Genomic DNA, 144,179 nt, shown 5'->3' on the forward strand with positions numbered 1-144,179 from the left:
GTAAAATCTCTATTGCAATGTTTAAAAACTCTATAGTCAAAAAAAAAATAGAACTGATCAGCAAAACATTAACCTAGGTCTGTATGAGCTCAAAAAAATAAAATAGAACTTCATGATATGGGAAAGGGCAATAATAAAATAGATATTGAAAAAAGCATCCTGGTTCTGTCGCAGATGTAAGGATAGCCAAATTGGAGTTTTGGATATCAGCTATTATGGATTTGAGCTAAATCATCTTCTTTTTGGTCTGTAGAAATCGCTTTAGTTAATCTCTCTGGAATCCAAATCGGCTGCTGTTCTCCCTGTGGAAACACAAAAACAGACCCCCGACTCCAGACAATCACTGGGTCAGGATTTTAGTTAATCTCTCCGGAATCCAAATCAGCTGCTGTTCTCCCTGTGGAAACACACAAACAGGCCCCCGACTCCAGACAATCACTGGGTCAGAACCTTGGTTAATCTCTCTGGAATCCAAATCGGCTGCTGTTCTTCCTGTGGAAACACACAAACAGACTCCCGATTCCAGACAATTACTGGGTCAGGACCTTTCCATTGTCCTGTTAGAATATCTTTCCAAAGTACCTTGGGCTTATGTACATTTTTTGGACACATATGCCTTTCTGCAGCACTAAGTCCTGATGAATCCAAATTTAAAAAGTTTAGAGTAAAAAGGGTTATTTTAAGTTTATCTTTGGGGAATATATACCCCTTCCCAATTCCATCTTTTTGCTTTAATAAGTACATTTTAATAGTTTGATGAGCTCTTTCAACTATGCTTTGTCCCTGTGGAATGTATGGGATTCCTGTTATATGAGTAATGCCAAATGATGAGCAAAATTGTTTAAAAGAAGTAGACGTATAACCAGGGGCATTATCTGTTTTTAACTGTTTTGGAATGCCCACAGTGGCAAAATTTTGTAAGCAATGAGCTATAACATCTTTAGTTTTTTCGCCGGCATGAAGGGAGCCCATAAAAAATCCAGAAGAAGTATCAACTGTAACATGCAAATATTTTAATTTTCCAAATTCTGGCAAGTGTGTGACGTCCATCTGCCAAATATGGTTAGGCATCAATCCTCTAGGATTGACTCCAAGATTAACTTGTGGTAAAAAGGTCACACAATTTTGACATTGTTTTATTATTTGTCTAGCTTGTTCCTTAGTTATTTTAAAACGCTTTTGTAAAGTATTAGCATTGACATGGAATCTTTTATGAAAATTTATAGCTTCTTCTAGTGTAGAGAAAATATGTATGTCATGTGTAGTTTTATCTGCTAAATCATTGCCCAAACTAAGGGCTCCAGGCAATCCTGTATGTGCTCTGATATGTCCTATAAAGAATGGATCTTTTCTGTCCCAGATTAAACTTTATATAGTGGAAAACAAAGAGAAAACAGTAGAAGAAGGGGAAATCCTACCAGCATCTTCAAGGGATACTATAGCATTAACTATATACTGGCTATCAGAAAATAAATTAAACACAGAATCTTTAAACATCACAAAAGTTTGTAATACTGCATTAAGCTCTACCTTTTGAGCTGATTGTTTGGGTACTAAAAATGTAAAAGTTTGATCAGGTGTAACTATTGCTGCTGTACCATTATTTGACCCATCAGTGAATATATTTGGAGCATTCATGATAGGTGTTTTTCTTGTCATTTTTGGAAAAATTACAGGATGCAATGACCAAAAAGACAATAAAGGATTAGATGGTAAGTGGTTATCAAATGAAACATTAGATTTGCACATTATTATTGCCCAAGTATTTAACTCATTAGCTAATTCATCAATTTGATTCATAGTATATGGAGTAATAATTTTATGGGGAGAAATTCCAAACACTGCCTTTGCTGTTTTTATTCCTTTGAGTATTAATTGTCCTACAGCCTCAGGATACCTAGTAAGAATAGTGTTAGGAGAATAAGATAAATGTATCCATAATAATGGACCTTCTTGCCAAAATACTCCTGTAGGAATATTTTTTGTTGGTAGTACAATAAATAATAAAGGCAAACTTATATCAATTCTATCCAAATGCATATTTTCCATATATGTTTCAATGATTTTTAATGCCTTTCTTGCTTCAGGCGTTAACATTCGGGGTGAATTTGGATCTGATAGACCTTTTAGGATATCAAATAAAGGTCCCAATTCTCCTGTTGGAATACCTAGATAAGGCCTTATCCAATTTATATCTCCTAATAACTTTTGAAAGTCATTAAGTGATTTGAGTTGATCTACTCGTATTTGAATTTTTGGTGGACGGACCATGGTTGAGGATAATAGAACTCCTAAATAATTAATTGGAAAATTTAATTGTACTTTATCTATTGCTATCTCTAGATTATAATTTTTTAATAAGTTTGTAAGTGTGGCATAACATTCTAGCAATGTGTTTTTAGCTTTGTGTGCTAATAATACATCATCCATATAATGAAATATTTGTAGTTCAGGATTTTGATTTCTAAGTGGCTGGACTACTTTGTTAACATAAATTTGACACATAGTTGGGCTGTTAGCCATCCCTTGAGGGAGTACTTTCCATTCATATCTCTGATCAGGACCTTCATGATTTAGTGCAGGGATAGTAAATGCAAAACGTGGACTATCCTCAGGATGAATTGGAATTGAAAAAAAACAATCTTTAATATCTATAACTAAAACATACCAAGTTTTTGGCAAAGCAGACAATTGAGGAATCCCCGATTGAGCAGGTCCCATAATGACCATTTCATTGTTAATGGCTCTTAAATCTTGCAGTAATCTCCATTTACCAGATTTCTTTTTGATGACAAAAATGGGAGTATTATGGGGAGATACAGAAGGTTGTATATGTCCTTCCGCTAATTGTTGTTTGACCAGATCATGGGCTACTTGTGTCTTTTCTTTAGTCAAGGGCCACTGAGGAACCCATACTGGTCTTTCTGATTTCCATGTAATTTTTATTGTCTCAGTGGCCCTTTGTGAAAATCCAACCCATGTCTGTCTGTTTCTTGATCTATTTGTATTGGTGCTGCTATACATTGTTCTTGTTTTTCTAATCTTTTTCCTTTTTTCTTTGCATGATGTTTTTGATGTTTTTGTATTCAATCTGCCAGAATTTTATTGAGAATCTTTGCATCTATGTTTATTAGAGATATTGGTCTGAAGTTTTCTTTCTTTCTTTTTTTCTTTTTTCTTTTTTTTTTTTTTTTTTTTTTTGATGTGTCTTTGCCTGGTTTTGGAATCAGGTTGATATTGGTCTCATAGAATGAGTTTGGAAGTGCTGCCTCTTTTTCTGTTTCCTGAAAAAAATTGAAGAGTATTGGTACTAGTTCTTCTTTAAAGGTCTTGTAGAACTCAGCTGTATATCCATTCAGTCCTGGGCTTTTCTTGGTTGGTAGACTTTTGATAGTGTCTGCTATTTCATCACTTGAAATTAATCTGTTTAAATTGTCTATATCATCCTGATTCAATTTCAGCAAATTATATGACTCAAGAAATTTGTCAATGCCTTCAATATTTTCTATTTTATTGGAGTACAGTTTTCAAAATAATTTGTAATTATCTTTTGTATTTCATTAGTGTCTGTTGTGATACTTCCTTTTTCATCACGTATGTTAGTGATTCGAGTTTTCTCTTTCCTTCTCTTTGTTATCATGGCTAAGTGTCAGTCAATTTTATTTATTTTTTCAAAGAACCAACTTTTTGTTCTGTACATTTTTTTAATTGTTTCTTTTGTTTCAATTTCATTTATTTCAATTATTTCCTGTCTCCTGCTGCTTTTGGTGTTGATTTTTTCTTCTTTTTCTAGGTCTTTGAGATGTAATGTTAAGTGATTTATTTGATGACTTTTTCTTCGTTTAAGGAATGAACTCCATGCAATGAACTTTCCTCTTAGAACTGCCTTCATAGTGTCCCAGAGATTTTGATGTTTTATCTGTGTTCTCACTCATCTCTAAAAATTTTTTAATCTCCTCCTTGATATCTTCTATAATCCCTTGTTTATTTAGTAGCATATTATTTAGTCTCCAGGTGTTGGAGTGGATTTTATTTCTTATGTTATCATTGATTTCTAATTTAATTCTATTATGATCTGATAGAATGCAGGGTAATATCTCTACTTCTTTATATTTGTGGCATATTATATGGTATATTTTAGAGAAGGATCCATGTGCTGCTGAGAAGAAAGTATATTCTCTCATTAAAGGATGAAATATTCTATATATGTAAATTAAGTCTAAGTTATTGATTGTATTATTGAGTTCTATAGTTTCTTTGTTCAGCTTTTGTTTGGAAGATCTATCCAGTGATGAAAGAGGTGTGTTAAAGTCACCCAGAATTATTGTATTGTTTTCAATTTGACTTTTGAACATAAGAAGTGTTTATTTGATGAACACAGATGTTCCATTGTTTGAGGCATATATACTTATAATTGTGATGTTTTGTTGGTGTATGGTTCCCCTGAGCAGTATAAAATATCCTTCTTTATTCCTTTTGATTAACTTTGGCTTGAAGTCTACTTTATTTGATATGAGGATGGAAACCCCTGCTTGCTTCTGCAGTCCATGTGAGTAGTATGATTTTTCCAAACATTTTGCCTTCAGTCTGGGGATGTCTTTTCCTATGAGTCTCTGAGGCAGCATATTATTGAATCTTTTTTTTAATCGAATCTGCTAGTCTATGTCTTTCATTTGGCGAGTTTAGACCATTAACATTCAGCTTTATTATTGAGACATGATTTATATTCCCAGCCATTTTTGTTTATTTTTTGTATTTAACATGACTTGGTTTCTCCTCTGATTAGGTTTTCCTTTAGTGTAATCCCTTCCTCTGCTGATTTTCATCATTCTTTTTCATTTCCTCTTCATGGAATATTTTGCTGAGGATGTTCTGTAGTGCAGGCTTTCTAGTTGTAACTTCTTTTAACTTTTGTTTATCATGTAAGGTTTTTATTTTATCATCAAATCTAAAGCCTTGTTTTGCTAGATATAAGATTCTTGGTTGTCATGCATTTTCTTTCAGAGCTTGGTATATGTCATTCCACGATCTCCTTTCTTTGAGGGACTGGGTTGAAAACTCTGCTGAGATACGAATTGGTCTCCCCCTATATGTGATCTGATTCCTCTCTCTTGCAACTTTTAAAAATTCTATCCTTATTCTGTATGCTAGGCATCTTCATTATAATGTGCATTGGTGTAGATCTGTTGTAATTTTGTACATTTGGTGTCCTATAAGCCTCTTGTATTTGGTTTTCCAATTTGTTCTTCAAGCTTAGAAAATTTTCTGATATTATCTCATTGAAGAGATTGTGCATTCCTTTGGTTTGAAACTCTATGCCTTCCTCTATCCCAATAACTCTTAGATTTGATCTTTTGATGCTGTTCTATAATTCTTGGATGTTCTGTTCATGGTTTCTAACTATCTTCACTGTGTGGTCAACTTTATCTTCCAGATTGTATACTTTGTCTTCAGTATCTGATGTTCTTTCTTCCAAGTGATCTTGTCTGTTGGTTATGCTTTCTCTTGAGTTCTTTATTTGATTTATTGTACCCTTCTAAAATTTCTGACTTTTTTTCAGTCTCTATCTCTCTCTTGAAGTAATATTTTGCTACCTGTATTTGCTATCTTATCTCATTGTTGGAGTGATCAATTTTTGCCTGTATTTGCTCATTTGTGTCATTCTTTAATTCACATATTATTTTAACTTTGAACCTTCTGAACTCCTTCTCTGACAATTCATCAACTTCGCTGCCCATGGGTTCTGTTATTATAGTGTCCTGGTTTGTGTGGGGCCCTTTCATCCCTTGTTTTTTTATGTCATCTATGTGTCTCTCTTTCTTGCAGTGTGGATCTGAGATATTACAGATTCTTCCCTATATTCTTGTAGTACCCATGCAGATTGTACCTCACCTTGATCTTGGGCTTCCAGACCTTGCTGATGTCCCTCAATGTATGCTACTCCATCCTGCACCTGGGTCCTGCATAAGTCACCGTGGGTGGATCGGGGCCTCTGGGCTTGACCCCCTATGGTAGTCTGCTGGTCAAAAGGGGCAGTCCTGTGCCAGAGGCTAGGCTCTGGTGGGTGTCTGCCCCACTGGGGAAGGGGTGGACCGGGCCTACTGTGAGCCTGGGCCCTGCACAGGCTAGTGTTTGTAGATCTCAGGAAAGGTTTCTTAAAGCTAGAAGGAAAACTAAATCAATGACTCACTACCAGATTTTATTTTTAGTGTCCATAAATTTGGATGAATTCTTCTTGAACACTCCCAAATATTCTCAGTTCCCTGGGCCTGCCTGGGGGTGACCTTCCTTACATATTTGAAAGGCTTAGGACCCTGTAATCCAGGAGGCACACTAGTTTTCCCCCAAAATCATTGTAAGCCATAGTTCCATAAAGGCAAACTTAGATCCCTAAAAGTGTCTTGTCATATGTAATTATGTGAGAATCTCTCTAAAATATGATATTCCAGTCTAAAACTTAATTACATAACCTTTTTAATTCCAGTATTGTCCAGTTAACAAGGAGGACAGACTTTTATTATGCAAATAGTTGTATTACCTTGAAAATATACATATTCATTAAGAATTTCCAAATTCTGGAGGACTCAGAAAAGGAGAAACAATATAATTTAATAATGTTTAATGTTGAGACTGAAGATACCTAAATAAAGGTACCCAGTACTAAACTCCTCCTCCATAAAGAGGAATCAAAATAGCAGGTGTATAAGCTGCATTTTGAGGTGAGTAATCATGGGAGAACACTGGAAATAGTAAGATAGTGACTGTGTTATAAAAATCATGATCAGAAAAAGGGAGGGTTAGGGATCTCAGATTTATTTATGCTGGTGGATACTGATGGGCTAGTGCTCCGAAATTTTGGGCCCCAAGCTGAGGTTACATGGGGCTTTTATAGGAAATTTGACATCATTTCTTAACTTAGGTTTGAATTCTTGACCTACATGACCAAAGACAATGCACAGAGAATAAGTAGTTTATAGGTGTAGAACAAAGACAGTAAAACACCTGCAAGTGTTATTATGAAGTGGCCTTCACTATAGGCAGCAATAACTCAAGATGACTTGAGTTATCTCCCTAAAAACTATATTTCTAAGAACTAAGCCAACAAGGTTATATTTTAGATAGCAGTTAATTGGCATAGTAACCTACAATTTATACTAGCAATTAAGTGATGTAGCTACATTCCTACAGAGTTCAGAAAGTTATAAAGTATAGGAAAATCAACCCTTTCCCCAGTCATTAGTTCTTATTATTTCATTTTATAATCAGGTCTGGTATCTCTGTCACAACTGTAATTTGTAAGATTCAGAGACTGGGACAAAAGCATAGAAAGAGAAGCAACTACCACCATAACTCCACAGCAGGAGTAAGGGTGAAAGAGTCCCAGCAAACTTGATCATTGTAGATGCTGTAAATCCTAATTACTAGGAAATTTCAGTCTTGAAAGGCAGGCCACTTAGAGAAGTAACCTCAAATTTACAGTAACCTTACTTTGGAAAAAGATCTCACATTATTTTCCAGCAAACTTCCAGGGTACTGTAGCCAGAAGCCATCTTCAGAAGGGAGCTGTTATCTGAATTTGAACTTCTCTCCAGGTCATAAAGCCTTACATATTCCAATATATGGACCCCATAGACATTCCACTGCAATGACTGAGGGAGTAATTGTCTTTTGAAAACAATACAGCAGAGTGACTGTGAACCAATCCCACTGGATGCTCTGCACTGTGGGGGCTGAGTGTTATGATATTGGGGGTGAGGGGATGAAAAGTGCCACTCTCCCAGACCAGCAGATCAGAGAGCTTGCCCTATTACACCAAAGGTCATGGCCAGCCACATGCAGATTTATGCCTGTGTCAGAACCAAAGGTAGGTGCCCATGCAGTTTCCATCACTCCTTCCGCCTATGCCATACTCAGGTGTCTTTATTGACAGCCTGGGGATGGGACACCATAATTCCTATTGCTGCCCCTATCCATAGAGCATAGTGAGGGGCCTTATCAATCCAGGGCTCCAGCCATCATCCTGCTACCAGGGGCACATGGCTAAAGAAGGATGAGAGGAAATTTTCTTGGTTCCAGTGCCAGTCTTGCTGCCAAGTGTGCACTGCAGCTGAAATATTTGCCCCACTTCTAGGTAAGAATTGGCCAAAGGAGACAGAGGAACTTCCACCCTCACTAGGTGCTGTCCCATACCTGCTCATGCACTGTTGCAGAAGCGCAGAGAGGAACACTATTGTTCCTAATGCCACTCTACCTTTGCATTTCCCTGCTGCTGCCCCACACACATACTTTGTATGACCATACACTGCTTAAGAACAGGGTGAGATGCAATTAGGTTAGATATCTGGACTATTACTTTGATCACTCAGCATAGTGTCCCTTAGTCACCATTCATCTTGATTTTCAATAATGTCTGAAATCCTTGAAATAGGGATTTGTCCACACACTTGATTGCTACTGTCTGATATTATGACCCAGTTATTTAAGCCAGAGCAGTTGATATCTTTATGGTTACATTCCAATAAAGTTTTTATGAATATTTAATACTGTTCAATACCAATCCAGTGCTGTGTAGAACCCTAATGAAGCCTGAGGCAAATGGAAAAATCAAAAGCACTAGTTCTATCTTTATTGAAAATTTTTATCTTTTGCTAATTGTGGATTTTTGTATTAAATTTGATTTTTAAATCATTAAAATGTTATTTACTTTTATTTTTTTATTTTTCAAGGTTTTATTGCCAACCAAAATTGGTTCATTGCACACAAAATAAGTTGTGTGGTAGGAAGAAGGGATTGTACATATTATAACCATGTTAATTACAGTACATTAAAATGGTGGTTTACATTACAAATAAGCCTGTAAGTTTAAATATACTAGTGTTATAACCCAATGTACAGACCTTCTTTATACAATACATACAATTATCAGGAATGCAAAAAAAAAACACATAAATAATGCCCATTTTACAGGTGACATTTTAAACAATGAAAACACCAAACGCTTCAACAACTGGGGCATTGGTCCATAAAAACCCTTTCTAAAAATAGAAATATTTGTAGCAGCAATGCTTTCTTTTAAGCATTTGGATGCAAGTCATTGCAAGACCATGTTAATAAAGTTTAGTTATTAACAATATCTTACAAAAAAACAGTCTACACATAAAATTTGTCTTCCAAATATGGAAGAAACAAACAATGTCCCACATTGTAGTGTCCTGCAAGTGTCACATTGATGCTTATAACAAAATCCATCTATGATCAGGCATACCACACTCATATCATTGTTCACATGGTATATCCACAAGGAAAAATAAAGAACTGAAACACTCTGCAATAGGAAAAGCTTTGGAGCTAACACGATCTCAGCAGAAAAGGCACATTTCAGAATATTCCTTATCACAGCCCAGACAGACCCACAGAAGATCCTTCTTAGATCAGCATCTTCCTCCTAACGAGATCGTTGCATCTGTCTAGGTTGGCATGCTAATGCTCATTTCAGAGATAGCACCAGGTTGGAAGGAAGGATAAAAATGAAAACCTCACAAGCTCACTGAGAGGAGGGTGTGCTCTTTGAAAAGCTTCCAGCAAACAGTGTGCAACAGGATTGCCAAGCTTCCAGAGATGTGCAAATTCTCTCTTTTAAGATGTCCTGTCAGCTGGCAGCTCTGCCCAAAGGCTAACTAAAACATTTAAAACACACATGAAATCCTTCAAAACCACCCCTAAGACTGTTCAGAGGAAAGAGTCCATGGGAGGTGCCTATGAAAAGCCCAGGAATGCCTCAGCAGCTTCCTTCACGCTGGCTGTTTTGAGGATGTTGTCAGAGGACCTGCCGATGGAGTTGGGGACAGGCTCTTCGGTAAACTCAGGATCGAAATGCCGCAGGTCACTGGGCCCACTCACATTTGGGTTAAAAGGGGGCGTTATCTTCTTATTTATGAGATCATCCCAGTTAATCAGAGAGACGAAGACGTGATTCTTAATCTCCATAAAGTCGTCCTTGGCACTGAGCCTCTTTGTCCTGTCCTTCTGCAGGAGGCCCTCCAGGAGATGTCTTGCAGAATTTGTGATATTTGGTTTCAACTGGAGGGGCCTGTTCAGAATGTTATGGTACATCTCAGCTGTGTTTCGGCTGTAAAAAGGAGGCAGGCCAGACAGCATCTCGTATAAAACAGCCCCCAGGCACCACCAATCCACCGTCCTGTCCTAAGGCTGCTTATGAAGTACTTCGGGTACTTACAAAGTACTCAGGTGTGCCACAGAAGGTGGATGTCGTGCCATTGTGTTCAATATTTTCCTTGCAGAGTCCAAAGTCAGTAAGGACAATGAGTCCCTGTGAATCTAGCAAAATATTCTCTGGTTTTAAGTCTCTATAAACAATGTTCAGAGAGTGCAGGTAACCCAAGGCACTGGCTATTTCAGCAGCATAGAAGCAAGCCCGTGGTTCTAGGAAGCAGCGCTCCCTCTGAAGATGGTAGAATAGCTCTCCTCCATTAATGTAGTCTAGGACAAAGTACAGTTTGTCGGCAGTCTGGAAAGAGAAGTGAAGGCCCACCAGGAAAGGGTGTTTCACATTCTTCAGTAGAACATTCCGCTCTGACATAATATGCTTCTCCTCCTTCTTTTTCAGGATTGCTTTCTTCTGCAAAACTGACTGCATAAAATGCTTCTTCTGCCTTGTGTCTTGCTAGAAGAACCTTTCCAAAACTGCCCTTCCCAATTACTTTCAAGAAGTGAAAGTCAGATGATTTAGCATGAGGATTGGATGATGGACCAAGGTTGATTTGCTGAGAAAGGACTTGGTGGAGGAGAAGGGTTGGCATTTATAAGCCCGGGCTCCTGAGGTTGGGAGATTTTCAAAATGGACTGAACTTCAGGGTGTTTGCATGCATAGGAGTTATTGGCAATCTTCTGAATAAAGTCGTTCAGGCCCATCCTCCTCTGTTTCATGAAAGCTTTTCAAAGTAGTGGTTGGAGGAGAATTGGTAGTGTTTCCAGGCATTATTTACTTTTAAAAAAGGGACAGGGTGTGAATACTACAAGTGGGGTGTTAGACTTTCCATTACTCTTCTTCCTGTATAGTGTCTTGGCCTAGACTACTGACTGGTTGGAGGGAAAATGCTTCAGGTTTATCACCACAACTGAGTTTTCTAGTGCTAGAGGTCCTTGCTAATAACAGAACTAGCATCCACAGTCCTGAGGAAACTTACATCACCCAATAAAGGCTACCATTTCCATTTTAGGAGTAGCCATACAGGGATCACCTCACATCAACTGCTGTAAACCTCATACCTGTAAGAACCACCACAATGCCCCCACTCTTGCAAGACTGAGCCATATTGGGTTTCTCTAACTCTGCCATGGTATAAACTATGCTCAGTCATTCACAGGCAAAGCTCTAAGGAGACAACACAATGGTGCCCAGCTAGAAATTAAGCCAACATTGCAAAACAAACTCACACCTGGAGACACATCTGCAGGGGAAAGCCACTTACTAAGTAGGGCATCCATAAAGGTGGTAGAAATAATTGATCAACCTGATGGAAATACTTAATGGGAAAAGCACAAGAAATATAAAAAATAAGGTAACATAAGGCCTCCAAAAGAACATAATGATGCTCTAGCAACAGATACTAAAGAAATCAAAATGGATGAAATGCCTGAACAAAAATTGAAAAGAATGATTATATAAAAGGTCAATGAGGAGGGAGATCCAAGATGTTGAACTAGAGGGAGGCTGCATTCCTGGTTGCTCCATGACTCAGAATTCAAGCAGAAGAAATACTGTCTGTGAGGCAGCTGTTGCTGCCCACAGTCCCCTGCTGTTTACCCCCCATTTGTCCACTATAATAGCCTGCTGCTTGCCAGCATATTGTCTGCCTTTTGAGCACAGATCACTGGCTGACTTCTGCCTATCACCCACCATTTGCCCATTTGCCTATTGTCAACCCATGAATTGCCCACCATTAGCCTTCAGACCACATGCAGACCTTCAGCAGATCACCTGGTGCCCACTGAGGCCTGGAAATCCATTGTCACAGTACCCACAGGTTTGGTTTCATGTGGCCCCTCCATCTTGGCACATCAGTCAAAGCCTGCAGGTTTGCTACTGCCACTGTGCCATCTTGGGGTGTGGCTACCTCAGTCTGGGGACATCAGCCAGGGCCTAGAGATATATTTCAGCATACCTACAGGTCTGGTTGCACCTGAGGTCTTTCTGCTGGGTGTGCTAGTGGTACTATCTGTCTGCCTCTTTGCAGGGTCGTTCCTTTGTGTGAGCACATCCCTTGTGGTCCCTCTGCAAATTGAAACAGCATTTAGATCTTGGGCTACAGCAAGGCAGAACCTAGGAAAGCTGAAGCCCAGGTCCATCAGATTGCAGCTGGGTTTGCATGGGCTAGTCTGGGTCTAGCAGACCTGTAGACAGCTGGAGACTAGGGGTAGTTACAGTGGAAACACAGGTTGGAGAAGCTGGAGAAAACCAGGCTGTCTCCAACTCAGTGAGCTCTGAAGTGCACAGGGCCGACTACAATGGGTGGGAAGACTAGAGGAGCATGTGAGAACATCTTGTTATTGGGTCACCCCCCACTCAACCAGTTAGGCATCCACAGGACTGGAGCTACCATCAAACTTCAGAAAACCCCACCCCACCTATCAGCAGAGAAGGGAAGCTGAAAAAATTTTTGAAAGCCAATGGAAGCAATCGTTCAATTTCCATTCAGCCTTTTGTTTTTGTTTTTGTTTTTGTTTTTTTTTTTGGTCTTCTTTCTCTCGCAACTCTACCATGTTTGAATTTAAATATTTTTCATGCATCAATTTATTAAGGAATGGGATGTCTGTATAGCATATTATGTTTTTTTTTATATTCTTATATTTTTCCTTTTTAAAAAAATATATATTTTTTTCTCTCACCTATCTGTCTCTCTGGATTGTCTTTCTTACTTCTCTCAAACTAACCACCAATCTCTATTAATTCCTCCCTTGCTCTTATTACAAAATTTTACCTCTATCTTCTCCCTTATAAACATCACATCTTACACTACTCCTGTTCCCTCAGTGTACAAACCCTTTTTAGCAAACTTACTGTTTATACTATAGACAATATTTGGACACATCATTTCTCTTTACTGTGACAAAACTTTAGACACCTTAATAGGAGCTATTTGGTTTATGGTTGTATATTGTTTGCACTGGATGCTGTTAATATTGGTTTCCCCTTTAAAGGTGAGGTACTGGAAGCATTCAGGGACACTATAAGACTACAGGGTAGAAACTGTACTGCCTCAGATCCATACCACTAGATGGGAAGACAGACAAATAACATGAAAAAACAAGGGAATGAAGCACTTCAAACAAACCAAGATATTCCAAGAATAGAATCCATAGACAAGACAGTAGAAGAAATATCAGAGAAGGAGTTTAGAAGGTACACAGTTAAACTAATCTTCAAAATAAAGGATGGTATCAGAGAGAAGATACAGGAAGTGAAAGATCACTTCAATAAAGAAGCAGAGATTTTTGAAGAGGCAGATCTTCAATAAATATTCCAAAAAGGAATCAAGGAGAAATCCTCAAAATGAAGGAAACAAACTAAATTAAAAATTCAATGGAAATTATCACCAACAGACTAAACCACTTAGAAGACAGAACCTCAGGCAATTAAGACAAAATATATACTCTTGAAAACAAAGTCAACCACACAGACAAGTTGGTAAGAAACCATGAATAGAACTTCCAAGAAATATGGGATAACATGAAAATACCAAATTTAAGATTTACTGGAATAGACAAAGCTGTGGAGATACAAACAAAAGGAATGAACAATCTTTTAAATAACATAATATCAGAAAATTTCCCAAACTTAAAGAATGAAATGGAAAATCAATTACAATAGTCTTATTGAACCCCAAATGTACAAAATTACAACAGACCAACACCAAGACACATTATAATGAGAACGACTGACATACACAATAAGGATAGAATTTTAAAGGCTGTGAAAGAAAAAAATCATATTACATATTGGGGAAACCAACTCAGAATTCAGCTGATTTCTCAACCCAGACTCTCAAAGGCAGGAGGTCCTGGAATAATAGGTACAAAGATCTGAAAGAAAATGGATGCCAACCAAGAATTTTTTATCCAACAAAATTAAGCTTTGGACTTTAAGATGAAATAAAAACCTTCCATGATAAACAAAAGTTAAAAGACTTCACTGTCAGAAAGCCTGCACTACAGAACATACTCAGAAAAATATATCATAAGGAGGAAATAATAAAAAAAACAGCAAAAGGAGGAACTACACTAAAGAAAAGGACAATCAAAGGAGAAACTAAGTTAAGTTAAAAAACAAAAATAAACCAAAATGAACAGGAATACAAATCATATCTCAATAATAATCCTTAATGTTAATGGCCTAAACTCATCAATCAAAAGACATAGACGGGCAGACTGAATTTTTAAAAAGACCCAACAATATGCTGTCTTCAAGAGACTCATCTCCTAGGAAAATATATCCACAGACTGAAGGTGAAAGGTTGGGAAAAAACATCACTCACGTGTGCATAAACAAGCAAGGATTTTTATCCTCATATCAGATAAAGTGGACTTCAAGCCAAAGTTATTCAGAAGAAATAAAGAAGGACATTTCATACTGCTTAAGGGAATCAATTGTACATCAACAAGACATAACAATCATAAATATATATGCCCCACACAATGGAATATCTACATACATCAAACAACCCTTCTCAATTTCAAGAATCAAGCAGACCACAACACAATAATATTGGGTGATTTTAACACACCTCTCTCACCATTGTATAGATTTTCCAAACAAAGAAACTACAGAACTAAATAGTATAATCAATGACTTAGATTTAACAGACATATATAAAATATTTCATTCATCATCAAGCAAATACACTTTCTTCTCAGCAGCACATGGATCCTTCTCTAAAATAAACTATGTTTGCCACAAAACAACACTCAACAAATACAAAAAAAAATAGAAATTCCACCCTGCATTCTATCAGATAACAACAGAATGAAACTAGAAATCAATGATAAAATAAAAAATAGAAGCTACTCCAAAACTTGGAGACTAAAAAGCATGGTATTGAATGACAAATGGTAGCAAATGAAATCAAGGAGGAAATAAAAAAATACTTAGAGGTAAATGACAACATCGATACAACATATCAAAACCTCTGGGACACTATCAAGGCAGTGCTAAGAGGAAATTTTATTGCATTGAGCTCAGACTTTAAAAGAATAGAAAAGTCAACAAATCAATGACCTAATATTACATCTGAAAGCCCTAGAAAAAGAACAAATCTACACTAAATGCAGTTAGAAAACAGGAAATAATTAAAATCAGAGGTGAAATCGATGAAATTGAAACAGAAGAAACAATTCAAAATATTGACAAAACAAAAAGTTGGTTCTTCAAAAAAATAAATAAAATTTATAAACTGTTTGCTACAATAACAAAGAGAGACAGAGAAAAACCTCAAATTATTAAAAATTGTAATGAAAAAAGAAATATCATGATGGACACTACTGAAATACAGAAGATAATTAGAAAATATTTTGAAAATTTATACTCAAATAAAATGTAAAATCTCAAAGAAATTGATAAATTTCTGAACATATGATCTACCCAAACTGAATCAGGAGGAAAAACACAATTTAAACAAAACCATTTTCAAGCAATGAAATAGAAGACTCCATCAAACTCCTACCAACTAAGCAATGCTCATGACCAAATGGCTTCTCAACCAAGTTCTACAAGACCTTCTAAAAAGAATTAACACCAATACTCTTCAAATTATTCCATGAAATAGAAAGGGAAGGAACCCTTCCAAACTCAAGCTATGAGGCCAATATTACCCTGATACCAAAATCAGACAAAGACACATCAAGGAAAAAAAAACTTCAGACCAATATCCCTGATGAACATAGTTGCAAAAATTCTCAATAAAATTCTGGCAAATTGCATACAAAATATACTTAAAAGCTAGTGCAGGGTGGGGTTGTAGCTCAGTGGTAGAGTGCTTGTCTAGCATGTGTGAGGCACTGAGTTCAATCCTCAACACCATATAAAAATAAATTTAAAAAAAAGTACTGTGTCCATCTATAATTAAAAAATATTTTTAAAAAATATAGTGCACTATAATCAAGTTGTGTTCATCCCAGGGATACAAGGTTGGTTCAACATATGGAAATCAATAAACATAATACATCACATCAATAAAATTAAAGACAAGAATCATATGATTATCTCAATAGATACAGAGAAAGAATTTGACAAAATACTTCATGTTCAAAACATTAGAGGCCTGGGGATATAGTTCAGTTGGTAGAATGCTTGCCTCACATGCACAAGGCCATGGGTTCAATCCCCAGCACCACAAAATAAAAAACCAACCAACAAACAAAAAACACTAGAAAAAATCGAGATATTAGGAACATACCTCAACATGGTAAAAGCTATCTATGCTAAGCCCAAGGAGAACATCATTCTAAACGGAGAAAATATGAAAGCATTCCCTCCAAAAACTGGAATGAGACAAGGATGCCCTCTTTCACCACTTCTATTCAACATAGTCCTTGAAACTCTAGCCAGAGCAATTAGACAGATGAAAAAAATTAAAGGGATACGAATATGAAAAGAAGAACTCAAACTATCACTATTTGCTGATAACATGATTCTATATTTAGAAGATTCAAAAAATTCCATCAGAAAACTTCTAAAACTAATAATGAATTCAGTAAAGTAGCAGGATATAAAATCAATACTCACAAATCAAATGCATTTCTATACATAAGCAATGAATCCATTGCAAGAGAAATTAGAAAAACCACCCCTTTCAAAATAGTCTCCAAAAAAATGAAATAAAATACTTGGGAATCAATCTATCAAAAGAGGTGAAAGACCTCTACAATGAAAACTACAGTACAATAAGGAAAGAAATTGAAGGACATCTTAGATGATGGAAGAATCTCCCATACTCTTGGATAGGCAGAATTAATATTGTCAAAATGGCCATACTATCAAAATAATTATACAGATTTAACGCAACTCCTATTGAAATCCCAATGACATTCCTCATAGAACTAGAAAAAGCAATCATGCAATTCATTTGGAAAAATAAGAGACCAAGAATACCCAAAGCAATCCTTAGCAAGAAGAGTGAAGCAGGAGGCATCACAATACCAGAACTTAAATTATACTACAGAGCAATAGTAACAAAAATGGCATATTATTGGTACCAAAATTATTAAGAATACAAGCAATAATAGATGTTGGCAAGGATGTGTGGAAAATGGTATGCTCATACATTGCTGGTAGGACTAAAAGTTGGTGCAACCACTATGGAAAACAGTATGGAGATTCCTTAGAAAACTTAAAATGGAACCACCATTTAACCCAGCTATCCCACTCCTCGGTTTATATCCAAAGGACTTTAAATGAGCATACTATAGTGACACAACTCCATCAATGTTTATAGCAGCTGAATTGACAATAATCAAACTGTGGAACCAATCTATATTCCCTTCAACAGATGAATGGATAAAGAAAATGTGGTACATATACACAATGAAATATTATTTGGCCTTAAAGAAGAATGAAATTATGCTATTTGCAGGTAAATGGATGGAACTAGAGAATATTTCGCTAAGTGAAATAAGCCAATCCCCAAAAACCAAAGGCCAAATGTTTTCTCTGATAAGTGGATGTTATTCCATAGTGTGTGTGGGGAGGGGGAGTGAGTAGGGAAGAATAAAGTAATTCTGGATTGTGCAGAGGGAGTGAGGAGGGGGTGGGACTGTGGGGATGGGAAGGATGATAGAATGAGACACACATTATTATCCTATATAAATGTATGATTACACTATTAGTGTGACTCTGCACCATGTACAGCCAGATGAATGAGAAGTTGTGCTCCATTTGTGTACTATGTTTTAAAATACATTCTACTGTCACATATAACTAATTAGAACAAATTTCAAAATTTTAAAAAATAAAAAAGAAACTATAGCCAGGGCAACCAGGCAAGAGAAGGAAATTAAAATGAAAAAGGAGTCAAATTATCTGTTAGCAAATGACAGTATTTTATACTTGGAAGATCCAGAATTCTATAAGCAAAAGACTTCTAGATCTGATAAATTCAGAAATATAACAGAATACAAGATCAGCATAAAAAGTTATGCTCTATTTGTGTACAATGTGTCAAAATGCATTCTACCATCATGTATCATTAATTAGAACAAATAAAGAAAAGGTCAATGAGATCTAAAAACTACTTATAAACTGTTAAATGAAATTAAAAGATAATACAGGTTATGAATGAGAAACTCAGCAGAGACAGAGATTTTGAAAAAAGAACAAAAGAGAAATTGGGGGAATGAAGACCTCAATAACTCAAATAAAAATACAGTTGATAGCCTCAACAACACAGTAGATCAAGCAGAAGAAAAATACCTGAACTTGAAGACAGGTTGTTTGAAATATCCCAGTCCGAGAAAAAAAATAAGAAAGAATGAAGAGAGAATTCAAGCCCTTTGGACACCATTGACTGAACAAGTATTTGCATTTTTAGAATAGGTGAAGGTGAGGATGAAAAGAACATAGAAAAATTATTTTATGAAATAACAGCAGAAAAAACTTACTTATTCTTGGAAAAGTTATGGATGTCCAAGTACAGGAGACTTATAGGAACTCAAAACATGACAAAGAATGATATTCACAATGACATATTAAAGTCAAACTGTCAAAATTGCAAGATGAAGAAAGAATTATAAATTTTGAAAGAGAAAGTTGCCAAGTCACATTTAAGACCATCCCCATTAGACTAATAGAATATTTCTCATCAGAAATTCCTATAGCTAGGATGGAATGTAATGGTATACTCTAGGCCCTGAAACAAAATAATTTTCATCCAAGAATACTATATCAACCATAGCTATCCTTTAGAAATTAAAGAGAAATAAAATTCTTCCAAGACAGCAAAAACTGAGGAATCTCACAACAGAACAGCATTACAAAAGATGCTTAAGGGGATCCTACATTCAGAAATGAAAAAATTTTGTTCCCATCATAGAAGAATGTTAAAGTATAAATTCCACTAGAAAAGAAGATATACAAAAGATAAATAGAATAATATCAAATATTGTAAATATAGTAAACCATCACACCACAAAAATGATCAGGAAGAAAAGAACAAAGATTATTCAAAACAAGTAGAAGAAAACTAACAAAATGACAGGAAATAAGTCCATATTTTTCAATACTAACACTGAATATATATGGAACAGATTCTCCAATTAAAGAACAGAGACTAGCTAAATGGATTTAATAAAAAAAAGAAAACATGATCAAATAATATACTGCCTACAAGAAACACCACCTGGGCTGGGGTTTTGGCTCAGCAGTAGAGTGCTTGCCTAGCATGCATGAGGCACTGGGTGCAAATCTCAGCACCACATAAAAGGTTATTGTGTCCACTTACAACTAAAACAAATATTTTTTTTAAAAAAAGAAATACCACCAATAAAGATATATAGACTGAAAGTGAAAGTATGGAAAATAATAATGTAAGTAAATGGAAAACTAAGGAGAACACAAGAAGCTTATATTTATATTCGAGAAATTGACTTTAAGAGGAGACAAAGAAGGTCACTGTGTAATGATCAAGAAATCAATTCATCAACAGATATAACAATTGAAATCTATATGCACCTAATGCCAGCACCTAACTTTATATTTAAAAAAAAAACACACACTATTAGACCTAAGGGGAAAGACAGGTTCTAATACAACAGTAGTGGTGGACTTCAACACTACCACTTTTGTCAATGTGTACATTATGCAGACAAACAATCAAAAAAAGCAACATGAATGTTAAGCTCTACTATAGATCAAATTAATCTAACAGATATTTACAGAAAATACAATTACACCATAACACTCTATTCATTAGGACATAGAATTTTCTTTAGAATAGATTATATATTAATGGCTTAATATATGAGGCCACAAAAACATAATAAAAATGCTTACATAATTGAAATCATATCCTGCGTTTTATTATCACAATGTAATCAAACTAGAAATTGACAACAAAAGAAATCTTAGAAATTATACAAATACATGGAGATAAAAAAAAAATATGTTTGCATGAAAAATAACTCACAATGGATAAAAGCATACTAAAATTTATGAGATACAGCAAAAGCAGTACTAAGTGGGAAGTTTATAGTAACACATGTTTACATTAAAAAATAGAAAGATTTCAAATAAAATTTTGATGTATCTCAAAGACTTAACAAAAATAAGAACAAACCAAAGCCAAAACTAGAATAATTAAGATTAAAGCATAAATGACCAAAATAGACAACAAAAAAATACAAAAGGACAATGAAATAAGGAATTGGATTTTTTAAAAAACATTAAAAAATTAACAAAACTTTATCCAGACTACCTAAGAAAGAGAGAGAAAGAAGAACCAAATAAATAAAATCAAAGGGGAATATGGAAACCTTACAACCAAAACCACAGAGATACAAATGATCATTTGGGATTAATATGAAAAAATATATGCTAACATATTGGGAAACCTGGAAGAAATGGAAAATTTTCTAAACACATATGACCTGCCAAAATTGAATCCTGAAAAGAAAACAAAACAAATCTGAATAGACCAAAACAAATAATGATATGGATTAGTATTTAAAAGGTTCTCAAGGGAGATCAAAGATGGTAGATAAGAAGAGCCCCCAATATCATAGCTATTCTATGATTGTGAATTGAAATAGCAGTCCTGCAGCAGCAAACTGATGTAGCAAAACTTCAGGAAAATGTGGTAGGTGAAAATAAAACAATGGTTTCTAGAGTAGAAAGAGAATAAATAAAAACAACAGATGGCAGCAGTGTCCAGCAAGTGGTAGCTCGGTGGTGAAGAGAAACTCCCCTCCAAGGAGACAAAAGAAATTCTCCCATCAAGTTTAAAAAAAAAAAAAAAAAAAAAGAATCTCTCGGTCCTTCACAGTCACAATCTGAGCAGAAAATAAGCTCAGAAAAAGCAAGCTGAATTGGTGTGGAAGAAAGCCCCAGCAATCCCCAGAGGAGACAGTTAAAGGGGTGGGGAGGAGCCAAGACAGCTTTAAAAGACTGCTTGTACTTCCTAAATGGTAGACTAGAAATCCCAGTTAACCTTTGTTTCTCATATTACCCTCCCTATTTCTCCTCCTCTATCCCATGTTATAATTTAGCTATGAGGTGTCCCCAAAAAAACTCATGTGTGAAACAATGCAGGAAAGTTTAGAGTGGTGAATTGTTGGGTTAAAAGCCTTAACCTAATCAATAAATTAATCCACTTGAATGGATTAACTGAGTGGGGTTTATATTTTGTCCCTGGTGAGTGGAGTTCTCTCTCTGGGAGTCCTTGAGCTTCTTTCCTGCTCTACACTCTTCTGCCATAATGTTCTGCCTCACCCTGGGCCCAGAGCAAAATCCTCAATAAACTATCAGCAAACAGCATTCAAAAACATATTAAGAAGATAATACACCACGACACAGTGGGCTTCATCCCAGGGATGTGAGATTGTTTGAACATCCACAAGTCAGTAAACAAAATTCACCACTCAGTGGAATTAAGAATCATGCAATCATTTCAATAGACACAGAAAAAGCCTTCAAGAAAATCCAGCACCAATTAATGTTAAAAACACTAAAAAAAAATGAGGGATAGAAGAATCTTATCTAAACATTACAAAGCTGTATTATTCATCCATGAAAAGGAATACAATTAAGTCATTTGAAGGAAAATGGATAGAACTGGAAATCATTATGTTAAACAAAGTAGGCCAGACTCAGAAAGATGAGTAATGTATGCTTTCTTTCCTGCATACTGGCAAGGAGGTGAGAAAAATGGATGATATGAATGCATGAAGTAGACCTGTAATGTAGAACAAGGGGATCAGGTTTTAGAGGAGGTAAGAGTAAGTATCAGGGAGTGAGACTGATCAAATTAGTTATATGCATAGATTGATCAAATTATGTTATATCCATATAAATTATGTTATATGGATATGCCATAATGCAAACCACTGTGTTCTGAAACAGGTGGGCTCTTGGGGAGAGAAAAAGAGAAACTTACTAGGTGGAGACCAAAATCTATGTGCATGACCAGCCATACTTGTCTTTTCAGTTAGAATGAACAAAACCTCTAGTGTATGCTTGTACCAGATCAACTAGAACAAAACATAATCAATTTATGTCACCAGATTCAAAGATCTACATAATGTACCCTCAACTGATTTATGGCTACACTGCTTAACCAAGGAGAAACATTCTGAATACCAAATAGCAAATTATTAACACAGGATTTGATTTTCAAAAAAACTTGCCTGGGAACCTTGGCTTTTCTTCCCAGGAAAATCCTAATATATAGTTAGAGAGCTCAACCCAGTTTGCATCTCTCCCTTCCCTCCCCTCCCCTCCCCTTCCTTTCTCTTCCCACCTCTCTCTTCTCTTTTCTGTGATTTTGGGGTGTATACCTTTACTTTGCTGTCTTTTAATAAATCTTTGCTTGTGTCTTGCTTTCAACTTTTAAATTCTTTTCTGCAAAATAATTCAAGAACTCACTTGGACCAAGTTGAGGTTCCACTGCCGCCTTGGAGGGACCTTTCAGATCCCTGTCTGGTGACAGTTAATATGCGTGAAAAGAATAAATAAATAAAGTACTGCAGTGGTAATGTAAAATTAGTCTTATATATGGTAATTTGGGGCTGAGGTTATAACTCAGTGGTAGAATGTTTGCCTACTATGTGTGAGGCCCCAAGTTCAATCCCCCAGCATAAAAAAAAAAAAAAAAAAAGAAAGAAAGAAAAAGAAAATGTTAGGCGGGGTTGTGACTCAGTGGTAGAGAACTTGCCCAGCAGGTATGATGCACTGAGTTCCATCCTCAGCACCAGATAAAAAAATAAACAAGGGGCTGGGGTTATGGTTCAGTGGTAGAGTGCTCACCTAGCATGCACGAGGCACTGAGTTCCATCCTTAGCACCATATAAATGTAAAATAAGATATTGTGTCCACCTATAACTTAAGAATAAATATTTAGGGGCTGGGGATGTGGCTCAAGCGGTAGCGCGCTCGCCTGGCATGCGTGCTGCCCGGGTTCGATCCTCAGCACCACATACAAACAAAGATGTTGTGTCCACCAATAACCAAAAATAAATAAATAAATAAATAAAAGAATAAATATTTAAAAATAAATAAACAAAGTTTTAAAAAAGAAAGAAAATGTGTATGTATTTATATAGAGAAAGTTAGGACTACATGATATACTAGCATCTGATTAATTTGGTTAGCATTATTTGAAAATAGACCAGCAGCTATTACTGACTTTGTCAGTAATGTGAACATATTTGTTTAAAAACCACATTTATTGTTATAGCTAAAAGGTAAATGAGGAAATAAACTTATTAACTTGGAATTTTAAATTTGGTAAAAATTTTACATAAATTTGTTTACTACACTAAAAATAATTTGGAAAAATTTAAAAATTGGCATTTTTGCAAAATTAATTTAAACATTATCTATAAATATATGTTTTCATATGTAAATGTACATATACACACTTTACATACATACAAATGTATTTTGTACATAAAGGAGTTACTATTTATTCTATTTTATGGATAATGACACTGATAATTAGAAAGGCAGCTTAGCCATTTGAAAGCAAGCCACATGTGTCCTATATGAGTGATTATTCCATTATATCCCGAATGGCACTCTTTCATTCTTGAGGTAGAAATGAGCATCTACTGTGTTCTAGACTTTGCATTCGGCACTCTAAGATTCAAAAATGAATGATTTCACTCATCTTTCAAGGAGCATATAATTAATCCAGTAAGGGACACAAACAGGTAAATAGATGATTAAAATACAAAGAAGTACCATGTAATTTCAAGGATGTAAGAGCACCAGGAAGGGTGTGCACCTGACTGGAAAGAGTGCTTATCATCGAAATGAAAACAAAATTTAAAACTTTTCATAAGAACTCTTTGGGACCCAAGTATATGTCTGTAGAGCACTAGGTGTCCTCAAATTCTTTTAAGTAAAGAACCTAGACGATAGGAAGTATAGTATGAAACCCTGAGAGATTAACACCAGTAAGTTTTCATACTAGGAAAGAAAAAGGGAGGCCAGAAACAAGGCTTGACTGATTTGTATCTCAGGATCAGACTACAGCAGGCCTCAAGGTATATGTAGAGGTAAATGTAGAAGTATTTAGTAGAAAGGCCATTAGCCCAAGTTTCATATTCATAAAGGGCTTCAAGTTTAGACATTTCACATGATCTACAAAGGTTATTGTTACAGATACAGAAATAAATAGATATCAAACATTTAAAATATACCACAATTTTTATAAACTTGTTTTGACGCTCCTTTTCCCTTTTTTCTTCCATTAAATATACTAAACAGAAGACTTGAGTTTCTCTTCAACTCTAAAAAGCCTCGCATGCTTGCATGAATTAATTTCTTCATTTAACAAACTCTTAATCACACTGTTCATATGATTTAGTATATTTGATTTTGTAAATTAGACAAAGCATTTACATTTATTTTTATTTGTTTATTTTTTTCCAAAATATTTATTTTTTAGTTGTAGTTGGACACAATAGCTTTATTTTATTTATTTCTTTTTATGTGGTGCTGAGGATTGAACCTAGGACCCAACATGTGCTAGGTAAGAGCTCTACCACTGAGCCACAACCCCAGCTATATTTTTTTTTAGATATAAAATATGGCACCAGAGACTTCTTTTCAGTAACATGGAGTAGATATGCTCTATCACTATTCTAGGGTTATTGTAATAAATTCCCACAAAAATGCTGGCTTAAAACAATAGAAATTTATTCTCTCAAGAATCTGGAGACTAAGAGTCTGAAATAAAGTTGTTGGTAGGACAAATCTCTTTCTGAAGTTTGTAGGAAAAAAAATCCTTCCTTGTTTCTTCCTAGCTTTTGGTTGGCCCCAAATATTTCTTTGGCTTGTGGCAGTAGAACTAAATCTCTACCTTCATCATCACATAGCCTTCTTCAATGTGTCTATGTTTGTCTGTGTTTCCTTCTCTTTCTATAGCATCACCAATTATATTGGATTTACGGCTCATCTTAATTCAGTACAATCTCATCTAAAATAATTACATTTACAAAGACCCTCTTTCTAGACAAGGTCACATTCTGAGGTTGCAGATGGACATGAAATTTAGTTGTATATTACTCAACTCAGTAGACATACTTTCCCCCATCAATCCCATTAAATGTAACTATAAACCCTGTACTCTAAAAAACAAATATGACCAGACTCTGAAAGGAAGAGAGAAGGCAGGCTGGCTAAGATTAGGCAAAGAGTCCTTAGATTTGATACCAAAAACAAAAGCCAAAGAAGGAAATACTGCAATTGAACCTCATTGAAATTTAAAACAAAGAAACAAACAAAAAAAGCAAAAAAACTTTTGCTATCTGAAATTCCCCATCTGAAGAGGATGAAAAGACAAATTACAGACTTGGAGAAAATATTTGCAAATTGCATATCTGATAAAGAGCTTATTGTGTATCTGATAAAGAGCTTGTGGTGGTGGTGTTATTAGTTAGTGGAATTACCACTGATACATTCCAAGCCCATTTTTAGTTTTTATTTTGGGATAGGGCCTCACTAAGTTGCTGAGGCTAGCCTAGAATTTGTAATCCTTCTGTTTCAGCCTTCTGAGTAGCTGGGATTACAGGTGTGTGCCACCATGCCTTGCTATAAAAGTTATTTTTTAAAAAGAGAGGGGGGGGAGAGTTTTTTAATATTTATTTTTCAGTTTTTGGCGGACACAACATCTTTATTTTATTTTTATGTGGCGCTGAGGATTGAACCCAGCGCCCCACACATGCCAGGCAAGCTTGTTACCGCTTTAGCCACATCCCCAGCCCAAAGTTATTTTTTTTAAATGGCATTGTAGCTCATGAGTAACTTAATTTAGTATTCTCCCTGGATCTGAACAGAATGTGTGACCCAGGAAATAAAAGGTATAGCTTCATTTAAAGTTCTTTATTAGGGGTTTGTTTGAATTTGGCAGTGTGGTCTTCCATATACTAGGTCTTAATATTATATTAATAAACCTTATTTTATTGAAGCTTTAGATTCATAGCAAAATTGAGCAGAAAGTACAAAAAAGTTCTAGAATGCCCTCAATTTCCACACATGGAAAACTTCCTCCACTATTCATATCTCCCATCACTGTAGTACATTTGCTAAAATCAATGAACATATCACATAAGCCCATAGTTTACCTTACAGTTTGCTCTTGGAGTTATACACTTTATAGCTTTTGACAAATATATAATGATAAGTACCCACCATCATCATAACATACAAAATAGTTTTAGAGCCCTAAAAATCGTTAGTGTTCTGCTATTCATCCCTCCCTACTTGGTAACCACTGAACTTTTTACTGACTCCATAATTTTGACTTCTCCAGAATGTCATATAATTGGAGTCATACAGTATGAAGCCTTTTCATGTTGAGTATTTTCACTTTGTAATGTGCATTTAAGATTCTTCTTTTCATAGTCTGATAGCTTGTTTCTTTTTATCACTGAAAAAATTCCAGTGTCTGCATGCATGACAGTTTATTTATCCATTTACTTACTGAAGGACATCTTGGTTGCTTCCAAGTTTGGTAATTATGAACAAAGCTGCTATAAACATCTATGCAAAGGGGTTTCTGCAGAAATAAGTTTTTGACTCATTTGGATAAATACCAAGGAGTGTGATTGCTGGATCATATGGTAAGAGTATATTCAGTTTTGCAAGAAACTGTCAGAGGCTGGGAATGAAGATGGCATTGAATGGGGAGATTATAATCAAGAGTACAAATCTTGAAGAGATAGGAGGAGTGCTTTTGAAAAAAAGAATATGAGATATATATTGCAAAATAAAATGATCATATTAAATAGTAAAGTCTTGTACATTTCCCAATATGTAAAAGAGTAAATTTTAAATAGAACTGGCAAAGTGTCCAAAAAAGTAGCTATGCTATGGTGGCATGCTCATCAGAAGTGAATGAGAGCTCCCATTGCTCAACATTCTCATGATCATTTAGGATTGTCTGGGCATTAGATTTTGTCAATTCTGGCAGATGGGAAGTGATGCCTCATTGTTTTTTTCATTTTCAATTCCCTAATTACATGTGCTGTTGAACGTATTTTCAAATACTTACTTGTCATCTGCATATCTTCTTTGGTGAGGTATCTATTTAGGTCTTTTGCTCATCTTTTAATTAGGTGTTCATTTTCTTATTGTTAAGCTGTAAGATATATTCTTTGTTTTAGATATCAGTGTTTACCAGATGTGTCTTTTGCAAATATTTCATCACAGTGTATATCTTGTATTCATTCTCTTGACAATGTCTTTCTTAGAACAGAAGTTTTTATTATTTAATTTTTCCTGGCAAAAATGATTTTATTTTTCCCATATTTTTTATTGGTGTATCACTGTTGAACATAATAGTGGGATTTGTTGTCAAATATTCATACATGCACAAAATATAATAATATAATTTGGTGAACCTCATTCCCCAGTATTTTCCTTTTCTTTCTTTCCTCACACTGGTCCCTTTCCTCTACTCTACTGATCTCCCTTCGATTTTCATGAGGTCTCCCCAATCCACATTTCTTTCCATATTTTCTAATGTCCACATACAGGAGAAAACCTTCAGAGTTTGGCTTAATTCACTTAATATAATGTTCTCAAGTTCCATCCATTTTCTTGCAAATGACATAATTTCATTTTTATTTATGCCTGAATAAAACTCCAGTGTGTGTGTGTGTGTGTGTGTGTGTGTGTGTATTTTTTCTTTATTCATGCATCCATTGATGGATACCTATACTGTTTCCATAGTTTTAGCTTGGCTACTGTGATTGTACTGCTATAAACATGGGTATGCATGTATCACTGTAGTATGACTTAATTCTTTATTTAAGATTTTGTTTTTATTTTTTTAGTTGTCGATGGACTTTTTTATTCATTTATATGTGGTACTGAGAATAGAACCCATGGTAGGCCTCACACATGGTAGGCAAGCACTCTGCCACTGAGCCACAACCCCAGCCTGATGCCTTAATTCTTTAGGATGAATATCAAGGAGTAGTACAGCTGGATCATCCGGTGGTTCCATTCCTAGTCTTTGAGGAAACTACATACTGACTTCCATAGTGGTTATACTAATTTACAATTCATTGTAAATGTAAAAGTTTTCCCTTTTCTCCAGATCTGCTCAGAAGTTTATTTTTAATGAAGTCCAGCTTATCAATTATGTCTTTGGTGGATTGTGCATTTTTGTTGTATCAGAAAGTTAATATGTAAGGAAGATCCTCTAGGTTTTCTCCTCTGTTCTTTTCTAGGAGTTTTATAGTTTTGCATTTTATATTTAGGTTTATAATCCATTTTGAGTTGCTTTTAGTGATGGGTGTAAAGTTCCTGTCTAGATTCTATTGATTGATTGCATGTGGATATCCAGTTTTTCCAGCACCATTTACTGAAAAAAACATCTTTGTGCCATTGTGTCTACTTTTTTCTTTTGTGAGGTATCAGTTCATGAGAGTCTTTCTAGGCCCTCTGTCCTATCCCATTAACTGTCTCCTTTTCCACCAGTACCACATTGTCTTAATTACTGTTGCTTTATAGTTAGTCTTGAAGTTGAGCAGTGTCAGTTCTCTAACATTGTTATTATCCTTCAATACCAAGTTAGATATTCAGGGAATTTTGTATTTCCATATAAACTTTAGAATAATTTGGTCCGTATTCACAAAACATTTTGCTGGGATTTGGATTGGGATTGCAGTGAATTTGTAGATCAATTTGGGAAAAACTGACATCCTGGAAATATTGTTTTCTTATCTATGAACATGGAATAGATCTCCACTTATTTAATTTTTCTTTGATATCTTTTATCAGAGTTTTATAGTTTACTCATATAGATCTTGCACATAATTTTGTAAATTAATGCCTAAGTATTTCATTTTGGGGGGGTAGAAATGTACTTGACAGTGCGTGTGTGTGTGTGTGTGTGTGTGTGTGTTTTAATTTCAATTTCCACTTATTGATTCCTGGAATATAACAAAGTAATTGACTTTTGTAATATTTTATTTTTTAGTTGTAGTTGGACACATACCTTTATTTTATTTATTTATTTTTATATGGTGCTGAATATTGAACCCAGGGCCTCACAAGTGCAAGGCAAGCACTCTACTGCTGAGCCACAAAGCCAGCCCCAAAGTAATTGACTTTTATAGATTAACCTTGTATCCTGCAATATTTTTTATAATCACTTATTAGTTTTAGGAAGTTTTGTTGTTGTTGAACTTCTCTCAATTTTTTTTACATTGGGAATATTCTATCTGTGAAAAAAAAGTTTTATTTCTTCTTTCATAATCAATGTACAATTTATTTCTTTCCTTGTCTTGCTGTCTTAGAAATTCCAGTATGTTGTTGAAAAGCGGTGGTAGGAGGGAACATCCTTGCCTTGTTCTTGATCCCAGTGGGAAAACTTTTATTTTCTCCCTGCTCCATATTATATTAACTCTAGCAGTTTTTGTTTGTTTTTGTTTTCATTTGTACGTGTTCTTTGTCAAAATGAGGAAGTTTCCTGCTATTCCCAATTTGCTCAGAACTTTTATCATGAATGCATGTTGGATTTCATCAAATGATTTTCTACATCTATTGATATGATTATATGCTTTTTCATTGTTAGCCTTTTAATGAGATGAATTATATTATTTAATTTTCAAATATTGAGCCTACTTTGCATACCTGGGATAATCCCACTTATTTGTGGTATGTAATCCCTTTTATACATTGATGGATTTGATTTGCTAATATCAAATTGAGGATTTTTAAATTTTATCTTTGTTATTGAGAGATAAAGATCTGTAGTTTTCTTATAATGTCTTTGTCTACTTTTGCCATGAGAGTTAGGAAGTATTCCTTGTACTTCAATCTTCCATAAAAGAATGTAGAAACATGGTATGATTTCTTTTTTAAATGGCTGATAGAATTGAATCCATTTGAGATTGATGCTTTCTTTTTGGGAAGGTTAGTAATTGAATTTCTTCACTTATCAAATTGGGTATACAACCTGTGTGCCCTTTGAAAGATGAATGGATTTAAAAAATGTGGTGTATATACATACACAATGGAATGTTACTCAGCTATCAAAAGGAATGACTTTATGACTTTTTCCAGTAAATGGATGGATCTGGAGATTATTATGCTAATCAAAATAAGTCAATCCCCCAAACCATTTTTGTGGATATGTGGATGCTAACACACAACAAGGAGTGGGGGAGAAGATTAGAAATTAGATAGATTATATTAAAGAAAAGGGAATAAAGGGAAAGGAGGGCCTCAGAAACAGGAAAGACAGTGGAATGAATTTGACTTAATTTTTCTATGTATATATATGAATACACCACAGTGAATCACCACATCATGTACAATCACAAGACTGGGATTCCAATTAGAATAAAATGTACTCCATGTTTGTATAAATATGTCAAAATATACTATGCTGTCATGTATAACTAAAAAGACCAAATAAATAGCCAGGCATGGTGACACAGGCCTGTAATCCCAGTGGTTTTAGAGGCTAAGGTAGGAGGATCGCAAGTTCAAAGCCAGCCTCAGTAAAAAGCAAGGTGCTAATCAATTCAGTGAGACCCAGCCTCTAAATAAAATACAAAATATGGTTGAGGATGTGGTTCAGTGGTTGAGTTACCCTGAGTTCAATCCCTAGTACCCCTTCCCCTAAAAAAGACCAAAAAAAAATCGTGGGTATAGAGCTGTTTATATTATTCATATTGTTCATACTATTATTCATTTCACACTAGAATTTCATACTAGAATTTTTATGTACTCTTTTTTACTTAGAATGAGTAGAGTTTATTTGATTTCATTGATATTTTGAAAGGACCCACTTTTATTTCATTGATATCTTCTATTAATTTCCTTTTGACAATTTTATTTATTTATGTGCTAATTTTTATTATGTTTTTGCTTCTGCTAAATTTTATGTTGCTCTTGTTTTATTCTTTTTTTACTAGGATATGCATTCAATGCTATAAATTTTGTCCCACGAAATAATTTTGCTACATGTCACAAATTTTAAAAAGTTTTATTTCATTTTTATTCAGTTCAAAATATTTTAAAATTTACCCTGAGTTCCTTCTTAAATTCATGTGCTATTTAATCTTCATACATTTTGGAATTTGCCAGCTATCTTTATATAATTTATTTCCACTTTATTTCATTGTAGTCTTGAGAACATATATTGCATGATTTCTATTTTTTTACATTTGTTAAATGGCTTTATGGGCCAAATATGTTCTATCTTGGTGAATGGTCTATGTGAGTTTGAAAAGCTTTTGTAATCGATTGTTAGATAACAGTTTATGGATATAAATTGTGTTCAGTTAATTGATGGCTCCCCTGAATTCAACTAAATCCTTATTGATTTGCTACTTATTGGCTCCTTTCATTACTTTAAAAATATTAGTGATGTATGATTAACAAATAAAAATCTGTGCATATTTAATGCATAAATTTAATGAGTTTGGAGACAAAGATGCACCAATAGAATCATGACCACAATCTATTTCATAAACATGACTATTACTTCAAAAAGTTTCCTCTCAACCATTTATTTTTTAATTAAATTATTTATTTATTTTAATTTGTTATACATGATGGCAGAGTGGAATTCATTTCATATTACACATATAGAGCACAATATTTCAAGTCACTAATTGTACACAAAGTATTTTCACACCATTCGTGGCTTCATACATGTACTTAGGGTAATGATGTCTAACTTATTCCACCATCATCCCTACCCACTTGCTCCCTCCCTTCCCCTCCCTCCCTTTTGAACCTTTTATTTTTTGCATCAGTAATTTTGCATTCTTATTAGAGTAGGTTACTTATGCATAATTTGGGGGTCATTTTTACATAATCAAATAAGCATGGAATATAATTTGTTCCAACTCAGCCACCAGTATTTCCCCTTTCAATTCCTACCTCCTTCTCCCTGTTCCTCCACTCTGCTGATCTTCCTTCTATTTATTTACAGTTTTTTAAATTAATGTTTTCTAGATATACAATAAGTTGAAATTCACTGTGGTATATTTATATATGTATCTAGCATAGTTTGGTCAATTTCATTTCACCATTTCTCTCTTTTCCCATCCCTCCCTCCCCATGCCTATTCAATCCCCTTTCTCTGCTCCATTGATTTCCCTTCTATTTTCATGGGATTCCTGCCTCCTCCTGCTTTTTTCCCTTATTTTAGTCAGCTTCCAGAGATAAGAGGAAATCTTTGACTCTTGACATTTTTATTTATTATCATTACTTTGTGATAAGACTACTTAACCTAAGGTCTACCATCTTGGAAAAATTATGACTTCAAAACAGGTTGTTACTACTAGCATTATGTTCGAATTTGTTTTCATGAGTTTGATTATTTTAGATTCATCATGTTATTGATATTATGGAGTATTTGTCTTTTTTCTGGTTTATTTAATACATAATATCTACCAGGTTCATCCATACTGTCACAAATGACAGTATTTTCTTTTAAATCTGAATAATATTCCATTGTATGTTTATATCTTTTTTTACCTTTGAAATTCATTATGTTCTTTTTTCTTAAAAAAATGTATTCTCATTTGTTATATATGATGGCAGAATGCATTACAATTCATATTACACATATAGAGCACAATTTTTCATATCTCTGGTTGCATACAAAGTATATTCACATCATTCGTGTGTGTTCATACATGTACTTAGAGTAATGATGTCCATCTCATTCCACTATCTTTCTTACCTCCATGCCCCCTCCTTTTCCCTTCCAACCCTTTGCCCTATCTAGAGTTCATCTAATCCTCCCTTGCTCCCCCTCCCAACCCCATTTTGAATCAGCCTCCTTATATCAAAGAAAATATTTGGCATTTGGTTTACTAGGATTGGCTAACTTCATTTAGCATTATATTCTCTAACTCCATCCATTTACCTGCAAATGCCATGATTTCATTCTCTTTTATTGCTGGGTAATATTCCATTGTGTATATATGCCACATTTTCTTTATCCATCTACTGAAGGGCATCTAGGTTGGTTCCACAATTTGGCTATTGTGAATTGTGCTGCTATAAACATTGATGTGGCTGTGTCCCTGTAGTATGCTGTTTTTAAGTCCTTTGGATATAGACCGAGGAGAGGGATAACTGGGTCAAAAGGTGGTTCATTCCCAGCTTTCCAAGGAATCTGCATTCTGCTTTCCATATTGGCTGCACCAATTTGCAGTCCTACCAGCAATGTATGAGTATATCTTTTCCCCCACATCTTTGTCACACTTATTGTTGTTTGTATTCTTAATAGCTGCCATTCTGATTGGAGTGAGATGAAGTCTTAGAGTAGCTTTGATTTGCATTTTTCAAATTGCTAGAGATGTTGAACATTTTTTCATATATTTGTTGAATTGTATATCATCTTATGGGAGGTGTCTGTTAAGGTCCTTGGCCCATTTATTGATAGGGCTATTTGGTTTTTTTTTTTTTTTTTTTTTTTTTTTTTGTGTGTGTGTGTGTGTGTGTGTGTTTAGCTTTTTGAGTTCTTCATATACCCTAGAGATTAGTGCTCTATCTGATGTTCGAGTGGTAAAAATTTGCTCCCAAGACATAGGCTCTCTATTCACCTCACTGATTGTTTCTTTTGCTGAGAAGAAGCTTTTTAGTTTGCATCCATCCCATTTATTGATTCTTGATTTTTAATTTGTGTGCTATAGGAGTCTTATTAAGGAAGTTGGGGTCTAATCCCACATGATGGAGATTAGGGCCTACTTTTACTTCTAATAGGTTCTGTGTCTCTGGTTTAATTCCTAGATCCACTTTGAATTGATTTTTATGCATGGTGAGAAACAGGGGTTTAATTTCATTTTGTTGCACATGGGTTTCCAGTTTTCTTGGCACCATTTGTTGATGAGGCTATCTTTTTATCAATGTATGTTTTTGGTGCCTTTGTCTAATATGAGATAGTTGTAATTTTGTGGGTTAGTCTCTGTGTCCTCTGTTCTGTACCATTGGTATACCAGTCTGTTTTGGTGCCAATACCATGCTGTTTTTGTTACTATTGCTCTGTAGTTTAGTTTAAGGTCTGATATAGTGATGCCACCTACTTCACTCTTCCTGCTAAGAATTACTTTAGCTATTCTGGGTCTCTTATTTTTCCAGATGAATTCCATGGCTGTTTTTTTTTCTATGTCTATGAGGAATATCATTGAGATTTTGATTGGAATTGCATTAAATTTTGGTAATATGGTAATTTTGACAATATTAATTCTGCTTATTCAAGAACAAGGGAGATCTTTCCATCTTCTAAGTTTTTCTTCAATTTCTTTCTTTAGCATTCTGTAGTTTTTGTTGTAGAGGTCTTTTACCTCTTTTGATAGGTTGATTACCAAGTATTTTTTTGTTTGAGACTATTGTAAATGAGGTAATTTCCCTTGTTTCCCTTTCAGAGAATTAGTCACAGATATACAGAATTGCCTTTGATTTATGGGTATTTATTTTGTATCCTGCTACTTTGCTGAATTCATTTACTAGTTCTAGAAGTTTTATGGTGGATTTTTTTGGGTCTTTTGGGTATTGAATCATATCTTCAGCAATAGTACTAATTTAAGTTCTTCTTTTCCTATCTGTATCCCTTTAATTTCTTTCATCTGTCTAATTGCTCTGGCCAGTGTTTCAAGAACTATGTTAAATAGAAGTGGTGAAAGAGGGCATCCCTGTCTTGTTCCAGTTTTTAGAGGGAATGTCTTCAATTTTTCTTGATTTAGAATGATGTTGGCCTGGGCTTAGTGTAGATAGCCTTTATGATGTTGAGATATATTCCTGTTAACTCTGTTTTTTCTAGTGTTTTGAATATGAATGGGTGCTGTATTTTGCCAAATGCTTTTTCTGCATCTATTAAGATGATCATATAATTCTTATCTTTAAGTCTATTGATGTGACAAATTACATTTATTGATTTCCATATGTTGAACCAACCTTGCATCCCTGGGATGAACCCCACTTGATCATAGTGCACGATATTTTTGATATGTTTTTGTATTCGATCTGCCAGAATTTTAGTGAGAATTTTTACATCCTCGTTCATTAGAGATATTGGTCTGAAGTTTTCTTTCTTTGATGTGCCTTTGCCTGGTTTTTGAATCAGGGTGATATAGACCTCATAGAATGAGTTTGAAAGTGCTTCCTCTTTTTTTCTTTCTCATGAAATAAGTTGAAGAGTATTGGTATTAGTTCTTCTTTAAAGGTCTTGTTGAACTTGGCTGTGTATCCATTCGGTCCTGGGCTTTTCTTGGTTGGTAGACTTCTGATGGCATTTTTTATTTCAATGCTTGAAATTGATCTGTTTAAATTGTGTATATCATTCTGATTCAATTTGTGCAAACTAAGTGACTCTAGAAATTTGTCAATGACTTCGATATTTTCTATTTTTTTTAAAGGAGAGAGAGAGAGAGAGAGAGAGAGAATTTTATTTGTAGATGGACACAACACAATGCCTTTATTTTCATGTGGTGCTGAGAATCAAACCCGAGTCCCGCCCGTGCTAAGCGAGTGCTCTACCACTGAGCCACAATCCCAGCCCTCGATATTTTCTATTTTATTGGAGTACAAACTTTCAAAATAATTTCTAATTATCTTCAGTATTTCTGTAGTGTCTGTTGTGATGTTTCCTTTTTCTTCAGGCATGTTACTAATTTGAGTTCTCTCTCTCCTTCTCTTTGTTAGCATGGCTAAGGGTTTGTCAATTTTATTTTATTTTTTCAAAGAACCAACTTTTTGTTTGTCAATTTTTTCAATTGTTTCTTTTGTTTCAATTTCATTGATTTCAGCTCAATATTTTTTAATTATTTCTTGTGTTCTACTGCTTTTGGTGTTGATTGTTTCTTCTTTTTCTAGAGCTTTGAGATGTAATGTTAGGTGATTTATTTGTTGATTTTTTCTTCTTTTAAGGAATGAACTCCATGCAATGAACATTGCTCTTAGTATTTGCCTTCATAGTGTCCCAGAGATTTTGATATGTTGTATCAGTGTTCTCATTTACCTTGCTCTAAGAATTTTTTTAATCTTCTCCTTGATGTCTCTTTTTTTTAACATGTTGTTCATTCAGTAGCATATTATTTAGTTTCCAGGTGTTGGAGTAGTTTTTATTTTTGATTTTACCATTGATTTCTAATTTCACTCCATTGTGATCTGATAGAATGCATAGTAGTATCTCTCCTTTTTTTGTATTCATGGATTCAGCAGCACATGGATCTTTCTCTAAAATAGACCATAAAATATGCCACAGAGAAGAAAGTGTATTCTCTTGTTGAAGGATGAGATTTCCATATATGTCAGTTAAGTCTAAATTATTGATTGTATTATTGAGTTCTATATTTTCTTTGCTCAGCTTTTGTTTGGAAAAAGTGGTGAAAGAGGTATGTTAAAGTCACCCAGAATTATTGTATTATTGTCAATTTGACTTTTGAATATGAGAAGTGTTTGTTTGATGAACATAGATGCTCCAATGTTTGGGGCATATATATTTATAATTGTGATGGCTTATTGTTGTATGGTTTCCTTAAGCAGTATGAAATATCCTTCTTTATCTCTTTTGATTAACTTTGGCTTGAAGTGTACTTTATTTGATATGAGGATGGAAACCCTTGCTTGTTTCCACAGTTCATGTGAGTGGTATGATTTTCTAAACCTTTCACTTTCAGTCTGTGGATGACTTTTCCTATGAGATGAGTCTCTTGGAGGCAGCATATTTTTGGGTATTTTTAATCCAATCATCTAGCCTGTCTTTTGATTGGTGAGTTTAGGCCATTAACATTCAGGGTTATTATTGAGACACAATTTTTATTCCCAGCCATTTTTGTTATTTAACTTGACTTGGTTTCTCCTTTGCTTAGTGTTTTCCTTTAGTGTAATACCTCCCTCTGCTGATTTTCACTGTTGTTTTTCATTTCCTCTTCATATAATATTTTTCCAAGGATGTTCCCTAGTGCAGGTTTTCTTTTTCTTTTTTTAATATTTATTTTTTTATTTTTAGGTGGACACAATATCTTTATTTTATTTTTATGTGGTATTGAGGATTGAACCCAGTGCCTCGCGCATGCCAGGCGAGCGCACTACCACTTGAGCCACATCTCCAGTCTAGTGCAGGTTTTATAACTGTAAATTCTTTTAACTTTTGTTTATCATGGGAGGACTTTATTTTATCATCAAATCTAAAGCTTAATTTTGCTGGATACGAGATTCTTGGTTGACATCCATTTTCTTTCAAAGCTTGATATATATTGTTCCAGGATCTTCTAGCTTTCAGGGTCTGGGTTGAAAAATAGGCACATAAACTAATTGGTTCCCCCCATATGTCCTTTCTCTCATGGTTTTTAATATTCTCTCCTTACTCTGTATGTTAGCCATTTTCATTATAATGTGCCTTGGTGTGGATCTATTGTGATTTTGTACATTTGGCATCCTGTAACCTTTTTGAATTTGGTTTTCCAATTTGATCTTTGGTTTTGGAAATTTTTCTGATATTATTTCATTAAATAGTTTGTTCATTTCTTTGGTTTGGAACTCTGCCTTTCGCTATCCCAATAACTTTTACATTTGTTCTTTTTATGTTATCTCATACTTCTTGAATGTTCTGCTCATGGTCTCTTACCATTTTCACTGTTTGGACTAGATTCTTTTCAAGATTATATATTTTGTGTTCATTGTCTGAGGTCCTGTCTTCAAAGTGGTCTAATATGTTGGTGGTGCTTTCAATTAAACTTTTAATTTGGTTTATTGTTTCTTTCATTTCAAGGATTTCTCTTTGGTTTTTCTTTAGAACTTCTATTTTCCTAATGAAGGGATCTTTTGCTTCCTGTATTTGTTTATGTATTTCTTTGTCAAAATGATGTTTTGATGCCTATATTTGCTCTCTTATATCATGCTGAGGGCCATTGTCAAGTAGGAATGATGCATCGAAATTTCCTTGCCAAGTGTACCTCATGCTGCTTAGAGGACATTCGATGGGACATTGCATGCATGCTTTAATAAGGTGACCTTGTTCAAGGACCAAGGCGGATCCAGGTTTAGAGCTGATCAGGTTTGAGGAAGTAACCGGCTCCTTGAGTTTAAGGCGTTGCCAGTTTAAGACAATGGGTTTTAGGGAAGTTGGAGGTTGAAGATTATTGCTGGGATTAGGGTGTTCCTGCTGCTTGTTCCCGTTGAGTTCTCGTGAGATAAAAATGGGATTTGGAGATAGCCTAGTGGAGTAGGTGAAGTGTGCGGGCAGATGGCAGAACGAGATTGCCCCTGAACCTGTGTGGAGGCGGTGTGCGATCAGGAATAAAGAATTGCTGTTTGAACCTACAAAGCTGTGTGGTGGCTCGTGATTCTGTGCCAAGCCGAGACATTGGCATCTGGCAATATCATCCTTTAATTCACAGAACATTTTAATTATGAACATCCTGACCACCTTTTCTGTAATGTTTTTTTGCTGTGCTGGCCATGGATTCTAATAATGTAGTATCTTGATTTGTTTGGGGTACTTTCTTTACTCGTCTTTTCATGTTGTTCACGTGTCTTCCCTTTTTAGCACTGTGGATCTGAGGCATTACCATTTTTGCCCTATAGGCTTATCATGCCTCTGTAGGTTTCCAATACCTCTCTTTTGAGGGTTAGCAGATCCCAATATAAACAATATATCACTTAAAAACAAATAGTTGCTAATAGATATTTACAGTTTGGTCACAATGTACAGAAATGGTGAATTCAATTATTATCTATAATATAATCAGTAGATTTGTAAAAGTGTTTACAGTTTCTGATGGTGGACAAATAACAGGGGGTGAGGAGTAGGATGATATGCTGAGGAGGTAGGAAATGAGGATATAGAGTTATTATATCTTAAGAAGTATGAAAGAGAAATCTAAAGAAGAAGGAGAATAGAGAGGAAGTAATTTTGGGTGGACAAGTAAGATGGAAGACAGTAGAGTACAGAAAACAAACATATATATTAAGAAAAATAAAAAAAGGTTGAAATAGTAGAAATTAGTGGGGAAAAAACAAAGGAAAAAAGAATATACAACATACTTGTAATATACTATTCAGTTGTCTCAGACCTTAATATCCTAATTCGTGCAAAGTACTGGTTTCATATATCTTGGGGATGTGAGGGCGGGGAATAGAGAGGGAGAAGAAAGAAAAAAAAATCTCAAAGGAAGAAACAAGGATTGTTTTGATTGGAGATCAATATTTCCCCCCCTTCCCTTCTCATTAAATAGGTGAAGTCATCTATTGTTAGCTGGTATCCACATCCTCAGGGTGGTGAAGGTAACCAGGGAGGGAGGGTTGTTCCTGGGTGGAGTACACCTGGAAGTTGGGTGTGGCACCCACCAGTGCCCAAGGGAGATCCTCAGGGGTTTCCTTTTTTGGCCTGCTCCTGTGATGTGAGCACCTGGCCTTGGCTCCTTATCTCACTTAAAGACCTCCCAGTTCCTGATGTTTGTTAGTCTCTAAACTGTATTACTCACACCCTCTCCCTTACTGCTTCCTAATAAGGGACCTTTCTCTCCAGGGCTCTTGCCTGTGGTGCTTTGGGCACACTCAACACTGACCCACTGAGAGCTGTTTTTTTGTTGGGCAGCTACTGTGGCGGGTTAGTGGCTGCTGGGGATTGGGGGGAGTTAGAAACTGGGTACCTGTCCTGCCGGAGTTCCAAAGTGGGAATTGCCCCCAATAAAGATGGTGACGAAGGTGACCCAAGATGGAGGCGTTCGCTTTCAGCAATTGGGTGCTGGGTCAGGTGGGGGGAGCTGTGTCATGGTGTTGGACAATGAGGTCAGAGACTGAGTCTGTGGCATGCCATGTGTGGCTGGCTATGTCTGTCTTCAGAGCCTGTGTGTTCCCCAGTGCAGGCAGGCTGCGGCAAGTAAGGGAGTATCTCCGTTGCTGCAGAGTCCCAAGATAGAGGTGACTTGGGGAGCCCCACGTTTGTTGATGGGAGTCTGCACAGGAGTGGCGGCTGGAGATCCTATGCATGGGTAGCTGCCAGGTATCTGTGTGGGATCTGCAACCAGGATTTCTGCTCAGGTGGGTGGCCGAAAGTTTTGCATGGGTACAGGTGCGGATGGCCCCACGGCAGTCCTGCTTGGGCGAGTAGTTGGGAGACCTAATCCAACACTGAGGCCTGGAGCCCTGCATGGGCACGGAAGTATTCTCACTTCTTGAATCCCAGGTCATGGAGCAACACAGAATGCTGCCTCCCTCTGCCCACCATCTTGGATCTCCTAGATCACATTTTAAAAATTTATTCATTAATGAATGAACATTTATGGGGCTTTCATGTCTTGGCTTTTGTGAATAATGCTGCAATAAACATGAAAGTGCAGACAACTCTTTGAGATCCTGATTTCAACACATTTGGATGATTCTAGAAGTGGGGTTGCTGGAGCATATGGCCATTCTATTTTTAATTTTGGGTGGGAACATACATAGCATTTTCTATAAAAGGTATCATCAATTTCCATTCCCACCAATGATGTACAGATTTCCATTTTCCTCACATCCTTGCTAACAGTTATCTGATGATAGCCATTTTAAGAGGTGTGTGGTAATATCTCATTGTGGTTTTGATTTGCATGTCCCTAGTGACTAATTGATGGCAGGCATCTTTTCACATACTTATTGTGCATTTGCATATTGTTTTTGGACAAATGCCTATTCAAGTACTTTGCCATTTTAAAATTGGTTTTTGTTTATTTGCATTGTTATTGAGTTATAACATTGAGTTAACATACATATTTTGGATGTTAACCCTTTATTAGACATGATGTGTAAATATTCTCTACCATTATGTTAGCTGCTTTTTCATATTGTTGATTGTCTCTGTGCTATGCAGAAACTGTTTAATTTTATGTAAACCCACTTTGTTAAATTTTGTTGTCTGTGGTTTTTGGTGTCATATCCCAACAGTCATAGCCAAGGTCAATGTTGAGAAGTTTTTTTCCATGTATTTTTATTATAATTGGATCTGAAATGTCCACCAAAAAACTTATGTATTGAACGCTTGTTCCATAGCTTATGGTGCTATTGGGAGATGGAAGAAACTTTAGGAAGTGGGGCTTAATTGGGAACAGTATGTCTCTGGGGAATGCCTTTGAAGGGTTATTTTGTCCTGAGTCCCTGGCTTTCTCTCTCTTCTTCTGCTTCCTGTCCATCATGAGGTAAAGCCACATTGTTCCACTGCATGCTCCCTGCCATGAAGCCAGGTGACCATTGACAGAAACATCTGAAACCATGAGCCAAACTAGACAGAAACATCTGAAACCATGAGCCAAAACTAATGTTTCCTCCTTTAAGTTGTTATTTTTTAGGTATTTAGTCACAATGATGAAAAGCTGACTAAAAGTTTTCTTCTAGGAGTTTTATGATTTCAAATTTTACAATTAAGTCTTTAACCCATTTTCAGATGATTTTTTGTATATGTTGTGAGATAAAGATCCAATTTCCTTCTTTTGTATGTGGATATTCAGTTTACCCAATACCATTTACCAAAGAGACTATTTTTCTCTGATGTGTATTCTTGGCACCCTTATTGAAGATAAATTGATCACATATGCATGAGTTTATTTCTGGGCTGTCTATTTTATTCCGTTGGTCAATGTGTTTCTTTTTATGCAACTACCACATTGTTTTGAGTACTATAACTTTTCATTATATTTTAAAGTCAGGAAGTATGATGTCTCTAGGTTTATTCTCATTGCTTAAAATTATTTTGTGTGAGTCTTTTGTGGTTCCATATAAATTTTGGCAGTTTTTCTATTTCCACAAAATGCCACATGGATTTTGTTAGAAATACCAAGGTGCTGCAAGAAATTAAGTGTGCTCAGAAATGGGTTGGCAAGGCGAAAAAAATGTATAATGTATTCTTCTGAAGAATGGTGTGCCCTCAGAGGGAATCTGGTGAGCAAGCACACTAGGCAGGCAGTCTGTCTGCTTTTATCCATAATGAAGCATTGTCCCTTGCTCTGATAGGAAGAGTTCAGGGGTACAATCTACACAATTAGCTAATTTAAAATTGGGGAAAGTATGGAGAAGAGCTACAGTTGTGATTGAATACCTGTTAGGGAATTTTGAAATGGCTCCATTCTAACCACATGGTTTCCCCATTTAAAATGGTTCCATTACATACATGAAATTTAAATTACAGTAAACATGTTTATATTGCATTAGAGGTTTAACTTTGATAGAAAAGAAAACATAAATCTTTCTGATTTGACAGGGATTTCATTAAATTTGCAGATTAATTTGGGTAGTTCATAGACTATAACAGTATTAATTCTTTCAATCTTTGAAACTCTGATATCTTTCCATTTGTTGGTATCTGCTAATTTCTTTCACCAACATTTTACAATATTCAGTGTACTGGTCTTTCATTTCCTTGGTTAAATTTTGTCCTTAGTATTTTATTCTGTTTTAATAATACTGTGACTGGGATTATTTTCATAATTTCATTTTTGGAAAAATGATTTTTAGTATATAAAATGGAACTGATTTTTATACACTGATTTTGTATCTTTCAATATTTGCAATTTATTAATTCTAACAATCTTTTTTTCATGAACTCTTTAGTTTTTTTAAAAAATATTTTTGTAGTTGTAGATAGACACAATACCTTTATTTTATTTGTTTATTGTATGTGGTACCAGGGATTAAACCCAGTGCCTCACCCATGCTAGGCAAGTGCTCTACCACTGAGTCACAACCCTGGCCCTAGTTTTTTTTTTTTAACATATAAAATCATATCATATGAAAACCAAATTTTCCTTCTTCCTTTATAATTTGGAGGGCTTTTATGTTGTGTTTTTTTCTTTTTTCCTAATTACTCTTGCTAGAAATTTCAGTACATGTTGAATCTCTCCATTTATGATGGAGATGTGTTAATGTCTCAATTATAATAGTAGGTTCGTCTATTTCTTTTTGCAGTTTTATCAGTTTTTACACCAGATATTTTGATTTGACACTCTATTCTTACATTCACAGAAATAGGGGATTGTTATGTCACCTTGGGAGTATTGATCCTTTTATAATTAAGTAATTCCTCTCTTTATCCCTGATAAATTTGCTTACTCTGAAATCTACACTGTTGAAATTAATATAGCAATTACATGTCATTTTGATTAGTGCTTGCATGGTAAATCTTCCCCTATTCCCTGTGTCTTTGTGTTTAAAGTGAGTTTATTGTAGATAATAAGTAGTTGGATCTGTTTATTTAATCTGCTCTGACAATTCCTTTTAGTTTATTTATACCATTGACACTTAAATTGATTACTGAGAGGGTTTGGGGGGCTAGGTCAGTGGTAGAGTGCTTTCCCAACATGTGTGAAGCCCTGGGTTGGATTACCAGCACTGCAATAAATAAATAAATAAAGTTGGACTAATACATACCACATTTGTTACTGTTATTTATTTCTTGTCCTGTTTTCTTTTGTCCAATTTTTGTCTTCATACTTTGTTTTTATTATTTGTGGTTTCAATTGAACATTTTACGATTCCATCTTCTTTTTTTTTAGCATATGATGATATATATATTTTTTCCTTCTTCTTTTCCTTTTTCAATTGTTCTAGAGTTTGTGGTATACATTTTAATGATTTGGATATGGTTTGAGTTTGATACCTAATACTTCACATGTAGGAATTTGGTCCTCAGTGTGGCAATGCTGAGAGGTGGTGTGGAGTCTTTAATACCTGGTCCTGCACGATGGTATGACCCAAGCGTGTAATCACATAAAATAAAAAGAGCTTGTATTTTTTATTTTGAGATAGGGTCTTGCTAAGTTGCTTAGGGCCTCACTAAGTTGCTGAGGCTGGCTTTGAAGCAGCAATCCTCCTGCTTCAGCCTCCTGAGCCACTGGGATTATAGACCCGTATCACTGCATGCATCTATCTTACTGTTTTTGATCTATAGCATTTTAAATTCTTTTTTAGAACTTCATATCCCTGTTTATATCATCCATCTTTTCCATTAAATGCTGTCTATTTTTTTCCATTAAAGGTTTGTGCTTGTGGGTTTCTACTCTGAAAAGTTCTCATTCTGTATATTTGCTTATGTGCCTCTCCCATTTGGGGCTGGATAGTGTTTTTTGTCCTGTGACTTTCCTTCTCTGAAGAATCTAAGAATAATTGTTGATTTTTTGTTTGTTGAGCTTTTTAACTTACTGTTAGCATGAAGAGTGAGTTTTAAGTTATTTACCTGCAGAACTGGAAACCAAAAATTCCTCCACCAGATTTTCATTCATCAAAGCTTTAAGTCTAATTAACTTGAGAAACATTTTATTATATTTCAAGCCAAGGGATGGGGATATGGAGGAAAAAGCTACCAGCAGGGTGTAGGGATAAAATTGTGAGGCTCTGGAAAATAGTAGTGAACAATGGAAAAAGAAGAAGAGTAGGGTGGAGAAGGAAAATGGTAGGCAGGTTATGAATAGCAATTTGAGTACTGGAGACCTAAGAGTGGGTTTAAGGGTAAACATAACTAGATTTAATTTAGAGATTATAAGGAAACTGAGATCTTAGTGGAATCTTTGTTAAAGGTCTTAGTATGTTTCTACCTGAGATGGATGACTGAAAAAAAATTCCATATTGGGATTTGGACAAACAGAAGACTGATTGTATGTGTGTGTATCTGTGTGTGTATAGAGTAGAGCTAAGGTGTTAAGGACAGGAACACTTGACAAATATTGGGTACAATATAGAGTGATGTTTGTAACCTTGTCATCCATCAAAGTTCCTGGCAATGAATGGTTGTTCTCCATAAGTGCTTGTTGGAAGAATAAAAGACCTTAATCAACATTTTCTGAAAATAATCTATAATAAAAATTTTAAAAAGTTATTTTGACAATAATAAAAAGTGAACTTCATCCCCTATTTATGAAACGTTTCTTAATGAAAGTGTAAAAATAAAGCAGCCAAAGGCACCTAGTAGAAACCAGTATCTTAACAGCTAGACAATACAGGAATGCATTATACCAATAGTCTTATTCACCATTCTTTGGAATCAACCCTTAATTTAATTTCATTCCTAAATCTTTTGCATTCTCTTTCTTCAACTCCCTTTCTCTAATCCCAATTTCTCCTTCTTCCTCTTCTCCTTTCCCCTCTCTTCCTTACCTCTTTCCATCTCCCCACTTCTCTCTCTTTTCTACTTCATACATTCTCTCCCCTTCTTTGTCAGATGTTGTCTCCTCTTTCTTCTTGCCTCTTGGCACATTGAGAAAACACTAGCAATTCCTTAAGAAGCTTGATGGAGGTGGTGAGAGTGGGTGGAGAAATGCAGTTGGTAAAGTTGCTATAAGCTGGGTCTTGAAATTCCTTGTGTTGATACACTTTCCTCCTAAGTTATACAAGAGTTTTAAAGCAGAAAAATAGCCTTCACTGATTTGAACTTAAAAGGTCACTCAAGCAGTCAGTAGAAAGAATGGATGGTTGGAGAGAGGAGGAAATGGAAAACTGAAGTAGCTGGGAGACATTAAATTTCTATAAACAGTAGTTTAAGGGAGCAATTTAGCAGGTAAAACATCGGGGGAATGTGTTGGGGGTTGAAAGATGTTTGAAAGCTGATTTTACAAAACAAGCACGTATTTCATGTTGGGGTATATGAGATGACTTGATAAAAAAAGTATTCCTCCCACCTCCAACACATTTAGAGTTGCCACTGCAGGAAAACCACTTTGGAGGCTATTTCAATGATTCAGACCAGGGAGGTGTACACACATTGTAGAAATCTAACTAAAAATGACTTGGTCTCAATGACTTGCATGGTGGGCAGCAAATATAAAGTGAAATCCTGGTTTTGTATTTAAGGTCTTTCATCAGACAGGAAAAGCTAGAATAGGAATGTGTGTGGGATAGCTGATGGAAGGAGACAGATTAGCAAGTGATAAGGCTAAGAAATGCGATTTCAGAAAAAAATATTGTTGTTGTTGTTGTTGTTAAGCCAGAATTAGACAGGCAGTCAGTATAGATGGTAAATTGAGTCAGGTCGGACCAGGGAGGTCAATTTTGAGTGAGTCTGGGAAGTTGGAGACTTGTCCCCTGAGGGATTGAAATGTTAATTCCTACAGAGCCCTTCCTCCACCCTTAACAAGAACCTGCGCCTGCTGCAACCTGTTGCCAAGGTAACCTGTAGGGGGGGGCGAGAATTGTCCCTCTCTACAGGGAGCTAAAAGGTTGTTAAAGTGCCCTTTGTTAATCAGTGTTGCCCTTCCCCCTCCACTCTCCCTTTTCCCACCTTGGGGCCATCCCACCAAGCATTCCTGGGTCTAGTCAGGTAGGCAGGAAGGAGAAAGATAAGGGAGAAAAGTCAGAAGAACAAAGGAAGCCTAGGACATAAAAAGGGCCGAACACCTCGCTTCTTGGGATACCAGGATACCAGCTATGGCCCCCTTCTCCCTCCCAGAAGTCTGTTACCCCTTTTTGAATAAACTCTGCTTTATATGCTTGCCTCAGCCTGCTTCTCTAATGTTCAAACATGTGGGGAAGCAGGACTCATCACCGATAACCGGCAGTATCAGTGGCATGCCAATTATGGGGACAAAAAATCATATAGGAACTCAAATGGGAAAATATGGGAGCAGAGAGTACCCTTTTTGTGTGCTGTTTCTCTTCCTTCATTTTCTTATCAAAGTAATATATGCACACGGTAATATATAATATATAAATGTATATTATATTTATTACTTCTTACTATAGTAATATGAGAACTTATTTCCTACACTGTACCCCATAAATATGTACAAATATTACATATTAATCAAAAAATTTTAAGTTGCCAAAATATTTTTTAAAAAGTGGGGAGATGAATGTGAATACTAAAACCCCACATGAATCCCTGCTCCCAGCAATAATAATTTATTGGGAAAGTCTCAGTTTTAAGAAAGAGCTTTAGATATTTAATGCACCTAATTGCAAGGTCGGTTACTGGGACTAACAACAAAAGACAGGAAGTTAAAAAACGCTTGGCCTTCCCTGCCAAGATCCCTTAAGGGTAACTAGCAGTAAAAATGGCTAGCCTGGAGACATGGAAATGCAGTCATCTCCTTTAATTCTCCTCAGCGGTTGGGGGCAGGGGAGCAGGTCGGCACACTCTTAAAGAGCCTGCAGGCTCATAGAGCCCTGTGGGGCTGGTGGCGCGGAAGTTAAGAGCTAATGCCACGTGATGGCGACAAGCGACACTCTGGCTTTCCCGGAGTAGTCTCTATGGTATTCTTCCCAGCCCACCCGCCCCTTGGGCAGCGGCAGTCACGTGTCAGACTCCGGGTTTACGACAGGTGCTCACGTGATCCTGGCCTGCAGTCGGGTGGCTGCGGTGAGGTACCTGGGATCCTGAAGGGCGGGCGGTTAGGTCGTTACCGCCGCCGCCGCTGGCGGACTAAACCGGGCGGCCAGGAGCGAGCAACCTGGCGGCTGAGGCGTTCACTGCATAGTGCCTACGGCACCGGGTCATCTCTTTCTGCGACCTCCGCCTTCGCGGTCCCCACCTTTTTGAGGGCGAAATCACTTTTGGGTTTCGAGACCTTGCGGCGTGAGGCCCCAAATCGGGGAGACTCCCCAATTTACCTGTCTTTTCCTCTATTCCTCCATCTCTTCCTTTGCACCACTGAATCACTTGGTTTTTGGCTGGCCTGCTTGGCCGTGCCTTGAGGCCAAGTTCGGGGCGGTAAAGGTAACGGTGGGGAAAGCGGCCCCCCAGTGGACAAAGGCAGAGGCAAGAATAGAGCAGGCCTGAGGGCCGCAGTCAATGAGAATAGGCAGTTGAGGGGGTGAACGAGAAAAAGAGTACTGCGGATTTAGAAGGGACTGGAAAGGACTTGTTGCACGATGGAAGAATCTGACTCTGAGAAAAAGATGGAGAAAGAGAATCTGGGGCCGCGAATGGATCCTCCACTAGGGGAACCGGAAGGCTCGCTTGGGTGGGTGAAGGGTATTGTGTCAAACCTGGAAGGGAGGGTGTTTGAACTGAGGAGTATTGTGAATTAGAACACCCCACCCCCATGATAAATTGCATGATAAATTGCTTCGGTTTATCAGTAGGGTTGATTGATATACTTTTGACAACATAATAAACTGAAAAAGGGACTGGTGCTAATTGGGCAGTCAGCCCTTGAGATGGGGCATGTGGGTGTTCTAATTGAGACGGTTACATGTTGCTTTGAATTATCAATAAAAGGCGATTAGATCTCAACATGTAAGAGATAAAAGGACTAGCATTTCTTAGAGACCAGTGGCTTAGAGTGTTTTCTGTGCCAATTTGTACCTGAATTTGAGACTTGTATTATATGTATTTTGTGCCATTAATGAGTGACATACATCTTGGAAGACTGCCAAGGTCCAAGGATGCTTCCAGATTTTAAAAATAGAAAGTCGAATTTTAAAAAATATAAGATTTGATATATAATATTTAAATATGAAAATGTTCTTTGACTTATTACACCACCTGTATATGTTGTTGATCAATTTTTTAAGATGAGGAAAAGTCAAATTTTAATAACTCATTTATATTCCTAAATATATTCTCCTAGGAGCTGTCGCCAGAGCTTGTAGTTAGGGGACAAGAGCATGAACCCAGTTTTGTAGTTTATGAGGGCTGTTACTCTACTGAGGTTCCCTACACAGCTGCATTCACCTGTTGTATTAAACATGTTCTTTTGCTCCTGCACATTTATTTATATTTCTTTAATTTCAGTTTATAAGGCAATTGGATCATGGGAACTCTTGTCTTTTGGTTTATGTCTACAGGTGGGTGCTACCAAATACAGCCATGAAGAAAAAGGTAAGATGTGTTAGGTACATCAGAAACATGATGGTAAAGGTAAGAAATAGTCATTCAGGAACCATAGAGTGGATATATACCATCTTTCCTGGACTATTGCAGGAATCTTCCGGATTCTTATTCACTGTGCCATTAGATTTTTTATTTTTCTAAAATATATAAATCTGAATGGGTGAATCCACATATACACCCACTATATAGGAGTATGCCTGCACATTTATTTTCAACCCAAATCAAAATGTTAGACTATAAGATCTTACATCAGTTCTCCAACTGGAATTGTCCACTCTTCCTTTTATGTTGTTATGGCTCTATGCCTCACATTGGGGTTTAGGCAGAATTCTTAAGAGTGCAACTCTAGAACATATTTTTTAAACTTCAAGGCTTCAGTATCGTTTGTGAAATGGTGATTTTACAAATCACCCATTTCATAGGTAGTTGTGAAATTTAAGTGAATAAAATGCCTGTAGAGCACTTAGGGTCTACCATGGTTTAGCCTTATCAACAAGGATGCCTAAAAATACCAGAATTTTTTACATAATTAAAAACAAAATTTAGCTTAATTTAATCACTCCATGGTATATAAATGTAGCAAAATATCATGTTGTACCCCAGAAATATATACAGTTAACTGTTTCTCAGTTAAAATATTTTTTAAATAACAGAAAAGCCCTTTTTTGTACAGATTTTTGGCTGGCTCAGTAGTGAAATTTTCTTAATTAGATAAAGTTACACAGAGAATGTGTTAGATTGAGTGTAGTACAAACCTGAGTGCAGTACATTTTCATTAATACTCCTTACATTTGTAATCAGAAATTTTTATAAAATATCTGTGATTGAAAGTAAAATGTGTATCCATTACATTTGAAAAGCAAGGTAATTGGAACAGTGTTTTATAAATTTTAGATTTGAAAGGACTCTAAAAAGTCGTTTTATCCAATTCCCCTCAAATACAAGAATATATGACATTCTTGACAGGTAGTTTTCTCTCTCTGTTAATGCTAACATTGATAACAAAGTTATTTACCTTCATAAGGCCACAATTTCCACTGGAAACTTCTTCATTGTTAGAAGCTCTTCTTTTTATCTTTGTTTTTGAAGCTTGTTTATTCTTTGAAGAACATCATTTTGAGCAAAATTATCATATGTTAGGCACTGGAGATATAAATGGGACTCTCCCTGCCCTTTGGGAACTTAGAGTCTTGTGAGAATCAGGCTGAAAAGTGAGTAACTGCAATACATTATGTCCTTTGCAATGATAAAACAGTTTAATTGGGAGACTGAGATAAGACATCTAAGTCAGCCTAGGGCTTTAGGGTCAGAGAATCTTCTTGAGCAGATGATTACTAAACCAAGTGACATTTAGTAGAAAGAAGAACAAAGAATGGAATATTGCTGGGAGAGAGTACAGTATAAAACAGAGACATAGAAGCAAGACTCCATGGAGGGCTGGTAACAGAGACTATAAGCTGTTCTCAGTTCAGTGTGGCTGGTTGCTAAAAGTTCTAGCTCAGATGGACAGGAGATGAAGATAGTGTAGTAGATAGGCTAGAGCTTATATATAGTTTAAAGCCTTAATCCTGTAGGTCATGGGAAACTTATAAAAAGAAGAGACAGAGGGCTGGGGTGGAGCACTTGCCTGGCATGTGTGAGGCACTGGATTTAATCCTCAGCATCACATAAAAATAAAATAAAGATATTGTGTCCACCTATAACTATAAAAAATAAATATTAAAAAAAGAGAGAGTAATTAGTGAAACAAAATCATAGAGGGAAGTAGAAGGGAAAAGTTCAAGTGCTCCAGAGAGGTAGAAGAATTGACCTTGAGCCAGAGGAGGAAGAAATTTTAATTATGCTAAATCCCCTGCTAAGTAGTTCAGTGCATAAAACATTAGATTATAGGAGAATCGGGTTTAATTTCCTCTCGAGATGGTATTTTTCTAATCTAGTTCTAAGAATATTACATATTAATAACATAAATTCAGCTGGGTGCTTTGGCCCACACCTGTAATTAGTGACTTGGGAAGCTGAGGCAAAAGGATCACATGTTTGAAGTCAGCCTGGGCAACTTAATGAGACCCTGTCTCAAAAAATAAATTTTAAAAAGGGACAGAATGGGGGCTGGGGCTGTGACTCAGTGGTAGAGCACTCGCCTAGCATGTGCGAGGCACTGAGTTTGATCCTCAGCACCACATAAAAATAAATAAATAAAGGTATAAAAAAGGGACAGAATGTAAAGTGGTAAAGAACCCTTTGGGTTTGATCCCCATTACCACAGAACAAACAAAAAACATAAAATCACTGTAGTTCTGTAGCCAAAAGGATGTGTGACCTGTGAAAGGTAAGCACTTGGCTTCTGGAATGCTAGATATATCTGCATTCACCATTGGTTGGGAAACAGTTTAGTTAGTTACAAGTATCTACACCAGATTGTTGATACTGTTATTTCACTAAAATGCCAAATACAGGAGAGAAATAGGTCCTGTTACACTAGATTTACTCCAGATTGTTAATATTTTTCTTTCTTTTTTAGGTGCTGTTGATGGGTAAAAGTGGGTCTGGTAAGACCAGCATGAGGTCTATTATCTTTGCAAATTATATTGCCAGAGACACACGTCGGCTTGGTGCAACAAGTAAGATGTTTTATCTTATTGTAAAGTGAGGTGATCTTAACTATTAATCTGCATAACACACTTGGTTGCATAGCTTGGGAATGCAGAGGTTGAAGGATTTTTGGAGCATGTTCCCCTTTTTGCATTTCTCCTCAGAGAAATGTGGCCTAATTCTGATTCTTACTGCTCACTCTCTTGGAAGGCTTTTTTGCTTTCTAGTTTGCTTACAAAGTGGGATGCCTTCTTCCAACTTCTTGCTTATCCTGCTATTTCTTAACCAGCATAGGGTCCTTTGTGTTTGTTTGTTTTGGGGGAAGAGTGTTTGTTTTTAATTGTTATTGTACAAAGGGAAATTCTTAGGTATTAAGAAGCATAAATAAAATCCAAAATTTTTTGAAGCTGTAGTTAGTCCTTGTCCTCATTCAAAGGTAAACTACAGGGGTGAGAAGAATGGAAATTAACCTGATATTCTCTTCCTAGATACACATAGATGGTCTCACTGGAGTTTTCTATTCTGACATGGGAAATATCTTATTGCTCTTTATGGTTGAAATGTTAGTATAGACTTGCTGGGTTGCCATGGCTACCAGGCCAGTGTATCTAGGATCTTAGGAGAGCCCTTCTGTCTGTGAGCTGCAATGTCATTTCATTCTGTGGCATCCAAGCATTTCTGGATTCTTCCTTCCTTGGTCTTTGACTTCCAAGTGAAGGAAGCATTACATATCTGACCTTTAAATATTCCTGATCTGTGTTTCTAGCATCTTGAATGTTTTTAGGGATAAGTCACCCATAAGAATAGTGTCTCACTCTGGTTTCAAGAATAGTAAACATCTTTTAAACACATTATTGTCCAGATTCTGAGATACAAAGGAGAAGAAAACCTTGTTTCTGTTCTTATAGGGCTTGGAGTATAGTATTCACTTTCATAATTAGGGCAGGTTTGATGACTACAAAGCTGTCTCTTAAGCAGAGATCCAAATCTATTTTCCCTCATTTCCATTAGCTGGTTTTCTTTCTGTTCTTGTAAGCTTTACAAATGTTTGAAGATGTTCAGTGTCTCAGTTTATCCTAGTCATCCCCTGCCTCTCAAATCTTGTCTTTCTTAAGTTAAACATCTCTAGTTCCTTCATCTATTCTTCATTTGACATAATTTGGAAGTATTTTTAAGGATTTGTTCAAACTTATTTACATTTTTCTTATGCAGTTGTGGTCTGATCAGGGCAGAGTAGGCCTATTACATCTCTTATTCTGGATATTACATTGCTATTAGTAACAGAGTAACCCCCATCTTCTTTTATAAAATGACCTTCATTACACTGAGTCATACTAAAAAGCCCCAGTTCCTCTTCAGATATATTGTTATTAAAACATATTGTTCTGAGTCTTGTGCAGTTAATATTTTGAACCTAAGTATGAATGCTTATTACTAAATTTTGCTTTATCCCATGATATATTTCTGCACCCTGTGTATTTTAACTGTAAAATTCAAAACAAGTCACTGTCTCTCTGATCTGTGTTTCTTCATTTCCTTATCTATAGTAAAGGGTTTGGATCCTATGTTCATTGTTACTCTCTCATATATTATCTATCCTTCCAGCCTTGTGCAGTTTGTACATTTGATGAGTATGTCATTTGGTTTCGGTATTGGTCAAAAATTTTGGACAAGATATTGTTCAATGGCCTGTTGTACCTATATCTGGCTTCTGGAAAATCTGTCTATCCATCCACATTTCTTTCTATCTTGATTTGATAGATTCTGAAATTTTTCTTTTCTTCCAAGTTATATCTAGGCCTAGAACCTATATGATTTCAGTAGATTAAAGGAAGCAAATGTTTATTGAACAACTGTCATTTGCCAGGCTTTTGTATTCTGTTTTATTTGTGTTAGTCCTCATATTAACTTTATTTTAATAGATAACAAAAGTACAACTTAAAAATTAATTTCACTTAGCTAGTAAACATTAGAGCTGGAATACCAATCTGTGAACACTACTCTGAACAATTCCTGGCAGATTCCTTTTTCTTTGTGTTTAAAATTCTGCACAATTTGTTGAAGAACCCCTTTCTAGTCCTAGTGATGTTTCTGATTTTAACTGATCAGCAGAGTTGATTTATTATTGAATCCATGAACAGACTCACAACCAAAATTTTGGAACTACTCAAACTGCTTAAAGTAATTTTAACATAATCTAACAGCATCATTATGAACAGAATGTTGCAAATTATGTGGATCCTATTCACTAAATAGGCCATTTATTAAATGGGTAATTTTCTGAAACTTCCCTGTGTATTAGGCACTGTGGATGGGCTCTTGTCCTTAAGGATATCTCAAGTGGGAGCTTTATTAATATACTTTGTTAGCAATTACTATATCTCCTTAAAGGTAGTAAAAGTATACTTAAAAATATGTTGGCTTTAATGCTTTAGCATATCATCATTAGCTAGTTTGTTATTATTGAACAAAAGTCTGTTTTATTGCTAAATACATAGACTAGTTCAAAATTCCTATAGTGCATTGCTTTTTACTTGATATTCCTTTTATGCAGTTGCTAATTTCTTTAAAAGTAGCAAAAGAGTACTTCTTTTAAAATTTACATTGACTTTAATGTTTTAGTGTTTTCCTAGTTTGTCATTTCTTGAAAAAGTCTGGTTTTATTTTGTTAAATTTAGAGCCTACTGTGTTTGGAAATTTGAAGTAAGGATACAGAATGATGATGTTATTAATTTATTAGGGGGAATGTTAAAATGTGTTTGTTGGAATAGTAAATTTGTCAATAAAAATATGTTTATGAAGTATTTTAGTCTCAAACACTGTTGACAGCTCCAAGATTTCCTACCTTCTCAAAATTCTCTTTTCTCTGGGCTTTTATTTAATGCTTTATTACCCTGGTTTTCTTCTTTTATCTTTAACCATTCCTCCCTGCTTTTAAAAAAGATAATCTTTATCATAATATTTTCTTCTTTCTGCCCCATAAGTGTATGCAATTCCCCAAAGCTCTGTTTTTGCTTCTTTTCGGTTTCTCATAACATCAGGATAGGAAGATTAGCAGAGCCAAAGGGCCAAGAACGTAAGAGGGAAGCAGAAAATGGGGGTTAGATCATCCTGAGGTTATCCTCTGGCCCCTTTTTTCCGGGTGTATGCAATCATGCATACTCCGAATGACATGTTCTTTTTCTTTTAAAAGAATGAAATAAAATATACATTTTGGAGAGATTGCTCTATCTATAATATGGAATGTAGATCAGAGGGAGGCAAGGATAGAAACAAATTGACTAGTTAGGAAACTATTTTAGTAAACTAGGAAAGAGATGACTGCTTGATTTGGGTGTTGGTAGTGGATATGTTGAGAAGCTAATGGATTTGGGGTATATTAAAGAGGTGGAGTCAAGAGGACTTGCTGGTAGATCTGGGGAGAATGGTGAGGGAATGAGTGAACTGAAAGATGAAACTAAGGTTTTGTGATAGGCAACTGGTTGAATTTACTGAGAGATAAAAGACTGAAAAAAGAATTGATTGGGGGGAAGACAGGGGACATGACAATCTGGATATGTTGAGTTTGGGATACTTGTGGTTTATTCAAATGGAAATGCACTGTGTGAGTTAGAAAGGTAGGAGAGAAATCTGTACTGAAGCTTCTTTTTTATGAATTATCAATATCCAAATTGTATACAAAATAATATGAATATATTATCTTACTTTGGGGAAGAATACATAGATGAGAAAGGTGACCAAGAATGGAGACCTGAAGAAATCCAACATTTAAGGGACAGAAAGAAGAATAGGAGCCTGTGAGGGAGGATCTTTCAGAGAGTTTGTAGGTATATCAGAGACCAAGAAAAGAGATTTCTTTTGAGAAGAAGAGTAGTCAACAGTGTCATGCTGCAGAAAGTAAGACAAGGACTAAAAAGTCCACTGGATTTGGTAATGGGGCCATTGGTCACTTGATGAGAACAAATTCTATCATATGGGAGTAGAATCTAGATTTCTTTCCCATTTGCCCCATATCTTAAAAGTCACTGAATCCTGTCACTTCTTTTGTTATTGTCTTTCCCTTTCTCAGTAGCACTTCTTTCCATTTTTTTTTAGTACTAGACCGTATACATAGTCTTCAAATTAATAGCAGTTTGAGCACCTACTCTCTCGTAGACTCTGTTGGAAATACAAAGACATGTAAGATATGATTCCTTTTCCAAGGAGGGGGAAGTAAAGGGGAGAAGGGAAGTAGTTTGAGCACTTACTATGTGCCAGGCACTTCATATATGATAACCCGTTGAATCCTCACAGCTATTCTGTGAGGTCAGTACTATGCCCCTTCTTTCTTTTTAAATAGAAATGGAAGCAAATACTCAGAACTTAAGTGGCTTGCCCAAAGTCACAGAGTTGTAGAGCTGGTACTTGAACTCAGATCTGTTTGGCTCCAAAGCTTATATGCTTTACTTTTTAATGCTTTGCTATCTATGATCTAGTTTATGAGAAGGTAAAATTGCCCAAAAGTTATATAATACTCAATTTAAGCAACAGCTTTGAGATAGTCAAAGAAGAAATGCCATAATAACATTTGACTATCATATAAATTATATAGATAATAATTTCTAGTATTAGAGTACTTTTCAGTATAAATATTTTCATTATTCCTCCTTGGGATTTTTAGTGCCTGGCAGAGAGTAGATGCTTAATAAATGTTTGAATGAATTTAGCGGGAGAAATGATGGTAAGTGGGGTGAGCTAGGCAGGGCTTTTAGAGGAGTGGGATTTAGTTTGGGTCTTGAAAGATGAATATAACTTTGAAAGAAAGATGGGGTGGGCTTTCCAGGCAGAAGGACAGAGTAGGCGAAGGATAGCGGGGAGGGAAGTGTAAGGCAGAGGTCGCAAACAGGCAGCTTGTGTGCTAGATAAGGCCTATAGACAAATTTTGTTTGGCTTGTCCATTGTTTTAGAAAAATTGGAATTAGTTATCACATGTCAAAGTTTTCATAAAAATCTGAATTTCCCACTGCTATTGAAAAATTGAAAGATCTGGCAAACCTGAGCCAACATTCTTGAAGAGCTCAGTAACTGCTGCCCATTCTACTGGATGGATGTTTATCCTCTATATGTGGCCAACTTTGATTGTATGTTTATTGGCCTGAACCCTATTAGCAAGTTTGCGACCCCTGATGTAAAGTATGTTGGGGTTGGGGAGGTAGGGGGTTTGGGAGGACTGTGAATAAGCCAAATTGGGCTGGAATGAAAGGTTTTATTAATGTGAATTATTGGGGAATATATAGGTAGATTGGAAGCCAAATTGTGAAGGACCTTGACTGTCCCCCTTTAGGGACGGAGGAGCCATTGAAAGTATTTGAATGGGGAGTGACATGTTCAAAGTAGTGTTAAGAAGATGAGCCTGACAGTAGCCTATAGGACGATGTAAAATGGGTAAGGTTTTTCTGGTAGGGAGTTCAGTTATGGATCTCTTGTAGCAGTGTTTGCATGAGATGATAATGGAATTGAGAGATTACAAAGAACTAGCAATGAATTGAATGAGAACCTAGGAGACATAATAGGGGGAAACGTAGAGTCATTAACTGAAAAGGAATCAAGACAGGAGTTAGTTTGGTTATGTTTTATGTTTGTTTTGTGTTCAGTTTTTGTTATTGTTGTTTTACTTTTTCATGGGGGAAGTTGGTGAGGGCAGGTGGGACAGGAAGATCTATTAAATGGTATATGTTGCTGTCTTATATGTGGAAATTTAACATTGGTAGTATAATTGGAGATTGTTTCTACTCTGAGTACTAAACTACTAAAAAGTAAAATGACTTACATAAGAGCCAATTCTATAGCTCAGGGTAGTTTAGGTGCCCACCTTGCCACTAAACCACATTACTAAGCTGAAAATCACCTTCTTGTTGTGGCTTTGAGCATTTCACTCCACTTTGGTCCTTCTAAATTCCATGGGTTAGTGCTTTGCTTACTTTGAATTTCACCTTGCATGCTGCAATTACTAGATTTGTCATACTTGTCTTCCAGTTGATGTAGAACATTCTCATGTTCGATTTCTGGGAAACCTGGTATTGAACCTGTGGGATTGTGGTGGGTAAGTACCATCATCTACTTATTTGTTTATAAAGCCAATGGCAGTAACCATGGCTTCTAATATAATCAGTATGACAAATATACCTCAGTAACTGTTATTTATAATAGATACATTGGGTAGAATTATTTCATACTTGGTACTTGATTAAATAAAGATCTCTGATTTTTGTTAACTGTGGACGTGCCTTCTGTATGTGACATGTTTAAGTATCTCTAACACAAACTTCACCTAGATATGTGTAGTATAGGTTAAGCATTCTCTATTTTGCAGGGGCATAAATTGGGTTTCTTTTGCAGTGTTAGATGATTTGACACAAGTGCCAAGCTTTTAGCTACCACACCATAATAATTTGTTTTAAATAATTAAAAAAATTATCTCCAGGCAATCTAAGCACTATAGATCAAACTCTGAGCATGTACAATCTGGCTGAGTTACACACTGTTAGAAAGTAGGAGACAGCTCTTCTCATGACCAACGCACTCACCAAAAAAAAAAAAAAAAAATATTTTTTCATCACAAATTTACACACTCACTGTGCTTCTATGCCAATGTTCAGTGCTACTCTTTGGCCATTTATATCTCTGATATGAAGCAGCAGTATGTAGTGCACAGTGGTTAGGAATATAGGTATTGGAGTTAGGTTGGGGTTTATATCTCAGCTTTGTTAGCTGTTTTATCTTGGGTAAATCATTTAAACTCTGAGCCACAGTTTCTGGTACAAAATTAATAGTAATGGTACCAATTCAGGGTTATTTTGATAATTGAGATTTTATATAAAAATACATACCACAGTGTCTCACAAAATAAGTAGATATTATTGTCAGCTCTGTTTCCCAGGCCTTAGTATAAAACCAAATAAAGAATAGGAGCTCAGTGAATATTTGTTGAAAGGGTAATGTGATAGCCAAATACTATCTAAGAAAATGATTTCATTCCTGTTAGCAGATGGATCACTTAACATCCTAGCAGCTCTCTCCATATAATCCTTACTCATTGTCATTATTTCCAGTTCTCTAGTCTGTGTAAAGATATTAGTCCAAGTCCCTTGCTTTAAGATATAATCTTCCAAGGTCAAGTAGCTTATTAATAGCAAGATACAGAACTAGAACCTAGATTCATATCCCACTCCCCCATCCCCTGCTACACAATGGTACTATTTTCTGCTGTCTACCTATTGACTGAGGACTTCTTGGGAAGTAGCATTCAGCGTAAGAAGCAAAGACCAACATTCTTCTAAAAAATTATCATTACAGTTATTTTCATATAGTTTAGAATATTTGACTATTGAGTTCTTCATTCAGAAATATTTCATTGAGCATCTGACACTCCTTTAAATCTGAGAAACTGAGGAATAGTACCAAACATGGTTCTTGTCTTGCTGTCTAGGGAAATGAATGTCATTAATTAAAGACCCATATAAGTATGTGTAATGTCATACTTGTAGTAGGTGTTGGCAATGAGAGTAATGTATTGGTAAATGAGCCTATGGTAAGTACATTAGCTCAAATCAGGGATGTCAGGGAAAGTCATAGTTTGTATGAGGAAATGTGGATTGAATTGAAACCTAAAGGAACAAGCAAGAATTAATTAGATGAAAAAGCATGGGAGTAGTATCAGAGTCAAAGTGAGCAGCATGTATAAAGGCCCCATGGTGGATAAACCATGACCCACTTGAACTGGGAAAGGGTCTATGTGTATAGAGCACCAAAAGAGGAGCAGAGGGTGATGCAAGTTATGTCTCAAGAGGTAAGGTAAAGGGACTGGGGATATAGCTCAGTTGGTAGAGTGCTTGCCTTGCATGTACAAGGCCCTGGATTCAATCCCTAGCACCACACACACAAAAAAAGAGGTAAGGTAAGACCAGAATTATTTGCTATTATTTGCCCTATAAATTGTAGCCTTAAGATTATCTTTTGCATTGATGAAGCTTGAACTGAGGACTTGCTTACTATCTATTTTTCCTACCAGACAAGACACCTTCATGGAAAATTATTTCACTAGCCAACGGGACAACATCTTCCGAAATGTGGAGGTTCTGATTTATGTCTTTGACGTGGAGAGCCGCGAACTTGAAAAGGACATGCACTATTATCAGTCATGCCTGGAAGCCATTCTCCAGAACTCTCCAGATGCCAAAATTTTTTGCTTGGTTCACAAAATGGATCTGGTACAGGAGGATCAACGGGACCTGGTAAGAAATGGAACGGGTGCTACACAAATTTGTACCATACTCTTTTCAGCAAAAATGTTCTCAGAATTAAGCTTTCAAACTAAAATCTTATCATTTGTTTTAAGAAAACATTCTTAAAAACATTTTTTTCATGGTAAGAGAAATGTGATATTCAATTAGCAAATAAATTTTAGAATTAGGTAAGGAATCTGACCATGTGACAACACTAAGCAGCCTTTATTTTTAAAATGTTTATTGCTCCATTGTTTTACTGTCAAGCCTAGAGACCCACCAAGAATGAGAGGAAGAAAGGTTGCTGCTGTCACTGGTAGTTACCAGTTCAGGTGCCAACCATACTGTTAGGCTCTAGGCCAGGTTCTTCATAATTGCACTGACATAGTATGTTTCTCTTCTTTTCTAGTACAAATGACAGTACTAGAGAAGACACAGTAGGAGGTGAAGTCACCAAGATGGTATAGTAGGAAATATCAGCCTTCATCCCCTCATATTAAAAAAATGTAGGTAACTACCTATAAACTAGTATAGCCTAGAGAGGGATCAAAGACCCATCAGAGGAAAAAAATTAAAGTAGAAGGCATAAAATCCTACCTAGTTTTGAGACTCCAGGACTGGCAGATCAAAAACATAGTCTAGTTCTAGTTCACTTAATATAGGAGAATTAGATTTGTAAGGTCTGAAGTGAAAGAGAAGATCCCCCTCTATTTCTTAGGGTATAACTAAGGAAAGCAGTTTTAGAACATACTAGTCATATAGAAGAATATAATTCTTCCTTGGGTTGTAATGTTAGAGTTTAAGTCTAAAGGAGTTTGGGTAATAGCTATGGTAAGGAATACTTTTTTCTATGACTATTTACAGGATTGCCTCTACTATTCAAATGTTTCTAGATTATTTTGCAGGCTTTCAAAAACCATTTGACAAGGTTCTGCATTTGACTCAGAACTGTACTTTTGAATATCCAGTAGTTTTTTAAACTCTTTCCCCTTCTCCATCTCCCAGAAAACTATGTATAAGTATCTGTCCTGCCAGGCACAGTGGCACGCACTTGTAATCCCAACAACTCGGAAAGCTAGCGCAGAAAGATTACAAGTTTGCAAATTTGATGCTAGCCTCAACAACTTAGCAAGACCCTACAAAACTTAGCAATACCCTGTCTCAAAATTTAAAAATGAAAAGGGCTGGGAATGCGACTCAGTGGTTGTTTTAGTCAGGTTTTTCACTGCTGTGACTAAAAGATCTGACCAGAACAATTGTAGAGGAGGAAAAGTTTATTTGAGGGCTCACAGTTTCAGAAAGTTTATAGAAGGCCGGCTCCATTCTTTGGGGCTTGAGGTGAGGTTGAACATTCATGGCAGAGTGTGTGGCATAGGGAAGCAGCTCATATGAGAACAGGAAGACTCCACTTTTCAGATACAGATATATACACCAAAGCTATGCCCTAATTCCCACCTCCTCCAGCCATACCCTACCATTTCAGTTACCACTCAGTGAATTCCTATCAGGGGATTAAATCACTGATTGGGTTAAGACTATTACAACCCAATCATTTCTCCTCTGAACCTTCTTGCATTGTCTCATACATGAGCTTTTGGGGGACACCTCACATGCAAACCAGAACAGTGGTAAAGCACCCCTGGCTTAAATCCGCAGTACAAAAAAAAGTATGGGTCCTGAGTTGGTGAAGCTTTAAAAATAATTTCAATCCTTAGCCAAAATTACAATTAAATCTAGAACATTTCAATAAATGAGCTCCTTATGAATATTTCAATCACTTATAATTTTGAATTAAATTTTCTTTCATATGACTATCCCCCAAAGATATATTAATATTCTTTAGTGGATTTTAAACTTAATATCTTTAATTTCATTAAAGATTTAAAGATGGAAGTTTTAAAGTATAAATAATTAAGTGCTTCTCAAAATACAAAGTTCCGTTAAGATTTATTTCCCTGCATGTGCATGAATGTTGTGGTTTTCCAGAGAAACAGAGACAATGAGATATGTTTGTATATAAAGAGACAGAAGGAGATGAGGGAAGTATTTATTTAAGTAATAGCCTCCACTGAATGTGGAGGCTGGCAGTTCTGAAATCTTGAGAGCAGGTCCTTAGACTAGAGACCCAGGAAAAACAGGCAGTGTAGCAGTTTAAGGCAGAAGGCAATGTGAGGGTAGGTTCCCCTCGTCTTTATAATATCAGTCTTTTTCTCTAAATGTCTTATAGATAAGGCCCATCCACATTATGGAGGGTAATCTGTTTTACCCAAAGTCTACTGAATTAAATGATAATCTCATCTAAAAAGTACTTTCACAGTGACATCTAGGCTGCTGTTTTACCCAGTGTTGAGTACTATGGCCTAGTCATGTTAACAAAAAATACTAACCATTATGGTCCACCCTTTTCAACTAGGCACTCATACACATTTTCTAAAAGCATAATTAATTTCCAAATAAATATAATAACACAATTATAATTCCACATAACTTGATACAACTTTTCTGCATACAACTAGAAATACACTAACTCTTTCCAGATAAGTCCTTGGGTAATGTTTATTCTTCTACTTTCTATCCTGTAACTTAAATATTACAATGTAAATAGTACTTAAAATAATATTGATATAATAAAGTTTATACATCATATGTTCATGATAAATGGATAAAAGTGAAAGACATGCTTAGTATATATCCACTTATACATATTCATAACAAAATCAAGGAAGAAATACTCATGACAGTTATAATTCTCATTTACATGTACTCACATGATCTTGGCTGGTATTTATAACTGCCTTCTTCAATTCTGGATTGCCTTTGCACCTCAGCTGGTTGTATTTCTTTACTGGTAGGATGACCCTAAAACCATTAGTAGACCTAATGGTCTAGGCCATTAGTAGACCTGCCTGAATTGGGTAGTTGTGGTTTTCCACAGGGTATGATATTGTTAATAGATACCCTGAGGGATCTCTTTTATTTTTGACACACTTTTCCCAAACTCCATCGTGAAATATAGTCCAGTTTCCCCATGATAGTTAGTATCAGTCACCCCAGAGAGCACAGGAACTCCCTTTTTTGCCAATTCATTTAGAGGCATGAGGACCCCAAAGTAGCTGGTGGCAGTTTTAATCTCTAGTTCAGTTTAATTATTGTTATATTTCCTGGCATACTCATTCCTGCCTTTGGAACTGAGACCTTCAGGCCAGCAGAGTATAAAGTCATAGAGACAAGAAACAAAAACTTTGTCCTTTACCCTTAGTAATGGCTAGTGCATTACTAAGGGTGATAATAAGTGGTGCCACTCCCATTACCACTCTTTGAATCCTGGAGCCATGAATCCTCACTGTGGTAGAAAAAACAGCAAACATTGGATGCTGAATGAGAGCATATAGCCTCCCAGACAGCCTTGTCCCAGCCCTATAAATTTTTGCCACCTAACTGAGCTTTCAAAAGCCCACTCTATCATTCTGTCAAGCCAGCTGCATTAGGATGGTTGGGAACATGATAAGAACAATAAAGTCTGGGCCCATTGCTTTATTTTATTTGCTGTGGAGGAAGTTCCTTGATTAGAAGCAATATCATGCGCCATACCATGATAGTGGATGAAGCATTCTAAATTTACAGATGGTAGTTTTGGTAGAAGTACTGTATAAATGGAAGGTGAATCAATACCCAGAATTAAGTGTCTATTCCAATAAGTGTAGAATGCTGCCCCTTGCATGATGGAAGCAGACCATTATAATCAAGTCATCATCATATAATTGCCTGTTCACCTGGAGGACTGGTATGTATTTTGGATTCAGTGTTGGTCTCTGCTGATGGCAGATTGGGCACCCATCAGTGGCCACAGCCAGGACAGCCTGGGTGAGTGAAAGTCTATGTTGCCTAGCCCACATATTACTTTTAACCCTTTCACCATGTCCATTTATTTTCCTGAACCCATTGAGGTGGATAAAGATACAGACTGGTATCCACAGAACAGGTCATCCTATCCACTTGAATATTAAAATCCTCTTTTATTGAGGTTACCCTTTGGTGGGCATTCACCTGAGACACAGATATCTTCACAATTTTTTTTTGTCTATTGGAAGAGATTTATCTATATACCTCTTCCATTTTTCCAGATATGTTCCTTCTAAGTCCCTGACCATCCAGCAAACCAATGGCTACAGCTCATGAGTCATAGCTGTATATCTGGCCATTTCTCCTTCCAAGCAGAGTGAACAACCAGTTGCTCAAGGTTCTTTCCAATGGGAGGATTTCACCTTCAACACTTTCTTTTAGGGATGTCCCAGAAATGGGCTACAGAGCTACAGCTGTTCACTTCTAGGTGATGCCCATGTATCATTCAGAACCATCTATAGACCAGGCCCTAGTCTTCTCTTCCTCAGTCAACTGATTATAGGGAATGCTCCATGAAGTCTTAGGTGCGGGCTGTAAGAAAAGGCAATGTAGCAGCAAAGGAGGACTGCAGGTATTTGGAACACTTCTTAAAATGTAACTTACTTATGCCCTCAAGACTTTCATGGGCCCAGTCTCACAAATATATGACTTTAACTTGGTGATGGAGAACTGCTATACATGTCTGACTTTATGGTTTGGTAGATTAAATAACAACCAGTTTGTGATGAACAGCACAGTCCCATGGTAACTTGGTAGCCTGTGGGACATGTTCAGTTTGTATGTACTATGGCTTAGTAATTGGCCAAGAGCTGTTTCTTGAAAGGAAAGTAATTATCTGTGGAGAATAGTAGGGCTTTGTTTCAGTACCCTAAATACGCGCATTGCAGTTCACCAGTAGTGGCCTATAAAAGTCTCCAAACAGCTTCCCTATGTGCTCCTTACACTTAAAGCATTGTTGAATTTGTTGGACAATATGGTCTAAGAGCAGCTTGCACAGCTGGACCTGTCGCAGAGCCCTCATTGGTGCTGGGCCCCATTCAAAAGTAGCAGCTTATTTGGGTCACTCAGTAAATAAGCTGGAGTAATGCATCTAGAGTAATATTTTGCCTTCACAATCTACATAGGCCTATTAGATGATGTACATTTCTCTTTTGTCCTTAAAAAGTAAAGGTAACAGACTTGGGTTGTGGCTCAGTGGTAGAGCACTTGCCTAGCATGTGTGAGGCACTGGGTTCAATCCTATGTACCACATAAAAATACATAAATAAAATAAAGGTATAGTGTTGTCCATCTACAACTAAACATTTTTTTTAAAAAAGGTAGTATACTCCTGAATTTTTGTCACACTGCTTTTCAGCCTTCTGACATTCAGATGTCTTTCCAATAAGTCTGATGTAACTACTTCTTGCTCACTGGGTTTGATCAGCATAATGTTATTAATGTGATGGACCAGTGTAGTATCCTGTAAAAGGAAAAGGTGACCAAGAGCCCTATAAATTAAATTATAACATAGGACTAGAGAGTTGATATCTTCCTCAGTAAGTCAGTGAAGGTGTTTTGCTGGCCTTGCTACCTAAAAGCAAATTGCTTCTGGTGGATTTTATGGGCAAGTCTGGAGAAAAAGGCATTTGTCAGAAAAATAGTTGCATATAGGTACCAGGGGATGTGTGAGTTTGCTCAAGGAATTGGGCCACATCTTTTACAACAGTTGAAATTATAATCACCTCCTAAGTAAGCTTATGGAAATCCATGTCCAAGAGCTAGCTGCCTTCTGTAGAGCCTGAAGAGGCAAAATGAGTTGGGATGTGGTGGGAATTGGTAACCTTGTATCTTTTAAATCTTTTATGGTGGCAATAATTTCCACAGTCCCTTCAGGAATTCAATATTGCTTTTTTTTTTTTTTATTGTTGGTCGTTCAAAACATTACACAGTTCTTAATACATCATCTTTCACAGTTTGATTCAAGTGGGTTATGAACTCCCAACTTTACCCCGTACACAGATTGCTGTATCACATCAGTTACCCTTCCATTGATTGACATATTGCTTTTCTAGTGTCTGATGTATTCTGCTGTCAGTCCTATTCTCTACTATCCCCCCTCCCCTCCCCTCCCCTCCCCTTTTCTCTCTCTACCCCTTCTACTGTAAATCAATATTGCTTTTAGTTTATTATTTTCCTAGGAAAAAGCAGTTCTAGTGGTTTTCACTTGACTTTTCCTGCCATATTAGTCATCACCCCACAGATAATGGAACCAATGTGGAGATTCAGTCAGTTGCTGAGTATGTCTGTTCCAAATATGTACTCTGGAATTGGGATATAACCACAGTGTGGTTTGAGGAACCATGGGCCCACTGTGAGACAAACCTGAACTAAAACTTTATTGACCACTGTATTAGCATTCTCTATAGGAACAGAATCAACAGGAAGTATAATTATAAAAAAGGATTTATTAGGTTATCTTATGCCACCAGAAGCTGGATAGTCCACAATGGCCATCTGCAGGCTGGAGAGCTGGAAGAACCAGTAGCTACACAGTCCACAGGCTGAGCCCCAGAACAATTACTGACAGAGTCCACTTTGGAAGAGTGAAGAAAATAGAGTCCTATATCCTCAGATGTTCATAGCAGCAGTCAAAAACCCGTTTCAGAAGAATTGAGCTTGCATCTGCTGCTGCTTCCTTGTTCTTCCAACTTTTATTCCATCCAAGCCATCATCCTATTGGTTGGTGCTGCCCACATTTAGGGACGGTCTCCATTTCAGTTGGTTATACCACATGTCAATCCTTCCTAGACCCATCCTCACTGACACACCCATAAATCCCTTAATCTTCAGCATCTCTTAATCCAAATATCCGCCCCCTTGTCAACTTGATATCCAAATATGACTCTTTACATCACACTTAATCTCCAAATAAATACAACAAGGTTATAATTCCACCTAACATAACTATCCTTCCTACAACCGAATATACTAGTTCTTTCCCCAGAATAGAAGAATAAACAAAAACACTACTAATGTTAAGTCAATCAGTATTACTTTACAGAATGAATAACAGGAGAGTAACAATTATTTCCTCTTAATGCATTTGTTAAGTATGCCCAAACATATTCTTAGTGGAATAGGGAAGAATTATCAATGGCAATTACAATCCTCATTTCTGTAACTGGTCATGTGGCCATAGTTGGTATTTATGACTACATTCTTCTACTACCCATTCTGTATTTCCTCTACCTTCAACAACTACCTCAGTGGTCATGGTTCTTTACCTAGAGGAGTGACCCACACCTTCATTCCTAAAGGGTCTAAGACATTTGTCATCTTGTCTGGATTGGGTTGTTGTAGTTTCCCATTGATTTTAATAAGGGGACAGAGCAATACCAAGAGACACCCTAAGGGATCTCCTGTACTCCAGGAGTATGCTTCCTTATCTCCATTGTGGAGTAACAGTCCAATGTCCCCTTGATAATCTGGATCAATCATCCCCACCAGTACCATAACTCCTTTCATAGTCTGTTGACTCAGAGGCATGAGGAGCCCAAGTGTCCATGGTGAAGTCTTAACTTCCAGTTTAATGAAATCATTGTTGTATCTCCAGGCAGAATCATTTCTCCTGAAAGTAAGACTTCTAAGCCTATACAACATAAGGTTGCAGGGAAGAAGCAAAAGCTTTCCTTGTGGGTTATTAGGAGTAATGATGAATGAGTAGTACCATTCCTGTCTCACCCCTTGATTCCTGGACCTGTGAATTCTAGCAATAGGAGAGATAGTAACATATAATGGATGCTGATTCAGAGTGTTCTGAAGGTTCTGAAGAACCTTGCCCTAGCCTGCAATGTATTACCACCTAACTGGTGCTGTAACTACAACTTCAAGAGTCCGTTCCTTCATTCTTTGAAACCAGCTGCTTCAGGATGGTGAGGATTATGGTAAGACCAGTGAATCCCATGAGCATGAGCCCATTGCCTTACTTCTTTGGCTGTGAAGTGAGTTCCTTGGTCCAAAGCAATGCTGTACAGAATTGCTATACCAGCCACATGTACTTAGGCATGAATGGCTTGATCTTTGAGTCAAGCATATGCTACTGGCATGAAGAACCAGGTAGTATGATTATAAAAAGGGATTTATTAGGTTGGCTTATGTGACCAGAAGCTGGATAGTCCACAGTGGCCATCTGCAGGCTGGAGAGCTGGAAGAACCAGTAGCTGCACAGTCCAAGAGGCCAAAGCCTAGAATAGGAGGGATCAATAGTGTAATCCTAGTCTAAGACTGAAGGCTTCTGGAGAATCACTGGCAGAGTCCACTTTGGAAGAGTGAAGAAGCTAGAGTCCCATATCCTCAGATGATCACAGCAGCAGTCAAAAACCCGTTCCAGAAGAATTGAGCTTGCATCTGCTGCTGCTTCCTTGTTCTTCCAACTTTTATTTCATCCAAGCCATCATCCTATTGGTTGGTGCTGCCCATGCTTAGGGAGGGTCTCCGTTTTGGTTGGCTCTCTCACATGTCAGTCATTCTCTGACATACCCATAAACTCCTTAATCCTCATCATCTCTTAATCCTATCAAGTTGACCACTACAACTACTGACTTTCCTACTCTTGACTAGTGGACTATAGTAATATTTTGTGTCTCCTGGAATTTCAGAGCCAGTGCTCAGTCGTCCCCCAAAGGTTGGATCATTTCCTTTTCCCCAAAGCACAGTTACCCTTGTAAAAGGTCTTAGGTTCATTTGGAGGAGGCAGGGAGGAAAAATAATAGTATAAACTTTGGGCAGTATAGTGGGGTCCTTCCTTACCTGGACCCACCCTTCTTTTTATTCAAGATGCTCTAGGTCTGTAAACTAATACAAGTCTATTGAGGGGTCCTGATTCTGTTCTTATGGTTCAAGTTAGATTTTGGACCACTTGACTTAGACTCTTCTACTTATATAGAAGAAGTGGGAATTTAGTCGATATCCCATCTATTTCACTTCTAAGTACCACCATGATCAACTAGCAAACACTATAGGTCTCAGTCAGAGACCTACTCTGTCAGATTAGGCCTACCTTGCATTTGGTGAGTGTCTCCACCTTGCTCCTACCACTTTAGGATCCAACTGCCACCATTGCATTTAGGTTCCCGAATTCAGTAGCAGCAGTTCCCACTGTCAGGTCTGGCCTACAGAGAAGAGTGATCAGAGCAGGGAAGGAAGCTGGGCTCCTCTCACAAATTTATTTCTCACAGTCATAGTGAAAGGTCTCTTCTGGCACTTACCAAGACTGGTAAGTAGGTCTTAAATGACAAATCCATTTGAACATTCCAGTCTCCCTAAGCCTTTGGATACCTTCCCTTATATACTAATGCAGGTCAGGTATTTCAGCTTCACATAGCATAGGCCATTTGGGGTTCATATTTCAGCCAAGCAACCAAACCATTAGAAACCTAAGAGAGATGGTGATGGTAAATCAGGTCTGTTGTAAGACAGCTACCTCAGGGGATATCATTACCTTCCCCTGAGGCAAAGTAGGGTTAATTTTAAATCTCAATGTAGTGGCTGCTTCTATTTGCAGAGACTCATGAGAAGTTAGGAGTTCAGTGTCCTAGTCTTCATTAAGATCTTCCCATATGACTCTTATTCCAATTTCTAGAATCCCATTCTTTCAGTCAGCACTCTAACAGAAGATACCCTGATTAATTGGGAATTAAATATGCATTGTGATTTATCCACTCACAGGATGAGATTCCAAGTTTAGTTTTCAGCAATCTCAGTTCTGCATCTATAGAGGGTATGGGTTTCTTCTAGGGTGAATATAGATAATTTGGGGTTATTTATATGGTACTTAAACTGGGGATTGAAATTTCTGAGCTCGTTTTTTTTTTTCTTTCTCTATTTGGTCCAGCACAATTAGTATAAGTCAGCCAATCTCATTACACACTCATTGTTTTGACAAAAAATATTCAAAATTATATACATGGTCACCCTTGTACATATTTGATTAGAAGTATTCAGTGGTAGTATTTTATATATCACTGTGAACTATTCACTGGTATCTTTACTACTGGAAATAGAGTTATTAACACCTTTAACTCTAATCATATTAAAGAAATGATTCCAGAAACCTCAAAAACCAATTGAGAAGACTCATCCTTAAAATTCTCTTCTAGAACCTATCAGTGCTAAAATCTGAATTTTGGTTCTCTGGAATTACAGGACCAATAGAATGTGTGTTGGTGGGAAGGGTTATGGAAGTAGAGATATTTGAGTAAAGGGAAGAAAGAAGAGTGATTTATTTTAAGGAGTTAGCTCACTCGATTTTAGAGACTGTCCTTGGAAAAGTTGATGTTGTACTTAAGATTGTTGAAGGCATTCTGTAGGTAGAGCTCTATTTTTCTCAGTAGTGAAACTTTTTCTTTTACATTATGGAGGGCAATTTGCTTTACTCAAAGTCAACTTATTTAAAACTTAACCTCTTAAAAAATATCATCACAACAACATCTGGACTGACATTTGACCAAATACCTGGGTACTGCAGCCTAGTCACATTGACACAAAAATTAACCATCATACACTTGCTCCCAATTCATCCACTCATGGGAAAATGGTATAACAATTTTTTCCAATGTACATATGGGCATATATACATAGAAATATATCCAAGATTGGTAGATGTTTGTGTGGGGGGGTTATATCTATATGTTGAAATACATACAGTGCATACATATGTAAATAATATATATGAATAGACATTTGAGAGAAATGTATATCAAAAGGTTAAATATTTTGATTTACAAAATCTTGATATGGGTATAACTCTTGAAATGCCCAGATTTAATGATTTGGAGTGTTAGATATTTTTTAAGATTCCTCTATATAAAAATTTTATTTTCTAATACAGTGCTCTCAATGTGTATAGAGCACACACAGTATAAGTCTAAATAATTCTAGTAACCAGTAGCACTTTTACACTTGTCCTGAGATAATTTCTGCCATTCTAGTTTGTGAAATAAGGTACATATTCCAAATTCCTCTTAAGGAACAAAAGCTTTTGATTAAAACATGTTGAAATAATTACATCTTAGATTTTGCAATCAAAGAGGAGAACTGTTATATGCTGATCAGTATGTTGGACTGTTTAATTCAGATTTTTAAAGAGCGAGAAGAAGATCTGAGGCGTTTGTCTCGCCCGTTGGAATGTTCTTGTTTCCGAACATCTATCTGGGATGAAACTCTCTATAAGGTGTGTATGTTTCCTGGGTTCTCTCATTTTAAGAGCATGAAAAAGAGCTAGAAGAATATTAACAAAATTGAAATATTTTAAACAATTTCATAGCCATCTTGATTTGTTGTACTAAAAAATGAAATAATCTGCAACAAATTGAAGAATACCAAACTTAACAGATTTTGGTTTTAATCCTACATTGGGTCGACATTGTTACCAAATCATATTGAATTAGCCAGTTTGGGTATGATTAATTTGATACTGACTTTGTGAAAGCAGAAACTTTACTCACTGGCCATCATATATTTTGAACTGTCATGGTCTCAATTCTAACTGGAGTTGTATCTTGTATACAGGTACCTCTATATGATATAAACTAGTTTACCTAAGTTTGGGTAGTAGTAGAAGAAAAATACTTAGTGGAGAGACTGGAGAAGGGAATCTTAGGATGAGACATATTATTCCTAGAGTATAGTAGCTTCAACTTTCATGCCAGATTGGAGACCAACATTCTTTCAACCAGGATTGTTCCCCTTGATGGAATGGATACCACACTGCTTGAAGTAATTATAGAGATTATAACAATAATTCTGTACGGATGAAGCTGAAATTACCTATTGGCACATAGGCTCCTGCTTCCTCCCTTTTTTCTACTGAGTGATTTAAGGACTATCTCCTTTTGGATCCTCCTGTGGTCAGACCTTTCCTTCAGACTGCTTCTGGTATCCATTGACAAGTCTGACTCTGAGTGGCAAAGGATCCTTCTCTGTCATTGATAGCTAGAGCCTCAGTATCAACTGCATCTGACAAGTGTCTACAACCAGAAGCACAGAAACCTGACTTGCCAAGGAGAAAAGCCATTGGACTTTAAAAATAGCCATTTTTTTAAACTAATTCACTTTTTTCCCCAATATTATGTTGACCCAGCCTCACTCTAATAACATCATTTTGAGATACCTGTCTAGGAAGTACTGTTCTAGATTAATATGGGCCGAATTTCTCTCAAAGCCTTATTCCCATAGAACAGGTAACCGTGAATAAGGATGGACATGACGCACTGATAAGAACCAACTGCGGTGTGAAGGATGGCAATACATAACACGACCAAAGACAATTGGCTAATCACAACACTGCTGTGAGTGACAATGTCTCTGCTGTGGTTAGCTTTGGTGCCTTCTCCAAGGTAAATTCAGCAGTGACATTAACACCGACCTGGGAATTTGGAACCTGAATCCCTATGCCTAAGTAATAAAACTAAATGGATCAGAGACATGGCACTACTATCTCTTACATCAATGTTGCATAGAACTGACTTAAATTTTTATATTAAGTTTTATTCAACAAGCGCTCATTGCCTATCTACTTGATGCTGTTGCATACCCAGATGACTAAGATCAGATTCCTGCCGTCTAGTAGGGGAGAGAAGAAGAAAATACACCTAACCAGACAAATTGGAGTGAAAGTAAAGGAAGTATTATAATGGAAATACAAATAAAAGGGCCTTAAGAGACTAGAGGGAGGGTGTGGATAATTTCAACTGCTTATATTAGTCATACTCCTGGATGAAGTCAGTTTTAGGCAAACACAACGGACCTTTTGAAATTCTGTTGGATCAATAATTTTACACATGACAACAACCTTTGGGAATGATAATACCTCTGGTTCTCTTGTAATGGTATATTACACCACTGAGGGGAGGAGCCATTTGTCCATGTGGCTCTGATATTTTCACAAAATTGATTCTTGGATATATGTTTTATATAGCATTATTAGGTTCTTTAAAGAAATTTGCACTGTTGGATTTAAATATTTGTCTAAGGTCTAGATTAGAAGCTTTTTAACACAGTAGGTCATATTTTGCTACTTTTTTTTCCTAAGGCAACATAATGGCATTAAATCACCTGTTTAATTTTAATTATCAATGGAAAGAAGTTTCTCCAGCATTTCAAAAAAGTGTTTGAACTTAAAACTATTCAATTCAAGGATAAAAATCAAATATAGCTTCATTTTCTCATTTCATTTGTGTTATATTTAATGTCAGTATTTGTTTGGGATTCAATTGTCATCATGTTTTGCTGTTTATATGTGATGGTTTATAGTTTATTTACTCTTTTCAAAGGTCTGGGACTGGCTAACTGTTAGTAATATTACATTATGCTTCTGTTCTGTTAGGCTTGGTCCAGCATTGTTTATCAACTGATTCCCAATGTTCAGCAGCTGGAAATGAACTTAAGGAATTTTGCTGAAATTATTGAGGCTGATGAAGTACTTCTGTTTGAGAGAGCTACTTTTCTGGTAAGAACTTTTTGTTCTGAGGATATATTTCACACAGTACCTTCTATTCAGGAACAGAGAATAGCATGTTTCCCTTTTAGGAAGAACCTTTTTCTCTTGTCTCATTACTTCAGCATACTCAGCCCTATTTATAAAGTAATATTGTTGACAAGTGATTCTGAAAGAAGTCCTTTGGTGTTTAGCTCCTTTGTAACTAGTAAACCATAGGTTTTTGTAGGTATACCCTATTAGAGGGTTTAGATTATTTCTGCTAATAACTATTTATTTGTGATGAAGTATTCCTATTTTCTCTTGAATTTTATTATGAAATTTATTGTATTGTCCTTTTGAGATAACTCTCTTCCCTCCCTTTTCTCCAAAAGGCTAAGGTGAAAACTGGAAGAGAAGTAAGGGTCAACTCAGTGATATAGCTAAGAGCAGATGGAGAATTAAAGGGGAAAAGATGCATGTTGGTACTGTTACTTTTTGTATATATTGAACTTAGCAACTATATTAGACCCTACTGTTTTTTTTAATAGCTCTGAATAGAGGATGCAAAAGCTAGTATTATCTTTATAAATAAAATGTTTAAATACCAATGATAGAAAATGATGTCCCAACACACTGCATAAAAAAGTAATTGTTAACTAGCTTAGGAAATGTAACTCTTAAGAGCAGCTCCCAGTAAATAATTTGTTTCTGAGTTCTACCACTGCTTGGTAATTTTAGACATTTCTTAATCTCTCTGAGCTTGTTTCCCCTTTTTTAAAATGGAGATAATACTATCTGTATCATAGGTTTATCATGTTCATTAAAATGGGGCATAGTAACATTAAGCATCTATCACAAGCTTTGACATAGGTGAACTATTAAATGTTGGTTCCCTTTGCTGCTGTGTCAACTGAGGGCAGAAAATATAAAGTACAATTCCTCTTTTCCTTTGTAGAAATATTACTTATAGCCATAGCAGCACTGTGGAGCCATTCTTCCTGTTAGCTGATATAGCTGAGGCAAAGAGTTGTAACTAGAGTGACTTTCTGCCTCAGTCCAGTGGCATGTGTTATGTGCCTGAAATTACTTCTCCGAACCAGTTTTTTTTCCTGCTAGTGTGAATGGCAACAAGCAAGTAAACTATTCCATCTGTCTCAGTGTGCATGGCACAACAGGACTCTGCTTCAGCAGTATTAGCATGCTATATCTACTACACAAGGTCTTAGAAGATAATGTTAGTAAGCTCTCTATTATTCACTGACAGTAATAGGTAGCTTTTGTTTCTCTTGATGACCAAGTTTAAATGTGTTTGGGCTGGGGATGTGGCTCAGTGCTAGAGCACTTGCTTAGCATGTATGAGGCACTGGGTTCGGTTCTCGTCACCACATATAAACAAATAAAGGTCCATTAACAGTTAAAAAAAAAGTTTAAATGTAATTGACCATTTTTACTGAGGGGAGTAAGTCAAGCAATGTGCATCTGTCCTGCTCTTTATATACAAATTAAATGTTGAAAGTTTCATGTTACCTCAGGGTATTTCCCTGAGAATTTTATTTTGGCAATTGACTCAGTTTTGCTTCCTATTATAAACTTTGCATTTGGCCTGTAGGATACTTGTATGATTTACTAAAATCTCAAAGTGTTAGGAAAAGTATTTTCAGCTGGTGTTGGTGTTTATCCTGAATAGATTCATTTAAAAATAGTTCTCAATGGTTAGAATTATCTAGTTAAGCTTTTAAAATATAATTCCCAAAGCTACTTGATTATAGACTTCATTAAATTTAAATATAGTAATTAAACCTCAAGAGTTGTTATGTATTTATTTTCCTTGTTTTGTATGTTTTTAAAATAAAAAATCATCCTGTGAAACATTGAAATAAGGTGAATATTTAATGATTAAATGCTGATAATTAAAAATTAAATTAAAAATTGAGAATGAATATCAGTAAACCAAAATACAGATACTCCTTGACTTGGGATGGGTTTGTGTCCTGATAAACCCACCATAAGTTGAAAATGCATTTAATGTACCTAACGTACCAAACATCATAGCCTAGCAACACAAGTAACACTGAAAAGTATCTGTTGTTTACCCTTATAATGTATCTCATGGTTAACTGCGAGTTATGGCTCTCTGCTGCTGCCCAGCCTCACAAGAGTTTGTCAGTATCACATATCCTTAGTATGAGAAAATTTGAGATATTGTTTCTACTGAATTCTTATCGCTTTAACACCATTATAAAGTCAAAAATTGAACCATGATAAGTCAAAGACTATATGTAGAATACTTAAATGATCTAATAAAGTTATAACCAAACAATACTGAATAGACTATCTGGATGGATATTGAAATCACATGCAATCTTAACAAAGATATGATACAGACAGGAGAAGATGGTAAACCAGGTGGTCAAGAAACTAACAGATGTCTACTTCAAGTAGCAGCAGAGGGTTATATGAATATTTTGCATGGATTCAAAGAACAATGTTCATTTTCACAGGTGATTTCTCATTATCAATGTAAAGAGCAGCGTGATGCTCATAGATTTGAGAAAATCAGCAACATTATTAAGCAATTCAAGCTGAGCTGCAGGTAAGAGATCTTATAGGAATGATACATTAATTTCTGGGAAAATTATCATTTTTGAGAAATACAAATAACTATAGTTGTTGACTAAACTTCTATGTTCACAATGGTTGCTTTAATCAAAAAGAAAATTGAACTCTAAGGGAGCCTACAGTTGACTAAAATACAGATCCTTGTCCTTTCATGCAAACTCAACTAATCCAGAAGCATCTGAGAAATATTCAAGCAAAATACCCTTTCAACGTGTTTAGTATTATTTGGGAAGAAATAAACTGAGAATATCCAAGAGAGTTTTGAAAAGAAAGAAAGAATTTGCCGTACTAAATAACAGAATTGACTATAAAACAATAGTAAGTAAAATAGATACTGATTCAGAAATGATAACAGAAGAGAGTTTAGAAATGTCAAATTATGATGTATCTGGTTTGATTGAATAAGATTTGAGTCTTGGGTATTACAAATAGAGGGAAAATGAATGGCTAAATATCATAAATAAGTAAAGATTTAAAAATCAAATTCTTACCTGATAAAAACTTGGTGCTTGGAGAGTGGGGATCAATTTGCCCACTTTACATCTTATTATACTTTGAGACTTTCTAGAGTGTTTACGCTAACATTTTGAAGAAGAAATAGCAAATAACAAGCAAATATAGTTGCCTTGTTTGTTTTCAAAGAAATGGGGTAATTTCTTGAATATAAATGTAACATCAAACAGATATAAGTATTAATTGCCAAGATAGGGAAATTCCAAATAAGGATGCTTCTTAAATATTAAAGAAGTCATTTGTAACATGATTTTTCAACATAGATCTAGGTCTAAACCTATTTTCATTTCTCAGTCAATATGAAGTCCTAGCCTAATTTTCATTCCAGTCACTCTGAAACATGTTAAATTCAATTTTAGACTTTCCTTATAAACTCTCAAGGGATAAATTAAGGTATATTAATACTATAAAAATTTTTAACCTAAAAGATAAAAACTTCTTATATTGTTATTATTTTATTCCTTTCTTCTGTAGCAAGCTGGCTGCCTCTTTCCAGAGTATGGAAGTCAGAAACTCTAACTTTGCTGCTTTCATTGACATCTTTACATCTAACACTTATGTGATGGTTGTGATGTCTGATCCATCCATTCGTAAGTTTAAACTTAAGATTACATCATTTCAAATCTACATATTCTCTAAACAATTGCCCTAGAGGTATTATTGTACAAGATATTTTAAAATTATTTTACAGTGGGGTTGGTCATACAACAATATGAAAGTACTTAATTGCATTCAACCATACACTTAAAATGGTTAATGTGGCTGATATGTTGGCACATACCTGAAATCCCAGTGGCTCGGGAGGTTGAGGCAGGATCCTGAGTTCAAAACCAGCCTCAGCAAAAGCAAGGTGCTAAGCAATTCAGTGAGACCCTGTATCTAAATAAAGTACAAAAGAGGGCTGGATGTGGCTCAGGGGTTGAGTGCCTAAATTCAGTCCCTGGTACCCCTGCCAAAAAAAAATGGTTAACATTGTAAATTTCATGTCATGTATATTTTAACACACTGAAAAAAAAAAAAACAAGTAACAGTGGTAGACACATTTTGAAGCTGAAAAACTATTTTGCCTCTAGGGTATTGTGTTTTTCTTCATGGGAACTTCAGAAAACAGGTTACTAAATCAAGGAATTTTAAAGAGAACTGAAATCCATGATTTATGCTTCATATGTATAGATTTTATTTGTTTATTGGTTCTTTTTAGTTATACATGATAGCAGAATCCATTTTGACATAATTATATAAGCATGGAATATATCTTATTCTAGTTAGGATCCCATTCTTACTGATGTACATGATAGTGATATTCACTGTGTTATTTTCATATATGTACATGGGAAAATTATGTCAGATTCATTCCTTTCCTTTTTCTATCCCTCCTCCCTTCCCTCCATTCTTCATTGTCTAATCTACTGAAATTCTTTTCTTCCCTTCACTTCCCCCCATTATTGTGGGTTAGCTTCCACATACCAGAGAAAACATTCAACCTTTAGCTTTGTGGGACTGGCTAATTGAATTTAGCATGAGAGTCTCCAGATCCATCCAGTTTTTGGCAAATGTCATAAAGCAATTCTTCTTTATGGCCGAGTAATATTCCATTATGTATATATACTACATCTTCTTTATTCATTCATCTGTTATAGGGCAACAAGGCTGGCTCTGTAGCTTAGCTATTGTGAATTGAGCTGCTATAAATAGTGATGTGGCTGTATCAATGTAGTATGCTGATTTTAAATTCTTTGAATATGTAATGAGGAATGGGTCAAATGGTGGTTTCATTCCAAGTTTTCTGAGGAATCTCCATATTGCCTTCCAGAGTGGTTGCACAAATTTTCAGTCTTACCAGCAATGTTCATCCATATCCTCAGCAACATTTATTTTTACTTGTATTCTTGATAGTTGCCATTCTGACTGGAATGAGATGAAATCTCAGTGTAGTTTTAATTTGCATTTCTCTAATTACTAGTGATGTTGCACATTTTTCATATATTTGTTGACCATCCGTATTTCTTCTGTAAAGTGTCTGTTTGGTTCCTTTGCCCATTTACTGATTGGGTTTTTTTTATGTTAAGTTTTTTTGAGTTGTTTATATATCCAGGAAATTAATGTTCTAACTGAGGTACAGGGTCAAAGAGTTTCTCCCATTCTGTAGGCTCTCATTTGTTTTCTTTGTTATAAAGAAGCTTTTTGTTTGATGCCATCCCGTTTAGATTATTGATTTTACTTCTGTGCTTTACGAGTCTTGTTAAAGAAGTCAGTTCCTGAGTTGATAAGTTGGAGTGTTGGGCCTTTATTTTTTCTATTATGTGCAGGGTCTCTGGTCTAGGTTCTTGATCCATTTTGAGGTGAGTTTTGTACAGGGTGAGAGATAGGGGTTAAATTTTATTCTACTATGTATGAATTTCCAGTTTTCCCAGCACCATTTGTTGAATAGGCTATTGTTTCTCCAATGTATGTTTTTGGTGCCTTTGTCTGGTATGAGGTAATTGAATTTGGGGGGATTTGTTTCTGCATCTTCTATTCTGTTCCATTATGGTCTTCATGTCTGTTTTGGTACGAATACCATATTGTTTTTGTTACTATATCTCTATAGAATAATTTTAGGTCGGGTATTATGATGCCTCCTAATTTGCTTTTCTCGCTAAGAGTTGCTTTGGCTATTCTGGGCTTCTTATTTTTCCAAAAGAATTTCATGACTGCTTTTTCTATTTCCATAAAGAATATCATTGAAATTTTGATGGGAATTGAATCTGTATAGTTCTTTCAGTAGTATGGCCATTTTGACAATATTCTGCCTATCCAAGAACATGGGAAGTCCTTCCACATTCTAAGGTCTTCTTAAATTTCTTTCTTTAGAGACTTTAGAGTTATGTTATAAATTTTTCAAAGGATGGTCCACATAACCTCTAAACTTTCAAATGCTGGACAATTTTATGTCATTGTATATTACTATGTGTTACATTCCCATCTTTCTGTTATGGGCATGAAGGGAAGTGTAATAGCCTTATCTATTTCAAACATTGAGATAAAGCTTTCTGTAATATTTCTAGAAATTTAAATTATCTATTACCTACTGGCTTTTCCTACATTAAGCTAATATTAAAACATAAAATAATGGGTTTTATTCTTTAGTCCCAAACCAAAATTTTAGAAATTTTGTGTTTAGAATATGAGCCAATCTTCAGAAAAATTAAACCTTGATAACTTGGAAGTTCCTTTTACTATATGTTCTCTGTGACATACATTGAAGGATTTGGCTCTCTTTTGTCTGTTTTGTTTTTACTAGTGTTTACTAGTTAAACACTCCTTTGGCTCCCCATATTTATTCTGTTGTGTATCTCCCCACTCCTACCCTCAGCTTCTGCAGCTACTCTGATCAACATCCGCAATGCCAGGAAACATTTTGAAAAGCTGGAAAGAGTGGACGGACCAAAGCAGTGTCTTCTCATGCGCTAAACATTGCTGAATACTATTTCACACAAAAATTAAAACACTGTTTATTAATTAATCTTAATGTTGTATTAATATGTGTAGGCCCCGAAATGTTGTAATGTGTACCACTTCTGTATTCCTTCTCTATTCCCCAGTCTTAATGTTTAATCTTGAATGCTATTTACTCAAATAGCCAGTGAGGAGTTAGGTGAACTGTCTATGAAGTTGGTGTGACATAAAAGTAGTATATATGTAAGTGTTCTGATAACCTGGTTCTAATAGTGTTTAAGTGTCCTATAACCTGGTTCCAATAGTTGTGTATGCCAAAGCCTTTCCCAGCATCCTCTTGTATTCCGTATTAGATGGTAACCTATAAGTTTGAAATATTACTGTTTTCCTCAGCATGCATTAAAATATTCCTTAACTTCAACTGTAAATAAACTTTTGCTGTTAGGGATTTCAGTGTCTGGTTTTTTTTCCCTTGTTTCTTTACCTCTATCCTAAGAGCAAAGGAATTTCATACTTATCCTAGTGAAGGTGACAATGATGGATGGAAGAATGGAGCCAAATTTTAGCCTTAAAGCTAGACAGAAGAGTTTAGATATACAATATCTAAATGCATTCGGAACTAGGAAACCATTGTGGACAATTGAGCAGGAGAATTATGTGAAAGCAATTTTGAAAGAAAATTTGTCAAGATTATGTGGACTAACAACAGTTGGGGAAGATGTTAGTAATCTGAGTCCATAGTATCTGGATTGAAAGTCTGTTGCGGAATACAACTCAAGAAGGAATAAATAATAAGTGGAGGGGAAATAGATGAGGATTTAGGACATGAAATCTTTCTTCAAGGTCCAGCAGTGGTTAATTTTATATATTCCATAGCCCCTCTTGGGATTTAACTTCATTATTCTATAGTCAAACTTTATAAAACCTTTTATAAGATGGGAGTTTGTTATGGTTTGGATGTGAGGTGTCCCCCAAAAGCTCATATGTGAGACAATGCAAGATTCAGAGAAGAAATGATTGGGTTATGAGAGCCTTAACCCAATCAGTGAATTAATCACCTGATGGGATTGAGTGGTAACTGAAGGCTGGGGTATGGCTGGAGGAGGTTGGGCATGAAGGGCATGGCTTTGGTGTATGTATTTTGTATCTGTAGAGTGGAGTCTCTCTTTCTCTCTGCTTTTTGATCATCATGTGAGCTGCTTCTCTCCACTATACTCTTCCACCATGATGTCCTACCTCACCTTGAGCCCCAAGGAATGGAGCCTGCTCTCTATGGACTGAAACCTATGAAACTGTTAGCTCCCAAATGAACTTATCCTGCTCTATAATTGTGCTGGTTGGGTCTTTTAGTCAGAGTGGCAAAAAAGCTGACTAATACAGAAATTGATACCAAGAAGTGGTGTTGTTGCTGTGACTAACCTGACTGTGGTTCAAAGATTTTTGAGCTTTTGGAATTGTTGAGAGAAATTTTGAGATTTTTAGCAGTGCTAGCTGAAAATGCTTTAGGTTGTTGTAAGCAGAGCTAAATGGCAAATTCTGGTGGGAGCTCAGAAAATCAAAATGCCAGTAGGACTGTGGACAGTGAAAACAGTGCTCAAGAGGATCTATAGGAAAAGTTAATTGGACTAGAGGCCATTCATGTTATGTTCTGGCTGAGAAGTTGTCTGTATTTTGCCTGTGTCCTGAGACTTTTTTTTTTTTTTGAGGCTGACTTAAAAGTGATGGATTTCTTAATCTGGCAGAGAAATTTCTAGATAGCTTAGCATTCGGGCCATGGCATGGATATTGCTGACACCTTTTAGTCAAATTAATTGTGATATTCAGGAGAAGAAAGAGGAGCAGAAATATTTTAAAACTTGGACTGGAAAGGCAGGAGTAAAACTGTGGCTAAGGAATTTGCAGTTGTTAAAGACATTACTACCTCTAAAGAAATGCTAAAGACTTTTTCCAGAGACTAGAAGAAAGATGGCTTGAGGGCACCTCAGGAACTGGCAAGATCACACCCACCTCAGGCTCAAGGGAGTAAAAGTGAAAATTCTCTTGAGCCCAAAGGAGTAACCTTCTTGAGCAAGGGAACCTAGGAAGTTTCTTCAACATTCTCAACTACTCAGGCCCTCAGAGGCTTCTGGCCAAGGGTCCCAGAAGGCTTGGCTGTGGCTTGAGATGGCAGCAGACTTTGGCATCAAAAACACATGGTGCTGGTTCTGCAGGAATGCAGGAAGCTGGAGTTAGGGGTTCATGGAGGCTTCCACCAAGATTTCAAAGAAGGCCTGGGAGGCCAAGCAAAGTATAGGAGGGTCAGAGTTCGTGCAGGCAACCTCTGAGAGGGTGATACATGGAGATGTGAGGAGAAAACCAAAACTGCAGTGGAGACCCCGAAGTTTAAGAAATGCCAGTGCTATGGAATTCCCTCTAAGGAAGGCTGCAGGAATTGAGTGAAGTTAAGCCAACAGAAAGGCTACTTGGGCTGCAACTAATAAAGCCACAGGGGCAGAGATACCCAAGTACTTTAGAGAGGACATTAAGATGTACTCTAGATGCCAGACACAGAACACTAGAATTTATTTGCCCAGCTGAATTTCAGTCTCACTTTGGTCTTATCCCTTCTTTCTAATGCCCCTATTTTGCTGAATGGAAATGTTTACTCTGTATCATTATATATTGGATATTTGTAAATTGCTTTGAATTTTACAGGAGCTTACAATGTGAGATTGCCCTGAGCCTCAGAGAAGATTTTGGACTTGAACTTTGAGCAATCTCGGAACTGTTGACTATGGGGGCTCTTGGGAATGGATTAAATATATCTTACATTGTCAGGTAAGTGTGAACTTTTGGGGGCCGGAGATAGAATGTTATAGTTTGGATGTGAGGTATCACCCAAAAGCTTATATGTGAGACCTTGCAAGAAGATTCAGAGAATAAATGACAGGGCCACAAAAGACTTAATCCAGTCAGTGAATTGATCACCTGATGGGATTAATTGAGTGGGGATTGGAAGCTAGGGTATGGCTGGAGGAGGTGGGGCATTAGGGGCGTGGCTCTGGGGTATATATTTGTATCTGGTGAGTGGAGTCTCTGCTTTCTGAAAATCATGTGAGCTGCTTCCTTGTGCCACAGTCTTCCACCATGAGTCTGCCTCACTTTGAGCCCTGAGGAATAGAGCCTGCTGTCTGTGGCCTGAGACCTCTGAAACTGTGAGCCCCGCCCAAATAAACTTTTCCTCCTCTATAATTTTACTGATTGGATCTTTTAGTTACAATAATGAAAAGCTAATACAGAGTTTCATTTAACTTTAGTCCCCTAAAGAAAAAATGAAGTACTGTGGACTGCAAGAAATGGAGTGTGAGAACACTGACTACATTTACTTAAAGCCCTAACCAATTCAGTTTCCATTAATGAGATAACAAAACTATCTCTCTCTCTCTCTCTCTCTCTCTCTCTCTCTCACACACACACACACACACACACACACACACACACACACATGTACACACATACACAGGGAATCTATAGCACAGTAGACTCATTTCTCCTGTTATGTCATAAGAAAACTTCTTCATGACTACCAATCTCTCACCTTTCCCTTAGTTTATTATTTCCAATAGAAGGATAATTAGAGTTTTCACTGAGCAGCAAGGAACATGTTTTTCAGGTAACCTACATTATATAGTCTAAGAATCTCAAGTCTTAAAAGAACTCATGGGACTAATTTTATCAATAGCTATGTTCATAAATTCTGCAGGAGAGTTTTAAGTAGATTTTCTAGATTCTTTAACCTCTTAGCATTTAAGAATATGAAAACAGCAAATGAATAGTGCTCTGTTCTGTGACTAATATGATTCATGATTTGGCATGTTCATATTATCTTTAGTATCCAGGGTGAGATTTAGAAGGAGCCACTTACGTCTTTTTTTTTTTAAGTTAGATGAATAGAAAAATCATAAACATATCATTTCCATATTTACCACTCCTTGCTCAGATTCTACTTATAACTTCGACTGGCGGATGTATTGCTAGGATGAAAGGCTAGAAAATAAGATCATGGTTTGACTTAATACTTATTTTTGCAATTGCCAGCTGACTTTCTTTGTCATTGAAGACAAAACATTTCAAGATATAAATCTGTTCAACACCACATAGAGACTGAAGTAAATGTAGGTAGGTAGTAAAGGCATGTGCATAGAAACATGGAGCCAAGAAACCAAAATTATGATTAGTGACACAATGAACTGGTTCTTTTTAATAGACCATGTTAGCCACGTGAGTAGTACAGGGCAGTGGTTCTCAAAACTGTAATAAGAATCACTTGGAGAGGGCTTTATTTAAACAGGTGCCATACCCTTACCCTAAGAGGCTTAGATCTTAGTAGTTCTGAGGCAGGCATTTCTATTAGGTCAGGTTCCTAAGTGATGTTGATGCTGATCCTACTGATCCAAAGACTATACTTCGGAAATCACTGTTTTAAGGGGAAAAGAAGAAAATGTAGATGTGGGAGTAGGTGTGAGAAAACATGTTCATCAGATAAGTTGAAGGTATATAATTATATCAAGAAAATTTTGTTTTATATTATTGGTTCTCAAAATGATCTAAAAATTTGAGATTGAGGAACATTGTTTTAAACAAAAGCAATAACTTGAAAGTTTGATTTCACAAGTAATATGTTGCAAATGAAAATTGTTGCTAGTATAAGGAGGATATGGATACTGATTTGTATAGCGACTTAGCTTTTTCCAATGTCACCCAGCTTTATCTGATGACTCAGTACAGTAACAAGAAAGTTGGGCAGGTTGCCAAATGAAAATAGTGTTTCCTTTAGTAGAGTTCTTACTCAGTCTCAGGTTATAAGTACATTATGAGGATTATATCATTTAATCAACACAAGAACCTCATTTTGCAAATGAGCAGACTGGGCTCCAGAAAGGATAAGAAATTTCCTTATAGTTATGCGATACTGGTGAAGCTGGGATTTGAACTCAGGTAATCTAACTCTAGAGCTTGTGCACTTAACCTGAAGTTATATGCTCTTCCTGAACTTCATAGCCTACTTAGGATGCAGTGGAGAATATGAGGTGCACTCAGGTGTGGTAGTTGACTGTGAGACTATCTCAGTGTTAACTACTATATGAATAGTGAAACAAACTTGCAAATAAATTTTAACTCCTGTTTTCACTGGGGGTCTGCCACATGCATTAGGAACTTTGCTACAATAGGCATTGCAAAGCAAAGTCATCAGGAAAAACAAAATAAAACAAACAAAAATCTTAGCTTGAAGAATTTAGGTCAAATTTAATCAGTTTTTCAGTATTCACAGATTTTCCACCTGAATTGGGCTATTGTGAGGAATTATAGATGCTATTTCTCTAGAGCCCTTTAAAAAGAGCAGGGAGAAAGTGTTACTTTTTCAGGTATCCTATTACATTGCATTACAAAGTCAAGTTTATGATTTTCCACTTAGATTCCTAACCTTCCTTAAAAAGCAGGAAGGTAATCAGGACCTCCCAGTCTTTAGGCCTCACTAGTGAAATTGTTTGCCTCATTAATGTAGTAAAAAAATATTTTGTCCACTCCTGTTGTGTTTCTGATACTATTTTCAGAGTCCAGGATATAGGAGTGAATGAAACAGCTCATGGAGCCTGTATTCTAGTAAGAGGAGACAGACAAAAGCCAAGTAAGTAAACATACTATACATTAGAAGAGGTAAGTAATATAAAGAAAATTAAAACAGCAATAGAAGAAGGTGTTGGGGTAGGCTAGCCACCCATATATATCCACATTCTGATCCCTGGAACCTATGAACATGTTATGTTGTGAAGCAAGGAGAAATTATGATTGCAAATGGAATTAAGGCTACTAATAAGCTGTTCCTAAAGTAAGAAAATAATCCTGGATTATCCAAGTAGCCCAGCATAAAACAAGGGCCCTTTAAATATAGACAGGGAACTGGAGAGTCAATGTCAAAGTAACTCTGTGAGAAAAGTTCAACTCCTTGTTCATGGCTGTGAAGATAGAGGCAGAAAGCCATAAGCCAAGAAATGTGAATAGTCACTAGAAAATGAAAAAGGCAAGGAAATATCCATTCTCTTCTCCAGCCTCAGGAAGGAAACAGGCCTGCTGATGCCTGCATTTTAATCTAGTGAAATCCACATCAGACTTTAACCTCTAGAACTATAAGATAATAAATTAAGATTGTTTTAAACCATTAAATTTCTGGTAATTTATTAGAGCATCAATAGGAAACTGTACTAGGATTCTGCAGAGAAAGAAAGTCAATAGGATATGAATGTGTAAAGATTTATTATAAGGACTTGGCTCACATGATTGGAGGCTAAGAATTCCCAAGGTCTGCAGTTGAGAAGCTGGGAACCCACAGGAGCTAGTAGTGTTCCAATATGAGTCTAAAGACCTGAGAAGCAGGAAAACTGATGGTATAAGTTCCAGTCCAAACGTTGGTAGCTTCAAGACCCAAGAAGAGCCAGTAATTTTTTTTTTTTCACATCCGAAGGCAGGGAAATGCTGGCGTTTTAGCTTACAGCAGTCAGGCGGGAGGAGTTCCCTCTTATGAACAAGGTCACCCTTTCTGTTCTATGCGTGTCTTCAGCTGTTTGGATGAGGCCCACCCACATTAGGGAAGGCTATCTGCTTTTCTCAGTCTACCAATTAAAACATTATTCTCATCCATAAACACCCTCACAGACACACCTAAAATGATGTTTGAACAAATATCTGAGCACCTTGTGACCCAACCACATTGAAACATAAAATTAATCATCACAGAAACTTTTATTAAGGAGATCAGAGGTAGCTTCCATTATAGGATCAAATTTGAACAAATACTGGAATAAATAAGAGAAGGAGCCATGTATATATCCAGGGAAAATTTTCTAGGTAGAAGAGAGAGCAACTACAAGGCTCTAAGTTGGGAGAGTTTTGAAATATTAGAGGAGCAACAGCAAAGTCAGCCAGCATAACTAGACTGTAACCAAAAGTAGTGAGAGAAATAAGAGGTAAGGTGGAGTGATGAGGTAAAGAAGTAGTGGAAAGGAAAGACTGGGGCCCTTTAGCCAATTGTAAAGATGTTGATGTAGTTTCCAGTAAGATGGGAAAACCACTACAGAGTTTTAAGCAGTGGAATGATGTGATCAGACTTACTTTTTGAAAAAGATCAAAGCCAAAGAATAGAGTATTTGTAGATAAGAGTAAATGTTGGATGACCAGTGAGGAGGTTATTATGGTAATAAGTGAAAAATGATGATGATTTGGAAGCAGTGGAGATTATGAGAAGGGGTAGGTTTCTGGCTAAGTTTCTAAGAGCCATCATATTTTCTTTTTGAAGAGTATAAAGAATCAGATAACACCAAGGTTTTGGGCTTAAGCAACTGGGTTAATAGAGGTGCCAGAGACTTGAGGATGCTGAGGGAGAACGTAGCTTGAGAAAGAGTTGGGAGTTTTGGTATCTCGCAGTAAGCTTGAGATGCCTATGAATACAATTGTGTCTGCATACTCAGTATTAATCTTGAATTCAGGAAGGATTGATTGAGCCTAGATATTCAAGTTTAGTTTAACATTGGATGAGAACAACTTAAGAGTGAGTACAGGTAGACAAAATAATTAGGCTGTTATTTTAAAAAGTATTTGAAAGCCAGCTATTGCAGGGAGGAAATGATTTGCCAAAGTATTATAATAAATGGCTGTAGTTGTGGAATTTTAGACCCCTGTAAGGAAAAATGTATTCTCATTTCTGTAAAAGTGTGAAGGGCAGTGTTTCCTTAAGTCTACTTTCAGCTCCATATATGTCTGTAATGCTGAATGCCTACAACAATAATCACAGCTAATATTTACAGATCTGTTAATATGTATCAGGCACAGGACCTAAATATTACTTACATATACTAATTTACTTAAATGTCATAGCAGCCCTATGAAGTAGGTAATGTTATCACCATTTTGCATGAAAAAATGGAATAATTTTCACAATAATCAAACTTCCCTAAAAACATTGTAAATGTATTTTATAATTTTCAAATATATATTTTTTGTTCTCAACAGTCTTGTGAGATGGATAGGGAAGGTAGTAGTACAATTTTATAGATAAGATCAATGAGTGACAGTGAGGTTGTAATATATCCAAAGTCACAAAGCTAGTGAAGAGTGTAGCTGGAACTCACACCCAATTCTACTGATTTCAAGCCAACTTTGTTTAATTTGCACTGTCCAATAGAATTTCCTGTGATGATAGAAATGTTCTATATCTGTTCTCTTCAATATGGTAGTCACTCAACACGTGGATATGCAACACTTGAAATGTGGCTAGTGAAACCAAGCAACTAATTGTTTGTCATTAAATTTGAATGTAGATATAGCCATTGTGACAAGTAAATAATATATTGGACCGTACAGCTTAAAAATATTTATAAATCATTAACAAAGTAAGATTATAGGAAATATTACTAGGGTATCCCTTTATCACTACATCAAAGATGGACCCTGATGACTTTTTCCATCTGTATCAAAAATAATTAATCTTATAGTTAATCTTATATTATATTATTTCAAAATATAGAAAAAGATGGTATACTCTCCAGTTTGATGAGATAAAATAAAGTCTTTATCCTGAAACCCCAAAATAACTTCATAACAAATTAAAATTTTCAGGCTGATCATAATTTATGAATATTTGGCAAACCACATATTAAAAGGATTCAACACAATCATCAAATAAAATTATCAGCTTGAAATTGTTACAACAGAATGATTATTTGAATACATAAAATAATCTTTGGTATATAGAAAAAAAATGAAAACTAAAAGTACAATATATGATACACACAGAATTTATATAAACCACCAATGTTTACTCTAGCCCTATTAAGCATTTGCATGGCCTCCTCCCCTCAAGTCTAGAATGGTTCTAGCAACTTTCTTTTAACAAATACAATTTGGCAAAAATGACAGGATGTTACTTCTGAGATTAAGATACAAAAACTGACTTCTGCCTTGTTCTCTTTCTCACATGTTTATACTGAAGAACTGAGGGTGACTTCTGGTCAACAGCTAGGAAGAAACTGAGACCTCACAAAGTTGTCGAGTCCTTCCAACAACCACATGAGTGAGCTTGGAAGCAGATCCTTTCTTAGCATAGCTTTCAAATGAAACTACAGCCCCAGCCAACATCATGATTTCCAGCTTATAAGACACCTGAAGGCAGAGACATTCATCTGAGCCATAATTAGTTTCTTTACCTATAGAAACTGTGAGATAATAAATACTTATTGTTTTAAGCCCTTAAGTTTTAGTGTAACTTTTATTCAGCAATAAATAATGAATACTTATTTATTTATTTATTAAATGCACGACAACAGTGGAATGCATTACAATCCTTATTACACATATAGACCACAATTTTTCATATCTCTGTATATAAAATATGTTCATACCAACTTATGCCATTATATGTGTACTCTTTTTTGCATTATAATTTTTAATACACATATATACCACAATTTTTCATATCTCTGTTTGTATATAAGGTATGTTGGCCCCAAATTCAAATATTTGTACATGTATTTTGTATAATGATGACTATCACATTCCTACCATCCATGCTAATCCCCTTCTCCCTCCCTTTCCCTCCCACTCCTCTTCCCTATCTAGAATTAATCTAATCCTCCCATGCTCTCCCTCCCTACTCCTCTATTCTGTACCATTGGTCTACCAGTCTGTTTTGGTGCCAATACCATGCTGTTTTTGTTACAATTGCTCTGTAGTTTAGTTTAAGGTCTGGTATAGTGATACCACCTGTTTTACTCTTCCTGCTTAGAATTGCTTTAGCTATTCTGGGTCTCTTATTTTTCTAGATGAATTTCATGATTGCTTTCTCTATTTCTATGAGGAATGCCATTGGGATTTTGATCAGAATTGCATTAAATCTGAATAGTCCTTTTGGTAATATGGTCATTTTGATAATATTAATTCTGCCTATCCAAGAGCAAGGTAGATCTTTCCATCTTCTAAGGTCTTCTTTGATTTCTCTCTTTAGGATTCTGTAGTTTTCATTGTATAGATCCTCTTTTGTTAAGTTGATTCCCAAGTATCTTTTTTTTTTTTTTTTGAGGATATTGTAAATGAGGTACATTTCCTCATTTCCCCTTCAGAGGATTTGTCACTGATATACAGAAATGCCTTTGATTTATGGGTGTTGATTTTATGTCCTGCCTCTTTGCTGAATTCATTTCCTAGTTCTAGAAGTTTTCTGGTGGAGTTTTTTGAGTCTTCTATGTATAGAATCATATATCATCAGCAAATAGTACTAGTTTAAGTTCTTCTTTTCCTATACTTATTCCTTTTATTTCTTTCGTCTAATTGCTCTGGCCAGTGTTTCAAGAACTATGTTGAATAGAAGTGGTGAGCTAGGGCATTCCTCTCTTGTTCCAGATTTTAGAGGGAACACCTTCAATTTTTCTCCATTTAGAATGATGTTGGCCTGGGACTTAGCATAGAGAGCCTTTATGATGTTGAAATATGTTCCTGTTGTCCCTAGTTTTTCTAGTGTTTTGAACATGAATGGGTGCTGTATTTTGTCAAATGCTTTTTCTGCGTCTATCATATGATTCTTATCTTTAAGTCTATTGATGTGACGAATTATATTTATTGATTTCCGTATGTTGAACCAACCTTTCATCCCTGGGATGAATCCCACTTGATCATGGTGCACAATTTTTTGGATATGTTTTTATATTTGATTTGCCAGAATTTTATTGAGGATTTTTGCATTTATGTTCATTAGAGATATTTGTCTGAAGTTTTTCTTTGAAGTTTGTCTTTGTCTGATTTTGGAATTAGGGTGATATTGGCCTCATAGAATGAGTTTGGAAGTACTCCCTTTTTTTCTATTTCCTAAAATAAATTGAAGAGTATTGATATTAGTTCTTCTTTAAAAGTCTTGTAAAACTCGGATGTTTATCCTTCCAGTCCTGGGATTTTCTTAGTTGGTAGTCTTTTGATGGTTTCTTCTATTTCCATAAATAATGAATATACTGAGGAAATCAAAGGTGTATTAGGTTTAGCTCTGCACCATTAGGGAGCTTCTTTTCTACTAGGAGATAATTCATGAGGCAATATACAAAGTAGATTATTTTGCAGAAAAAAAATGCACTGCATATCTAACCATCAAAAATTTAAAGCCAGGTGCAGTGGAGCATACCTGTAATCCCAGCAATTTTGGAGGCTGAGGCAAGAGGATCACATGTTCCAGGCTAGTCTGGGCAACTTAGTAAGACCCTCTCTTAAAATAAAATAGAAAGGGGTTGAAGATGTAGCCCATTGGTAGATTGATTTCCGTTCAATCCTTAGCATGGAAAAAAAAAAAAAGCATTTCACGTGTCACATGCACCTTTTCAAATTCAAAGAAAAAAGTGACAAAGCTGTTGTAAACATACATATTAATGAAAGCCCCAAATTTGTTCTTTACACCATTTTTCCAACCCTTCAATATGATGATAATTACTTTTGGGGGGAAATATCCTTTAAGATACCCAAGTCATGTTTATAGGTGGAGGGATGATTTTTTTTCAATGACTAATGCTGCACAACAAATAATACTAAACAATGGGAACATTTCAAATACTTAACAGTTGATTAACAATGTTCATCTGATGCTGCAACCTAATGTGATAACAGTACAATATCATATTGTCTAGGATTAGATTTGACTACAGATAACAGAAAAACACAAAAAGAGAATAACTTAAATATGACTTTTTTTTCCATAGTAGCCAGAGACTCAGTCACCTATCTTGTTTTGTCATCCTAAAAATGTCATCTCATGGTCCAAGATAACTACTTAACCTGTAGCCATTACATTTATAGTTCAACCAGCATGTTTTAGAAGACTTCCTGAAATTCATGTATGACACTCCCATTCATAACTCACTGGTTAGAATCTAGTCATGTGGCTAGGGGATGTTGAAAAATGTCAACTTTTATTTAGGTGCATGGCTTCCTGAAATAAAATTTTGTCATTAAGGAGCACGGGAAGAATGGATGTTAGAGTAGGAAATTCATAGATTTTGTCACAAGCTCATACTTATTAAGTCTATGTACTGAGTTGATAAATGGAGAGAGGCATAGTTGATGCTAGAATTTATGAGTGGGATATCTTCAGAGATTATAAATATCTTAAATCTATAAAAATAAAAGTGTTAATTTTAATGGATCTCTTTTTCTGGAAACATTTCTGGAAAGTCACTTACTATGCTTTGTGTCCTGGCACAAATTAATCTCTTTCCAATTCCATTTCTTACTGAAGCTGCCTCACTGTAATGTAGAGTAACTGATTGGATAGATACTACAGAAAGGGAATAATGCCTTTTTGTAGCCATTGCAGCGATATACTGGAATGGGATCAGTGTCCTTGTACCTAATTTTTTCCCCCAAATCATTAAGTTTATTTAGGAATAACAACATTGCAATGGGAATGCATGTGTCAAAGGAAGATACAAGTATAGTCAAGGAGGATAAGATAAGGGAAAATTCTTACAGCAAATTAAGCAGGATACTTGAAACTGTAATCTTGACTACAAGGATCAATGACAATGGTGGCATCAGTCCAAGGTTGAACAGACAGCCAGCCTTTGGACAGATATCCTGATAGAAGCATATTCTGTGTAAGGTCTCAGTGGTTTTTGTGCAAGGTTGTGGTTCTAAGTCTTTTCGTGAATAGATCTTATTATCCGGCACCCATCATCAGGTCAAAGGATAATAAAAATGAGATGCACAAACACATATACAATGGCATTTTACTCAGCCATAAAGAAAAATTAAATTGCCATTTGCAGGTAAATGGATTGAAACTGGAATATGACATTATACTAAGTGAAATAGTCCAGACTCAGAAAGTCAAGGGTCATGTGTTTTCTCTCATACGTGGAAGTTAGAGAGTCAAATGGAATAAAAAATGATATCTCAGGGAAATCAGTAAAGTAGAGGAAGAAGATCAGGGTAGGGAAGAGGGAAGGGAAAAGGAGGTACTGGGAAATGAAATCAATCAAATTATGTGCATGTATGAATACATTACAATGAATTCCACTCTTATGTGTTATTATAATGGAATTAATTTTCAGAAAGTGTTGAACTACCTGTTTGTTAAGCCACTCTTTCTGAAAGTCATCTTCAAATATTTTTGAGCTACAGATGAGACACAGTAAATCAAATAAAAAGAAACATTTTAGGAAGGAGACTACCCATACATAAGGCCTTTGATAAAAATTTTTTAACAATTTTTTTTTGGTAACTGGTATTGAACCCAGGGGTGCTTAATCACTGAGCCATCACATAGTTTTTATTTTTGAGACAGGGTCTCACTAAGTTTCTCAAGGCCTTGCTAAGTTGCTTAGGCTGGCTTTGAACTTGTGATCCTTATGCCTCAGCCTCCCAAGTATCTGGGATTACAGGTGTCTGCCACTGTACCTGATATTTTAAATTTTTAAAAACTTTTTTTATTTTCAGCAGTTTGGGGTTTATAGAAAAATGAGCAGAAGGTACATTATGCCTATATATTCCTGTACCCCCTCTCCCCTATTATAACATCTTGAATTAGTATGGTACATTTGTTATAATTAATGAGCCAATATTGATACATTATTATTAACTAAAGTTCATAGTTTACATTAGGATTTACTCTATGTTGTACATTCTATAAGCTTTGACAAATAATGATATGTTTCTACTAGTATCATACAGAATAGTTTGACTGCTCTAAAAATCACCCATGTTCCATTTATTTATCCCTCCTTCTCTCCCTCCAATCCAATTCCCAGACAGTCACTGTTCTTTTTACTTTCTTCATACTTTTGCCTTTTACAGAGTGCTATATAGTTGGGATCATATGGTAGAATAAAGTTTCTACATTGTGGGCCCAGACAGAAAGAGGCTTAATCCTCAGTGTAAAACAAGCTCTTTTCATCCCTGGAATGCCCACCTAACTCTTTCCTATTTGGGAAAAAAAATAGAAAACCTCCTCTTCTAGATTACTCATACTCCCTCAAGTAACATCCTATCTATCTTCTTTGAATAGCCAAATTTTTTTATTCTGTTTTCTCCATCCTCATTAACTTCTCAACACACTCCAATCTGCTTCTGTCTTCTCTGTTACAACAAAACAGCTCTTGTTAAGATCATCAGTGCCACTCAGACATCCATGTTATGAAATCCAATAAACACATTTCATTGTTCATCTTACTTGACTATTAAAACAATATCCAGCACCATTAACCACTCAATTTTATTTGGAACACTTTCTTTCCTCCCTTATCTTTCCTAATAGCACAAATGTCCCCAACTCTTTGGCTGCTCTTCTCAATATCCTTTTCAAAAAAGAAGAGGCTTATTTTCTTTTCATTTTATAATATCTAGACAAATTTAAAGGCTTTAAATTCCATCATATGCCAAGCCTTTCAACTGCCTATGTAATGGATCCAAATGCTCATATCACGTCTCTATTAGGATCATTTTCAAGGCATTTTACATTTACCAAGTCTAAAAAGAAACAATCATATCCCTAATTCTTGATATCAGAGAATCACACAGGTTTGCACATTTGATCATACAGGTTTACCATTATGAACCAGAGTTTGGGGTGGGGGATGGGAATGCTTAATAAATGTTTTACAATTCTGTGCAGTGTTGGGTTAGCAAGTCGGGGGTGAAATGTGGTTGAGGTGCCTTACTAATGTGTTATATTGGGCTGGGGATATAGCTCAGTTGGTAGAGTGCTTGCCTTGCATACACAAGGCCCTGAGTTCAATCCCCAGCACCACACACACAAAAAAATCACTAATGTGTTCTATTGATTTTCCTATAGTTGGACAGGATGGGGCATGGGTGGGAATGCTTAGAATCACACTATACATTATAAACTTTTCATAGTCTACTTAGACTCATATTTTACCACTTTAAGTTGAATGGAGAAACTTAATCACTTTATAGATCCCCCTATTTCTATTATTTTTACCCCTAACATTTCTGACACAAAATATGTGGCTTATTTTTAATTTAAGGAAAATCAAGAAACATGAAATTTCTTACATATCTAATATGATTTTGTAGAATAGGGTTTGTAGAATGGGATTCATGCTTGCCATATAATTACATATTCATTAGTATGATTATTTGATTAAAATGGATTTCTTGCACTTATCTGTATGCTTCATGAGTGCAGAAATTATGCCTGTTTGCTTGTTATTGTATCTTCAGGCTAGTGTAGTGCCTGGCGAGTAGTAGGTTCTTAATTCATATTTGTTTCATGAATGGATGAGTGTTCTGTACTTCCTATTGTATGTAATAGTATGCACTAAATACTAGTCTGTTTCACCCTTATTCCTTTTTTTAATATTTTGTTTTAGTTGTAGATGGACACAATACCTTTATTTGATTTGTTTATTTTTATGTGGTGCTAAGGATTGAACCCAGTGCCTCACATGTGCTAGGTAAGCACTCTACCACTGAGCCACAACCACAGTCCTCACCCTTAATCTTTATCCAAACACGTGCCTCTATGACAAGAAAAGTTTCAATTAGGCACACTTGGTTCAAGAATGAGTAATACTAGGCATGTTCTCATACTATTTTGTTAGGCATGGCAGATACAGGTAGAAACTGGGCCTGCTCTTTCAAAAGAGTAATCTCTTGCTTCATCTCTTCCTTCTTAAGTTTTTTGTCAATCTCAATTCGTTCCTGATCCTTGTGCTCTTATCAGATAGTTTCAAAAAATTATGTCTTTAAAATCAGAACCAAAAACACAATAGTGAGAGTTATCAAGGCAAGGTCCTAGAAATAAATTAACATTTGAGTGTGTAATGTTTGGAGGATTACAAAAAGCAAGGGTGTGTGTTTTGGTTTGGATCTGGAATATCCTCCATAGTCTGTCTCATGTGTCGAAGGCTTCATCCCCAGTTGCTGGCACCTTTGGGAAGTGTTGGAAACTTTAGGAGGTAAGGCCTAGTTGAAGGATGTAGGTCACTGGGAACATATCTTTGAAAGATATATTTTGTCCATGGATTCATTCTCCCACCCCTAACCCCCACCCAACTTCCTGACTCCCATGAGGTATGCAGTTTTGCTCCTCCACAGTCTTCCACCATGATGTACTGTCTTACACAAGCCCAGAAGCAGTGCAGCCAATGACCATGGACTGAAACCTCTGAAACTGGGGGCCAAAATAAATGCTTCCACTTTCAAGTTGTTTTTCTCAGGTATTGTGTCAAAGTGATGAAAAGCTGACTACCACAGTGGTTTTACAGATAACTCAGCAACACAACTAGTACTGCAATTCCTTATGAAATGTAGTCAGCAGGCAGACTAAAGAATGAGTATCTGTTGAAAGCTTTATCCTACCAGGCAGCAGTCAGAAAGGAACTGGGATTGGGGGTGTGATGGACTGACTCTGAGTCTCCTTAAGTAAGTCATGACTTACTCTAAACAGAAGCACCAGCATTTTTCTGTGATTAATTGCCTAGCACTTACCTACCATTCTGGTTTGAGGCCTTCTTCTTTTGGTTCTATGCTGTCCTGTTGGGCTTGCCCTGATAGGAAGAAATGCTAATTGTCCCAGATCTTGGAAGTAATACAGTCCTGGATGTTCTGCCCAAGTATCTTGTACTTCCACCAAGGATTATCCTTTCAGCCCTTTCCAAGCAGCAAGAATGGAAAAACCTGGGGCTGGGGGTGTGGCTCAAGCAGTCTCGCCTGGCATGCGTGCGGCCCGGGTTTGGTCCTCAGCACCACATACAAACAAAGATGTTGTGTCCACCATAAAATAAATAAATAAATATATATATATATATATATATATATATATATATATATATATTATTTTTAATATATATATATATATATATATTTTTTTTTTAAAAAGAATGGAAAAAAACCTCATGGTCATGCAGTGGATGGGTAAACACCACTGGAAATTCTAAGGAAACGAAGCATTTCTCTGTCATTTCTCTTTTTTTTAATTTATTTTTTTAATACTCAACAGTGGAATGCATTACAATTCTTATTATACACATAAAGCACATTTTTTCATATCTTTGTATATTATATGTTTCTCTGTCATTTCTCAAACTCATTTGTGCTACATGAAGGTCCATAAGAATCATGCATTCAAATTCCAACTCTACTACTGATATACTATGGGATTCTGCCTAATTCTTTATCTTTCTCTGCAGTTTAGTGAAACATTTTTCTATAATATATTAATATTTTTTCTGGGTCTCTAATACCCATTTTCTACTCTTAGATACTTTTCAATGTATCTGACAAGTTAGACAGGTGTCAGTATTTGGTGTGTATATGTGTATCTGCATGTGAGGGTTTATAAACCCCTTAACAAATGCACACACATACATACAACATTTATGATAATTGTATAGTAATAATAGAGTTCTATAGTATTTTAAGTAATATCACAGAGCCATGTGTATTAGAAGACTCTCATCTGATTGACTAAGAAAACAATATCCTCTATCCCATTCTTCCTGTTATGGAACCAGAGACAAACTTCTCACTTCCAAACAAGAAGAGTCAGAAAAGTGACTAGGTTGTAGACTGAGAGAGGAGTGGTGATTAATCAAAAGACAGTGTAGTTGCCAAATAATGGGTCTGGCTGCTCCCTGTAGGAGAGAACAATTAAGATGAGAGACCAGTTATTGAGGCAAAAGAAGGTAACTTTATTTGAAAAGCTGGGAGAGAAATGAATTACAGTAGATGGGGTAGAGAGAGAAGATGGGAGGGGAGGGGAGGGGGGATAGTAGGGGATAGGAAAGGTAGCAGAATACAATAGTTACTAATAGGGCATTATGTAAAAATGTGGACATGTAACTGACGTGATTCTGCAATCTGCATTTGGGGTAAAAATTGGGAGTTCATAACCCACTTCAATCTAATGTATGAAATATGATATATCAAGAGCTTTGTAATGTAAACAACCAATAAATATATATATATATAAAAGAAAATGGAGGACAGTCAGCCAAAGTCCATGTTGTTCCTTGGGCCAGTGACTGGAAGTGGGAACAAAGAGATGCAAATAAAATCAAGAAGTTATCCTTGAGTTTCAGACCACAGGTGTCATAAGGGTTGGATGCATTCAGTTGATGCTATTGGACCTCCTGAGGTTTCTGTAATTCAGTTTCATGTTAGTATTGATGCCCATCTTAAGCTATACATTAATAGACCATAGTTTCTGCTACCTACATACAAGAATGCAGAGTTTTTAAAAAATGTTTTAAGTAGGGTGCAGTGGCACACACCTGTAATCCCAGTGGCCCGGGAGGCTGAGACAGGAGGATCACAAGTTCAAAGCCAGCCTCAGCAAAAGTAAGATGCTAAGGAACTCAGTGAGACCCTGTCTCTAAATAAAATATAAAATAAGTCTGGGGATGTGGCTCAGTGGTCAAGTGCCCCTGAGTTCAATCCCCAATACCAAAAAATAAATTAATTAATTAATTAAATAAAATAAAAATGTTTTTTGTTGTAGATGTACACAAATACATTTATTTTGTTTGCTTAGGAGATTCTGGGGATTGAACCCAATACCTCACACATGCTAGGCAAGCATTCTACCACATAAAGCATAAAATGGACCACTGTTACAGTTCCTTGAATGTATTCTGCTGGGTGATTTGAACAGAAGCAGTGATATAATAGGAAAGAAGATAAGGAGATACATTTCATAAGCAAATATGTGATCTCATTTTATTTCCACAAGAATCCTATAAGGTAGGAGGTATTAAATATTTACCGTTTTACAGATGAAGAAATACAGGCCTTGAGAGGCAAAGGAGCTTGCCCAAGAACACATTGCCAGAAAATGAAATTCTAAACCATATCTTTCTAAATCCAATACCTATGTTATTTCTGCTATACTATTTGGAATGAATAGTATACTGGTACACGTTAAGAAAGGATCTCTGGAACTGATTGCCTAAGGATGAAGTAGGTGTAGAGTCTTGGCAAGCCAATCTTATTTATCTCAGCCTCATTATCTTAAAACTGGAACAATAACAGTACCTACCTCCTACAGTAGTTGAAGATTAAAAGAGTTACAAATAAAAAAGAATAAGAAATAAAATGATTAAAAGATTTAACACAAGAAAGGTACCTCCTGTGCCTAGAGCAAAAACATTAGCTATTTAGTGTTATCTTACTGTGCTTTGGAGCCTAAGCCCTCAGGGTATACTGGTGGCACAAAGTTCTCATACTTCTGGCTTTCATCCTCCCATATATCACCTGGGGCCTGTTTGGCAAGGATCAGCTACTCTAAAAGAAGGCAGTTTCCTAGTGGCCTGCCATGAAACTTAAGCTTTTATTGAACAAATGAGATCATCCAATTGGCTTTTAATGTTACTCAGTTCAGCTTTTTTTTTTTTTTTTGAGAGAGAGAGAGAAGGAACTTTTAATGCTGGGGGTCACTGCCACTTAGAGTAAAATATTAACTGGATATTTTGAACATAAAACAGCTTAATATTTAAAGGAATACATTTATATTTTAAAAAAACAGGTCTTCATCCCAATTCAGCCTTACAAATATTTTTGTCTCCCAGAGTTTCAGAATCTAGTCTCCTGTAATTAGTAGATAGTTTGATGAGGAATGTGACATATTCTGTCCACTTAGGAAAGGCAGGGCTGCAGGTAAATTGCTACTTGGGTAAGAAAGCATATGGGGGGAGTCAGCACTGTGGGCCCATTTTATAGAATTTTCTTAACCTTATGTTCCCACTATCTTTATCCATCTGTCTCTTAATATTTTCCCCTCAGGACTTAGGGCCCTAAGTTCGTTTAGGATATTTAGGTGCCAACTCATTCTGCTGGGTCCTGCTGAGAAAGAGTGAAGTTAGGGAAAAGTGACCTGAAGTCCTTGTTCCCCCTCAGGTGTGACATGGAGAGTTAAGGGTATTCAGCATCAGGACAGTCCAGAGGCCCATGGAGGCAGTTAGTGGTTGAATGGATGAAGAATACACAGGGCAGGTATCATGCTAATGTTGTGGGACAGGTTGCTCAGAAAATGCACTAAATCCCAGTTTTGTCCAAATTGAAGAGTTTTTATTTAGCTGGCCTGCCAGTGACTGCTCCCCGCAGGACTCATAACTGTTTCTGCGAGGAACAGCCCAGAGCCTGAGCATTTTAGGATATTTAAAGGCAAAAACCACACCTGGGTTGACATAGCTGCAAGCAAGCAGGTACAGAAACTGAATTGGACAGTTAGTGAGACAATGCAATTGGTACATTGGCATTTCCCATGGGACTTTCCAGGTTGGCATAGCAGCAAGCATGCAGAAGGGAAGGGGGTCAAAATGACCCTAGTTCAATACACATTAGAGAATGGTTACTAAAGTCTAGAAAATCAATCTCTGACAAGGTACATTGCCCAAGAAAAATGGAAACCAAAGAGAACAATTTTACATTGTATAAGAATTGCTATTTTGTGTTGCCAAGTATGTTATGCTAGGTAACTATTAATGGGTACAGAGTCAGGGCTTTCCCATGGAAGAAGCATTTCTTACATGATATGGAGTCTCAGAGTAAAATGGAGTCTGTTTGGTCATTGTCCATAAAGCCTGGCCCATAACACTAAGACAACAATAAATAGACAGCAAAGAATTTTTTTGTGAACAATTAGTATGAAAGCAATCAGTATTATCAGATAGTCTCTGAAAACTATGAAGATAGTAATTTATCAAAGCTTTAGGTGGGATCCACATGTTACTGATCTGTGAGTGGAGGCCAGTTAAGACTTTTAGAAACATAAGCAGAGTTGTTAGAAATACATACACAACATTTAGTTTTTGTAATGTCTCAGATGTCCTCATGAGCTGTAGTTAAGATATCTAATGCCATCTGATTTTTGTAAAATACTTTTCTATTTGTATTGCCTCTGTGTTTAGTAGAGATCCCTTTATTTCTGTCACTTAGGGCCAGAAAATTATACTAGCAAACACAGATCAACCCTGCCCATGTAGGAGGTTAGGAAGATTAGCAGGTCTCAAATTAAGTCAAAAGCTTGAGACTCTGACAGTCTCTTTTGTTAATTATTAGACACTCCTCTCTATGAACCCTTGCTTTATAGCCTCTACCTTTACTTACTTTTGGTGGGGCTGACAAAAAAAAAAAAAACTATTAAAAGAACTATTACCTTTCCTTTATCTTTTTTAGTTTTGGACACTTTCTTAAATTTATATTCTGAAACAATACTAATGAATGTTATTATCTATGTATTTAATTTACATAATAAATTTCATCCCAGGAGAGGGATCAGACAATATAGCATATTGTCTGTGCCTTAATCTTTTTCCAGGTTTCACTCAAGGGGTTACAGCACAGAACAATTTTGAGCCTGACCTGTCTCCCTTATCATTATCATAATGTCATTAACATTAAGTGAGTTTACCACTGTCAATTGTGCCCAGAGTCTCCTTTTAGGCCTTGAGGAGGCCCCATCAAGATCATCTGCAGCTGCCTGGGGGCAGGCTGAGAAACAGTGCTGGGACTGCCAGCACTGAGTTGAAAAGATTTAACTCTTTTGTAACTCCCTTTTTCTGGTGCTCTACTATCCTTGCTTACCATAAGCAGTGCCTTTTGGCACTTTCAACTTAGTTTCTGCCTGTTCAGATTCCTTATTTTGCATAAATGTCTGTACATACAGAATATCTTCCGTATACTTTATCTCTGACAGACCAAGATTGCATAATAATCCAGAAAACCATTTAAAGGCCAGATTATGTTACAGCAAAACATCTTTTTCTTAGATAGGCTTATACCTATAGGTGGCCCATTCAACCACCTATCTTGGATCTATCTTTCCAAGAGCCTACTGAAAAATAGACAAATAAGAGAGGACAACCAAAACCAGTTCTGACAGATGGGAACCTTTAAAACAGACAAACTTGCACACACACATTTTTTGCTTAGCTTAGGTAGTGAGGGATATAGGGTAGGTGGAAGAGTGGAAGTCACTGTGGCTAACTCAGATTCTCCTCCCCACTCATTGTTGGCATCATTTCTGGAATCAGAAATCAGGAAGTGTTGGTCTTGAGGAGGTCTAAAGTTTGAGTCAGAATACTGAATGTTTCTAGAGTCTAAAAAATTCCCTTCCGGGGCCAGCGTGAGCGCCCTGCAGCGCCTGGTGGAGCAGCTCAAGCTGGAGGCCAGCGTGGAGAGAGGATCAAGGTCTCTCAGGCTGCGGCAGAGCTTCAGCAGTACTGCATGCAGAATGCCTGTAAGGATGCTCTGCTGGTTGGAGTTCCAGCCGGAAGCAACCCCTTCCGAGAGCCCAGATCCTGCATTTTACTCTGAAGACTTGGAAGAAGTTTGTTGAGAAATGCCTTGAGCACAAAGTAATGAATGACTGACTCCAAGTCTCAAGAAAACACTTTTCTTTAGCCAAATGACTGAGATATTTCAGACCTTTCCAGTGTCCTGATCTTACAGCCAAAATTCTACAGAAATTAATGATTTTCTACTCAAATAAGGAAACTGAGTGAAGAAATAGAATTGTTTTAAGTAATAATGGCTTGGTTCTTCTGAAGAAGTGCTTTGTATTAAGATAAAAACCTTACCACCAAATACACCAAAATAACCTCTTTAATAAGTGAGTTACTGGTGTTGCTATACCTAGGATATCATGTATGTTTTATTAACTGGATGTTTACATTTTAGGAAGGAAAACACTTTTGTTTATTAAAAAAATGGATTATTTGTAATTTGTTGTTCCTAAGATTTTTATACTATAATAAAATTTGTTCTATCATAAATTTACAATTACTAAATGAAGACAAGAAAGTATAAAATTGTGGGGGAAGAATAGACTTTACTAATCGAATGATGCCTTGATTTTTTTCTAAATAAGATTGTTTTATTTAACACAAGAGGTGTTGTTTAGAAAGATTCATGTTATGATATATATTAGGTTGTCCCATTTTATGTATGAAGCAGATTTGATCTCTTTTTAAGTTCCTTTACTTTATAGTTGTGGTTGTACTTTTAAAAAGATACTACATTATTTCATGCCTTTTAAAAAATGTTTAAAGTAGGACCTACATACAGAACACTGCAAATAATTGAAAACAAAGTAATGTGAAAATATTATGACCTAAAAGAATTCTTCATGTCACAAGGGTTTGACTTTGATGATGTGCCTTTGATTTAATTTGGGATACTTTTAGAAGGATACTTATTGTTTGTAATAATCTTTGAAGATCTTGGAAATAAATTCTGTTTAATTCATCATTTTCTATGACAGCAAAAAAATAAATACATAAAAAATTCAAACAACAGTGTTTTATCATCTTTTGAGTTTGTTTGTTTGTTTGTTTGTTTGTTTGTTTTATCCTAGGCCTCTTTCTGGTACGTTAACATAAAGCCCAGAGGGCCATCTGGGTAATTTTGGTGTATTTTCCCCTGTCAGAATCCTCTTTCTCTTGACTAATTTTTATTTTTAAATCTAGAGTCTTAACCCGCAGCAGGTGCTTTCTTGTACTTTTCATCCTGCTTTCCTGAGTGTGCTCTTGACTGCAGAAGTAGGCCATCCCCTGGTATGCCTGGGTCTGTCAGGATCTCTTATCAGGCATTTGCAAAAGTTTACAGAGTTAATCCCTGCAGTTTGGGGCAATGCCTGTATTGTCCCAAGGCAGAATACAGACCTGAAACATCCTTAAAAGGTCAAGGACCTGGTCTAGTTGGCCCTTCTCTCTCTTCTCTTCTGTAGCATTAGGAAGAAATTTAGCAGAATTCCAGAGTCAAGAACAGCTTTTTTCTTCATGTTCTGCCCAGTATTGGTGTCACAAGACAGACAAAAGCGGGGAGGGATTCAAACAGAACACCCACCTGGCCACATCCCCAAAGGGAGCTTAGGCACTTCTTGGCTGAAGACATATTACTGTAAACCCTGGGTCTGACAAGAGGTCCTGTTATAGGATGTGAATCACCATTATACCATATTAAGTCACCACAGAACCACAGGTTAGGACTCACTCAGATTTAATAACCAAAGACCCAAAGCCATGGAACCACAAATAGTTTCACTGTCACTCACACATGCATTCAAGAATTTAAGCATTGCCTCCCTTGTCTAACCCCTTTTCTGGGAGCTCAGCCCTAGAGTGCACTCGAACCACCTCTCTCCCCCTTTCCTGGGAGCTCAGCCTGTGCTTAAGCTCTTTTTTCTCCCCATTTTTCCTGTAAATCTGTGGTTTCCACTCCAAACTACCATAGAGTGTATTATGCTGCTCTGAGAGGTTATCAAGCTCTCCTTCTATCCACAAGGATAAGCCTGACTCGTGGACCTGACCTTATTCTGCAGCCATTAGCTGGTTTCTGGTGAATTAGTCCTTCCCTCCTTTGAGTTCAGTTGTGGCTCAGCCTTTCCAGAGAACCAGAGCACCAACCTGAAGGGAACTCAGAAAACCATCAATAGCACACTCTCTAGTCTGCCTTGGCACACCGCTCCTCTGGTCCAGCCAAGCTATGTATTTACTGGCTCAAAGGGCCAGTATGGTTGGAATCTCTTTAAAAAAAAACATTTGTTTTTTTAAGTTATAGGTAGACACAATATCTTTATTTTATTTTTATGTGGTGCTGAGGATTGAACCCAGTGCCTCATGCATTCTAGGTGAGCATTCTACCTCTGAGCCACAACCCCAGCCCTATGGTTGGAATCTCTCTGGGGTCTCCAAAAATGTCTTGGAAATCATGTTTAGCAAAAGACCAAGCACAACTTGGAGGGTTGTAGATCTCCCATTTATTTACCCTAGAAGACCCAGATGCTCTTAAATTCTGGGCCCTGAGCTGAAGTTACATGGGGCTTTTATAGAATTTTTTTTGAGAGGAAAAGTTTATTTGGGGGATTCATGGTTATAGAGGTCTCAATCCCTTAACCTCATGTTCCCATCATTCACATCTGTTTGTCCCCTGTCACTAACAACAAACATTCTCGAAACAAATATCTTACTAGAATATCTGTAGAAGAATTTCCAGACGCAAAATTCAGGTTTTTGAGTTTTTTGTTGTTCTTTTAATAGGATAGGAGCTATGTCAAGAGTGATGTCAACAAAGAGTGCTGAAAAGAGGAAGACAGTAGCAAACAATTGTCTGAATCAACTTTTTCAGAACTGTGGAAATTAACCAAAAGTTTGAAGCAATCTGAAAGCATTTGTTTAAATGATTCAGTTAGTGTGGATAGAAACTTCATGGCATTTTAGCCTACCCTGTTTCTATATTCCCAGTCTCAGCTCTAATGTAGACTTAAAATCCAACAATCACAGTAAAAACCATAATTTGGCAATATCAGAAAGAAAGAAAATTGTGATGCTCTACCTTGAAAACTCCATTCCTAGACAATTATTATTTTAATGCTGGATATGGGATTTTTTGTTGTTTTCTTCTGATGATTAAATCCAGGGGTGTTTTATGTTTTTATGTTTTACCACTGAGCTACATCCCCAGTTCTTTTTTTATTCTTTTGAGACAGGGTCTCGCTAAGTTACTGAGGGTCTCACTAAATTGCTGAGTTTGGCCTCAAACATCCATTCCTCCTGCCTCTGCCTCCTGAGTCTCTGGGATTACAGATGTGTGTCACCACACTCTCTGGACCTGGGAACTTTGGCTTGGTAATGGTATAAAGGAAAACATGTTAGCCTATTGAATATACAAGCAAGTCTTTTATTAGAACTTCTCCTAAGATAAGGAAGATGTAGCACTGACCTTGCTATCAGGCTGCCTCTCCAAACAAAGGGAGATGGTTTCATTCATGTGGAAGGAATGTTTGCAAGGAAGGGGGGACAAGGTTTTGGAATTTTAATTTTCTTTAGGTACGTTTCAAAGTTTTGCTTTCCTTTTCCTATGAGAGCACTTAAACTCTGAGAAAGGCATGGTCAGTTGGTCATCCTGTTTTTCATATGGGGCCACAATCTGTGTAAACACCACTGTTTGGTGATAAGGATGAGTTGCTGTAGCTGTTAGGAGCACATATAGAATATATTTTAAAATGTTCAACATCTCAAGCAATAAGGAAAATACAAATGAAGCTACATTGAGATTTTATCTCATTCCAGTTAGAATAGAGTGATGCAAATAATAATAAATGCTGGAGAGGATATGATGGGAAAAAGTTACACTCATACATTGTTGGTGGGACTGACTGAAAAGTAGTACAACCACTTCAGAATGCAGTAAGAAAACTATCCCATTCACAATAGCCTCAAGAAAATATTTAGGAATCAATCTATAAAATACCTCTACAATGAAAACTACAGAACACTAAAGAAAGAAATAGAAGAAGACCTTAGATGATGGAAAGATCTCCCATGCTCTCAGATAAGCAGAATTAATATTGTCAAAATGGTCATACTACCAAAAGTGTCATATAGATTTAATTAAATCCCTATTAAAATCCCAATGACATTCTTCATAGAGAAAAAGCAATCATGAAATTCATTTGGAAAAATAGGAGACCCAGAATAGACAAAGCAATCCTTAGCAAGAAGAGTAAAGCAGGAGGCATCACAATACCAGATCATAAACTATACTACAGAGTCATAGTAATAAAAAGAACATGGTATTGGCACACAAACAGACATATAGATAAATGGTACAGAATAGAAGATACAGAGACAAATCCACATAAATACAGGTGTCTCATATGAGACAAAGGTGTCAAAAACATACATTGGAGAAAAGATAGCCTATTCAACAAATGGTGTTGGGAAAACTGGAAATCCATATGCAGCAAAATGAAATTGAACCCCTGCCTCTCACCCTGCATAAAAATCAACTCAAAATGGATTAAGGACTTAGGCACTAGCACAGAGATCCTGCACCTAGAGGAAAAAGTAGGTCTAAATCTTCACCACATTGGTTTAGGAACTGACTTCTTTAATAAGACCCCTAAAGCACAAGAAGTAAAATCAAGAATCAAGACATGGAATGGAGTCAAACTAAAAAACTTCACAGCAAAGGAAACAATAACATGAAGAGAGAGGCTACAGAATGGGAGAAAATCTTTACTACATGCACCTCAGACAGAGCATTAATATCCAGGATATAGAAAGAACTCAAAAACCTTAACACCAAAACACCAAATGACTCAATCAATATATGGGCTAAGGAACAGAACAGACACTTCACAGAAGAAGAAATACATTCGATAAACAAACATCTGAAAAAAAATGTTCAACATCTCAAGCAATTAGAGAAATGCAAATTAAAACTATACTGAGATTTCATCTTACTCTCAATAAAATGGCAATTATCAAGAATACAAGCAACAATGAATGTTGGTGAGGATGTGGGGAAAAAGGTACACTCATATATTACTAGTGGGGCTGCAAATTGGTGCAACCACTACAGAAAGTAGTATAGAGATTCCTCAGAAAATTTGGAATGGAACCACCATTTGACTTGGATATCCCACTCCTCAGTGTATATCCAAGGGACTTAAAATTAGCATACTACAGTGATGCAGCCACATCAATGTTTATAGCAACTCAATTCACAATAGCTAAACTATGGGACCAACCTAGGTGCCCTACAACAGATGAACAGATAAAGAAAATGTGGTATATATACACAATGGAATATTACTCAGTAGAATATTACTTTAAAGTAGAATGAAATTATAGCATTTGCCAGTGAATGGATGAAGCTGGAGAATATTATGCTAAGCAAAATAAGCCAATCCCAAAGAACCAAAGATCAAATGTGTTCTCTGATATGTGGATGCTAATTCATAATAAGGGACAGCTAGGGAAGAATAGATATTTACTTTGGATTAGACAGAGTGGAGTGAAAGGAGGTGAGCGGGTATGGGAGTAGGAAGCATAGAAGAATGAATCAGACATTTTGCCCTATGTGCATATATGGCTACACAAACATTGTAACTCTGCATCACATACAACTAGAAGAATAAGAAGTTATACTCCATTTATGTATGATGTGTCAAAATGCATTCTGCTGTCATGTGTAACTAATTAGAACAGATTTTTTTTTTAAAAAGGACTAGCAGTGGATTCACCATATGACCCAGTTCTTGTTATATACCCAAGAACTTAAATCAGCATACTAGAATGATACAGACATATCAATGTTTATAGCAGCACAATTCACAATAGCCAAGTTAAGGAACCAGCCCATTTGCCTATCAAAAGATGAATGGATAAAGAAAATATGGCATATATACACAGTGGAGGTTTGCTCAGCCATAAATAAGAATAAAAGTATGGCCTTTTGCTGGTAAATGGATGGAACTGGAAAATATGCTAAGTGAAACAAGACAGACTCAGAAAGTCAAGTGTCAAATGTTTTCTTATATGTGGAAGCTACAGAGAAATAATGTAATTTTTAAAAAGGGGAAATTCCATGAAAATAGAAGAAATATCAATGGAACAGAGGAAGAGGTTCAAGGAGGAGGGAGGGAGGAGGAATGGAAAAGAGGAGCAATTTCAGGATGAAATTGACCATATTTGCTAACACATATATGAATATATGATAGAATTCCACCTTCATTTATATCTTAAAGCACCAATTTAAATAAATAAATAAATAAAATACCAGTAGATTAGAGAAAGGGGAACAGAGAGAGGAAGGCGGGGATGGTAAGTGGGAGTACTATGAATACTTTTTCCTATTGGGTATACATCCAAAAAAAGTCACAGGCAGTTGTTGAATACTAAGCTGCCTGAAGCATTGGATGACAGTTGGGATAAATAATAAGCTAATAAAAAAAAACTTTAAAAAGAAAATCTGGGGACTGAGGTGCCCATGGTTGGCTTTGAAAATCTCTAACATATTCTGGGAATCCACATGCACGCTTATAGTTGTGCACATGCTTAGAAAAGACCTGAGATGACCCTAAATTCTCATCTCTCACTCACCTTGAAGATCAGTTAAATCAGGATGTCAAGACTTAAACTGTCTTAGTTTAAAACATGGCCCAATATACACTGGGAACAACTTGAAAAAAATGGAAGATTGTTGTTTATATAATTTAAGGAAATCCATGTGTAAATATTTGGTGACAATTAAATTAATAGGACAGAGAATTTAGGGGGAACACATGATATAAAATATTGGCTTTATAGAATTAATTCAGTAAAATTACTAAGTAAACAACAAATTGTAGAGACACCGCCCTTTCTCCACAGAAAATCTTAACTGGGTTTCTCCAGAAATCTTTACCATGGCTGATTTTAGTACTGTCAACAAAAGAGTCTTTGGAAAAGAGTTCAATATAGATAAACTTTCAATTTTCGTGTTGCCCTATATAATTTGGCCACTGGCCGGGAAGATACCACACTCCAGGTGCTGGACACCCCCTTACTAGTTTTTCCAGTATAGTAGTTTGTAGAAATGTGTAAACAAGGCCTCTGGCCTTGAGCTGGGGCTTCACAGAGATGTCTACATTTCTAAGATAAGAGAAGTTACCAATTGGGCTCCATGGTAACTGGCAGGGGCAGGAAAGAAAAGGGAGAAGAATCTCTCCCCTTCTCAGGAGTTGTCTTTGAAGGGTTAACTTGCCCAGAACAGTGAAAGAAAAAAGCTGCTTTATATGAATTTCTGAATTTCTGTGAACTACTGAGCCCTTCTCCTTACATGCTGGGTATAAAATTCTGAAACTGCCTAAACTTGGGGTTCAGGGGTTTGATTGATTATAGCAAAAGCTGTGCCCTCTGAACCTGGCTGTTTCCTGCTATCTTCAGTGCCTTGCCTCGTCTGTCCCTACAACAAAATGGCAACAACAAATTCTGCAGATGTGTAAAGAATCTGATTTCCAGATTTGCTATATTATTTAAAAATGTCCCCTTTTTGACAAAAATATAAGACACACAAATTGAATAAGAAAGTCTAACCTAAATACAGAAAAAAATGCAGTCCATATAAATGGCATAAGATGAGTTTAAAACAGCTATTCAAATTATGTTAAAAAATAAAGAAAACCATGCTTTAAAAAGTAAAGTATGAAAACTTTTGTCTCATCAAAGAGAGAATATCAGTAGAGATAGAAATTATAACAAAAAAACAGAAAGTATGGAATACAATAAGTAATGTAAAATTCACTTAAGATTGGCTCAAAAGCAGATTTGAGCACACAGTAGAACAAAAACATCAATGAACGTGAAGACATGTCAATTGAAATTATTCAATCTGATAAACAGAAAGAAAAAGAAAAGAAAAGAAGCCAACACAGTCTTAGATACCAGTAAGATATCAATATGCATATTGGAAGGAAAGAAGATTCAAAGAAATAAGGACTGAAAAATTTTCCAGTTTGATGATTGACAATAATATAATCATCTTAGCTAAATAAACTTCAAGTCAATAAAAAGTCTTAGAGATTCTCATATAATAAACTCAAAATACAAAGACAGATGACTTTGAAAGCAGGGAGAAAAGGGATACTCATAAGGTTAACAATTGATTTGCCTCAAAAACCATGGAAATTAGAATTTAATGGGTAACAAACTCAGTGCAGAAAGAAAAAGACAAGTGTTCAATATCTTGCAAGACTCTTCTTCAAATATGAAGGAGAAATTAAGACATTCTCAGACAAATGAAAACTGCGAGAATTCTTCAGTAGTATACCTGTTTTACAAGAAATATCTTACAGAGGGCTGGGGTTGTGGCTTAGCAGTAGAGTGCTCACCTTGCATGTTCAATACCCTTGTTTGATCCTCAGCACCAATAAAAATAAAATAAACAAAGGTATTGTGTCCAACTATAACTAAAAATTAAAATATATATATAAAATAAATACCTTAGGGAACCCTTCAAGCTGAAATGAAAGGATACTAGATATACATTTGTTTGAAACATAAAAAATAATAGACCATAAGGAGGCCACATGACATAAGCTTCAATGTTACCTAGTATTTGTGAAGTCATGAGGAAAAGATGGGGCTGGGCAGAAAGGGAAGTAGGACCCTGGGTTACTTCCTGGGCCCTAGAACTCAATCAGCAACTCCAGGCTTTTGCTGAGAAACTTGGGAAAAGCTATTTTTAAATCAGGACATATGTGACCCAGAGTCCACAACCTCTCCAAAGAAGAAAAATCAATATTTTGATTGGACTAAATGCTACATGAATATTTATGGATGCTGAGTGCCTTACCCAGGATTGGGCAGGAGGCTGACTTCCTTAAACCTACAGATCCACATAAACATATAGACATCTGCTGGCATCCCTCTCTTGGGACTCCTCCATCTTTGGGAGCTCTGCTTGCTTGCTTTCAATTATTCTAATAAATCCTGTTACTTTGCTCTCACCCTTGTGTCCATAGATTTCATTCTTTGAATTTACAAGACAAAAAAAAAAACCCACCTAACATTCATGCTTCTCTATTGCACTTGTCCCCAATACCAATTCAAGAATAAAGACAAAGATTTGATAAAAAGGTAAAAGAAGTTTTATTGCTTTGATAGCAAAGGAGAAACACAGGGCCTCCTGTCCCAGAGGCTATCCCCATTAGGGGGAAAGAAGGTTTGTAAAGAGGTGATTCAAAGGCTCTATTACAGGTGTGCCCTGGAAATTCACTTGCTAATTTGGGAGAGTGAGATAGCCATTTCTTAGATCTTCTGGTGCCATCCCCTAAGTCTGAATTTCTTCATTCCTGTGGTGTATATTGCTTGAGAACAGATAACTGGGCCTAGGATGGGAAGGAGGGTAATCTTGCCTCCCCAAACATTAGGGAAGGGGAGAAGGAGAAGAGAAAAAAGAATATAAACCTTTCCATTTTAAAATAAGCCTCAGTGGGACATCAGTAAGAGCTATATTCAAAGTATGAAGTGGACCACTGTTATATCAATACATTTAAAAGAATTGTTTAGAGTGATATTTATAGTTTTAGAAGCCTTTATTAAAGAAGAAAAAATTCAAATCAATAACCTAGTCTTACACCTTAAGAACTTAGAAAAAATGTAAATGGAATAATGTTACGCTTGAATTCAGGACCCCCAAAAGACCACCAGAGACTTGAAAGGATAAAGGAATTGAAATTGAAATATAAAGGACCAGGTTTTGTAAAGTTTCTAAGCTGCACTCAGAACCTGAAATTCCTGTGGCAGTTAAGACAATTCCCGGAACTGCCCATTAGATGTGTGTCGAAATCTCCCCTGACCACCTAGTTGCTTAACAACCCAGACACTGTGCAGTCCAGCACATATACACCTCAGGGCTTAAACCAATCAGTTTGAATGTATACTCCTTCTTAGTACTGACGAATCACCCTCACCCGACCTGTTCCCGCCAGTGAATGTGCTAATCATGTTTTAGAGTTGTTATTTGATTTTCCCTGCGGTATGTGATGATTTGCTAAGGGATGCTATGATGTATGTAAAGTCCCTGCCCTCTCCAAAGAATGTATATAAACTCTGCTTAAGTTGTTCTCGGGGCTCTTTGTTCTCTGCTCTTCTGAAGTGAGCTCTGAGCCCCAGCATGCTGGACCCCCAATAAACCCTTTGCTGTTGCATGAGACAGTCTCTTGGTGGTCTTTTCCTCTGATGTTCGCCTGACCCTTTCAAGACCAAGATCGATGTAAGCAGCAAAGAGGTGTTTATTGCGACCTAGCTCAGTCCTCCACACGCACACAGCAACTGGTGATGCTGAGAGGCCTTGAGTCCAGGGTTTGCAGCAGTTTTATACACTCTTTGGGGAAGACAGGGACTTCACATACATCATAGCATCTCTTAGCAAATCATCACATGCCACGGGAAAATCAAACAACAACTCTAAAACATGATTTGCATAGTCACTGGCGGGGGGGAAAAGTTGGGTAGGGGTGATTGGTCAGTACAAGAGGGGGATTCTTTTGAACTGATTGATTTAAGCCAAGAGGGGTGTACATACTGAACTACATGGTTTCCCAACACATTATCAACCACCATAAACTACTGGGGGGGGGGTCATCTGGCATCCCAGGTATTTCCCTGTCTCATGCTAATTGGTGGCTGCTAGGGGGTTGCTATGGGTCCTCACCTAGCCTGACTGAGTCAGGGACACCTGGCACAGCAGATCTCTCCTGTTATTTGTAGATAAACAACTTAGCAGTGTGGGAATGTGCCTAGGAGTGCTCTGTGGGTCTTTCCAAGGACAAGGGTTATGTCCCTTCCTTGGACAGGCTTTGCCCTGAGGTAGAGGCTGGTTTGTCAATACAAAGCAAGTAGATGAAGTAAATAAAAGTCAAGGCAGAAAGGAATGAAATAAACAATAGAGAAAGAATAGAAAAGGATCAAGGAAACAAAAATCTTTCTCTTTGAAATGATCAATAAAATTGACAAACATTTAACAAAAAAAGATACAAGTTGCTAAAATCAGAAATGTAAGGACATCCTTACTATTAAACTTACATAAAAAAGAGAATTGTAAGAGAATACTATGAATAATTGTATGCCAATATATCAGAAAGACCATATTAAATTAACAAATGCACAAACTATCAAAATTGACTCATGAAAAAGTAGAAAATCTCACTAGACTTATAACAAGTAAAGGTGTTCATTAAATAATCAAAACCTCCCAATAAAGGAAAACACAGGTCCAGATAACTTCATTGGTGAATTCTACCAAACATTCAAAGAATAAATGCCAGTCTTTCCAACTCTTCCAAAAATAGAAGAGGAGGGAATACTTCTAAACACATTCCTTAAGGCCAGCATTACTATGATACCAAAGCCAAAGACCCTACAAGTAAATCACAGACCAATAACCCTTGTTAATATACATGAAAAAATCATTAACAAAATAGTAGCAAGCTGACCTTGGGGGTATATTAAAATGATTACATGCCATAGCCAAATCTGATTTATTCCAGGAATTCGAGGATGAAAATCAATCATTGTAATACATCACATTAATACAATGAAATGAAAATAAGCATATGATAATACTGAGGATTGACATGGAAAAATATGTTATATGCATCATGAACATAGCAAAAGAAACCCCACTATTACATATAAGTACAGAGCACCTAATGGTGAGATTGAGGCGTAAAAGTGTAGAAAATATTTAAATAGCCATCATTGAGAATGGGAGAAAGCCATTTTGGGGAAAAGTACAAGGTTTATTGGACATAATCTTCACTAAATTGTTAAAAATATTACTACAACAGTTATCTTTCCTTGATGTTCTCTTCTTATCAAGCTCTTCTACACAACATGTTAGCAATCCACCTCGCATGTATGGAAAAAATGTGAATTATTCATTCAGCAAATGTTTATTCAACATACCAGGTACTGGTACATATACATTGACATGCTAAATGGAAATAAAAAGCCACCATGAGGGCAGTGAGTAGATACACAATGGAATATTACTTAGCAATAAAAGAGAATAAAATCATGGCATTTGCAGGTAAATGGATGGAGTTGGAGAAGATAATGCTGAGTGAAATTAGCCAATCCCAAGAAAACAAATCCCAAATGTTTCCTCTGATATAAGGAGGCTGACTCATAGTGGGGTAAGGAGGGAGAGCATGGGAGGAATAGATGAAATCTATATAGGGAAGAGGGGTGGGAGGGAAATGGGGGGGCCAGGGGATTAGCAAGGATGGTGGAATGTGATGGACATCATTATCCAAAATACATGCATGAAGACACAAATTGGGTGTCAACATACTTTATATACAAAGATATGAAAAATTGTGGTACATATGTGTAATAAGAATTGTAATGCATTCTGCTGTCATTTTTTTAAAAAATCAATTAAAAAAGAAGAAGAGAAGTCTGTTGGAAATAACCAAGGAGCACTTCTCCATTTACTTAAAGTGTCTGCTGCATTAGGATAGGGGCTTTGGTGAGCAGATCAGAAGACAGAATTTGTTAAAGTGACAGAGATCAGTGTTCTTATAGAGGAGGAGCAGCCTTTCCTTATCACCTGAGGTCCCAGTCATACTCTGGGAAGTGGGTAACCACCTATTTTGAGTCTTCTCTGTGTTGGTAGTCTCTGCTTATGTGCATTGTGTCTACCAGAAGAAAATAGAATGTGAGAAAGGCATTCAAAACCTCAGTCTGGTAGCTACATTTACTTCCCAGTTTAAAATGGTAATAGTTAATGTTTATTAAATATTCCTTCTGAGTCAGGCATTTGGTTGATTATGTAATATGGACTGCCAGGTTAGGGATTTAGCTCAGTGTCAGCTTGCCTAAAATGTGCAAGGCTCTGAGTTCAGTCCTCCGCCCTGGAAAAAAAATATGGACTGCCATTTATTCTGCTAAGAAAACCTATTATATTGATTCTATTAAAAAAAATCTCTATTTAAAGGAAGTTGTTGTGCCCCACTTGGTAGAGTGCTTCCCTTGCATGCCCAAGGCCCTGGGTTCTAACCCCCAGCACCACAAAAATAGATAAATAAATAAAACAAAGGTGTTGTGTCTGTAAGGAACGGTGGAAAAAGCTCTGCAAACTCAACAAGCCAAAACAACCATTTACCTGTCCAAGATTTTACTAGCAGGACCGTAGCGGCCAGTCACAGAAGAGAAGGGGGGAGAGAGAGAGAGAGAGAGAGAGAGAGAGAGAGAGAGAGAGAGAGAGAGAAAGAAGAGAAGAGAGGGGAAGAGAGGGGGAGAGGAAGAGAGGTAAAGTAAGAGAGAGAGGGAGAGTAAGAGAGTAAGAGGGGGAGAGTAAGAGAGGAGAGAGAGAGAGAGTAAGAGGAGGAGAGAGAGAGTAAGAGAGCAAGCATGAACAGGGTGTTGATATTTATGGGCTTAATACAGGATGAGGAGGAGCAAGGCGATTGGGCTGCTACTTCTTCATTGGCTGAGAGTCTGTGCGACTTCAGGGATTGGAGGTGTGCCATTCAAAGTTTGCGCCATTCATAGGGGGGATTGGAGGTGACAGTTCACTCCCCATTCAGTGCTTCATGGACCTGAGCTCCTGGAAGAGAAGCGCTCCGGGTGCCATCTTTACCAACAGTGTCCATCTCCAACTACATTTTTTTAAAGAAAATCTATTTACATATGAGGTACAAAGAAATTAGGCTACCCTTGTTGATAGCTAATGAAAAGACAGAGATAGAATTTGAACTAAGCAATCTATATTAAAGCCTGCCTGCAAACCCACAGATGTTTTACCCTCATACTTAACATTTATTCTCCTCACCAGGGCCTGCAAGGTCCTATATGATCTGGCCTGTGTCTACTTCTTTTCCTACTACTTTCTTCTATATTCCTTCTGCTCCTGCATTCCTACTCTAGCTATTGTAACAGTGATCGCTTCACCTTCTGAATATAGCCCTCATTGCTCTAAGGCTTACTTTTTTAAATGTTTTTTTCTCTCTTCTCCCCTCTTCCCCTTCCTAACAAGATTTATGTTATCTTTTCTTCCCCTAGTTAACTGCCCTTGAACACATGTGCTACAAGAAGAAGATGGCTGCTGAGTATCTGGGAAGTGAATATCTCCCAAATTAACAAGTGAAACACTCCCTAAGGGCACCCTGGGACTCCCTACCAGAGCACACCTGGAATGTAATCCTTGATGAGTTCCTTTAAATACCCCCCATGTCCTGATCAGGAGAGTCAAGGGAGCCCTCTGTGTTCCTCCTTTGCTAGCAAAGCAATAAACCTTCTTTTTCCTAAAACTGTGTCCTCATTATTAAATTGGCATTGATTGGCCTTGGGGACAGGGACTGAGCTTTCAGTTACACATTTTTTTTTTTGTACCAGGGATTGAACCCAGGGGTGTTTAGCCACTGAGCTACATTCCAAGCTCTTTGTATATTTTATTTTGAGACAAAGTCTTGCTAAGTTGCTGAGACTAGCCTTGAATTTATTTATTTTTTTAGTTTTTTTAATTTATTTTTTTATTGGCTACACATGACATTACAATGATCTTGGCAATTCATACATTTGAATCAATTGGGGTATAATTTCTCATTTTTCTGATTGTACAGATTGCAGAATCATATTGGTCATACAGTCACCTATATACATACAGCAATCATAATGTCTATTTTATTCTGCTACCCTTCCTTATCCCCCCTTCCCCTCCCCTCCCCTCCCATCACATCTCTCTACCCACCCTAATGTGACACACTTTTTTTTCTTTCCGTTCACATCATCATACATGTATTCTGTATAATGATGAGGGTGTCCTTCCATTGAAGCCAGATTTAAAGTTAGGTAGTCAGTGTAGTTAGGTAAATTGGGTTTAATACCAGGTGAAATCTAAAATGGAGGCCATGCTGAGAATGATTCCGGGAAGCAGGACAACTCATGGAATGTTAATGAAGTCCCAAAAAGGCCCTAGGCCAAAGTCCATCCCAAAGGAATGTTAATGAAACCCAGGAAACAGCCCCCAGCAGATTTGAAGATAGCCTATCACAAAGAAGTGTTAATGATTTCTGTTTGTTTGTTTTTTATAACCTCTATCTCTAGAAATACAGGAAGCAATAAACCAACTTAAAAACTCAATTGAGAATACTACCAGCAGAGTAGAACACTTAGAAGATAGAACATCAGACAATGAAGACAAAGTATTTCAACTTGAAAAGAACATAGACAGCTCAGCAAGACTGTTAAGAAACCATGAGTAGAACATCCAAGAAATATGGGATAACATAAAGAGACCAAACTTAAGAGTCATTGGGATACAGGAAGGTATAGAGGTCCAAACCAAAGAATGAGCAATCTATTCAATGAAATAATACAAGAAAACTTCCCAGACTTGAAGAATGAGACAGAATCCCAAATCCTAGAAGCCTACAGGACGCCAAATGTGCAAAACCATAAGAGATCCACACCTAGACACATTATAATGAAGATGCCCAACATACAGAATAAGGAGAGAATTTTAAATGCTACAAGAGAAAGGAAGCAGATTATATTTAGGGGTAAACCAATCAGGATAACAGATGATCTTTCAACACAGACTCTGAAAGCTAGAAGATCCTGGAATAACATATTTCAAACACTGAAAGAAAATGGGTTCCAACCAAGAATCGTGTATCCAGTGAAATTAAGCTTCAGGATGGAAGATGAAATTAAAACCTTCCACGATAAACAAAAGTTAAAAGAATTTGCAGCTAGAAAACCATCTCTTCAAAACATCCTCGGCAAAACATTACAGGAAGAGGAAATGGAAAATAACAATGAAAACCAACAGTGGGAGGTAAGACAGTAAAGGGGGGAAAAATAATCAAAGAGGAAAACAAACCATGTTTAGTAACATAAATAAACAACTATGGCTGGAAGAACAACCCATATCTCAATAATAACCCTAAATGGTAATGGCTTAAACTCACCAATTAAGAGACACAGGCTAGTAGAATGGATCACAAAACAAGACCCAACAATATGCTGCCTACAGGAGACGCATTTGATAGGAAAAGACATACATAGACTGAAGGTGAAAGATTGGGAAAAATCATATCACTCATATGGACTTCGGAAACAAGCAGGAGTGTCCATACTCATATCAAATAAAATAGATTTCAAGCCAAAGTTAATCAAAAGGGATAAAGAGGGACACTACATACTGCTCAAGGGAACCATACACCAACAAGACATAACAATCATAAATATATATGCCCCAAACAATGGTGCAGCTATGTTCATCAAGCAAACTCTTCTCAAGTTCAAGAGTCTAATAAACCACCACACAATAATCATGGGAGACTTCAACACACCTCTCTCACCACTGGACAGATATTCCAAACAAAAGTTGAATAAGGAAACAATAGAACTCAATAACACAATTAATAACCTAGACTTAATTGACATATATAGAATATACCACCCAACATCAAGCAGTTACACTTTTTTCTCAGCAGCACATGGATCCTTCTCAAAAATAGATCATATATTATGTCACAGGGCAACTCTTAGACAATATAAAGGAGTAGAGATAATACCATGCATCTTATCTGATCATAATGGAATGAAACTGAAAATCAACGATAAAAGAAGGAAGGAAAAAATCATGCATCACTTGGAGAATGAACAATAGGTTACTGAATGATCAATGGGTTATAGAAGACATCAAGGAGGAAATTTAAAAATTCTTAGAGATAAATGAAAACACAGACACAACATATCGGAATCTATGGGACACATTGAAAGCAGTTCTAAGAGGAAAATTCATTGCTTGGAGTTCATTCCTTAAAAAAAGAAAAAAAACCAACAAATAAATGATCTCATACTTCATCTCAAAATCCTAGAAAAAGAAGAGCAAATCAACAGCAAAAGAAGTAGAAGGCAAGAAATAATTAAAATCAGAGCTGAAATTAATGAAATTGAAACAAAAGAAACAATTGAAAAAAATTGACAAAACTAAAAGTTGGTTCTTTGAAAAAATAAATAAAATCGACAGACCCTTAGCCATGCTAATGAAGAGAAGAAGAGAGAGAACTCAAATTACTAGCATACGGGATGAAAAAGGCAATTTCACAACAGACACTTCAGAAAGACAGAAGATAATTAGAAATTATTTTGAATCCTCATACTCCAATAAAATAGAAAAGTGAAGGCATCGAGAAATTTCTTAAGTCATATGATCTTCCCAGATTGAGTCAGGAGGATATAGACAACCTAAACAGACCAATATCAATTGAGGAAATAGAAGAAACCATCAAAAGACTACCAACTAAGAAAAGCTCAGGACCAGATGGGTATACAGCAGAGTTTTACAAAACCTTTAAAGAGGAACTAATACAATACTTTTCAAGCTATTTCAGGAAATAGAAAAAGAGGGAGAACTTCCAAATTTATTCTACGAGGCCAACATCACCCTGATTCCTAAACCAGACAAAGACACTTCAAAGAAAGAAAACTACAGACCAATATCTCTAATGAACCTAGATGCAAAAATCCTCAATAAAATTCTGGCGAATCGGATTCAAAAAATATCAAAAAAATTATGCACCATGATCAAGTAGGATTCATCCCTGGGATGCAAGGATGGTTCAATATATGGAAATCAATAAATGTTATTCACCACATCAATAGACTTAAAAATAAGAACCATATGATCATCTCGATAGATGCGGAATAAGCATTCGACAAAGTACAGCATCCCTTTATGTTCAAAACTCTAGAAAAACTAGGGATAACAGGAACATACCTCAACATTGTAAAATCAATTTATGCTAAGCCTCAGGCTAGCATCATTCTGAATGGAGAAAAATTGAAGGCATTCCCTCTAAAATCTGGAACAAGACAGGGATGCCCTCTCTCACCACTTGTGTTCAACATAGTTCTCGAAACACTGGCCAGAGCAATTAGACAGACGAAGGAAATTAAAGGCATAAAAATAGGAAAAGAAGAACTTAAATTATCACTATTTGCAGATAACATGATTCTATACCTAGCAGACCCAAAAGGGTCTACAAAGAAACTATTAGAGCTAATAAATGAATTCAGCAAAGTGGCAGGATATAAAATCAACATGCATAAATCAAAGGTATTCCTGTATATCAGCGACAAATCCTCTGAAATGGAAATGAGGACAACCACTCCATTCACAATATCCTCAAAAAAAATAAAATACTTGGGAATCAACCTAACAAAAGAGGTGAAAGGCTTATACAATGAAAACTACAAAACCCTAAAGAGAGAAATAGAAGAAGATCTTAGAAGATGGAAAAATATACCCTGTTCATGGATAGGCAGAACTAACATCATCAAAATGGCGATATTACCAAAAGTTCTCTATAGGTTTAATGCAATGCCAATCAAAATCCCAATGGCATTTCTTGTAGAAATAGATAAAGCAATCATGAAATTCATATGGAAAAATAAAAGACCCAGAATAGCAAAAACAATGCTAAGCAGGAAGTGTGAATCAGGTGGTATAGCGATACCAAACTTCAAACTATACTACAGAGCAATAGTAACAAAAACAGCATGGTATTGGTACCAAAACAGGCGGGTGGACCAATGGTACAGAATAGAGGACACAGAAACCAATCCACAAAATTACAACTATCTTATATTTGATAAAGGGGCTAAAAGCATGCAATGGAGGAAGGATAGCATCTTCAACAAATGGTGATGGGAAAACTAGAAATCCATATGCAACAAAATGAAACTGAATCCCTTTCTCTCGCCATGCACAAAAGTTAACTCAAAATGGATCAAGGAGCTTGATATCAAATCAGAGATACAGTGTCTGATAGAAGAAAAAAATGGCTATGATCTACATACTGTGGGGTCAGGCTCCAAATTCCTCAATAGGACACCCATAGCACAAGAGTTAATAACTAGAATCAACAAATGGGACTTACTCAAACTAAAAAGTTTTTTCTCAGCAAAAGAAACAACAAGAGAGGTATATAGGGAGCCTACATCATGGGAACAAAGTTTTACTCCTCACACTTCATATAGAGCCCTAATATCCAGAATATACAAAGAACTCAAAAAATTAGACAATAAGATAACAAATAACCCAATCAACAAATGGGCCAAGGATCTGAACAGACATTTCTCAGAGGAGGACATACAATCAATCAACAAGTACATGAAAAAATGCTCACCATCTCTAGAAGTCAGAGAAATGCAAATCAAAACCACCCTAAGATACCATCTCACTCCAGTAAGATTGGCAGCCAGTATGAAGTCAAACAACAACAAGTGCTGGTGAGGATGTGGGGAAAAGGGTACACTTGTACATTGTTGGTGGGATTGCAAATTGGTGCAGCCAATTTTGAAAGCAGTATGGAGATTTCTTGGAAAGCTGGGAATGGAACCACCATTTGACCCAGCTATTCCCCTTCTCAGTCTATTCTCTAAAGACCTAAAAAGAGCATGCTACAAGGACACTGCTACATCGATGTTCACAGCAGCACAATTCACAATAGCAAGACTGTGGAACCAACCCAGATGCCCTTCAATAGACGAATGGATAAAAAAAATGTGGCATTTATACACAATGGAGTATTACTCTACATTAAAAAATGACAAAATCATAGAATTTGGAGGAAAATGGATGGCATTAGAGCAGATTATGCTAAGTGAAGCTAACCAATCCCTAAGAAACAAATACCAAATGTTTTCTTTGATATAAGGAGAGTAACTAAGAACAGAGTAGGGACGAAGAGCATGAGAAGAAGATTAACATTAAACAGGGATGAGAGGTGGGAGAGAAAGGGAGAGAGAAGGGAAATTGCATGGAAATGGAAGGAGACCCTCAGGGTTATACAAAATTACATACAAGAGGAAGTGAGGGGAAAGGGAAAAATAATACAAGGGGGAGAAAGGAATTACAGTAGAGGGGGTAGAGAGAGAAAAGGGAGGGGAGGGGAGGGGAGGGGGGATAGTAGAGGATAGGAAAGGTAGCAGAATACAACAGTTACTAATAGGGCATTATGTAAAAAATGTGGATGTGTAACCGATGTGATTCTGCAATCTGTATACGGGGTAAAAATGGGAGTTCATAACCCACTTGAATAAAAGTGTGAAATATGATATGTCAAGAACTATGTAATGTTTTAAACAACCAACAATAAAAAAAAAATTTAAAAAAAATTGTTAATGAAGTCCTTCCTGCCCAGATTACTTCTTTGGCCCACCTGTGTCCCACCCCTGGGGCCTTCCAACCTACATTCCGTCACTGAAAGAACTATAAAAAGGGGAGACAACCGCACTTCCACGGATTCCACCTCTTGGGTCCCCTTCTTCCTCCGGGAGAAGTCTTTTCTGCTGTCCTTTAATAAACTTCTAATTTCTACTCTGACCTTGCCTCAGCGTGCTTCTTTGGTGTTATTCTTCAACACTGGGGAAGCAAGGACTCGTCACCGGCCAACAGCGGTAACACCATCTTCCATGCAACTCCCCTCCTCCCTCCTTTTCCCTCCCACCTCTCTTCCCTATTTAGTGGTAATCTTCTTCTCATGCTCTAGCTTTGAATTTATGATCCTCCTGCCTTAGCCTGTCTCCCTGCTATTTTTTAACATATTCTGATTTCAAGGTCCTTTGCTCTAGCTGTTCCCTCTACTTGAACTGTTCTTCACATGCTTTATTCTTTCTCATTATTTAAGTCTCTATTGACATGTTGTCACCTCAGAGATGGTCTCCATGAACACCTAACCATAGCTACTTCTATTTCACCCTGGTCACTCTCTTATAGAATCCTGTTTTATTATCTGTTGTAGGACTTGTCATTATTTGAAATTATTATTGTATTCACTAATTGTCTATTAACTCTCATAAGAATTGTAAGTCCCTGTGGGCAGAGACCTTGTTCACTGTTCTGTCCCCAGTACCTAGTGTCAGATCAGGTGAGGTGGGCAGCGATCAAAGGAGGAAGATTTAAAAGGCACTGAATGAGGCTTTATTGAGATATCATTCCCGGGCGGAACTTGATCAGACCCACAGAGGGGACAGGAGAAGGTCTGAGGAGAAACCGCATGGAAGCTCAACCAGACTGGACTTTTATGGGGCTTACAGCAGGAAGGGAAGGGCTTGAGACAGGGAAAGGTGTTTTTAGGGTCCCTTGTCCCGGTGGAGTTGGTCAGGGGAGTTGGCTGAACTCCAGGATTGGCCAGGGGGTCCTGCTGATTGACAGGCGTTAATCAGGAGATCTTGCTGATTGATAGGCGTTTCTGCCAGCATCTGATTGAAGTTCTTTTCCCTCGCAGGCTGCTTTGTTCTGAGTCACCACCAAGTCACCACCACTGACCTAACACCTAGAAAAAAAAAACCTGGCATATAGAAAAGAACTCAGTAAATGCTTGTTTAATGAGTGAACAAGCCTTACAAATATTTATTGAATGCCTTGAAAATGTCAGACCAGAAATTAGCTATTGAAATTATTATAATTTTATGAGAATGGCAGACTTTACAGCACAGAATGAGCAGCATTGTGCAAGAAGGAAATAAGGACTCAGATGAGGAAAACTTAATGTAGCCTGGAAGCATCAAGGAAGGTCTAAGAGAGAAGGGGACCTTTGAGTCATGTGTTGAAGACTAGGTCAGTGACACCCAGAAAAAATGAGGGAATGGGGGCATTTCTAGCAGAGAGAGACCAGCATACCAGTAAGAGTAGTTCTGGAGTTGTGAGACATGCTTTAAGAGACACAGCATGCCTGGAGCAGTGTGAGAGAGTAAAAGGAGATGCTCTCCCAATTGCTGCCTGACTCCTTCCTACTGTTGTTTATGACACAGCATGAATGGCACTGCCAGTGAAGCTGCCTTTGCTCCTGCTGTTTCTTTAACATGAACCCTAGCTCACAGTATTAAAAAGATTTTTTTTCACTTCAGTCTTTACCACTAGAGTGGGAACTCCTTGTGGGAGTGGTATGTGTGCCTTTTTACACTCCTTGAGTGGTATTTCTGTGCCCTTTTACACTCAATGCCCAAATGGCTCTATTTGAGCTAACGAATGCGAATCGAATAATGGTCATTTATTCAGCAGTTAAGGATAAGATTGTCACTAAATAAATGATGACAAAAAAGAGAAAAAAAAGAATTGGAAAAAAACACTCCACTAGAGCCAACTTCCTCTCCAAAGGTGATTTTTCTGGAGTTTCTGCTAGTTTTGCTAACTACCCAGGAAAAGTGTGCAAACTATTGATTACAATCATAGGATTTGCATCAAATAGATATCAATTTTTCAAATCCTGACTCTGATTTTAGGCAAGTTATTTCCCCTTGTAGACATCTCAGATTTCTTTTTCTGCTGAATTGAGGTCTACTAATAGGACCTATCTCATAGGATTATTATAAGAATTAAATAGGATGAGGCTTGTAAAAATGTTCACAGCAGCATTTGGCATCTAGTAAATGTGCTTATTTTGTTATTATCATTCAAATGCTCATCATTTATGGCACAGCAAAGTGCCTTGCATTGAATCTTAGGTCTTTTAGAGAAGAACTATTTCCCATGGAAATATTTGGAAACAGTTTTTCTCTGAGTCTTGGTTATAATTTCTTTTTCACTTCACTAAGGGGGCTTTGATTGATGCAATAACCAGAAACTGACCTAGCACAATAACAAGGAGTAAGGAGTGAGGAAGAGACAGATAATGGAGTAGGTTGGGAGAATATGCATATATTTGATGGAAATACTGGAATATTTTATATAAGGAACTGAACATTTGCAGATTTGGGTATCTGCAAAGGTTCCTGGAACCAATCCCCTGTGAATACCAAAACACAATTGTATATATATGTAAAAATAGTGTAGATGGATACCAAATAAATATTGAATCAGTGTAGATATGTATCAACAGATGAATGAATAAAGAAAAGTTGGTATATATACACAATGGAGTACTATTCAGTCATAAAGTAAAATAAAATTTTGTAATTTGCAGGAAAATTGATAGATCTGGAGACCATTATGTTAAAGTGAAATAATCCAGGATCATTTAAGCAAGAAAGTGTCACATGTTTTCTCTCATATGTGGAATCTAGTAGGAAAGAAAAAAGACAACATGAAAGTAGAACAGGAACTGTTAGGAAAGGGAAAGAGAACTGAAGGAGGGGATATAAGAGTATAATAGGCAAGGTAGATACAATCAAAGCAGGTTATATGCATGTATGAAAATGTCACTATGAAACACAGTATTTTGTACAATTAATATGCACTGATAATTACAATAAATATAAAGGTATTTATTCATGGTCGTGTCATTATGATTGTTGTTTTCTCTAACATTTATACTTACTTTATATTTCTCTAAATTAATATGTATTAAGAGTGTAATAAATATTTTTACTGTTACCATTTATGTTTGCCAGACACAACATATATTCTTTAATTCTCACAGTTATCCTATGAAGTAGTTATTATCCATCCCTTCAATCCCATACATTACATGGATGATGACAAAGAGGCATTTAAATCACCTGATGAAACCCTAAACTTTAGTGAAATAATGTAATTTAAAAATACTTATTAAAGCTTTGTAACATTACATTATGATATTGTTAACATTAATTAAAAACAGTTTGTGAAGTTATAGGCATGATATGATTATAACATTTAAGAATAAAATGGTGGGGAAAAATTAAAAAGTGCTTAAAAAAAAGAAAAAGAGGCTTACAGTAACCTACCCAAGATCATCTACCTAGGATGACTTTAAACTATCATCAGATCTGTTGTATCTATGCATTTACCCACAGCTATGTTGCCTTTACTGGTTAGCTTATAAACAATGTCAAAATTTAAGGGAAATAGGCAATGGAACTCTTAAAATATTATAATGAAATGGTTTATACACTACCCGTTCTTGTTTTGCAAAACACATTCTTCAAATGAAATCTTATCAATAAATGCTTATTCCTCTCAAAAAAGTGCTTTTTTGGACTGGGGATATAGCTCAGTTGGCAGAGTGCTTGCCTTGCAGGTACAAGGCCTTGGGTTCAATCTCCAGTACCACAAAATAAATAAATAAATAAATAAACAAGTGCTTTGCTCATTTTCCTCTGAGATACTCCTACTCTGTTTTCTTCAACACATTAGTTCATGTGCCTCCCCTGAGCTGCCATATCAGTGTGAGTCTCACATTACTTTTTTTTTTTCACACATCTCCTAAAATATGTTGCCTAACCCACTAGGTAAGGTCTTGAACTTGAAGCTGATGGAAAAGTCTAGTTTAGCACTTCAAGAAACCCTTCTATCTCCACAGGAACTACAATTATCTTTGAAAGGATCTCCCATGTAGACGAGGATTCAGTCTCCTGATGAAGATATTCTACATTTTATCCTTTAGTTTAACCAATTAGAAATTTCCTTTTATATTCATAAAAGGAAAATTTTGGTCAGTTGATATTTATTAAACTCCCATTATGTTCCAGGTGTTAATAGATGCATGGAGTAATTTTAACCACTTCTTGATCCCTAGAAACTTAACCATCTAGAACAGAAAAGATTCCTAATGAATTAAGGAAAGGATGCTATTGATGCGTTGCTTTTTTTTTTCTAACATTACATTACATTATTTTACATGTGTTAAGACATCAAACAAAACAGAACATTTAAGAAATTGAGGGTGTGTGTTTTTTTATCATTATTGATAGAAATGAATTATCATAAGTTGCCATCTTATTAATCCCTGAAAAAAATAACTTCCCATGTAGATTGCTCACTTTGGCAGCACATATACTAATAAGAATCTCCCAAGTAGACAGAAGAAGCTTTGATATTCCAGATGACGTCATCAGATTGCTAGGCCTTCTGAAAAATGAACTTTGCCTTTGGGTCTGTGAATTTCTTCTTTGCCTTATTATATTTCTCTATGCCTTTCTATGTTTCAGTTTGACATACTATAAATGATTTGAATTAACTATCTCTGTACTGGAAGGAATTGAATGTGTCATAATTGAAGAGGAAACATCATGGAATGCACAATTTTGCTAATCATTAGATGCTTTCCCACTCAGCTTGGCTCAAACCCTGTGATCATGTCATCTACATGGCAATAATTATGACAAATTAAAAATGAAATAAAATTGATATTTAAAATGGGTGGATTTTATAAGTTATACTTAAATAAAGCTATTTTTAATGAAGAAGAAGACCTGATATATGGAAAGATACACCGCATTCATGACTAAGACACCAACAAAATGTTTTTCTTCAAATCACTTCCACATTCAATGAAATTTCAACTAAAATTTTTATGGATGATGGATGAAGGGAAAACTATATCTAAAATTTGCACAGAAGAATAAAGATCTATGAATGAACAGCTGATAGTTTTTAAAAGAAAATCAAAGAGACCAATTCCATTACTTATTAAGGCATATTTTAAACATGTAGTAAAATAACACAAAATAAAAATAAGTGAGTCATTGGTACAGGAACATGCAAACAGATGAAGAAACAGAATAGAGAGCTCAGAAATAAGCCATGACTGTACTGGGGATATAGCTCAGTTGGTAGAGTGCTTGCCTCACATGTACAAGGCCCTGGGTTCAATCCCCAGCACTGCAAAATAAATAAATAAATAAATAAACAAACAAACCATTGCATATTATAAATATGATATTGTAAATTAGTGATGAAAGATTAAATTATTTACTACAGCTTTTTGGAAAAGCTGATTTCAATATATAAAGAAAATAAAGCTGTCTTATACCACATTAAATAAATGAACCACAAATAACTTAGAAATTAAATATAACAGGTTAATTTTAAGTCTAAACTGAAAAAATATGGTAGCATTTTTCTATGACCTCAGGGCACAGAACAGAATTATTTAAAAAATAAAATCCCAAAATATATATAAAAAATTAATATCTCTATTCAACAACAAAAAAAATGTTGCAGGGCTGGGGATGTGGCTCAGTGGTAGAGCACTCATCTTGCATATGTGAGGCCCAGCACCACATAAAAATAAATAAATAAAGGTATTGTGTCCAACTACAACTAAAAAAAAATATTAAAAAAACAACACTGCAGACAGTTAGCAACAGGTATACAATAAATTTGGGGAAGACATTTTTAACACGCTTAAACTGACAAGAAATTAAGATCTAGATTATGTAAATAACTCATGAAACAAATCCAACCCAACCCAATCAAAATAAAGTCCAGGAAACCCAATAGAGGATATTTGTTTCTTTTGTTTTAGTGCCAGGGATTGAAGCTAAGGGTGCTTAACTACTGATCCACATCCTCACCCTTTTTGTGTTTTATTTTGAAATATGACCTCACTAGGTTGTTTAGGGTCTCAATAGGTGGCTGAAGCTGGCTTTGAACCTGCAATCCTCTTGTCTCAGTCTCCCAAGCTGCTAGGATTATGTGTGCCACCATGCCTGTCCAATAGAAGATATTTGTAGGCAGTTCACATAAGGTGAAACCCAGATGGCTAATAAGTTATGAAGAGATATTCAAACTCATTATAACCAGAAAAAAATGTAAATTAAAACTACATGAAGAAACTCCTTTAGGGGAACTGAATAGGGACTTCACAGAAGAAGAAATATGATCGTTCAACAAATATACGAAGAAACATTCAATATCTCTAGCAATTAGAGAAATGCAAATCAAAACTACACTGAAATTTTATCTCATTCTAGTCAGAATGGCAATTATCAAGAAAACAAGTAACAATAAATGTTGGCAAGGATGTTGGGGAAAAGGTACATTCATAGATTGCTAGTGCAATTGCAAATTGGTGCAACCACTCTGGAAAGCAGTATGGAAATTCCTCAGAAAAATTGGAATGGAACAACCATTTGACCCAGTTATACTACTCCTTGGTATATACCCATAGGACTTAAAATCAGCATACTATAGTGTTGAAGCCACATCAACGTTTATAGCAGCTCAATTCACAGTAGCTAAGCTATGGAACCAACCTACTTGCCCTTCAACAGATGAATGGATAAAGAAAATGTGGTGTATATATACACAATGGAATATTACTCTGGCATAAAGAAGAATTAAATCATGGCATTTGCTGGTAAATGGATGGAACTGGAGACTATCATGCTTAGTGAAACATGCCAGTCCCCCAAAATCAAAGGCCTAATGTTCTCTTTGATATGTGGATGCTAACATGCAATGAGGGGTGGGGGGAATAAAAGTACATTGGATTAGACAACGGAGAATGAAGGAAAGGAGCGTATAAGAATAGGAAAGACAGTGGAATAAATCAGACATAACTTTCCTATGTTCATATATGAATACACAGCCAGTGTAACTTCACATGATGTACAACCACTAACATGGGAAGTTATACTCCATGTATATATGGTATGTCACAATACATTCTACTGTCATGTATAACTAAAAAGAACAAATAAAAAAATTAAAAAAAGAAACTCCTTTAGGGCATAAATTTTTCCTGCAACATAGAACAATGCCTGTTATGCCATAGCATTCAATACATTGCCGATGAATGTATGAGAAGAAACTTCTTCTCTAGATGGTTTCTATTCTAGATAGGAGGAGTCAGAAAGACTAGTTGTATTAATTGAGATGACAATAAATATTGCTGTAGTTAATAGCTTTTAGATCACTGTATAGTCAGATTTTTTAAAAATTTTCAGAACCAGGGAGTTAAAATGTCTGAGCTAGAAGCTTGATTTCTTTTAGTTAGATTGCTAAAGTACTTCCTGAAACTTTGAGCAAGATGAAGGCATTGTATAGCTGTGGGCTTTGATGATATCATCAGTTACTTCATGCTTTGTGATATATTCTGTGGCAGGAAACATTGTCTTATAGAAGCAGTTCTCTCATTGGTAAAGAAAAGGATGGCCAAGGTTATGCATGCTTCAGTATTCCACTCCATACACTTTACCTGCCTCCAGCTATGCTTTCTACAGCAGAGGTCTCAGGCACTTGAACTTGAAATCCCTGAATCTGGTCTTAATTTCTTATCCAGTGAAGTAAGTGGGTGACTTATTCAGCTTTGTCACCACTGTGACTAAAAGACCTGACAAGATCAATTTTAGAGGAGGAAAAGTTTATTTGGCTCACATTTCCAGAGCTCAGTTCATAGACAGCCTACTTTGTTGCTCTGGGCCTAAGGTGAGGTAGAACATTGTGGCAGAAGGGAAATCAGCTCAGAACATGACAATTAGGATGGAGAGAGAGAGAAAGAGAGAGAGAAGAGACTGACTCCTCACCAGGGACAAAGTATGTACCACAAAGGCATACCCCCAGTGACCTACCTCCTCTAGCCACACACTACCTGCCTATAGTTAATCCCTATCAGTGGATTAACACAGTGATTATTTTAAGGATCTCATAACCCAATCATTTTACACATGAGTTTTGAAGTACACCTTACATCTAAACCATAACATTGGGATATAAATTTTAGTGGGCCAAGTTGCTAAGAGCTACCTAGATGTCCAAATATGTAAAAGTGATGTTTATCTAAAGTAGCATAGTATAGAAGTAAAAATAATGAACACACATGAGGTTTACACTCTTTAGCTAACTTGTCTTGAATGTCTCTTAAGCTCTCCCAGTCTCAATTTCTCAAGCAATAAGTGTTAAGAATGCCACCACATCAGGTTTGCAAGGTTATATGAAGAATGAGATGAAGTGAGATAATCTCTTTGACAATGCCAAGTGGTATTTGATATTCAACAATGGTAAATCACAATAATAGCAACAATAAAAAGTTCATCCAATTTTAGATCTGTGGTGGGATGTAGCTAGAATATCTAATTCAAGGTGATGTAAAGGGGGTGATGCCTTAATTGACTCTCCAGAAACTGAAACTCTGGAAGGATTTTATATATATATTTTATATATATATCACCAACTTTAAAAAACAATAAATAAATAGAAGGAAGACCAGTAGAATACAGGAAGAGAGCAGGGGGAGAGAGAAGGGTAGGGAAAGAGATGTACTAAAGACTAAAATGAAGCAAATATTATTCCATGCATGTATGATTATGTCAAAACAAATCTCACTATTATGTATAACTATAATGCACTAATAAAAACAAAAAACACAAACATTTAAAAAGAGTCCCTGTAATATAATGGTACTCAAATATTAGTCATTGAACAATTTAATTATATTATAAATAATTGTAATGGGATTTATTTTTCATTTACTATTAAAACTATTAACTCATGTTAATTATACAAATTAATAGGTTCACTATGACAGTTCTATAAATGCATATATTGAGTTTTAATCACATCCACCCTCCCTACTACTCTCTCTTGCCCTGCCATTTCTCCCCATTTCTCATAGTCCCCTCTCCCTTTCCTAATAGTTCCACTTCTAACTTTAGATTACCTTATTTGTCTATTTAAATTTTTTTCTTTGGTTTACATATGGGAGAGAAAACTTGGCTTTCTCTGTCTGGCTAATTTTCTTTAACTTAATAACCTTTCGTTCTATCCATTTTCCTATAAATGACATTATTTCATAATTCTTTGTGACTGAATCATTTACCACTGGGTATATGTACCATATTTTCTTTATTCATTCATCCAATTGATGTCCACCTTGGCTGATTACATAACCTGGCTATTGTGCATAAATTCCACAATAAAGATAAGTAGCAAGTTATCTCTCTCTCTTTTGATAATAGCAATTATAACTTCAGTAAGATAAAATGTCAATATAGTTCTGATTTGCATATCTCTGATAGATAATGACATTGAACATTTTTTCATATAGTTATTTTCATATAGTTATTGCCCATTTTCACTTCTTTAGAAACAAAAGAAGCATTCAGCTCATTTGCCCATTTATTAATTGGATCATTTGATCTTTTTTGTGTTAATTTTTTTTAGTTTTTTATGTATATTCTGGATATTAATCCTATATCAAATGAACAGCTGGCAAAGATTTTCTCCCATTCTGTAGGTTTTGTCTTTGTTGAGTGTTTTCTTTGCTGTGCAGAGTTTTTAATTTGATATAGTTCATTTGTTGATTCTTGCTATTCCCGGGCCATTTGAATCCTATTCAGGAAGTTGTTGTCTGTGCATATATCCTGAAGTGTTTTCCCCATGTTTGAGTTGAGTTTTAAAATTCTTCTAGCAGTTTCAAAATTTCGGGTCTTACATTGAAGGTTTTTTTTTTACTTATTTAGAGTTGTTTTGTGTACAGGGTGAGAGATAGGAATTTAGATTATTTGATTTGGAATTTAATATAAAGCTCTTAGGTAGTTTAAATCTCCTGGGTAATATAGAAATCACAGATGTCTGTCATTTTCTTGTTGGCATATATGGATATGTTTGTTTCTATTTAGAGAAAGATATGAAAGAATGCATGTTGATTTGAATTTTTGAGATAAACTGATGGTATACAGAAAGGTCAGCAAAGGGTGAGCTAGCTAGGAAAACAAGAAGTTCAAATTTCCTGGATGGCATTCCCTACAGAGCACATAAAGCCAAGAATTAAGCAAACAAGAGAATTACTAACCTAAGGAAGGGTCTTCATAGATTTACAGTCTGTTTCTCAGGAGAAAGACTATGTAATATACTTAGAATAGTGCCTAGCAAATTAAATAGCTATCAATTGGTAGCATTTGTGATATTGATAATGATTTTTATATTGATATTGATGATGATGATTTCCTATTTTAATGATATTTGTCTGGTTCTTGCTTTGAGTTTTATCATTGCGACTTATGTTGTGATGTTCTCTGCCTTTATTACTATCTGCTCTCCATTGCTTAGTTCGGAAATATTGAATATTTAGTTTTGGGTATTTTATAACCAAAATCTCTTAGTTTTTATATTTGCATTTCAGGGATCCCAGTTTGAGTTTAAACTGTGAGTAACACTTCAGCATTTAGAAATAGCAGAAAGAGTGGCTCCTTCAGGGACTATTTACATATGGAAATTCATCCGGTAAAGAACTCACTCTAAGAATCTACATGAACAGATTTGATTCAAGTACCTCTGTTAGAGAGCAAAGATAAGTACATTGTGATCACTCACATTTTCTTCCAACCCAACACTAAGAGACTGTAGCTATGTCACCTAAAGTAACTGGGTTGAAGCAACAGAGAAAAAACAGTTAAAAGAACTAGTTTAATGAAGGTGTTAAGCAGAGTGTTAAAATGAGGTGTTATATCTTTAAGTCTTTAGTCAAATAGTTTATTGAGAACATTTGAGTACTATATATTTGTTCCATTGCACAGAATCATAATTGCTTAGAATTATCGGAATCAGAAGAGAACTCAAGATCATAGTATGGCTCCTATTATATTCTCACATACAAAAGGGATATGGTGGCATAGGAGGGATACAGGCTTAAAAAAAACAGTCCCCCCAAACTATACATTACTCATGTAACATGACTAACTTTGTTATGATCCATTCTACTATTCCAGAATTGAATCTGAATTGACTAAGGGAGGGAAGGAGTGTATAATAAAACCTCAAAGTAGATTTGGAAGTGGTATTATACTTTAAGAATCCCCTAAAATAGGAATCACCACTTGTGTAACAGAGCTAATCAAAATGACTGGAGCTTTAGGGAAAACATTGATTTAAGGAAACTATTAACTCTTTTAAATTTCTAATAGATGGTATGTACTGAGGATCAAAGAATAATTACACATGGTATGGGAGAAGGGGAGACACTAAACTGAATTTCATGCAACTCTTTCATAGTATTTCCTACAAAAGTTCTAGAATTGGCTTTCATTGGCCAGCTGGTACCATATATCCATTTCTATATGAATTACTGACGACACAGGAACAAATGTGAACTTGATCTCTTCAGCTGGGAGGCAAGTGTTAGGGTCAGCATGAAAGGGTAAAATTTCTAAGCTGCAAGGCCTGAATTAAAAAGTGAAGGACCAGGTATTGTTAAGTTCCTCTGCTACACCCAAAACCTGAAATTCCTGTAGCTGTTAGGACAATACCCGGAACTGCCCAGTAAATATTTCCCCTGACCCTCTGGTTGTTTAATAACCTAGGACCCTGTGTAGCTTGGCACATAGGCATTCAGGGCCCAAACCAATCAGTTTAAATGTGTACCCCGCTTAGGAGTGACCAATCACCCCCACCCAACCTGTTCCCGCCAATGAATGTGCTAATCATGTATGAGAGTTGTTGTTCAATTTTCCCGTGCCTCATGATGATTTGTTCTGATGTATGCAAAGCCCCCGCCCTCCCCAAAAAGTGTACTTAAGCACTGCTTCACCTCTGCTCTGGGCTCTGGGATGCTCTCCCTTCTTGAGTGAGCACAGAGCCCCAGCGCGCTGGATTGGATCCTCAATAAACCCCTTCTGCTGATTGCATGAGTCAGTCTCTTGATGGTCTCTACCTCCAACATTCGGGGGACCCTTACAAGCAGAATGACTGGAAAGAGGGGCAATTCCTTAGACTAAAATCAGGATACTGTTATCAGTGGAAGGTGGAAGAGATGCTAGGCAGAAAAATAATGCCAGCTATCCACTAGAAAAGCTTTAACTTGAAAAAGAATGGGAGCTACTAGAATAGGAATGGGAATGTTTACTAAAGCATAGAAGAACTTTAGCCCCAAGGAATAAACTAATAACTGCAAATTAAGCCTGAATTAAGTGCAGGGAACTCATCCACACCCTGACTTAGCCTCAAGTATGCAAAGGCAAATTTATTTAAAGAAGATTGGGGTAAGAATAAGTACAGAGGTGTGGAAACAGACAAAGGCCCATTATAAGCTGGACTATTTTAGAGATTTTAGGAAAATAAGTTGAAGGAGGAGAGGGTACTCAGTCTCTTGGAAATGATAACTCACTGGTAGAAACCACAAGACTCCATTTTGTAGGGCTAATTCTCTCGAAGAAGGCAGAAAAACCAAACTAATTAAATAGACTAAATATTGAAGTACAACTCAAATTTAGAAAGGAGGCAGTGCCAGGGACTAGAAGGGAGTTCTCTTTCAAAGAATAGCCTGACAGTTACAAGAAACAGCCCCCTGGGAGACATCTTGCCTGGGAGACACCCTGCAGCCATCCATATCCCTGAGACATCCTGCGGCCATCTGTCTTCCTGAAACATCCTGCGTTATCTCACCTTGTGAAGACATTCCAGCAACTGCCGATAAGAGAGCTCCCCCATTCCCAGCCCATAAATACCCCTGTGTGAACAATAAAAGTTTGCAGCTTGATCAGAACCCCTGTCTTGCTGTCACCCTTTGTGTCTCTTGTCCCTTCATTCCTCCCCATCTAGGTTCGCTGCCCACGTTGATGTGTCCTGCCGGTCGGGACAAGGCAGAAGCATTTTTTTTCTCTCTATAATAAAGTTTTAAAGTTATACCTGCTCAGGGAATAACAATCTTTTAATTTTGTATGTAATGTGGTGGGCTACTGGCCTCATGTTCATATATGGAAGATGAGTTTAATATGAAGTACAGTTAGTTCATTGTGTATTCAAGGGGTAAAACTGTTCAGTTTCTTCCTACATCATCAACTGTGTGACTTCAGATAAATTTGTTCGCCTTTCTATTCTCAGTTTCCTTTGCTTTAAGACAGGATAATTAAGAGTAGTTGCCTCATGAAGTTATCCTGAGTTAACATGTTAATAGTTATAAAATTTACAGAATAGCTTTTGACGTGTAGTATATACTCAAAAAAAGTAACACAATGCTTGATTTTCCACTCAGCCTATATGTTTTGGATACTTTTACTGGGAGCATGAAAGAAAACTGATAGAAATTTCTTTTTTGTTGTTGTTTCTGGGTGTTCACTCAAGTGGTTGGATAGTAGATCTGCTATGTGTACTAAAGTCAACAAACAGGCACCTGACATGCTTTCAGTGAAGAACATGTGGGTAAGAAGCTATCAAAAGGTGATTGCCAAGCCAAACCAAATAGTAAGCCTGATTCTCCTGATTGTTTTCTGCCTCTGCAAAGAACTATTCTGATACTCCCAGCCAGCCAAAGGTGAAGTACTTGATACCTGGGTTACATACGCAATAAGTTGTGTCACAGGGGGTGGTGTTATTATGTCTGATGTAGTAAGGGTATAAAGAAGTGTTTTTAATTTTATTTATTTCTTATGTGTTGCTGAGGATCGAAATCAGTGCCTCACACATGTGAGGCAATGTTGAGAGCCACAGCCAAAGGGGCCCCGCAAGTGTTCTCCCACTGAGCTACAACCCCAGACCTAAAGAAGGTTTTAATATGGGAAAACATATGTACATGTACAGTTGGGAAGAGATTCATAGAGGATATGATTCTTAAGCCAAATCCAAGCAGAGACTTATAAGCCTTCTGAAAAGTGTATGCAAATCTGTGTGTGAGTATATTTTTATTAAGAGGATTCCTTTATCTTTAGCCAAAATCTCACAGAAATCTGTGTTCCATAAAGAACCACCATTCCAGGGCATTTATGCTAAAAGTCTCAAACAGCAGCCTGATTCCTGTGGCCCTGATTCTCTTCTGGCCCCAGAGACATCATTTTACTCATTTAATTTTTTTCATAGTAGTTAGAGAGATAAGAGAAAGGGAGGGAGGATTGGAGGGGGGAAGAGAGAGAGAGAGAGAGAGAGAGAGAGAGAGAGAGAGAGAGAGAGAGAGAGAGAGAGAGAGAGAGAGAGAGAGAGAGAGAACACAAGTGAGCACTGTTTCATCACAAAAAATCAGGGAATTTCATAAAATACACAGATTTTTATTTTTAACTTTTCTTAAAACTTCAAAAGTGAGTCATATTGGACCCACTCATCTGCATGACAGCCACTGCTAGAGTTGAAAAGCAATAGTTCCCCTTCAAAAAGAGCACTTAATCTGCAGTTTGACACAATCCCCATTCAGCCCTTTACACACATTTGTTATTTATCTGGCCTCTGTAGACACTTGCATTGTGACTTCGGAATTTATGTTATTGATGGAGTTCAGGAATTTCCCTGAATCCTTGGAGTTGTCATCCTAGAACTCCCCAAGGGTTTTACTTTCAGGTTTTCTTATGCCCTAACAAGTTAGTTCAGGGACTTCTTTGGGTAGTTTTACAGGGAATAGAGTCAGGCTGAGTAGGTTTATCTGCATCTAGTTCAAGACACTCTTGTTATGACAGGGTTTTGACAAAGTGTTTCCATAATATGTTTCTATTTTTATTACTCATCAGGAGAAATCAGCTGAGAAAATCAAGCAGTTTGCTTCTTCTGGTTTTCCTCATCTTATTTGTAAGCCAAGAATATGGCAGAAGCCAAGGAATAACTGATTGCTCACTGACAGACTGATAGGGTACTTTTGGCTTCCAATAAAGTTATCTCAAGGTGCCTGGCAGAGGCCTGCATGAAATCTTTCCAAACTCAAAGCAAATGTCATTGCCTACTTATCAACTTAATAACCCCAAGGACTCTTCTCCTCCTCTTCTAACCTACCGCCAGTAGAATAAGGGGAGTCTTGATTACCACTAGGCCCTGAATGCCCCTTGTTATAGTCTGGATATGAATATCCTCCGAAAGTTCACATATAAGACAATAGAAGAATGTTAAGAGATGAAATGATTAAATTATCAGACCTGTGTGTGCCTAGAGGAAGTAGATCACTAGAGGTGTGACTTTGGGGTTTATATTTTGTCCCTGGAACCTCACTCTCTCTGCTTCCTGGTTGTCATGAACTGAGCAGATTTCCTCCATCACACCCTTCTGCCATAATGTTCTACCTCGTCTTGGGCCCACAGCTATGGAGTCAGCTGACCAGGGTCTGAAACTCTGAAACCACGAGCCAAAATAAACTTATCCTTCTCTAGTTTGCCCTTGTTGGGTATGCCGGTCTTAGCAACACAAATCTGACTGAAACACCCTCTCATACAAGGTTTTTTAGAGACATGACAACTTATTACCACCTCTTTCTAGCACAGTAGAAGCAACAATTTTCAAAGTTTGTAGGAATAAGTGAGAACCTAAACTGAACTGTTACAAAAATTTTAACATATTTGAAATGCCCACAGAGCAGAAGGAAGCCATCCTCCAAATGCCAAGACAGAGTTGGAAAAGCCAAAATTGTGTTTATTTTTCCTTTTCTCTTTCCTTTATCCATTTGGCAAAAGGGGGATTTATTGTGTATTGCAGCTGTGAAGTATACCACAGAATTCATCTTTGTCCTCCTTTTCATACAACAAACAGTAAGTGCTAATATAATGTATAATTCTGGTCAAGGTGTGTATATTGTTATTTTTAGATGCATATTAGTAATGTACTCACAGAATAAATGAACATTACACTTTCCTTAGTCCTAGGGAAAGTTCTGGTTACTATGCTACCACCTCTTAAGAGATAGCCATCTGCTCTATCTTCCAACATTGGTAGTGGGACACAGGGCAAAGTGAGAAAGAAAGCATTCTCTTCCTAACATGAGGACATGTTTTATTCTAGGCATGCAGACACTACAATGAACAAGACAGTCAAGGTTCCTTGATCTCATACATTATGACATTTTAGTGGAGACAGACAACAATGAACACATGAACAAGAACAAAATATAATAAAACATCATGGTGAATTGGAGAGTTTTAGATGGTGGTCAGTATTAGAGGACCCTGATAAACTTCTCTTCTTAATTGCATGCCCTCACACACAATTCAAGGGATATATATATATATATATATATATATATATATATATATATATATATATATATGTATGTCAAATACATATTGTTCACATGCTTGCAGTTTTAGGAGAAGAGTGTTTAAAAATCATTTTTCAGAATAAGTATGGTTTAGCATTTGCTGTGAAAGAATTATCATTTTGAAAGCACAAGAGAAGTTTCCCTGAATTTGATATCCATACCTCTGAATTACTTAGGACATAGCTGGAGCTAGCAGCTGGCTGAAGAGGGTATGTTGAAACTTACCTCTGTTCTGGGAGCTATCACTTTCCGAGAAACCATAGAACAGCCTCAAAGGCTAAAGATAAATTAGTGAAATGGTATGTTTAACTTCTGTAGCTCAAGAAAGTCTCAACTGTAAATTTAATGTATGCATAAGATAAATTAATAAGTATAATTCCAGTAGGTCAGGGGGCTCTTTCTCACACTTGTGTGTGTGTATGTGTGTGTGCACGCATGTGCATATACATACCTTCACAGCTCAAGAGACTTTTGAAGGGGCCCTGGAGGATCTAAGATCTGCATTGAGCTATTTAGTGAGGTTTATTTAGCCAGTTTATTGATACTCGGGCAGATGCCCTCAATAACTGTCTAACAGGGATTCCTGACTACCCAGTCAGGGACAGGCATTTTCTATGTTCATGCATTCAACTTTCTAATGGTTCAAGATGGTAATGACAGTTTTGCTTATGTTGTCAGAAAGCTAGTCAAGGGATTATTCCTGAGAATTCAATGTTTCCTCAGTTGTCTGGATCTATGTGCTGGTTTTGGGTCCAAGTAAAGGGTATGACCAATAGCGTACCTGGAAAGAGTGTCAGAAACAAGGTTCCAGTATGTTAGGGATGATAGAAATCATCCTAAGAGGATGGTAGCTACATCCTCCAATAGTCATTCATTTTTCATTCAACAAGTAGGTATTAGTCAACTACTCTGGGCTTTATTCTAGGCATGCAGACACTACAATGAACAAGACAGTCAAGGTTCCTTGATCTCATACATTATGACATTTTAGTGGAGACAGACAACAATGAACACATGAACAACAACAAAATATAATAAAATATCGTAATGAACTGTAGAGTTTTAGGTGGTGGTCAGTATTAGAGGACCCTGATAAACTTGTCTGTTGTGTGAGACTACATTTGTCAGCCCTTGCCCTCAAGGTTCTGGCCCATTTTAACTTTGAAGTATTAGGTGCAATACTTTATTTCAAAGGTGTTTAACCAGGAACTGAAATGCCTATCTATTTATTTTTTTGTAGATGGACAGCATGCCTTTTTCTTATTTGTTTATTTTTATGTGGTGCAGAAGATTGAACCCAGTGCCTAACAGGCTTGGCAAGTGCTCTGCCACTGAGTTATAGCCACAACTCTAGTCTCCTATTTATTAATTTTTTTCATTTTTAAAATTTCAATTTATTATATGTGACAGAATGCATTACAATTCATATCATACATATAGAGCACAAGTTTTCATATCTCTGATTGTACATAAAGTTGAGCTACACCATTTGTGTTTTCATATATATACTTAGGATAATGATTTCCATCTCATTTCACTGTCTTTCCTACCCTCATGCCTTCCCCTCCCTCCCCTTCTCCCCTTTGCCCTATCTAGAGTTCCTCTAATCCTCCCATGCCCCCCCACCACATTATGAATCGGTATCCTTAAATCAAAGAAGACATTTGCCATTTGGTTTTGGGGGATTAGCTAACTTTACTTAGCATTATATTCTCGAACTCCATCCATGTACCTGCAAATGCCATGATTTTATTCTCTTTTAATGCTGAGTAACATTCCATTGTGTATATTGCCACATTTTTATCCATTCATCTATTGAAGGGTATCTAGGTTGGTTCCACAATTTAGCTGTTGTGAATTGTGTTGCTATAAACATTGATGTGGCTGTGTCCCTATAGTATGCTGTTTTTAAGTCCTTTGGCTATAGACTGAGGAATGGGATAGCTGGGTCAAATCTATTTATTAATATTGATTAAAAAAGTAAAGTGAGGGGCTGGGGATATAACTCAGTTGGTAGAGTGCTTGCCTTGCATGCACAAGGCCCTGGGTTCAATTCCCATCACCACACACACACAAAAAAAGTAAAGTGAAAAATGATCCAGGTTAACAGTATAGACTGTAGAGTGTACCAGTTAGGGATATGTGCATAGAAGACAAACAAAATGGCTAAGTTGGCTGCTCCATTTACTAATCCTGTAATGTTAAGCAAGTTACTTTACCTTTCTGTGCTTCAGTTTCTTCTTTTCTCAAATAGAAAGAATGAATCCTGTTTTATAGGGCTGTTGCAAGGATTAAATGGGGTCCAGTCCCTGGCATGTAGAAAGTGCTAAGTGTGAGTTACTCTCTGCTGGTCAAAATGTCTTCTCTTCCAAGTGGAATTAAATAATAATCAGAAGATTATTTAGTGATCAAGACCCTGGAGCAAGGGGAACTGGTTGAATTGTCTTAATAATTCAAAACACTAGGATATTCTGAAGTACTCATCTACTTTATACAATATCTGCCAACAGGAAGATAGTCATATTTGTAGGTAAGGATACCCTTCCCTGGGCACTATATGGAGCCAAAAGATGCATCTCAACTTTTGGGCTTCCCTTCCTAGATCCCATGAAAACCACCCTTCTATCTGCATTTAACTTAGTTTCATTTGTTAGCACCTGGAGTAACATTACAGCTATTTCAATAATGATATGTTGTCAACTCTTCTTTATGAGATAAAAATAATAGTATTAGGGGCTGGGGATGTGGCTCAAGTGGTAGCACGCTCGCCTGGTATGCGTGCGGCCCAGGTTCGATCCTCAGCACCACATACCAACAAAGATGTTGTGTCCGCCAAGAACTAAAAAATAAATATTAAAAATTCTCTCTCTCTCTCTCTCTCTCTCTCTCTCCTCTCTCACTCTCTCTTTAAAAAAATAATAGTATTAGGTAGTAGTAAGGAATGAGCAGTGAAAATGTTTATGGCAAGGTCACAAGTGTTCTTTAAATTACTTTTAGAGTCTTATACTAATTTCGAAGTGGATGAGAAAGCAAATGGTGGCAGCTAATTTGTTGAACATAAACAAAAGCAAGTCTTTAAAATACTTTCAAAGTGGATGAGAAAGCAAATGGTGGCAGTTTATTTGTAGAAAATAAACAAAAGCAAAAGGAGCTAATTGGGGAAATAATACATCAAAAGAAAAAGGTTAATGGGACAAACTTTTGACATGGCTCCTTGAAGTTGGTGTGAAGTTAGGATTTATGGCTATGATGTCTCCTTATGTCTGGGAAGAAAAGTTCCTTTAGTAGGGCAAGTATAGTAAGGTAACTTCTGACCCTCCACTGACCCAATGCCCACATTAATATGGAATTTACTTGTAGATGAAGCCTTCCTGTGTAGGATGGCCACCATGACAGTTCCAGAAAGGATCAATTATGGTAAAAAACTACCACCCAACATAAAGGAGGAGTTGAAAACCTTATCAATAAAGAGTGCAGAAGGCGGCCCACAGCTCTCAAGGCAAACATCAAACAGTAATAAATTTGGACACAGCATTGTTTCCTTTATCATTCTCTGCCTAGAGGCATATCTCTCTCTCTCTCTCTCTCTCTCTCTCTCTCTCAATCTTTGCTTGAGCCTCACATTACTTTCACTTATAACAAAGTTCTCTTGCATGGCTTTTGGTGTCTAACTTTGAGTTTTCTTTCATCACAACACAAGAACTGAGGTTTGGAGTTTCAGTGCCCCACTCTCCAGTGACAATAGCAATTAATAGCATATTTGTCATAGTAGAATATTGTAGTAGTAGAATTGTCATCACTCACCTGTGAGGCCTGATGTAAGTTCCTGGGAGGCAAGTTTGGAGATATAATGATCTGAAGTCTATTGGAATGAAGGCTGCAGAGAGACAGAGACAGGAAAAGAGGAGCTGGCCTCCAACAAGGAATAGAACAAAGCACCAAGTCACCAAGCACAAAGGGAATGCTATGAGTCCAGCAATAATCATTGTTCAAAGGCCCAAGTATGTGTAAAATACCTTCCAATTGTTCTTGACAAGTTTCAAAGTTATAGTTTAGGGTTAGTCAAAGTAGAGTTCAAATCAGTCCTCCAAGCTAATTGGGTTGTTATTCATGGACCAGACTCTCTCCAGCTTTGGTGGGAAGCTGGGGACTAGGAATCTATGAGATAAAATAATTGAAATAACCCACCTATACTCAACAAGAGGTAGGGAGGAACTGAAGGAGTATATCTCCAATGTCAGTCACCCACCAGGCCAAATTTTCCCAGGTATGCCATTGACAGAGGGATGGCAAGCCTCATGAAGGGATCCATGCCTCATCCTACCCACTGGCCAGGTACTTGCAAAAATTACTATGTTTAAAATCTTTTTGTTTCTCACATGATATATTTATTGAGAAACACATTAAAATTATAGCTAGTGTTTATTTAGGATTATGGTATGCTTTGACCTAAGTCAAATCCTCACAACAACATTGTAAGGCTTGTACTGTCATTATACTCATTTTGATAGGTGAAAAGTTTGAAGAATGAAAAGGTTCAGTAACTGGTCTATAGTTACATCACTAGTAAGTAAAAGAGATGAGGTTCAAATATATTTGTCTAGTTCCAGAGCCCATGGTGCTCTTCTATAATTGAGAATGCTGGTACTTTGGTTGGATCCATTATGCTTGACTGACACAATGTTTTAAATGATGATTGTTTCAAACTACTGAGCCACATCCTAGCCCTTTTTTTTTTACTTTGAAACAGGATCTCACTAAGTTGCTCAGGGTTTTGTTAAGTTGCTGCAGCTGGTCTTGAACTTGAGATCCTCTTGCCTCAGCATCCTGAGCCACTGGGATTACAGGTGTGCATCACTGCACCCAGCTCCCAGTAATCTTATTCATAACCACTTCACACATTTTTTTTATTACCTGTTTATCCTGGGAAAGCATTCAATTGGAAAGCTCTGCAGACTGCCTTCTACATTCCTCACAGTCTTAAGCATTTATGCTTATTAAGTTGGCAATCACATTGGCCCCATGGTTAAAAATATATATGATATTAGTACTAGATTCATTCTATATACTACTGTAGTTTATGATTGTATCATCATTATAAATGACTTTGATAAGGATTTTTAAATTAGTTCTATGTCTATATCCTGTAGAAAAAGCCCCTGAAGAAGCAACTGCCCCAGTCATACTTTTCTACAGATGAAACTATTGCCAGTTTTGGTATGTGTATGGCAAATAGATAGGCAGATGCTATAAAGTTCTGAAGATTGTTTAACTGAAACTACTATCTAGGGAAATCAGTAAATACTTTAATAAAAGAAAGGTTATATATTCTAAAGGGAGAGGACCATTTCATAGAACTGATAGCTCAAAAGCTGCCTCTATTTTATTAATAATATGTGTGAGGCTAGCCCTCCCTTATCAGT

At 36.5% G+C, this 144,179-nt stretch overlaps 1 protein-coding gene and 2 pseudogenes across 9 annotated transcripts; 2 read left to right on the plus strand and 1 right to left on the minus strand.

The window, feature by feature from the left end:
* Positions 1-9,341: 9,341 nt before the first annotated feature.
* On the minus strand, positions 9,342-10,993 carry LOC144371737 (serine/threonine-protein kinase Sgk1 pseudogene; annotated as a pseudogene).
* Positions 10,994-47,448: 36,455 nt separating this feature from the next.
* On the plus strand, positions 47,449-89,079 carry Rragb (Ras related GTP binding B). Of its 9 annotated transcripts, XR_013431834.1 has the most exons (14): positions 47,467-48,132; positions 48,959-48,992; positions 51,526-51,625; positions 55,692-55,775; positions 57,612-57,678; positions 59,647-59,869; positions 70,881-70,976; positions 73,131-73,253; positions 75,725-75,816; positions 76,830-76,945; positions 82,488-82,610; positions 82,911-82,987; positions 85,388-85,461; positions 88,819-89,079. XR_013431834.1 is itself a non-coding variant. In XM_040281457.2 (11 exons), exons 2-11 carry the CDS (start codon positions 48,981-48,983, stop codon positions 79,806-79,808), a joined length of 1,011 nt encoding a protein of 336 aa, XP_040137391.1. In that variant the 5' UTR covers positions 47,449-47,528; positions 48,959-48,980; the 3' UTR covers positions 79,809-80,241. The 9 variants fall into 9 exon arrangements, 5 of the variants coding, with proteins under 5 accessions (XP_040137391.1, XP_077890910.1, XP_005340860.1 ...); XR_013431832.1 differs by having other exon boundaries at positions 85,388-89,079; XR_013431833.1 differs by lacking the exon at positions 82,911-82,987.
* An 8,522-nt stretch (positions 89,080-97,601) lies between these two features.
* Positions 97,602-102,407, plus strand: LOC101956629 (guanine nucleotide-binding protein G(I)/G(S)/G(O) subunit gamma-10 pseudogene; annotated as a pseudogene).
* The last annotated feature ends 41,772 nt before the right edge of the window (positions 102,408-144,179 follow it).

Source organism: Ictidomys tridecemlineatus, chromosome X, assembly GCF_052094955.1.
Source record: "Ictidomys tridecemlineatus isolate mIctTri1 chromosome X, mIctTri1.hap1, whole genome shotgun sequence".
NCBI classification, from domain to species: Eukaryota; Metazoa; Chordata; class Mammalia; order Rodentia; family Sciuridae; genus Ictidomys; species Ictidomys tridecemlineatus.

Excerpts from the sequence above, each read along its gene's own strand:
- Rragb (XM_005340803.5), top strand. The coding sequence starts at position 48,041 with ATGGAAGAATCTGACTCTGAGAAAAAGATGGAGAAAGAGAATCTGGGG. Across the intron at positions 48,133-48,958 it reads GAACCGGAAGGCTCGCTTGG|GTGGGTGCTACCAAATACAG; the intron begins GTGGGTGAAGGG and ends TTATGTCTACAG. Across the intron at positions 55,776-57,611 it reads TGTTGGAAATACAAAGACAT|TTGATGTAGAACATTCTCAT; the intron begins GTAAGATATGAT and ends CTTGTCTTCCAG.